Source organism: Doryrhamphus excisus, linkage group LG17 (assembly GCF_037039965.1).
Source record: "Doryrhamphus excisus strain RoL-2023G ecotype Guam linkage group LG17, RoL_Dexc_Guam_v1.1, whole genome shotgun sequence".
Taxonomy (NCBI): Eukaryota; Metazoa; Chordata; class Actinopteri; order Syngnathiformes; family Syngnathidae; genus Doryrhamphus; species Doryrhamphus excisus.
In genome coordinates this window covers 18,656,406-18,798,015 of record NC_136373.1, presented here as the reverse complement: position 1 = coordinate 18,798,015, position 141,610 = coordinate 18,656,406, and the positions used below count along the sequence as shown (strand labels likewise).

At 49.1% G+C, this 141,610-nt stretch overlaps 9 protein-coding genes across 12 annotated transcripts in view; 4 read left to right on the top strand and 5 right to left on the bottom strand.

Moving 5' to 3' along the window:
• xrcc1 (X-ray repair complementing 1) overlaps positions 1–3,856 on the bottom strand; it is a 7,886-nt gene extending 4,030 nt beyond the window's left edge. The window contains exons 1-9 of the mRNA XM_058084059.2: positions 3,424–3,856; positions 3,273–3,365; positions 2,612–2,719; positions 2,383–2,541; positions 1,896–1,970; positions 1,705–1,828; positions 1,418–1,527; positions 487–640; positions 172–412 (exon numbers count right to left, since the gene is read on the bottom strand). Coding sequence (XP_057940042.2) covers positions 172–412; positions 487–640; positions 1,418–1,527; positions 1,705–1,828; positions 1,896–1,970; positions 2,383–2,541; positions 2,612–2,719; positions 3,273–3,365; positions 3,424–3,474 — 1,115 coding nt within the window. The 5' untranslated portion in view covers positions 3,475–3,856. The remainder of the gene's footprint in view (positions 1–171; positions 413–486; positions 641–1,417; positions 1,528–1,704; positions 1,829–1,895; positions 1,971–2,382; positions 2,542–2,611; positions 2,720–3,272; positions 3,366–3,423) is intronic.
• A 322-nt stretch (positions 3,857–4,178) lies between these two features.
• On the bottom strand, positions 4,179–10,015 carry LOC131136804 (sialic acid-binding Ig-like lectin 14). The gene is made up of 8 exons (XM_058084060.2): positions 9,805–10,015; positions 7,696–8,100; positions 6,817–7,122; positions 6,370–6,633; positions 5,787–6,059; positions 5,615–5,717; positions 5,393–5,552; positions 4,179–4,937 (listed from the first exon to the last, which is right to left on the bottom strand). The coding sequence occupies exons 1-8, from the start codon at positions 9,866–9,868 to the stop codon at positions 4,797–4,799; spliced, it is 1,716 nt and encodes a 571-aa protein (XP_057940043.2). The 5' UTR covers positions 9,869–10,015; the 3' UTR covers positions 4,179–4,796.
• A 4,211-nt stretch (positions 10,016–14,226) lies between these two features.
• lim2.5 (lens intrinsic membrane protein 2.5) lies at positions 14,227–16,224 on the top strand. Its single transcript, XM_058084064.2, has 5 exons — positions 14,227–14,379; positions 14,485–14,681; positions 15,397–15,546; positions 15,631–15,765; positions 15,839–16,224. The coding sequence occupies exons 2-5, from the start codon at positions 14,504–14,506 to the stop codon at positions 15,898–15,900; spliced, it is 525 nt and encodes a 174-aa protein (XP_057940047.1). The 5' UTR covers positions 14,227–14,379; positions 14,485–14,503; the 3' UTR covers positions 15,901–16,224.
• Positions 15,125–21,801, bottom strand: vsig10l (V-set and immunoglobulin domain containing 10 like). 2 transcript variants are annotated; one of them, XM_078797913.1, is made up of 13 exons: positions 21,414–21,469; positions 21,221–21,288; positions 20,344–20,673; positions 20,012–20,284; positions 19,683–19,949; positions 18,761–19,003; positions 18,343–18,624; positions 17,872–17,964; positions 17,539–17,748; positions 17,350–17,469; positions 17,232–17,272; positions 17,079–17,162; positions 15,125–16,658 (listed from the first exon to the last, which is right to left on the bottom strand). In XM_078797913.1, the coding sequence occupies exons 1-13, from the start codon at positions 21,452–21,454 to the stop codon at positions 16,584–16,586; spliced, it is 2,127 nt and encodes a 708-aa protein (XP_078654039.1). In that variant the 5' UTR covers positions 21,455–21,469; the 3' UTR covers positions 15,125–16,583. The 2 variants fall into 2 exon arrangements, with proteins under 2 accessions (XP_078654039.1, XP_078654038.1); XM_078797912.1 differs by adding an exon at positions 21,789–21,801 and having other exon boundaries at positions 15,126–16,658; positions 21,221–21,601.
• A 1,173-nt stretch (positions 21,802–22,974) lies between these two features.
• etfb (electron transfer flavoprotein subunit beta) lies at positions 22,975–26,898 on the bottom strand. Its single transcript, XM_058084063.2, has 7 exons — positions 26,733–26,898; positions 26,170–26,328; positions 25,944–26,102; positions 25,798–25,860; positions 25,221–25,379; positions 24,110–24,310; positions 22,975–23,081 (listed from the first exon to the last, which is right to left on the bottom strand). The coding sequence occupies exons 1-6, from the start codon at positions 26,784–26,786 to the stop codon at positions 24,140–24,142; spliced, it is 765 nt and encodes a 254-aa protein (XP_057940046.2). The 5' UTR covers positions 26,787–26,898; the 3' UTR covers positions 22,975–23,081; positions 24,110–24,139.
• An 841-nt stretch (positions 26,899–27,739) lies between these two features.
• usf2l (upstream transcription factor 2, c-fos interacting-like) lies at positions 27,740–40,942 on the top strand. The gene is given in 11 exon segments (XM_058084062.2): positions 27,740–28,069; positions 28,072–28,159; positions 29,008–29,045; positions 30,185–30,288; positions 32,028–32,147; positions 33,750–33,927; positions 37,842–37,929; positions 38,793–38,851; positions 39,044–39,138; positions 39,198–39,326; positions 40,705–40,942. Coding segments are annotated over 11 exon segments (1,014 nt in total). The 5' UTR covers positions 27,740–28,044; the 3' UTR covers positions 40,795–40,942.
• Positions 40,943–48,194: 7,252 nt separating this feature from the next.
• Positions 48,195–48,912, top strand: hamp (hepcidin antimicrobial peptide). Its single transcript, XM_078798024.1, has 3 exons — positions 48,195–48,417; positions 48,485–48,559; positions 48,632–48,912. The coding sequence occupies exons 1-3, from the start codon at positions 48,331–48,333 to the stop codon at positions 48,737–48,739; spliced, it is 270 nt and encodes an 89-aa protein (XP_078654150.1). The 5' UTR covers positions 48,195–48,330; the 3' UTR covers positions 48,740–48,912.
• A 14,517-nt stretch (positions 48,913–63,429) lies between these two features.
• Positions 63,430–132,004, top strand: iglon5 (IgLON family member 5). 3 transcript variants are annotated; one of them, XM_078797961.1, is made up of 9 exons: positions 63,430–64,168; positions 110,594–110,672; positions 112,129–112,361; positions 114,882–115,001; positions 120,826–120,957; positions 121,036–121,156; positions 123,689–123,840; positions 129,934–129,986; positions 130,120–130,516. In XM_078797961.1, exons 1-9 carry the CDS (start codon positions 64,108–64,110, stop codon positions 130,423–130,425), a joined length of 1,257 nt encoding a protein of 418 aa, XP_078654087.1. In that variant the 5' UTR covers positions 63,430–64,107; the 3' UTR covers positions 130,426–130,516. The 3 variants fall into 3 exon arrangements, with proteins under 3 accessions (XP_078654087.1, XP_078654088.1, XP_057939601.2); XM_078797962.1 differs by lacking the exons at positions 129,934–129,986; positions 130,120–130,516 and adding an exon at positions 131,914–132,004 and having other exon boundaries at positions 63,439–64,168; XM_058083618.2 differs by lacking the exons at positions 129,934–129,986; positions 130,120–130,516 and adding an exon at positions 124,586–127,705 and having other exon boundaries at positions 63,443–64,168.
• A 1,081-nt stretch (positions 132,005–133,085) lies between these two features.
• On the bottom strand, positions 133,086–134,477 carry LOC131136582 (free fatty acid receptor 2-like). Its single transcript, XM_058083620.2, has one exon. The coding sequence runs from the start codon at positions 134,471–134,473 to the stop codon at positions 133,436–133,438; it is 1,038 nt and encodes a 345-aa protein (XP_057939603.2). The 5' UTR covers positions 134,474–134,477; the 3' UTR covers positions 133,086–133,435.
• Positions 134,478–141,610: the final 7,133 nt, after the last annotated feature.

The window sequence follows — 141,610 nt, the reverse complement described above, 5'->3', positions numbered from 1 at the left end:
TGTTTTGTGGACTTGGAGAAGGCATTTGTATGTTGTATATGTATGGACGGCTGATTGCACTATTTGGTTTGTACTTCTGTATAAGTGACAAGAAGAAAGGCACGTACTCTACTCGGTGGAAGCATCCAGGAGGGATTAGTGTACCGGGAATGATGATTTCCAGATGCTTACATGAGGTGTGTTGAGTCAGGCGTCCAGTCCGGTCTGTATTTGGCTCCCATTTCCAGCGCCTTCTCCCTCAGCTCGCCTCTGAAGGGATTCTGGAAGCCGCTGAGAACAAACACCACCCCCTCCATGATGCGCTTGAAGGGAACTTGGTCCGGACTCTGTGCTTTGGTGGGTTTTTGCTGTTTGGGTTTGGGCAAACTGGCCCGCTTCTTTTCAGCGGAGGAGGTTGCCTCGACTGGTGAGGCTACAAAGACCAAGCAAAGGTTAAAAAATGTAAGATGGTGCTGCCAATGTGAGCAACCCAGGTGTTGGAGGTACCTTTGGGGGCGCCGGGATTCGGTGTGCCGCCCTTCAACTTAGGTGTGACAGGTTTGAATTCAGGCGAGATGCCAGGGCTGCTTTTCTTGGAGGGAAAGGGCCCAGGGGTGCACTGGCGCTCTTTACTGAACTCAAACTTTCTCTTAGCAGGCGGCTGTGTAGGGAAGGGAGAGGAAATGATGACCTCCACCAAGGACGTTATATGTTCTTAATTATGGGAATGGGGTTTCTAAACATTTCAAAGATCCTTCTGGTAAAGTCGTCCCTCACCACTTCACTCTTCCAATTTTGTGGCGTTACTCTGTCACAGCTTTTCAAAATAAATGATTGTTGTTTTGTGGTTGACTGTAGTCCATTATTAGCCAAAAAACTGGAAGATGTAATGAAATGTGACATTGTTGGCCTAAATGAAGCATAAAAGTGGTTAAATGAAGTCAAACCCTAACCTAACATTTTAAGTAGTGTCATGTTTAGCTGAGTGCTAGCAGTTGGGGGTGCGAGTTGTGGCCAACAGCAGCTCCTGTGTGAATGTTCACTGCATGAGTGTTCTTTGCTGGTGAACAAAGCCACTGGCGTGCATCAAGATGAGCTGCATTACAGTAATACTCCACCGTGGTCACTCGGTGTCAATGATGCTGAGACACCAGCTACGGCGGGACGTAAGCTGTCAATGCTGATGTATGCGTATCTGTAACGTCTTAAAAAAAACACCAGTTATCATATGGGTCTTGAGAAGCAAAAAAATAAATCTTGTGCATCCCTACGGCGGGGCTGCCACTTCCACATCATGTACAAGAAGAATACTTGGTTTGAAACAATTGCATAAGCCAGGCTTAGCTGAAAAGCTAAAATGCAGAATATCAGTGTGACGCTTCAAGGTAGCCTGAGAGATGGAGATGATGATGGTGATGATGATGATGATGATGCCTACCTGTGGCGAGGCAGAGCAGGAAGATGAGGCTTGGCCTGATGGGGAGGTGGGCGGGCCGGCGGCCTGCAGGGCAACAGTGGCGTAGCTCATCTTGTTGCTTGGAGGAGACACTGGAGAGAAAGGGCACAAAAAGATGGTTGGAGGAGGAGGAGAAAGGACGGCAGCCCTCCACAAAGCTTGGTCCTAGATGACAATGAAGTCCATCCGCCTTGGGGTCTGCTTAGCATATTACTTTTCAAGATGATGAGAGCTTGGTGGGGTCTAGCTAGTGAAGGTAATGCATTTGCCTTTCGGAGAAGCACTGGACTTGGCCGCAGCTTCCCGGCTGAAAAACAGACTGCCAGGCTGGAGGTTGGCGCTAGACGAGGGAGCATCTTCCTTCACCCTGAACTGACCCAGCTTAGTCAGCTTCTACACAGCCAGAGAGAAAAACACCAACAATGTCCTGGAAAGACTTGGGAAAAATGTCACTTCTTACCGGGGACGTCACCGGGGGATGGTTTTTGTCTGGAGGAGAATGGAACTTGACGAAGGCCAGGCCATAGGCGATGTTCTAAGACAAGCACACATCTTCTACTTCACTGTCAATTACACACGGCTTCAACAACTAGTGTCCTCCTTTACAAAACAGCGTTCAGAAGCCAACATTGGACAATAGACATACTGTATACGACGAGAATGTCAGCATGCAAAAATGTCAACAATTATGAGAATGAAGCAGAAATCTTCCAAGAAAAAACTCTTAATTTTTCTGTAAGTTCTTCTCTCTTCCACGACTCATCATCGGTGATCGGCGCAAACCATCCACCAAGGACTGCATACAGAATCTGCTCCGTGATGAAGTTACTACACAGGCCTGTTTCCACAAATAAATATCTATGCTACATCCCAATTACCACATCTAAAAAGTCCCAATTATCAGGCATGAAAAGATGCATCAGGTCTCCAGACGCATATAGCCTTACCTTACTGTACGGCTGGCTGCAGACAATCTTCACCCGGTCCCACTTCCCCTGCGCCGTGCTCTTCTGCAGTTGACCGGGTCCAAAGAAGCGCACCCTGTTCATGTTGGTGCCGTTCCGACTCTCTGTGGGTGACATGAAGGACGACGTGACCAGCAGCACCTGAAGGAAACACAGCCGGCTTATACCAGGAGCAATACCAAATGCAGGAGTCGTGCACGTTGCTTTCTACCTCGTAGTCCTGCTCTCTGGCGGATGAGGAATTCCCCACCAGCACCTCCACGAAAGCAGAGCCTTCATTCCCAATGTCGATGCTGTGCACCTGCTCCTCCTTCTCAAGCTAAAGTCAGATGGGATTCATAATGTAGTTTGGGTCATGAGCATATTGCCAAAAGCCTGTACAGTAGATGGTGAAATGAGCCCTGAATGTAACAAATGTAACAAGATGAAGACAGAAGACATGGAGCGGCCTGAACTAGCTTGCAATCGGGCGGGGCCGCCTTGAAACACAAGACCTCCGCGTCAAACCCTGTCAATATCGATATGCTTGTTTTTGACATGGTGCTTAACACAAATATCAATGTGTCGCCCAGCCCTGATACGATGTCATACTTCCTCACATTGGCCGTGCACCCCTGAAAAGGAAATCACATTTTAGTATGGACTGAGAAGTGATGTCATGCTCTGAAAGTGCCGTGATCCTTCAACATTGTTCTACAATTGGACTTCGGGACCGTTTGGCTCTGCACTGCATCCAAAAATGCACAAACAGCATCACCTGCCAATCTTCCCACAAACAGCATCACCTGCCAATCTTCCCACAAACAGCATCACCTGCCAATCTTCCCTAAATGTTTGTCCAAGTATGAAGCAGGAAGGCGGGAAAGACACACCTGCAAGATGACCGAAGTTTGCTTCTCTCCGGCTCTCGCCGCCTTCCACTTTCGATAGGTGTCGGAGCTCAGCAGGTTGTCTGCTTTGTGAGTCTGCACGACACAAAGCACATTTAAAGGCTTATCTTAGCGGAATAGCTTCATAACTTACATTGTCCTCCGTGCTGCAGGACACGACGTGTTGGAGTTTGATTTCGGGCATGTTGTTGTTGAGGCTTGTTAATCAACCCGTGTGCGGGATTAAGCATCTGTTTTCTCTTCAGATGCTACGGTTACTCACCAGACACAGATCGCCATAAAATTAGTACTTTGGCCGCAACAACCGGATATGTATGGACTCTCGCTAGCGTGCTAGCAAACAATAGGGAGGGTTAACTTTTTCCACCAATAATCCCAAATACTTGGGGTGGCGAAAATTTTTAAAGTATTTATTCGATGCGCATCTGCTTTCTCTTCGGTAAGAATAATAAGTATATAGTTTATAAATTGCACATGATATCGAAGTTTCGATTGTTTTCCCACCGAAAACCAATGCGTGCATTGTCACCACATAACTTCCGGTATGTCTACCCAATCAAAAAGAGGGTCGCTTTCTTCTGCAACGTAATTGCGACCCGGTGAGAACTACCGCCACTAGCTGGTCAAATTTTGGTATTGCATGTATTTATTCAAGACGCTCAGAGACCCTAATGACGCGCTCGGCCATCTCTGTGTGGGGTTTGCATGTTCTCCCCGTGCATGCGTGGCTTTTAAAGGTATGAACGTGGGTGGGATTGGTTGTTTGTCTATATGTGCCCTGGGACCCCGCCCCCCCCCCGCGAAGTCAGTTGGGTGGATGGATATTCAAGACGCATCGTTTACTTGATCTTCAATGATCGAATAATGAATGAATAGGAATTGCATATGTATTGGGTCACGTTAACATTTAGTCAGTGAGCAGAATGACCACACTGTGACTTGAAGACAACTTTCAAATAAATCAAACGTTTAAAATGATGACGAGATGAAGAAGAAAAAGTGTTACATGGAAAGCCAGACAGACTCACAAACGAGAGCATAAAATGTCATCCACGTCCAATGGAAATAAGTATGGGCTGGTTTGTGACCGTTAATATTTACAAATAGCTTTCATTTGAAAATGTATGGACATGAATTCATCATCTTCATTTTTTCTTGACTTTATTTAAATGTGCTGATTGAATTCAATGAAGTAGTGCGCACATGATTATATCATATATGTATATGATATATTATGATTATATAAGAATAAGAACGTGTGTCCAAGCACTGCCTTTCGCCAGGAAGCTTTGCTGAAAAATGTAATGAAGCTTTCATTGCGTACGTCCTCCAGAGGAACATCCAAGGTCACCACAAAGGCCATGTGCATGAGCCTGGAGAGGCGCCATGAAGAACTGTCATCTGTGCTGGTGTGCATGTAAGACCACGTGACCTCCAAACCTCCTCATCCCTTCTATCACGTGAAGAAGATGACGGTGAAGGCCCAACACGCATTCAGAGTTCAGACTAGAGGACCTCTAGGTAGATGGCTGACTCAGGATCAGCGGTAGCAGCGCTCTGCACCTCCCTGTTGGTCTCCGCTGCATGGACACGTCCACCCCGACCCCCCCTCCTGCGTTCGCCACCTCTTCTGCCCATTGGACGGACCTAAGCATCAACACATGTAGTCAATAGAGGCAGGGATTCCACATCCCAACATTTATCCCTCTAACGCTAACCATTCATTCATTTTCTACACGCTTAACCTCACTGCTGGAGCCTATCCCAGCTGTCTTGGGTCGAGAGGCGGGGTAAAATATTTTTGGAATGTGCATAAACAGGGAGAACATGCAAACTGCAAACAGCAGAGAATCCAACCCTGTTCTCCTAGTTATGTGGCCTGTGCGCTAACCACTCGACCAACGTGCAACCCAACTGTACACCACATTTATTCTCATACATTTCATTTCATTTCATTCAGATTCTTTTCTAATTCTAATATACTTACAGTTTTCAAAGAAATCACAATAAAAATCACGGAAACGGGAATGGTCTGTTCCGGGGTCAAACAGCAGCCTAAATCCTTTCTTGACTGTTCGAAGTACATTTCAGCATCCTGGTACCTGCGTGGTGTGCACAAAGTGAGGCGTGCAGTTCTGGTAGACCAGCTGGTAGCTGCCATTGGTGTACACGTGGGTGACCTCCGTGCAGTTGATGTAGAGGGGCATGCGCTCCTGATGGAGGCCTGATCCTCCTGGGACGGGACGTCTAGTCAGGCCTTGTCTGGGAAGAGATGAGCGAGTCAGGCCCACATTGCAGCTGTGCTAAGCTTAAAGAAATCTTACTTTCCAGCCTTCTTCTTGCAGGAGAAGAAAACCAGCGCAGAGAGGACGAAGCTCGCCAAGATGGCCGCAGCGGGGACCACAAGGCACAACAGCAGGAGGGTGTCTGCACCGACAAAAAGCAGCGTTTATGCTCCCCTTTTCCAAGAACGAGTGTTTTTCTACACCTGTGCACCTGGTCCTTGCCCGCGCTGCAACAGCGTCAGCGAATCGTTCCCAAGGCCGTTGAGCGCCAAGCAGGTGACCGTCTGGGGCCCGTCCACGCGGCCCCTCAGAGTCGACGTGAGCATGTCGGCGGTGAGGGATGCATTGTAGTCCGGGGGCAGGGCTGTGCCATTGATGTTCCAAGTGAGGACGGGTTGCGGGTTGGAGTCCGCCGAGCAGCGGCACGACAACTCCCGCCGCTCCACGATGCACACAGAAGACGTCCTCTGGATGACGGGCTTATCTGGAGGAGAGAGCCCCGAAATGAACCTTGATTTAGTTCTCCTTTGGGTCAGGCCAGTTATGCTGGATGACCACCACCATAACTCTGTCCTGGACTGTCCTGGTCTCAAAATATCACTTAACAAGAAACTGGCTGGGCAAAAAGCAAAGACTAAAGTCTGAATAAAGTCCAAATATTAAGACAAAAAGTTATCATCCAACCAGAAAGAGTTGCTCAGTGGCCGACCTCGCTTACTGCGAGCATGCTAACGTATTGCTAAATGGGCCTGACGGCAGCTGAGGATTTCATCCAAGCAATGATCGATGATTACATTGAACGTTGAGGAGAGTGGGCCGAGACTCGGCGCGGCCGAGCGGGTTCTCCACCGAACAGCGGACGGCCGTGTCCCGCGTCACGTTGTACAAGCGGATGGTGTGGGTGCTCTGGCCCGGGTGCACCGTGCGGCCGTGTTGGGTGTAGGACCAGCGATAGGCCGATGCCGGCGGGTCGGCTTTACAGGAGCAGGCCAGCAGGGCACTGCCCCCCTCCTGCACGCTCAGGGTGCGCACCTGCACCGTCACATCTCTGGGTGGAACTGTGAAGCAGGAAGTGGAAATATGATGACATTTCACGTCGCGTGGGGCACAATTATTCCTGCCCCAAAAGGACAGGGAGAGTCGGCAGTAATAGGAAGACAAAAGACTTAGACTATAAAAACCAAAGTGAATCTCCTGGGGCAGTTCTTCACTTGCCCCTCATGTAACAATGCGTTGCTTACATGTAACACGCAGATCCTTGACGGCGACCACCGTTTTGCTTCCCGCATAGCTAAGCTCACATCGCAGGCCAGCCTTGACCCGGTGCGACACCCTGAAGGTCAGCGAAGCCTGCAACACCGGCAAGGGGGCGTCTGGCTGGAGAGTCCGGACCTCCTGAGCCCCGAGTGGATGCACGCCCCGCTCCCACCGCCAGTGCAGGGTTGGAGGCGTGGCGGGGCAGCGGTAGCTGACGCTGCAGTTCAAGGTTACCTCCTGTCCCTCCTCGGCCGACGACACGCCGCTTATAACGGGAGCCTCCGGGGTGACTAGCAATGGGGAGAGGACCCGTGAGCTCCATTTCATGGGCTGCTTTTCCATCTGGGACTCCTTGACTTGTTCATAGCAGTCATACACGCCCCTACAGGACTTTCTTCCCACAAGACAGCAGACAGACTACATGATTGGTCACCTGTTGCTAGGCAGAATGCCTGGGGCTCAGTCATCATTGCCCCAAAAGTCCAAAAAGTGAAAACAAAAGCATGATGTCGGCGCCAGTTTAAAAAAAAACTTCCAGAAAGAAAAAAAAGGGAAACATGGTGATATTGTGAAGAAAAAGAACATCTTTGTTGTAGCATCAAGTCAACATAAAAAGTGGTAAGATTGAAGGTTGGCGTAAAAGATATGAAATGATGGGAATGAAGTCCAAATAGTACCAGGATTATTTCAAGATCCTTTCATTTGTCACAATGTTCTGTATGCTCGGTCGTCAAAGCGGACATGTGAATACAAATGAACGAGAGTTACCAAGCGTACTTGAAGGCCTCATCATGTGACCAGCGCCACAGGGGGGGGGGGGGGGGACTGCAGAAGACAAGTAGAACAAGAAACGTGGTACTCACCTGCTACAACCAGGGTGAAGGACCTGGCCCTCCCCCAAGATGAGTCCCCACTTGTCTTCAGAGACACCTCGTAGACCCTCATGTCGTCCACGCTAAGCCTGTCCACCTTTAGGGAGCAGTCTCCCTCCAAAACCTGACCTGACAGAGACGTCCGGCCCCGGAAGTCCCCGCTGATTTGTTGTGCGTCCTCGCTGTTGAACGCCGTGCGGCTTTGGCGGAACACGAAGTCTCCGCTGGCTCGGTAACGCATGCGGACGTCCACACGCTCCTTCCTGGACGGCGGGCGGGAGGAGGCCCCGGGGGTGAAGGAGCAGGGGACCAGCACGCATGAACCCGCCACAGCGAGGACACGGTCTGGGATAGTGGGCTCAGGGGGACGGGACCGCACCCCGTCCAACATGGCCGCTGTTTGGGTGGAGAGATAATGATGGTGTGCCAGGATGTACTAGCATGCTAGCAGGAAATGGTACATACACTTGGAGGAATGTTCAAAAGGCTTCTCTGAGGAATTGTGGCAACATCCCACACAGGGCCCGCCCGAGCCTTCATGGGGCCCGAAGCAAAATTGGATTTTGGGGCCCTCATACACACACAAAAAAAATTCCTTCTTTCATTTTGAAGTTAATTGCTCTTTGGGGCCCCCTGCTGGTCCCAAGGCCCTAAGCAGGTGCTGAGTTCACTTACACCTTGGGCCGGCTCCCATCCCTACTGCAGCAATTCTCTAGGTGCTACAGGCTGGACTCAACCATACGCTGATCTCACTGGTCCCAGTATTGAGCCCTGGGGTACTCCACATGTAATATTTACTCTCCGAGCTTCACATATTGCTTCCTGTTAGCGAGGTAATCCTCTGATTCCATACCTTTCTAATTCTCATCAATTGTATTTTGCCTATTCCATAAATACGGCATTTCTATGCCTTCTTTGGATGGTCTACAGCGTCAGTGGATTCTTCCCAAGTACATTAGCTCTGTGTTCGATTCACTTTCTGCCCTTTGATACATTTGTCTACCCCGTTATTCTATATAGATATATTATTTATTAATCTATTGCTTCTCTGCCATTTTACAACCTCAGAAATGTTCCCGTCTGGAATGACATCCAATCAAATCAAATCATTAGACACAGCATCGCTCATGTCGCCAGTCGTGAATAAAGATATCAGATCATTGATCATGTTTTACTCATGATTGATTAGACACAGCATCGCTCATGTCGCCAGTCGTGAATAAAGATATCAGATCATTGATCATGTTTTACTCATGATTGATTAGACACAGCATCGCTTATGTCGCCAGCCGTGAATAAAGATATCCGATCATTGATCATGTTTTACTGCTGATTGATTAGACACAGCATCGCTCATGTCGCCAGTCGTGAATAAAGATATCCGATCATTGATCATGTTTTACTGCTGATTGATTAGACACAGCATCGCTTATGTCGCCAGTCGTGAATAAAGATATCAGATCATTGATCATGTTTTACTCATGATTGATTAGACACAGCATCGCTTATGTCGCCAGTCGTGAATAAAGATATCAGATCATTGATCATGTTTTACTGCTGATTGATTAGACACAGCATCGCTCATGTCGCCAGCCGTGAATAAAGATATCAGATCATTGATCATGTTTTACTGCTGATTGATTAGACACAGCATCGCTCATGTCGCCAGCCGTGAATAAAGATATCAGATCAAATGAAAAGTAATCAAATGAAGAAATGAAGAATGTTGGTTGTGTTTCGGGTTCGATGCTGATGAAGTCAAATAGCAAAGATAGTCAATACTCAATGAACGTGATTGATTATTTAGTAGCTTGCTCACAATTCCTCGGAAACGCAGCTATTTTTAGAAAAGGGAAGGGGAACTGCCTGTTTTTCTACAACACTCCAAAAAGTTGAAATCTACGCAAGACTTCAATAACTTTATAATAACTAGCAAAAAGACCTTTTGTTGTTACCAGCCGTACTACCTTCATCTAGTTTGCTGAAGTATTACTTCAAAGTATTACTTCCTCTTCTTTCGTTCTGCTTAGATGTACCACTGGACGAGGAACATGACATCAGATTCATTGGAAGAAGGGTCGCAGTAGAAGGAGGACTCACCAAAGACCAGAAGAGTCCACATGAGCGAGTCCTGCGTGGTCTCAGCAAACACGGAGCATGCCATGCATTCCTTCCGACATCCTCCGTGTCACGCAGACAAGACACTCAGACAGCAAGGGACCGCAGGAAGCAAACACGTGACGGCCGGTGACTCAACCTCATGATGGAGGACGTTTCCTGTCTCAGGCCCGGACACAACATTAGGTACACCTGCTGCACTTATCGAATCAGATGCCATGGGTCCGTAAATGTTCACGGAGAGCTGAGTGTAGCTTTATTTCAAACATCATTATTATTATTATTGTTCAAACTTTCCTTCATTCCTCATCTCTGACATGACACGAGCCTTTTTGCTGAGGTGGGTGCCATGGTTGCTGTTCCCTAGCAAAGAACAAAACCACTCAGTGCCCTCTGGAGTGCCCTCTGGAGTGCCCTCTGGCGTTCATTCATGTCATGGCAGAAGGTCTTTACACGACTCCATCATCTACGGTGTACTGTATCCAATGCTCTTGGTACTACACGACTCCATCATCTACCGTGTACTGCATCCAATGCTCTTGGTACTACACGACTCCATCATCTACGGTGTACTGTATCCAATGCTCTTGGTACTACACGACTCCATCATCTACGGTGTACTGTATCCAATGCTCTTGGTACTACACGACTCCATCATCTACGGTGTACTGTATCCAATGCTCTTGGTACTACACGACTCCATCATCTACCGTGTACTGCATCCAATGCTCTTGGTACTACACGACTCCATCATCTACCGTGTACTGTATCCAATGCTCTTGGTACTACACGACTCCATCATCTACGGTGTACTGTATCCAATGCTCTTGGTACTACACGACTCCATCATCTACGGTGTACTGTATCCAATGCTCTTGGTACTACACGACTCCATCATCTATGGTGTACTGTATCCAATGCTCTTGGTACTACACGACTCCATCATCTACCGTGTACTGTATCCAATGCTCTTGGTACTACACGACTCCATCATCTACGGTGTACTGCATCCAATGCTCTTGGTACTACACGACTCCATCATCTACGGTGTACTGTATCCAATGCTCTTGGTACTACACGACTCCATCATCTACGGTGTACTGTATCCAATGCTCTTGGTACTACACGACTCCGTCATCTACGGTGTACTGTATCCAATGCTCTTGGTACTACACGACTCCATCATCTACGGTGTACTGTATCCAATGCTCTTGGTACTACACGACTCCATCCTCTACCGTGTACTGTATCCAATGCTCTTGGTACTACACGACTCCATCATCTACGGTGTACTGTATCCAATGCTCTTGGTACTACACGACTCCATCATCTACCGTGTACTGTATCCAATGCTCTTGGTACTACACGACTCCATCATCTACGGTGTACTGTATCCAATGCTCTTGGTATTACACGACTCCATCATCTACGGTGTACTGTATCCAATGCTCTTGGTACTACACGACTCCGTCATCTACCGTGTACTGTATCCAATGCTCTTGGTACTACACGACTCCGTCATCTACGGTGTACTGTATCCAATGCTCTTGGTACTACACGACTCCGTCATCTACGGTGTACTGTATCCAATGCTCTTGGTACTACACGACTCCGTCATCTACGGTGTACTGTATCCAATGCTCTTGGTATTACACGACTCCATCATCTACCGTGTACTGTATCCAATGCTCTTGGTACTACACGACTCCGTCATCTACGGTGTACTGTATCCAATGCTCTTGGTACTACACGACTCCATCATCTACGGTGTACTGTATCCAATGCTCTTGGTACTACACGACTCCGTCATCTACGGTGTACTGTATCCAATGCTCTTGGTACTACACGACTCCATCATCTACGGTGTACTGTATCCAATGCTCTTGGTACTACACGACTCCATCATCTACGGTGTACTGTATCCAATGCTCTTGGTATTACACGACTCCATCATCTACGGTGTACTGTATCCAATGCTCTTGGTACTACACGACTCCATCATCTACGGTGTACTGTATCCAATGCTCTTGGTACTACACGACTCCATCATCTACGGTGTACTGTATCCAATGCTCTTGGTACTACACGACTCCATCATCTATGGTGTACTGTATCCAATGCTCTTGGTACTACACGACTCCATCATCTACCGTGTACTGTATCCAATGCTCTTGGTACTACACGACTCCATCATCTACGGTGTACTGCATCCAATGCTCTTGGTACTACACGACTCCATCATCTACGGTGTACTGTATCCAATGCTCTTGGTACTACACGACTCCATCATCTACGGTGTACTGTATCCAATGCTCTTGGTACTACACGACTCCGTCATCTACGGTGTACTGTATCCAATGCTCTTGGTACTACACGACTCCATCATCTACGGTGTACTGTATCCAATGCTCTTGGTACTACACGACTCCATCCTCTACCGTGTACTGTATCCAATGCTCTTGGTACTACACGACTCCATCATCTACGGTGTACTGTATCCAATGCTCTTGGTACTACACGACTCCATCATCTACCGTGTACTGTATCCAATGCTCTTGGTACTACACGACTCCATCATCTACGGTGTACTGTATCCAATGCTCTTGGTATTACACGACTCCATCATCTACGGTGTACTGTATCCAATGCTCTTGGTACTACACGACTCCGTCATCTACCGTGTACTGTATCCAATGCTCTTGGTACTACACGACTCCGTCATCTACGGTGTACTGTATCCAATGCTCTTGGTACTACACGACTCCGTCATCTACGGTGTACTGTATCCAATGCTCTTGGTACTACACGACTCCGTCATCTACGGTGTACTGTATCCAATGCTCTTGGTATTACACGACTCCATCATCTACCGTGTACTGTATCCAATGCTCTTGGTACTACACGACTCCGTCATCTACGGTGTACTGTATCCAATGCTCTTGGTACTACACGACTCCATCATCTACGGTGTACTGTATCCAATGCTCTTGGTATTACACGACTCCATCATCTACCGTGTACTGTATCCAATGCTCTTGGTACTACACGACTCCATCATCTACGGTGTACTGTATCCAATGCTCTTGGTACTACACGACTCCATCATCTACGGTGTACTGTATCCAATGCTCTTGGTACTACACGACTCCGTCATCTACCGTGTACTGTATCCAATGCTCTTGGTACTACACGACTCCGTCATCTACGGTGTACTGTATCCAATGCTCTTGGTACTACACGACTCCGTCATCTACGGTGTACTGTATCCAATGCTCTTAGCCGTGAAAAAGAGAAGCAAAAAAGAAACATCGAAGTGAAATAGGTTGTTCTTCGACTGATCAAAAGTGCGATTCATCAATGAAAAGTGGCGTGTGACGACACACGGGATCTTGACAGCAGTTCTTTTGGACTGCCTAGCTCTACTGGGAACCTCCTGAAGATCCAAGTGTCAAATGTTGTTACATTGTCGTTTTTCAACTGTTCTTACCTTTTCCATCAGGAGCATACCCTTGCTATGTTCCAAAATTATGAATTCATAAATATTGGCTGTCATAAAATATACAAAGACCACTTCTACGTAGTATTGTGGTCCCTCGGCATCAGGGATGTTACGGGACATGACATTAGATTACGATACCTTTCCCGCCACTTTCCCGAGACGGACTGATCATGGCCAAAACTGTAATTAACAAAGCCGTATTTCCAAAGCCCTAAACAGGTCAACTATGAAATATTCCATCTATGAACCACCATCGACGAGGGACGACTGCAGCGTTTTCTTATTAGAATCCATTGAAATGTTTTCTGATGATTCTTGCTAATGGAATGGTTGAATAGAATGAAAACGATATGATGGATGATATGATGCTCATCCATCCACTGTCTGTGCTAATTCTTCTGTACTTTAAAGTATGTTTGTATTCTATTCATGTCGTCCATGTGTCATGTTTGTCGAAGTACTACTACATGAATGAATTCCCTGAGGGGAGAATACATGTGTTTATCCAAATGTAGTATCTAACATCTCATCTGCCAGCAGCTATCGTCTTTCTATGTGTGATTATTCTCTTGGGTGGGGCCCCAGGTCTGCCCCCGTGTTTACCGTGTCGTTCAATATCAACATTGCCATCTTCAATTCTCTACATAGTATTGTTACCATAATCTCATGCATTTCAGCGTAAAACATTCATTCGGATTTTGGATTCTTTTCTTTGGCGTGGCCCCAGCGCCGACACCCCCGGTGCTCCGTGCTCTGAAAGAAAACGTCGCACCTCAGCAGCTTCCATTGAGCAGAGCAGTACTGCAAGCCTTTGCACATCCACGCTTCCAGAAGGCCCAGTCCCCCCAGCGCCCCCCCACCACCACCATCCACACCCCCCGGACGTCGGCCCCGTCAGGTGTTCTCTGCTGCATGTGGCAAAGGATTTTGCCTCCGTCGACAAAAAAAGTGGAGGGGATAACTTTTTGGAATTTGGCCTTGGGGTTCCTCTTTGACGCTCCGTGCCGGCTTCAACACTTCCCCACGCACTCGCCCCGAAGACAACCTGAGGATTGAAGGTAAGGCACCCGGTGCTTTCAGGACACCACGCCATGCCCCCCGCACCGGTACCTCGGCCTGGCCTTTCGGTGAACGTGACTGACCTTTACTTGTCTTTGCTCCAGAAGTGTCCGAGGCTAGCTCATGATGTACAGCTTCATGGGAGGGGGGCTGTTTTGCGCAATTGTGGGGAACATCTTGCTGGTGGTCTCCACGGCAACAGACTACTGGATCCAGTACCGCCTGTCGGGTAGCTTCGCCCACCAGGGTCTGTGGAGGTACTGCATGTCGGGCAAGTGCTACATGCAGACGGACAGCATCGGTAAGCCGGGCTCACGTGCGGACATCACATGCACTCTAGGCTGGTCGGGCTCATAAAGCCCCCGTGGTCATCTTCGCTACGACATTACGACAACCAGAAGCAAAGCCGTGTTTGTTGGCCACTTCCTGCTTGATGAAAGACGGGACACCTTTCCATTTTCCATTGGCGGGGAGGCACAATGACTCCTTTGGCACTAAAATGGCAAAAAGAGGGAAGAACTAAACTTGAAGCGCTTGTGTGCGAGAAGAAGGTCCAAAAGCCACGGGATTTCAGTACGTGGAATCAAACTATGGAAGGGATTGAGTAAGGCACGTAAACCATGCCAATCCAAGAAGCACTTGATGTTTGCTAAATACAAGGATGAAGACTCTTGGACCACTCGTATTTATGTTTCTGTCTCTCTCTCTCTCTCTCTCTCTCTCTCTCTCTCTACACCCAGTCCCCCCGCATGACATGACATGTGCAATATACAGCATAATGCATAACTTGACTAATTCTATACTTCAATTAGGCCTTTCTTTAAATGAAATTCATTCATTGGCCATCTTGTGTTTGGACCAACAACAGCCTGCATGCGTTCCACACAAAAGTGATCCTGTAGGACTTTTTGAAAAAGCGAGTGAGGGCGCCATGTTTGAACTGCAAAGACATGCATGCTGTATATCCTAAATGTATGATCCATGAGCCTTCCTCCGTGTGCCTTCGGCTCTTCTAGCCTACTGGAACGCCACGCGGGCCTTCATGATCCTGTCGGCCATGTCCTGCTTCGCCGGCATCATCGCAGGCATCCTGTCCTTTGCACACTTCTCGGCCTTCGAGAGATTCAACCGCTCCTTCGCCGCCGGGATCATGTTCTTTGTTTCAAGTGGGTGGAAAACACACAGCAAAGCATGAGCAGGAGAGCAGGACACATGACATCCATCCATGTGACCTTCTGGTGTCCCGCTAGCTCTGTTTGTCCTGCTGGCCATGGCCATCTACACCGGCGTCACCGTCAACTTCCTGGGCAAGCGCTTTGGAGACTGGCGCTTCTCCTGGTCCTACATACTGGGCTGGGTGGCGCTGCTCATGACCTTCTTCGCAGGTGGCGACGCTGGCGTGCCTAATCAATGGTCTTGCAAGAAGAAGTCGTGTAAAGACGTGTTGTTGTTTTGCAGGAATATTCTACATGTGTGCCTACAGGATGCACGAGTGCAGACGAGTGGCTGGCCCACGGTGACAAGGATGCCACACCCTTCCGGAATAAATGGATACTACTCCTACTACATCTTCTACTCTCTGTGCTTCTGGACACAAATATTGTATTTAGTCAGGAAGACTGCATGTATTTTCACATATCCTGAATAATATTGTTAGTAATAATACTCAGAAATCAAATCATCCAAATAATTGGACTTTGCTGTTACTTTATCCAATAAAATATGTCCTGCAGTTTTGGGACAAAATCATGTACAAAAAAAACCTAAACTACCTCATTTCAATCATTTTATAATAATGACATTACTGCAAAAATGTTTGTGATGAATAAATAACTTTGGGGGGTTGCAATAAATTTGTTGTTTTTTGGGGGATATATATATATATATATATATACACAAAAACTACTACCATATATATATAATACACAAAAACTACCACTACTACTGTAGTAATAATACACACTTTTGGGTTTCTTTAAACGTCTTGTGTGTAGTTTTGGTGCAAAATAGAGTGAACCTCTAAATGTAAAAAACATAATTAAAAAATACCAGTCTTTAAATGTCTCCGATTTAACAAGACTTCACAACAACAAAGCCAAAGTATTAACAAAGTAATGTGAGACAACGAGAAAAAAGAGGCTGAATGTCAGTATGGCTCCTCATGCAGCAGAATGGAAATTATACTGGAGAATATTTCATTGCTTTATACGGTTGTTGCAACTCTGACTGGGGGTGGGGGCACAAAAGAGGGTGGAGCCACTGAAAGACTGGACGGCGTCTGAAAAGCCATAAGAAGAAGACATCAGAAGAGCAGGAGGAAAACAAGAGAAGAGCAGATGGGAAGAGCAGGAGGAAAACAAGAGAAGAGCAGATGAGAAGAGCAGGAGGAAAACAAGAGAAGAGCGGGTGAGAAGAGCAGGAGGAAAACAAGAGAAGAGCAGATGAGAAGAGCAGGAGGAAAACAAGAGAAGAGCGGGTGAGAAGAGCAGGAGGAAAACAAGAGAAGAGCGGGTGAGAAGAGCAGGAGGAAAACAAGAGAAGAGCGGGTGAGAAGAGCAGGAGGAAAACAAGAGAAGAGCAGATGAGAAGAGCAGGAGGAAAACAAGAGAAGAGCAGATGGGAAGAGCAGGAGGAAAACAAGAGAAGAGCAGATGGGAAGAGCAGGAGGGAGACATGAGAAGAGTTTTAGGAGGCCAACCTGGTGTAGTCTGTTGTAATCCGGGGGGGACTTGGGGCCCCCCGGCAGCAGGTTCTGAGGCGTTTGCGTGTGGGTGGTCTGGACCTGTCAGTGACGGTAAGAGAAGAAAGACACTGAAAGAAGAGCTCACATCAGGAAGAGAAGATTCCTGACCTTGTTGGCGGCTCTGGACACGGGATATCTTGCCTGATGACCTACAAAGCACACAAATCAATAGAATCAATCAATCAATAAATCAAGAAATATGTCCGTCGCCTGCGTGTCCTCTGACTTTTCATCCTGCCGGAGTAGAGCAACATGTAGACGAGTCCGCACAGGAGAAGCAGGACGACGATGCTGCAGGGAATTCCAGCTGCGATGCCAGCGATGGCCGGACCACTGAGACCTTCACCTGCCCAAAAGTAGCCATCAGCATGCACGGAAGCAAGAGAGTGCCAGAAGAAGATGGCTTTGCCGTTACCCGGGCCAATCCTGTGGGATGCTGTCGGCTGACCCTCCGCCATTAAGGCTCTGGGGACGACTCGGAAGCGGTACAAGGCTTTGGGATCCAGGTCCAGGATGTCAGCGCTTCTTGCCGAGCCGGGTTTGGGCAAGATGGTGCGGTACGTGTTCGGGCTGCGGCGACCATCCTCGCTCGGGAGGTCCGGCCCGCTCATCTGGATGTCAAAACCTGCGTGGGAACCCGACTTTGTTGTTCCTCCAAAGGGTCACGTGATGTTTACACACCCTCATCTTCCCATCTGCTGACACATCACACCACCCAGCGCTCACGACACACCTTCCCCTCATTCACCTGTCACGATGGAGGTGGGCGGGACTTCCCAGGTCAAGGTGACCACGGTTCCATCCCGGTGCGGGAACAAACTGAAAGCGGAGATGGACGGCTCTGGAGAGACAGGTTGGGAGAAGAGTGAAGATCTTTGCTGCAGACCAACATGCAGCATCATGCAACATCCATGGCTTTATTCCATCCTATCATGGCTTTATTCCATCCTATCATGGCTTTATTCCATCCTATCATGGCTTTATTCCATCCTATCATGGCTTTATTCCATCCTATCATGGCTTTATTCCATCCTATCATGGCTTTATTCCATCCTATCATGGCTTTATTCCATCCTATCATGGCTTTATTCCATCCTATCATGACTTTATTTCAGCTTATAATGACTTTATTCCATCATAAGTGGTGAGGACGTAGCATGATGATAGAAAAGGGTGAGGCTAGTAAGTAAATGAATAAAAGGGGTCGGAGGTCGGCTACCTTGCAGGTGAAGGTGTCCGATGCTGCGTCCTAGAGGGTTGGTGCAGGAGCAGGTGAGGTTGTGGAGGAGGAGCATGCTGACGTTGTGATGACGGATGTTTAAGCGCGTGGTGTCCTCGCTGATGTCATGCTCTGTTCCGTCGCTAACAACGGCCTCGCCCCCTCTGTACCAGGACACCAGAGCGGGGGGCGAGGCCTCGCTGACACAGGAGACGCTGACCACTATTTTGCCCTCAGAATCCACATGGGTTCTCACGGCCGGGAGGAAGTCCACGGGAGCGTCTGGAGGGAAACACCATGGGAGTATACCATACCATGTGCAACAATCTTGGGTGGGCATGACTTCCTGTTTAGAAGCAGTTGTATTAGAACTTAGTCAGTACAGGACGGGGTGGGGGTCGGGTGCTGGTGGACGTACTCGCACTGACGTTACACTTGCTGCCTCCCACTGGATGAACGCCCTCACAGGTGACACTTTTCCCATCCAGGTGGCGTGATGCCTTCACAGTCAGGGTGAACTCTTCCAGCCCGCTGCTGGCGTTCATCAGGTCCGGGAAGGACAGCCGGGCGAGGGGTGTCCCCCCGGACCACCGGCACCCATACTGCAAGTGGACGTTATCCTCGGACTGCACGTAACACGTGGCATATCCCGGAGGCCTCTCTGTCCCAGGAACATGTATGAACAGTTGCAAATGTTGATGAGCACAATGTATCCCATAGGGTATCTTACAATAAGACAATGCAGTCATAAGAAAAAAAAAAGTCATCAATTGATCAACTTCCATCTATCCGTTTTCTACGCCGCTTATCCTCACTAGGGTGGGGTATGCTAGAGCCTATCCCAGCTGGACTGGTGGCCAGCTAATCCCAGGGCACATATAGACAAACAACCATTCCCACCCACATTCATACCTATGGACAATTTGGATTGGCCAATGAAGCTAACATGTTTTTGGAATTGGGGGGGGGGGGAGGGGGGGAGTACCCGAACAGCCACGCATGCACAGGGAGAACATGCAAACGCCACACAGAGATTCCAACCCAGGTCTTCCCATCCACTGACTGTGTGGCCGTCATGCTAACCCCTTGACCACTGTGCGGCCATTTGATCATTTATAATGAATTCTAAACTACTGCATGTGACACAGACCATAAGTAAGTATATATATGTAAGTAAATATATGTAAAAAAGACCATATAACATGTAACCATATATAATATCATATTACACTCGTTAGGGCATCGTGATGCTGATTCCTGACTCTATAGAAGCGACAAGTATGACAAGTAAGGGATGTTGGGTACATGAGGTACTTTTCATGAAATGAGATGCAACATACCATAAACGTGCACGCTGATGCTTTTGTGTCGCTGTGCTCCAGTCACATGGTTGAGGAGCGTGCACGTGTAACGTCCTCTTTGGGCCGTCTGGACGTGGCTCAGACCGAGTACGCCCGTCTGTCCGAGGGACAACGTCTGACCGGCAAACGTCCACGCCACGGTCGGCCGTGGGGACCCGTCTGCCTGGCAGGACAGGGTGAGCGAATCTCCTGATGTGTAAAAGTCCTGAGCTGGCCTGACTCGGATTCTGGGCTCATCTGGACCGTCTGTCCACAAAGAGAAAGGATGAGCCACGGGTGACTTCAAAAGAAACCAATGGAGGGCTTACACAACACGCTGACATTGACGTGAGCCGTCTCGCTGCTGAAAGGGTTACTCAGAGACACGGAGTACCGTCCCGCATCTGTCCGGTCAGGCCTATGGATGGAGAGGCTGCCCGGCTCCACGGAGTAACGGAGGTTGTCTGGTAGGGGGCGTCCGTTGAAGAACCAGAGCTGCCGCTCCACCACGCCTTGCTGCATGCCATACCGCAGCATCAACTCCTCCGTGCCTTCCTGGACACGCTCAGGCAGCAGCGCCACTGTCACATTCTGGAAGCTTTCTGATGGAAATCATGGAATCATTCAGCTTCAGCAGAACCGTGTGAGATCAGCTACTCACCATAAACCCTCAGCGTGAAATTCAAGCAGGCCGTGCCCAATCCAGATTTTGTCATCTCCAGCGTGTATATGCTGCTGTACTCTACAGGCACCTTGATCAAAGTCAGGGATCCGTTTGGTTCCAGCCTCAGAACCTCCCTCTGGCTTTGGGCTACGTCTGGGACAACACCCGAGCCCACCGTCCAAGTGACCACCGGGAGATGACCTTTGAACCAGGTCACAGCGGGGTCAGGGGTGCCACTGAAGGACACCGCCAAGGTCACATTGGTGTCGGCCAGGGCATCCACCCGGGTGGGACCCAATGCGGAAACTAGCAGCGCACAGCCGGCACCTGTTGGGTCACAGCAAGGTCATACGGGATGTTGCAAAGCTTCCGCTTCTTCATACGCTTCCATCAGGACTCTTTAAAGTTTTGATTGGAGGAATAAAGTCAGAATATGAAGGGATGCTACAATCATTAGAAAATAGAAACATTTCTTTTTTTCAAGTGGTGAGGAGAAACAAAACTAGGAATAAAGTTGAAATTTCATCTTGGCTAAAAGTTGTCAAATGACAATAAATCCAGAATAAAGAGATCATTTCATAAACACAGTATTTTAAAGTATGATACATTTGAAACGTTCCAAAGCCAGCCTTTAAGCATCTCTGGAGCAAATGTGAAGGATGTGAAGCTAGCCGGACTATGCACATGTCCTGTGCGACATGAAAATGTAACCACGGTACACATGCAGTACTCGTGGTATATTAAGCAAATAAAATGTATTTGAAAGCAATAAAAGTACAGAAACACATTGGAAAAGTAATGTCTGACATGTAAACCGCATAGAAATCAAGCTAATTGTAATGTAATTGTAATTAATTAGTCTAGTTGTACTTACATGGTAACATGAAGGCAAAAATGATCATCGAGGCTTGGCCCTTTAATGTCTCACGCATCTTGATTTTGCTGAAAAACATCCCAGAAGTCCAGAGATGAAGTGAAAACTGTGAGGCAGAGACAATGTCACCTGGGCAGCCCAGCTGAGGACACGCCCCCCAGCCGAGGACACGCCCCCAGTGACACACCAGTACCTGCATGTGTGCAGCCCATGGAGGAAAGCGACAACAATCATTGCGCTGGTACAACATCAAGTGTTGGCATGTGGTCTTTCATGACAGCTGATTCATACACCAGTGTGGGGGAAGTGTCTTGCCCAAGGACACAAAAACAGTGAGTGTGGATCAAAACTGACATGCTCTACCTCCTGAGCCGCTGACGCCTGAATGACATGAATGAGAAAGGCCGTCTGGCTTTTGAAATGCCAAGACTGCAGAGAGACCTTGGCGGTCCCATCCACGGCTACAGAAGCCAGCTCTTGGGACGTGGAATGTCACCGCTCTGGCAGGGAAGGACCCGGAGCTGGCGTGTGATGTTGAGAAGTTCCGGCTGGATATAGTCAGACTCACCTCCAGAGGGGTTAAACGTGATTTGCTCTGGCCTTCGGGTGGGGGGTTAGAGTCCTGACTGTTTGTGCTTATGCTTACTCCAACAATGTTTTGTAGTGGGACTTCCGTGTCCGTTGCGGCGGCTGATCGGAGATGTGGCCGTAGGGTGGTCAGTGCCTGATGTGGCTGCGGACACCAGTGGTTAGGGATGCCGCCAAGCTGGAGAAGGAGAAGGAGGAGTCAGTCCCAACCAGTCTACATGTGTTCCTCTGGGAATTCTGTGGGGAGTACTCCAGGAATATGGGGTACCAGACCTGCTGCTGGTTCCCTCTTGACCGGTGTCTGGTTTGCATTGCTGGCTAAGTCGTTGTTTGAATCCGCCAGGGCTGCCCTTTGTTCATTACTTTTATAGGCAGAATTTCCATTGAGGGATTCTGGTGTGGTGGCTGCAAGATTGGGTCTCTGCCTTTTGCAGATGATGTGGTCCTGCTGGCTTCATCGAGCGGGGATCTTCAACTCTCACTGGATCGGTTTGCAGCCAAGTGTGAAGCATCCAGGATGGGAATCGGCACCATCAGCAAGGGGTTGAGTGCCATCTCCGGGTCGAGGAGGAGATCTTGCCTCAAGTGGCTAGTGGCGGCGCTCTTGGGAGTCATTTTGGTTGGCCGGCCACTCCTGGGAAGGTTCACCACTGTTCCATGTTTAGCAAGAGATGTGGTTTTACACGTGTTAACTATGCTAAAAATGTTGTTGCGTGTGCAAGCAGTAACCCCTGACTCGAATGAATCGAGTCAAGTACTCAAGAGAAGAGGAGAATTGAGTCAAATCTTTTGAGTGGCTCATGGAGTCAATGAATGGAGTTCCCCATCACTAGTTTGGAGAACACTTTACTGGCTGTCGGCTTAAGTATCAGCCCAGCGAATTAGTGATTGTGGATCACCACTAAGAATCATTGTCAAATCATTCTAATACTAAAGCCCCCCCTAAAGTCTTCCCCACATGTACCATGCTTGACATCTGCAACACATCTGAGTCATGATGAAAAGCAAGCTTTTATGGCTTTATTTATATGTAGACAGAAAGGAGGCGCTTGTGGTTAATATTTTCTTTTGCATAGAGAGCAAACTACCAGCCCCATCATGGCCACCTTAGTTTGTACATTTACATCATATCCACGCATCAGCAGCTACGAGCCCCTAGAAGAATTGGTTAAGATACATACCCGCTAGCTGCAATCATGAAAAAAGACCTTTATTGTTGTTGTTGCTGCTGTGCAGCAGGACAGTGTTTCTCAGTCCTCATCCTCTCCCGTCGCTGCCAGGGAGAAAGAAAGGTTGTGTTAGACGCAACAAGAGCACTTCCTGTGCCAGCCAATTCAGTGACATGACACGATGACTCTGATCAGACTGCAAGACCACCCCCCCGCGCCACATCAAGATAACCATTTCTAACAAACACAACCACTCAACACTTCTACAACAGCCCAATTTCTCATGGGCTGTCTCTCTTCCGTTGTGAAGTCAGTCTTTCTATTCTTGCCGCCACAAATGATTGTGCTGTCGACCAGTGATGCTCACAAAAGGTAGCCCGGTGGGTTCCAGGCACGGCTTGGGTGCAGACAGGACGGGGGGGACATGCTGCAGGGGAAGGAACGGTCGGGGCTTGATCAGCCTTCATTTCTGCCCAACAGCTTTGGACTGTTTGTGCTCCCCGAAGAAGAAGAAGAAGAAGAACGTCTTTTGCCATCACTGACATATTCTGCACATTCTTTCTCACTTTTGGGTAAGTTCACCACTCACCTTTGTACCATTCATTCCAAACTTTTGACCAGTAATGTGTACAGTATTCATCAACATGCAGATAACTTTATCCCCACTAAGGGCTGCGTAAAGAGAAAATAAAGCACGGGGGTCGCTGCTACATTTTGGATCTTCAAGGTAATAAGCTATTTCAACACAACATCCAAAAATAATCAAATAAATATGCAGGAGGGACTCTACTTTACTCTATTTTAATCCAACAATACAACTTCTTAGCCCAATACAAAGTTCGAGCAATATTTCAACCCTGTGCTACTAAAATGATATTACCACCAGTTTACTCTCAAGAGGATCACAGCAGTTTTCCCCAACTGGTTCAACTTTCTGCTCCTAATATTAAGACTTTATGCCCATAATATTTGGACTTCATCCCCATAACATTACAGCTTTATTCTAAAAGATATTTTACATGTCAACTGTAGGCTACTGAAATATGTAACATCATTTTTCCTTATTTTTAGAACGTTCCACAGACAGCAGTATGTTTCATTGAGATGACCTTTGCCAGCAACTGATACTAACCTTTGTGTAGTTTTGATGCTCTCCTGCTTTTTATATCCTGCCCGTCTCCTTCAGTTTGCCCACCAGATCATCCACGGTCTCCACTTTGATCCCGGACTGCCTCTGCGGGGGCTCATCCACTCTCAGTACCTCCAGCCGCGGAGTCAGGTCCACGCCCAGGTCAGCTGGTTTCACGTTGGCTATTTTCTTCTTCTTAGCTTTCTGGGGGAAATAAAGAAGACAGAAGAGGCTGGAGTGTAGGGCTGCACACAGGAAAATGAAAAGCAAGCGTGGGCCACTTTGATGCTCTCAGGGCCATCCGATGTACCGGAGGTAAAAATGTACACGACAGTGTGGGAGGTCATATACACACACACACACACGACAATGTAGGTTATATATGACAGTGGTGTGCAGTCAGGGATGACTGACCTACATTTCCAAGTTGAATTCCAGTATTTGTTCCATCACATTGTGTCTGTTTATTTCCAAGTCTATCATTGGCTCCTGGCAGCACCGTAGATTTTTTTATACAATCAGGTTTCAGCATCTTTGTGTTGCCAAGTCAATCTAATCTGCCCAGGGCCTTCAGAATGTGTGGTGCTGGCCCAAGTCCATTAAGCACTGTGAGCAGTGGGGCTGTTTGTCTGACCAATCAGATTTCAGATTTGCCTCACAATAATGTCACCATTTTACACAATGCTCCAAGCTCAGGAGGATGATGTATTAAGCATAAATAAGACATGTAAGATGTAAATCAACACACTCCCTGGGACACCTGAAGGAGGAGTCTCATGCCTGTCTCACCGAACAGTGACACCTAGTGGTCAATGGAGAATACAGTACTGGAGTAACAATTCTTCTACCTTGTATTTATATTTGACTTCATTTCGCCATTTCATGCTTGAAAATGCTTACTTTGGGCCAAGAATAAGTACAATTTGCTTTAGTATGCATTTCCATAAGCACGAATGATAGGCCATATTCAACCATTACAGTTGAATCATACCACAATACTGTGCAGCAGGACATTCACGAGGTAACTGTGAGCTGCAAATGTCGCCGGGGCCAGACGTTGGCATTGTACCTGCTGTACCAACCAATAAGATTCCATTCGTTCCCTTGCACCTACCATGATATTAGGCAGGGTGGCATATCGTGGCGTGTTGAGCCTGAGGTCCGCCGTCACCACTGCGGGGGTGTTGATCTTGATGGTCTCCAGGCCGCCATCGATCTCTCGCACCACTTTCATCTTGTCGCCTTCCAGCAGGACCTCCGAGGCAAAGGTCCCCTGCAGGAATTGAAATGTAAGCTATGTTTGAAGGGGAGATAGAGTGTACCAGTAAACTAGAACTACGAGCTGAATTTGGTGCTAAGCTTGCTGAAGGCGAGGCACAAGTGACTGTCCAAAGGGTTCCATCTGTTGGCTAGGTTGGTGAACTGCACGCTAACGAGTCCAAAAACCTTTGACCAGGCAGGCTGGTTTGTTCAGGATCACAGTGGGTTCTACTTAATGATTCTGCTCATGGTGATAAGATGGTTTAGACTGCACGTACATGCACAAACATAATGACTAAACCCAGACTTTTTTCCCATATTTGGAGAAGTAAAAAGCCCACAATGAGTCTTCCCAAAGCCTAATCTGAAGTGTTAAGATAATGAATACTTAGAGACGCTCATTCCACCGTAGTGTAAATGGTAGTCCTCACCTGAGGCCAGTCCAGTAAGGCAGCAGTCATTTGTCCTGTCTGGTTGCAGTCGTCGTCTATGGCCTATTAAAAGTAATTCTGAGCATCAGGCGGCAGAAAGTGTTATTTCTAAGAGGCGGAAAAAAAAGAGTTGGCCATATTTTTACCTGTTTGCCAAGGATCACAAGCTGAGCCTCCTCCTTCTTTGCCAAAGCAGCCAGGATCTTGGACACTTGCAGGGGTCCCAGGTTGTCATAGTCCTTTCCAGACACTTCCACATGGATGCCGCGGTCAGCTCCCATGGCCAGGGCGGTGCGGATGGTCTCCTAAGGCCAGGATTCGCTGTTAAGCTTCACTTCCATTATGCCACCATCGTGGCAAGGCGGTGCCCACCTGCGCCTGCTGCGGACCACAGCTCACAGCCACCACCTCTTTGATGAGCTTCTTCTCCTTCAGCTTGACTGCCTCCTCCACAGCGATCTCGCAGAATGGGTTCATGGAGTGCTTGACGCCATCGGTCACCACGCCAGTGTTGTCTGGCTTCACACGGATCTGAGAAAAATTTGAGCAAAATGAAGACAACACCCAAGGTATTGATTGTACTATATTTATTAACAGGGCGAAGAAAAACTGAACTGTGCAAATGCTGTTGCAGTTGCTTGTAAAGGCTGTGTGGAACATGAATTGCATTGCTGCGAAATAATACAAGGGGCAGCCTGTCGTTATGACAGCAAGACATTCACATTCAGCAAGCGTATAACTATCGGTTGAACGCAATGTGCCGTTTCAGATAAGTAGAGTATGAAATGCATATCAATACGCCATATTTATCGACAATTGCTGTGTCTTTACGTTAGCATGCCTCTGCTAGCTAGCAGAACACAGAAAAGTCAGGCGAGTGTGGTCCATAAAAATGTCAAAAGGATAACTACTGAAGAAAAGCACGCGAATATTACCTTAACAGCGTAGTCAATAACACGCTTGACTCCAACGAGAACCCGGCCAGACATGTTGAGCGAAAAGGTGGAAAGTTGCGGACAAGGTAACCCAGTCACCGCAATGAACCTTCACCCGGGGAGACGGAGTCGGACTTATTTTAGAGGAACACCGGGAAAAGAAGCCAGTCACTGCCTACTGATTGGACCAATTACAAAAAGGCTCAGCATCCTCATCGCTGATTGGCTGAATCTATGGCGCGTCTTTCGTAAATACAATCAACATCAACATAAAGTATCGCAAAAAGTAAATTCCTCTAAAAAGTGCATCTTGAGGTCAGTAGGTAATTTTCTTCATTAAGTCAGCTGTTTAAAAGGAAACAGCTAGGAGCGACTGTGGCACCGCTCTCTGACAGTTACCGTGTGGAAAAATCGACCAATAAAGGTTCCGCTTAAATGGGCGAAAGTTCATAGCAACTTCACACACTTACTATGTCGGAATAATATTTAACACACAGATAATGAAATTATTCCATTGGATTATGAATAGAATATGGTAATTGACTAGTTGTTTTCTAACATGCATACAAGGTTACATTGACGTACATCTCATGTTTACACCTTTAATATACAGTATAAGATGTCTGGAAAGGACAACACAGCGCTTATTCTTACACAGCAAGAATAGTATAGCAAGAATATCCTAATATCTACCCCTTCTCCTTGTCGGTACTAATCATTTAATAGTACATTTCAGCACAGTACTCACTATTTGTTCAGTTCCTTTATTCAATGTGTACCAACTTACTATGTTTTCATAGTATAAGAAGCAGATAAGCTTGTGTCATCGTAGATTTTAGTGCTATATTGCCTTTTTACAACAACATGGAGAATCAAACAAAAATCACTCATTATTTGTAAAAATAAACATTGAAGAGAAATGGCCTATATCGATCTCATCGCGCTGCTATCGATACGATAGTAGCAATACCCATGGTATCGATCCCGTGGTGTCGATAATACCGCTGTTTGGTTCCAATGTATCCACCCCCTCCCATTTGCTCGTAAGTTTTCCCGTCTGACAACCGAATGTTTCTTAAGTTGCTAAATGCCCCAGTTGGGTCGGGAAAATGAACGTGTGTTACTGCCCTCGGGCCGTACAAGGTGTTGCGCGTAGTAGCCGCTGAGCAGGAAGCATTTTGAGTCACCTAACCCAGCAGCATCGACAGCGGCAGTAGTACTCGTAGTAGTCGCAGCGCTGCCATCGTCGGCCTCCATTTTGACTTCACCGCCGCGGAGCCTCGTCTCACGTGTCCTGGGCCGCCTCGCTCACATGACCCGAGTGTTTGTTCCCGTGATCAGCACCTCCATCTCTGTCCCTGGGACTCAGCAGCACACTTAGCCACGACCCTGATGGATATGCTCGAACACAGTCTGGACACCACAAGGTAAAAAACCCCAAAACAAACAGTCGTGTCAAAATGGCTAACTGACAAACAGCTAACCACGGCACCATGCTAACCAGGCAGAGTAGCGAGCGCTTTAATAGACAAAGTATGGACCGGTGTAGTACTTTTGTGCACTTTGTCGGCGATCGAAGTTTGTGGATTTGTGGGACGCACAGTTGTGTGCGTTTTGGCCACAAAGAAGGTTCATTAGTTTGGTATAAATGAACAGAAAGATGCTAGCAAAGTTAGCATGAGCTAGCTTTTAAAACAAAACAAGAGTGGACCATCAAGTCCCGGGCCGTTCAACTCAGTTGTTGTGGGTGGAGGGGGGGGGCACACAATTTTCACAACGTTTTGTCTGGGTTATGTATAATGGCAATGTAAGGCTTTGCTATATCATGAAACATCATCAAAAATAGTCATAAATAAAGTAGTACATTAAAAGTGGCTCCCCTCGTCAAAGATCCTCAATATCATAGGATGGCTGTGCTGTACTTAATACTAAAACCAGGCTAGACACACCACAGGAGAAATTGTTTGGTCTCAGTTGTTCATTGGCAGAGGCAAAAATAAAATATTAAATGGAATAAAATATGAATAAAATAGAAAGAATATAGTTGCTCTGGAGAATAAGTCGCAGAAACAGCCAACCTATGGAAAAAAAGTGTGACTTATGATCCGGAACATACGGTAAATTGTTCAATTGTCTTCTTGCAGCCAGCGCCATAAACGAGGGATTACCGTAGTCCTAATCTGGTGTTATTGATCTGGATTGGAAAGTTTTCCTGTAATGTTGATGATTGTTATATGGTAATGAATAAAAGTGTCATGTCTTTCTTCACTTGCAGCCAAGATAAACAAGAGGAAGAGGTGCAGGCGTCTGAAGGTAACGGTTTCATCCAGATAAATAAATACAAGGCTAAGGTAGCCCCTGTCCTTCCACTGCTGTTAGTGTGACAGACAGCTCATCATCGTATCTTCCTAAGTAATGAAGCCTCCAGCATTTGCCCGTGCCACCACGTCCATAAGTCATGCACTGATGCTCATACATGCAGCTAATGCTCCCATGTCAACCAGTAGAAGAGCGACTAGTACTGCATGATTAAAACATGGAAGGATAGTGTGGCACCATCAGTCTTTTTCATTTTGTTTGATATGGCAAAAATAAAAAATAATACCCAGGAATTGTGTTTTCCCCAGGAGTAAATCTCATTTGACAACATTAAAATGATATAAACAATAGCATGGCTGATGTCATGCTGAGGTGAACAGCGCCTCTGCTGGTTGCAGCCAAGCACTGAAATCCACTTTTCCTCCATGGCTGGAAGACAACGGCCATTAAAATGCTATTTGTGTATTATACACACACACAGTGTATATATAAGGGGATATCATACTTAGAGTTATATACTTATCCCATATATAAGCATAAAAATGTCATAACGGGTGACATTGGTATCGGGATCTTCCCTTCAATGAAAGCCAATGTAGAGCATGTAGCACAAACCTGGCCAAAGTCGCAAATTTGCATTTTTGCTGAAAGTGCGACATCATGCGATTAATACAGTGGCCCTGGTCAGTGTGGTCACAACTGGCTCCTCGACACTTGACAAAGGACTTCTTCCAGCGGAATGAGGGGACCATCCTGCGTCTTCCTCTTGTCTAAACCCAATGGAGAACATTTGGGGATGGATTTACAAGATTGGACATGGGTTCCAGACATCCTCAGTACCTGTAGCAACATTCCCACGATCCACCTGTAAAAAGTGGCATTAAGCAAAAAGGGCACAGCTACTCAGGACTCGCTCCTTTTCATACTTTTCATGCATGTTTTTTTTTTAGCTATGGTCTTAAACTTTTGAGATGAAACTCTTGTAATGTCACTCCCATTTGGTCATGTTGCATTTTCAATCTCTACATTGAACTTCCCAAAGATGCAAGAGTGTAAAGCGTACATTGTTGGCACTGTTCAACTGCTCTGGCCATGTCCAACTGAGACCAATGTCCTCTCTTGTGGTTCTTCAGACGGAAGCCACGAGCAGACGGCAGTCACCATAGCCAGCGTACAGCAGGCAGCGGCGTTTGGGGATCACAACATACAGTATCAGTTCCGCACTGAGGGCGGACAGGTAAGTCCCGACAGTGGAAACCTTGGCGGTGCCACCTGCACCAGTCTGACTTGGTACTGGCTGTGCTTCCGACAATGGTAGCGTTTTCATGTTTCAATGTTCCCATCACTGAATGTTTGTAACTGTCACACAGGTGTAAAAAGAAGTTCACTCGACATTTTTTAAAAGACATCCCTCTCAGTAGCTGCCATTTTGACCATTTCTACAGATATTTCAAGGCCCAATATTGTGTTCTGGGACTATATAAATATGATATATATATATACCCAAAGAACGATTAGGTTCATCTTTCATAAGAGCTGTATGGCAGCTTTGCCACAACACAAACAAACGCTTGGCTTACATGAAAATAACATAAGATGAAATTATTTGCAAATATAACACCAGCAACTAGTTACAATTTTCACATTTGGACCTGTACTGTGGGCATGTGTTCATGCACGCTTGTGCATGCAGGAAATGTGCATGCTTTTCAGCTTGCTGCTTATTCCATGGGAAAGCCATCTAGCTGTCTTTACAGCTTCACACTGCATCAAACATGTCTTCTATGGTGCAGTTGCATCATCACCTCAAAAAAAGACTTTGGTAACCTACTGCCAAAGTTCTAGTCAAAGATCCTCTATATGATAGGTGCGCTCTGCTCTTTTTCCCTACCTAATGCAGCAACTCAACATGTGAGCCAGGCTGGATGTAACCTGACGACCAGACCTGGTCTAGTATGAGTCGGTCTAGTTTTACGCTGCGTTACCAATGGGTGTCACAAACCTGTGGGGTGTGTGGTTTGGTGAGAAGCCAAACAGACTGAAGTATGGCCTGGCTGCTGCAAATGAGAAGTGGCAGTGCGCTAGGCATTGTCGAAAGTGCTTTGTGCACACCTTGCAATCCAATAACATGTCATAGTTGCAGTATCTTGCCCTATTTGGATGATTTGAAACACTACGTTGTGTAATAAAGATGCTAAGCTATCTGTTCTAGCTGAGAGAGTAACGTATAATCTATACAGTGTAATATGTCTCAGGCATCATGAATTCCTTGTATTTTGAAAATGTAGCAGTTGTCAGTACAAATGACATTCGAGATGGGAATGGCCCCCGGGCCACAATTTGGACACATTTAGCGTGTTGCCAGTGGATGTATTTGAGCAAGTACTTCCACCAGTACATGTTTACGTTTCTTCGATGCAGTTTCGTGTCTAGCAGCGTCGCTATGGCCTGAAGGAGTTGCTGTGCCTCATTTCCCTCCTCTGTCATCTCATCAAGCACTTTCTGGTCGACCTGCCTGTGGTCATGTGGTCCTGGTGGTCTCTAAAGGACGCCGACATTGCTTTATCCTGGTTGGGATGTTTGACACCAACACCCGCCTCAGTGAGTCCACTCATCCGTGTGGCTCGTTTTGGCGTCAACAAGGAGAGCGTGAGCAATCATGTGATTGCGGCGCGGGGCTGGGATTGGCACGAGGCCGCTGTCACATGTCAGTCAGGAGGAGAGTCACATGATTCGGGCCTTCAAATTCAGACTCCGGGACAAACAAGGCCACTTTTCTTGTTTTGGGTGATCCAATCGGGACATTGTGAAACGTAAGCATTTGCAAGGGATGGTTGGACACGTGTGCTGCTGCTCGGGAGTCACACCCAGCCAACCTTTAGATATGATCACCAAGTCCACCAGCCAGGTACGCATGTGGATGACGTACCGTCACGGGGGCTTATTGTGACGCCGCTGTGTCTTTCCACCTTGCAGGTCACGTACCGCGTCGTCCAGGTCACTGACCAGAACCTGGAGGGACGAAATGATGGCGGAGGGGCGGTCAGCATGGTGTCCACGGCTGCCTTTAGCGGCACTCCACAGGCTGTCGCCCAGGTAGATGCTTTTTTTGCCATTGCAGTTTTCCTGTTTTTACACCATCTGTACCCGGTGTTACTTTTGTATTGCAATGCATAGATCACACCTGCCAACATGCACCCTCAATGCGCCTGACTGCTCCTAGGTAGGCATCTTCTACACAGCATCACATGCACCTCCAAAAAGACCCATCCGTAGCCTTAACCTCCTGGAAATGATAAGATGCCATCATGTTGAGAATCATGAAGACAAAGCATTCATTCCATCATTTCTCAACATGACACGAGAGCTGCACGTAACCTCCTCCTAACTTCCTGTGATATCCTTTCTTCGTCCACTCACCCACTGTTTGGACCAACATGAGTCGTCCATTAGACCCTAGACCCACAGTGCTTTATTCCACAGCATCTCCAATAATCTCCATCGCTGTTTTCCAAATTGTGTGAATATCTTGTGAATAGCTTGTTAAATAACACCCCATAGTCACTTTTACCCACCAGATGACTGCAGGGACGTCACAGACGGCCACTGCTAGGATCGCAAGCTCACGAGCTAACTAGCTAGCCCTAACTTTAACTGACTTATTGAAACTTAGTGTTTCAAACGCAGTGGGGAACAAGGACAAAGAAACCAAGAACTTACAACTTCCACACAGAATGATCTCTTGATCGGGCAGGCCATGCCCGTGTGGGCCAGAGCATGTCTGCTGGGTTCTGCTGGTTCAGTAGCCAGTCTCCATGCAGAGTAAAGGGTAATGTAACATCATGTCTCATAATGTTAGTGATGCTTAGTGACCACAATGCTACATATACGTTGTCTTTCTATAATTTTGACTAATAATGGGTCACAGTCAACCAGCAAACAGCTGTCATTTATGAATTCATTATTTTGTGAAGAAGTGCAATATAGCGGGGCCAACTGTAGTGTCTGTTTTTGCCCTTAGGTGGCATCGCTGCACCACACTCATTGACCACAACATGAAGCGCATGTATTATTGTGGATTGCACTACATCCAAGTATCAGAGTTACATCTACAACTACGGCAATAAAAAGCCAGCGGTATTAGTCTTTTTCTCTTGATACAGCTGGCCTATGGAACCCATTTTGATTCTGCAGGTACATGTTTAATACTTGATGTTATTCCTGCGTATTGCTTCCATAAAAAAACTTGGTTTGTCACTGCATTCTCCTGAGGTGCAGACTTTGAGTTGGTAGTACACCTCCAGGAGGGAACCCCAGCCTTTTTAATCCCTTGTCAACTTTGCAAACGGTACATGAGGTCAAATGTTTGTCTGCCGAGGATGGTGTTTGCCGTCTTCAGGTTCCACCGGGTGGGGAATGCAGACAGGAGTTGATGACATCAATCATTGGCACTTTCAATTCCATTTCAGCTTGGAAACGCATGGGGTTGCTTTGTGGTGCTTGCTTTAGCTTTGCTCACGTTGCTTCTTGCCACTCCACTTTAGTGCAGCTGTCAAACAGCACTTTGCCGTGCTGGGTGGGGCGGGGTGGTCTCGGGCGACTGCTCTACTCAGTCTGACAAGAACGTGAGGCCTGCCGATTTTACCTGCTCTGACTGCTCCACTCAGCTCTCCTCTGTCTGTCTTTTATCTGCCACAGGCCGTGATCCAGAACCCTTTCAGCAATGGTGGAAGTCCGGCAGGGGAGGCGGTGGGAGGAGCAGGCGGGGGGGCAGGGGGAGAGGCACGCTTCACATACTTCCCCGCCACAGCGGTGAGCGATGGCGCCGTGTCCGTGCAGGCCGCTGCTGCCGACTCCACGCTCACGCAGGCAGGAGGTGAGTCTGGCTCTCGTGTTTGCTTTGGAACGGGCGTAACGTCACCTCATGCATGGTGGCAATACTGGGCACGTTTTGTCAGGCCGCTTAACTGGAGCTCATTTCAACACACGACAACTTTTACCAGCCCGCCCGTTCTTCACTTCACTGATGAGTCTTGCAGCCCTCATGGCCAATAGCAATATAACCCTATTTCATAAACACACTAACGAGTTGTGATCATTATAGGTTATCACGTGGTTTGTCTGGTGTCAGGCCCAGTATCCTGCCCCCACACAACACACCATAACGGCAATGTGAATTTTTTTTTATTGCTGCCAATGTATTAAAAACAAAGAAGTAAAAAATAATGACCATAGCATTCACAGCCTTTGCCCAATTCCAGCCTCAGGGGGTTTTGAATATGATGCCCCAGCTTGGCACACCTATCTTTGGCCAGTGTTGCCCATTCCTCCTTGCAGTACCTCTGGGGCTCCATCACGTTGGCCATTTTCAGATCTGTCCAGAGATGTTCCATTGGATTCAGGTCTGGGCCCTGGCTGGGCTACTCGAGGACATTCACCGAGATGTTCTGAAGCCACTCCTTTGAGATCTTAGCTGTGTGCTTAGGGTCATCGTCCTGCTGAAAGCTGGACCGTGGCTGCGGTCTGAGGTCAAGAGCCGTCTTGAGCAGGTCTTCATCCAGGATGTCTCTGTACATTGCTGCAGCCATCTTTCCCTCCATCCTGACTGGTCTTGCAGTTCCTGCCGCTGCCACACCATGCTTCACTGTAGGGATGCTATTGGCCTGCTGATGAGCAGGTTCCTGTTTTCTCCAAACTTAACGCCTGGCATTCACTCCAAAGAGTTCCATTTGGTCTCTTCAGACCAAAGAATTTAGTTTCTCATGGTCTGAGGGTCCTTCAGGTGCCTTTTGTCAAACTCCAGGCAGGCTGCCATGTGCCTTTGACCGTACAGGCCTGATTGGTGGATTGCTGCAGACATGGTTGTCCTACTGGAAGATTCTCCTCTCTCCACAGAAGAACGCTGGAGCTCTTACAGAGTTACAGTTGGGTCATTGGTCACCTCCCTGGCTAAGGCCCTTCTCCCCCCGATCCCTCAGCTTAGATGGCCGGCCAGCTCTAGGAAGAGTCCTGGTGGTTCCAAACTTCTTCACTTCGGGATGATGGAGGCCACTGTGTTCATTGGAACCTTCAAAGCAGCAGAAATGTTCGTGTAACCTTCCCCACCCTTGGAGCCCGGAGACGATCCTGTCCCGGGGGTCTACTGCCAATTCCTTCGTCTTCATGCTTGCTTTTTGGTCTGCCATGCACTGTAACCCCTGGGACCGTATGGACCGTATGGAGACAGGGGTGTTCCTTTCCACATCATGTCCTACCAACTGACCTGACCACAGGTGGACTCCACTGAAGCTACTGAAACATCTCAAGGATGATCAGTGGAAACAGAATGCACTTGAGCTCCATTTGGAGCTTCACAGTAAAGGCTGTGGATACATATGTGATTATTCATTTTTTTATTTGTAAAAACATTTTCATATTGTCACTATGGGGTGTTGTTTGTAGAATAACAATAGAGTAATAGAGTAAAGTATGAATTTAATCCATTTTGGCATTAGGCTGTGACAAACAAATGTGGGAAAAATAAAGCGCTGTGAATACTTTCCCAATGCACTCTATGTTTCGTTTGAAGGCATTCAAGATGTTATCTTTTGCATTTTCTTCCCCTACTCCACCCAAAATGAACCAAACGGTCATCTTAAACACGAGGTACGTACTGTTGCACCCAGTTGGTGATATAGTGATAATGTCAACCAAGTCCCTTCCTCTTTTCTCCCCCAAAGTAAGCCAATGGCCATGTGACCGCTGAACATGGATTCACTTGGTGTCACATGTCCCACGGCATCGCTTCCTCAATGTTGTTGTTGTTGTTGCCGTGACATCACTGGCTCACTTCTGCCTGCTGTGGTCGTCATGGTGATGGTTAAGTTGATTCCCAACATGCTTAGCACAGCTTCATTCAAGTAACGGCCTGGCTTCTTCCCCAATCCTGTGGGATTGAATCCAGGTCTTAGCAATGAACTCATAATAGGAAAGAAAGGAATGAGAACGTGTCATAGGGTTTATGCATATAAGATTTAGTCATGGAAGAAGAAATAATACATTCATGGAGAAACTGTTATGATCTAAAAAGTCCATATTATGAGCTAAAATATGAAGTTGTGAACTAAAAAATCCAGATTATTAACTAAAATAATCCAGATCATGAGATAAAAAATTGAAATGCGCTATAAAGTCCAGATTATGAGATAGAAAATGATGAAATGATGAGCTAAAAAAATCCAGATTATTAACAAAAAATCCAGATGATGAGGTACAAAAACTAGATTATGAGATAAAAAAAAATTAAATGATGAACTATCGTATCCAGATTATGAGATAGAAAGTTGAAACGATGAGCTAAAAAGTCCAGATTCTGAAAAAATAGAAGTTAAGCGATACAAACTGCGCATGTGCCGTCTTCTTCACTGGAGCCCACTGGAGCCCACTGGAGCCCACTGGAGCCCACTGGAGCCCACTGGAGCCCACTGGAGCCCACTGGAGCCCACTGGAGCCCACTGGAGCCCACTGGAGCCCACTGGAGCCCACTGGAGCCCACTGGAGCGCTCAGCACATGCACTCTTTTTTTTAATCCCATTTGGGACTTTTGAGCTCATCATTTCAACTGTTGAGCTTGTATTTTTGATTTACCATTGGGATTTGTTTCCTTCACTGGTTGAAAGGCCTTCTATAGGACCAATAGTGGATCATGTATATTGATGATGATGTTGATTAGATAGCCCGAAGGAATAACTAAAAATAGTAAATAAATAAATAGTTGAAACATTGATAAGGAAAAAAGACTTGTTGATATCTGGAAACAAAAGCAAGCTCATGTAGTTGTTTGGATTGTGAAAATTTAGATAGAAATAACGCATAGCTTCCCTGCTGACCTTCATTGAGGTCATCCCATTCAGGAGTCTGCTGATAGTGTCTAGTTGATTTGCTCAGCCTTGACCTGGCTGGGCTAGCGTATGTGGGGGCCACATGACACACATTGGGAGGGCAAATGAAGCCACGTGAATGGACGGCACGCTTTGTCATGTGAGCTGCACCTCCGCCAAGAGGCCAGCGGAGGTGTCATGCTTAGAAGATGGGCGGTTGCACAAACGTAAACAGCCAGGCTCCCTGTGGGTGTCGTGGCTTGTCTCTTTCTTATATTTACTGCAGGTGGAAACTCCAGCTTTTCAACGAAAGAACAGGTTTTCATGCATATTGACCTGCTAAATTTACCGACCAGGAGAACTGCACTCCTTGGAAAAACCAGCCGTAGTTCACTATGAATGCTTCTATCGTGGACTAAGGATCCTGCGTGTCTGGTGCACAAGTCGAGAGGATGTGGTATTCTTTTAACAAGTGAATAACAATGTGTGATGTTGCACCAGTAAACTCACAATACATACGTCCGGGGATGCAAACGCACCTCATTAGTCCACTGTAGAAGCATTCCTGGTGAACCACAGCTCCTCTTTCAAAAAATGGAAATTGCTGTTTTGAGGAGGAGAGTGAAGAAGGTCTGAATAAGTGTTACCTTAGATTAGGAAAAGTCCGGGGGGATTTGAAGGGCAACTTCCTGTTGTCACATGTTCTGCAGCCCCGTCGGTACATGGTGAATGCGCCAAGTCCTCGGTGCGTCCTGTAGCGTTGTCACCATGACACCGACGCACCTCATAAAAAGATCCTGATCACCTTTGATGCTTTGATAGGGCTGCAATGGCTGTTGTGCACGCTGTGATTGGGGCAACAACACTTGCATTGACAGTGTGTGCAGACGCTGGGGATTTCATTGACCGATGACTACCATGCCCTCCACAGGCCAGTTCTACGTGATGATGACCCCTCCCGATGTCATTCAGACGGGCGCCGCACGGAGCATCGCCCCGCGCACACAGCCCTTTCCTGCGTGAGTATCTCATGGACATTATCTGAAACCTAATCAGGGAACGTATCTTGTCCAACCGCAAGCTCCATTGGAGCGTGCTGGAGGCGTTCCAAAGGGCTTTCCATAGAAAAACAGAGTGACACAGGCATATAGTCGCTTTGTCTCTGGGAGGAGGCGGGGCCACTAGCAGACACACACACACTCATCTGGAACAGCCGATGGATCCAGTCGCGGGGTCAGGAGCTGATGACCTTAGATCAGGAAGACCTGGCTTCAATTCTCCATGTGGCGTTTGCATATTCTTCTTGTGCGTGCGTGGCTTTTCTCCGAGTACTCCGGTTTTCTCCCCCATTCCCAAAACATGTTAGCTTAATTGGCCACTCCAAATTGTCCATAGGTATGATGCCCTGGGATTGGCTGGCCACCAGTCCAGCTGGGATAGGCTCCAGCATACCCCACCCTAGTGAGGATAAGCAGCAGGGAGTTGATGATCTAGCTTGTCCCAGCACATGCATTCATGTAGACGTTAAGGAGTAGGAGGCAGATGTTGGCTATGGTGTGTTGCTGGTGGAGATGGGCCTGGAGAGGGAATGAATCGCCAGTGAATGGAGTCAAGTTGAAAAACCGGCCACCCTGTCTGCTGTCCGCAGAACTGAAACCAACACCACCAGCACATTCCTGCAAATGAGCTAATCAAATTAGATCCCGAGCAGAGAGAAACAACAGTCTGCCTCCTCCTCACCACCAACATCTAGAACCTCATAAAGCAATGATGTGATCTACAATATCTTAACATTAACCTCTAGAACATCTAGAACCTCATGAAGACATGATATGACTACAACAGCAGGATTGGTGATGGATGTGTTTCTGTCTCTTCGAAGGAAAATGGACGGCCCTCGGACGCCGCGGGATGAGAAGAGAAGAGCGCAACACAACGAAGGTGGGTAATTAGCCGTGATGGTCAAGTTTGGACTTGTCAGGACGACACAAAAAGTTTCCGAGCAGCCAAGTTGTGTACGTGGCCACTAGGGGCTGCTGTGGAGCCGTCAAAGCCCGGCAGCATTTCTGGAAGACCTCCAAGTCAAGGAGCTTTTCCAGCCCCGGGTGACCTCTTCTTCCTCTTGCTCTTTAGTCGAGAGGCGGCGTAGGGACAAAATCAACAACTGGATCGTGACGCTGTCCAAAATCATCCCTGACTGCAACATGGACAGCACCAAAACTGGAGCTGTAAGTGGTCTGTCGTCCCAGAAGGTAGCCGGCCGTAATCCCAACTGCTGTCCTTCCAGAGCAAAGGTGGCATCCTGTCTAAAGCCTGCGACTACATCCGAGAGCTGAGGCAAAGCAACCAGCGGCTACAGGAGAGTCTGAAGGAGGTGGAGAGGATCCAGGTGGACAATGAGCTGTGCAGGCAGCAGGTAGGCGCGGCCTTGCGTCATGTCATGTTGCCATGTTCCTGTGGCCTCAGCAGTGACTTCACGTATGATGGCAGCCGGTATTCCACATGAAACGGGTTAAAATATATACGTGCTCCAGCCTCCCTCAAGCCCCCGGAGCATGAAATCCACTCATGTATCTTCTCTGAGTGGATCCCGGAGTGCTTTCAGCTCATGTAGCTCCTCATCACACAAGCTTCCAAACCATCAAAGACTTCTCTACCTGCACCCGGCGCTCCGAGAGACGTCGGGAATAAAACACTCTGGCAGCCGACCTGCATGCTGATCCGCTCCCCAGTATTGTCAGGCGAGAAATCAAACCCTTCCAAACGCATGCAGGTTTCCCTCGGCTGCTTGTGGGGGTGGGGGGCGTTAACGATACAATAAACAGCTCCTTTGTGGGGGCTGCCTTCCACAGCTTCCATTCCCCCGCGTGGACTAAAGTGGTGGGACAGTGGGTGGACAGGAAGGGAGTAGGTGTGCATGAAGCAACACAATGCCAGTTAGTAATGACAGAAGTAAACACATGTGGCCTGTTTTTGGCACCGTTATGGCATTCAATGCCATGGCTCCTCCCACCAGTTATTAATAAAGGCACCACCTAGCACCATGGAAATGACCACAAACACTTGTCAGGGGTCTAAGGCCACGCTAAACATGGCCGGAAGCGGCATACCCAGGCTTGATGCAGCTTTTCAATGTGATGGCTCCTCCCACCAGTTATGAATCATAACCACCACCTTGCATCAGATAAAGCCAAAGCCCAACGTGAGCTTGCTTGGAGGTGGCCCTCGTCCTGCCATGGTTGCTCATGCACCAATACGCCTGTGCACGTTGTAGCCCCCGGCGGTTATTAACTTGTCTAACTGCCAACTTCCTTTAACCCACAAAACCATCATCATCCACATCCACATCCACAATCCTTACTGTATGTGAGACATCAACACACGTCTTTGTCTTTTCTCTGCTTGAAGGAGATGAAAGCAGCAGCTAAGAATGCACGTAATGGGACACACCTACTCCGTCTAGAAAGCCCTCTGAAAAAAACTCCAAAAAGCCAATTAGGCCCCATTTCCATCATGTGAGCTGTGTATGAAGCACATCGTTATTATTGTTATTGTTATTATTATCATCATCATCATTATTATTATGAACACATTACGCCCAAGAACTACCTTACTGCGATAGTGACACCTGGCCACAGGCTAGCAGCTAGCTTCAGCGCACACTGGCTCCCAATGCCTCAGGCCACTAACCAAAGCTAACGCTACATATCGGAGTTGTCTTTTTGTTTGAGGGGGTGGCTTGCTGGGGGGGGCTGAATTACCCTAATGATGCCTGTTCTCTTGTCGTTGTGAAGATCGAGGAACTGAAGAATGAGAATGCTTTGCTGAGAGCGCAGCTCCAGCAGCACGGCATCGAGATGGTTGGGGAGACGCCTCCGCAGTGAAGGAACGCCCCGGGCCCCTCCCCCAATGGAAGGAGAGGTGGCAAACAATGACTTGGGAAGATGGACATTAGGGACTGCATCCTCGTCCAAGTGGAGATCCCCCCTCCAAGTGGAGATTCCCCTCCAAGTGGCGATCCCCCCTCCAAGTGGAGATCCCCCCTCCAAGTGGAGATCCCCCTCCAAGTGGAGATCCCCCCTCCAAGTGGAGATTCCCCTCCAAGTGGCGATCCCCCCTCCAAGTGGAGATCCCCCCTCCAAGTGGAGATCCCCCCTCCAAGTGGAGATCCCCCTCCAAGTGGAGATCCCCCTCCAAGTGGAGATCCCCCTCCAAGTGGAGATCCCTCCTCCAAGTGGGGATCCCTCCTCCAAGTGGAGATCCCCCCTCCAAGTGGAGATCCCTCCTCCGGCTGACTTGCTGAGCTTTTGACCACCACACGTGCATGAGCACGTGCACATCCGCCAGGAGCGCCATGGCAACCAAACACCTTTCTTATTTGATTTCATGAAGTCAGCCTTTTGTCTCTGCCCCGCCCATACGATTCTGGTTATGCTTCTGGTTCTGGTTATTATGAATATGACCTTGGACTTAGTTGGTGCTTTGAGTTGTGAATGTTTTAATTTATGAGTGTGCTTGCTGACAGCTGATGCAATGGAGAGCAGTTACGTGGATGCTCACGTGGACCCAAAGCGCTCGCTGGCTGGACGCCGAGCCTCGGCCGGGGGACTAAACGCTCTACTTGAATTGTCGGGCATTGGCGTGAAACAGCCCAGCACCTGTCTTGTTTTCTAAGCCGACGTGAAGATAGGAAATGGGGGCTGAAGGTGACAGGAAGGGGGGCGTGGATTGTTGCGGGGGTGCACCCCATCCAGCTCTCACCTCAGGACGCCCACTCGGGCTCTAAAAGTAGGACACAGTCATTGCTAAGGTGGTGTTGGATGGGACCGTGTCAGCCAGGCCAAATGGATGGTAGCTCCACCGCAGGCTGACATGATGCGCTCCGCCCCCCGCAGACGTGGATGTTGATAATCACACACAAGCATATTGTTGCTAATTCCTTTGTTTTCTCCTGCCTGCGCAGCACGAGGAAGACCCCCCCACCTCACCCCCACCCCCGTAGCAGCCTCAGGTTAACTCAGGTTAGATTGGAAGCTGAGATCTTTTCTATGTACGAATAAATCTTTCAGCTAGCTAACAGCCTCCTCACTCAGGTTCTTCCTTGTTGCTCACCCTCACTCTGGTAAAGGACAGGGAGATACGGCAGGACCATTCTTTCTTCTCCGTGCCAGGTCGGGATGGAGGTGTCAGATGGCTGACCTCTACGGGTGGGATGCTACCAAAGCCAGCCTTGAGTTGTTACGTCATGCCTAAACACGGCTCCCTCCCTCCATCTAGGGCACGGGTGTCAAACGTACGCCCGCGGGTCAGACCAGGCCGTAGTTGGGTTTAATGCGGCCGCGAGACGATGTTATGAAGTATAAAAATAAGCTGCATTTACAATCAAATTGACTGCTGTTCTAAGTACGACCACTGGATGGCGACACTGCAAACAGTTTATACCGGCAGAGCGAGGAAAGTGCAGCCCGCCACCTTGTCCTCTATGACGGGGTGTGTTGGCAGCATGTTGCAGGGCTGAAAGAATAGAACCTTGGCCGCCAACACCATGACAATGGCGACGAGAAGGTGAATGAACTGTTGATGACACTGGAGAAACAGTGTTTACTCACAACCGGACTTCAGAGCCCGAGTGGAAGCTAACGGGGTTAGCTTGTGTGGTTGCGTGTGGGACTCAGCTGGATGAGTATATTTTCACCAGGTTGTATTTTAGGGCTTTAATGTAAGGAAGGTTTACGGTGCTCGGTGACCGGTGCAAGTTCAGACTGAAAAAGTCCGAGAAGTGCGGTTATTTGTGAGCGTAGCTCGTCTTCGCCATAAATACACATTCTCCAGAAAACACACTTCCACGACCCTCCGTCAAAATAAGAGCCATTTCCCCCGTGTCTGCGTGAACAAAACAAATGACAGAAAAATCTTCCATACGCAGTTGGGATGGCATGGGTGACTACATCTTCCTTCATGGCAGCCACAGGCATTCCAGTTGGTTGGAGATGGAGTAGCAGTGTGTACAGAGGCTGACAGCCATTAGAAAGGTTAGCCAGATTGTTACCAACAATCAAGACACAAGTCTATTTGGTGGGATGGTGTAGGCCAGGGGTCAGCAACCTGCGACTCTTCAGCCTCTTTGTTGTGGCTCCCTTTGCAATGTTTGAATATTTTTTAACACCCGAGTGGGGAAAATGCATGTGTTTGTAATGAGTTTAAAAAAATCCAACTTTGTGTGAGACCATGAATGCATCCTGACTGAGTTCTGACAGCAGACAGGATGCTATTCAGTTCTCTCTCACACAAGTAAACATGAAGGAAAATAAGTAATACTTTACCATGGGCTGCACGGCGTACGAGTGGTTAGCACGCAGGCCTCACAACTAGAAGACCCGAGTTCAATTCCACCCTGAGTTTGCATGTTCTCCCCGTGCATGTGTGGGTTTTTTTCCGGGTACTCCGGTTTCCTCCCATATTCCAAAAACATGCTAGGTTAATTAGCGACTCCAAATTGTCCATAGGTATGAATGTGAGTGTGAATGGTTGTTTGTCTATATGTGCCCTGTGATTGGCTGGGCACCACTGAATGGTGAAGTAATACTTTCCCAGAACTACTTGATAATTCCAAAAAATATATTAGAGATCATTTTTAAAAAAAACTGGTGCATGGGAACTTGTTTGCGCCAGAGTAAACAAATCAGGTAAGTTTACTGTACTTTACACATATATTTATGTAAGTTTATCTCCAATACTAGCAAGAGTACTCCAACTCGTCTTTTGTTATCTGAACTACTTTGATACTCCCTAATTGTTTTAAACATATGTTTTGCGGCTCCAGGTTAGTTTTCTTTAGTGTGCAAGGGGGTAAAATGGCTCTTTTCATAGTAAAGGTTGCCGACCCCTGGTGTAGGCTTTGTAGCTTTTTATACGACACTCTGCTGAATTTACACTTGATATGGTCTTATCGCCCAACCCTATTTTAGAGTATTTATTTGTTTTATTAATATCATGGTATTTAACATATACTCAAACATGGCCCCCTCCCTCGATCTAGAATTTTCATTCCTAAATGATCTGTTTCATAATTGTTAAAAACTAAACACAAGTCAACATATTTTGACCTGAGTGAAACATTTTCAAGCATAAAAATGTATAAAAACTGAATAAAGACAGCTGGGATAGGCTCCAGCACCCCCACGACCCTCATGAGGATAAGGGGTAGAAAATGGATGAATGGCAATGACTGAATAAAGCAAGGTTCAACTTGGGAACGTGCTGTTCTCCAATGGTGGCTAGGTGGCGCTAACTGTTGGGCGGCAGCGGCAGATACAAACCCTCCCTGTGAAGAAGGCAGCATCATCATTTATCATCATCACCTAGCTATTGTTTGGGGCCTCCATCAGAAGATAGCACACCCAGGCTGGAAAGATGGATATTAGATATATAAATATATAAATATTGGATGATGAGGTCACACCAACTGGGTTGTGTAGATGAATATTTCATGAAGCAGCTGCCTGGAAAGAATCCCATTCCGTCTTTGCCAATCCAAACCTTCTTATGAAAAGATGCAATTAGTGCGCAAAGGCATCACTGCTGACTCTATTTCCAAGTCAAATACTTGTGATTCACAGCAAAAGCCTCTTTCATGCTCATCCCATCCCAGCATTTCTTCACCACAAGCCTAAGAATCGGGACACGGCTCCAAGTGACAAATGCTAGCTGAGAGGAATGTAAACGCCTCAACCGCTCCGTGTTGGTGCCATCAACTCTGTCCCGCCATTCCGTGTTAGTTCATACGGAACAGCATCTGGGTGAAATGTTGGAATGTCTGCAACATGCAAAGGTGCTGTGGCAGGAAAATTGCCAGGATCGGGATTTACACTGCCTCTTCATTCCGTCACGTTACACTTACACAGCACAACCACGTGGGAAATCTACAGTATCTTGCTTCTACAGGAAAATGGACAGGTTGACATCTCTCTAAACCGAGGCTGAGCTGTCCTAACCATAATCCAAACCTAATCCCAACCCTATTCCTAATCGTAATCTCTACCTTAATAACAATAATCCAATCCCTAACCCTAACCCTAAACCCAAGCCTAATCCAAACCCTCACACTCACCATAATTAATCCCAAGTCTAACCCTGATTGAACATCAAGGCAGTATGAAAGGGTCTCCTAATCCTAATCCTAATCCTAATCCCACCAACAGTGGTTTTTCTCCTTCAACGGTGTGTTCCCCCATGCCGTCCCCTAGCATGACTTGATGAGCAAATGATGACAAATAGGAAGATGTCCAAAGCTGTCCTGCCTGAGGACATTTCCAGGCCTCGCCTGCCAATGAACTTCCATGAATTTCCACAGCAGCGTATGTCCCGAGAGGATTCCTGAACCAGGCAGTGAGCCATCATTCCTCCCCTGTGAGTTCCAGCTGTCACGGCTGACTGTTTGACGAGTCTGATCCTGGAATGGCCAATCAAGCTAACGTGTTTTTGGAATGGGGGGCGGAGTACGCGGAGAAAAGTCACGCATGCACGGGGGGGAGAACATGCAAACTCCACACAGAGATGGTGGAATCGAACTCGGGTCTCCTAGCTGTGTGGCCTGCGTGCTAACCACTCGTCTGCCGTGCAGCTAAAATTGAAGTTATGAATATGTGAATGTAATATTCATATTAGCCAATGTATAGTTAATAGTGTTCATTGTGTTTATTTATAAACGGCCTAATGATTGTAGTTATGAAATATAAATGTTATGAAGATATGTAAGTAATATAACCATTAGCTAATGAATAGCTAATAGTGTTTATTTTATTTATTAATAAACGGCCTGATGATTGAAGTTATCAAATGAGATGAAACTAGCTGACAATAGGAAAGAAGTATTATTACAAATCATTTCATTTTCTACTTTGGGACACTTCAGTAAAAGTTGAAAACAATATGAACTATTTCCATCATCGAGTATTTCTGAGAAACAATTGTTCTAATATTGAAGGCACAAATGATGTGGTGATGATGTGAATATTAACGAGCAGGAAAAGAATGACTTGTGCTGACGGACGCAACATGATTTGGTTTTTCTTTGGACTTTGGAAAAGATCTGATGGAAAAGTCCCACATTGAAGAAGTGATGCAACATGTTTGTCTACTTAAACATCCTGGAAGTTCCTAGCTGGCCTTTGCTTCCCTTGTTATGATATGTTATGATATGATATGTTTTGATATGCGATGATGGGCGCTGGCCACGCTGCCCCCTGCAGGCCAGCATGAGGATGGGACGAGATGCCAGAGAGCCTCGGCTGGGTGGCTGCTGAGGGGGCCTTCTAAATAGAGGGTGGTTGTGCAACAGCCTGGGGGGGCCAATGTCCTCCAGCGAGGGCGGGGGGGGGGCAAGGCGGCGTGGCGCCTACCGAGGTGAATCTGTCCGCCTCTCTGGTGCCTGTCTTTGTTTGGACACCAGATCCGTGCTGATAGGCCCCCTGCCAGGGGTGGACGGGTCCAAACGTACATGCGTGGACACCAAGACCCCCCCACTTTATTAGGTACACCCCCAGTGGCAGCCAATGCCTTCCGCTTGTCCTACTCCACGCTTCCATGGGAATAACATCATTCCTAAATCACAGCCAGTCATCCTGTTATTAATAACACATCTTCAGTATGGCGATTGATAGAAGAATGACACGCGGTCAGGATAGCGGCGTTACCTCCCCCAGGGAGCTTTCTTGTTTTCCTCCAACTTCCCGTGCGTTTGTTCATTTGACATCCTGTAGAAGTTTGAGAAAATAGACGCTGCGTACGGGGAGGCAGCATGAAAATAACAATAATACCGTAATACTGTAATACCGTCTATATGCTGCACCAATCAGCAGCAGCGGGATTACCCGTGGGAAACCCAACCGTCCTGGGAATCATGGATGAGGGTCCCGGATAGAAATGATTGGGGGTTACAGGACGAGATTTCAACATAAAAGCCAGACTGGACAAACCTTTCGCTGCTCCCAAACAACTCGCTGCCTTTTCAAGTCTTGATTGTTGTTGTCAACATTTGGATGGTAAATAAGGCACTGGTGTTGGGATTATTGGGATTATATGCCATAGGGAATAATAACATATCATCATCATCTTTCATGCTGGTGACGCACGCCATTGCTTCTGGCAACGTGACGCCGCGTTGACGGCTGAAACGTCAACATGGGCCAAGAATGGGATGGCATGGACGCCTGAAGACCGGGATGACGAGGATGACGAGGATGACGGGGATGACGCTACACCGGTCATGAGGAAGGCAGAGGCTCAGAGGAGGCAGATTGACAGCAGGTGTACCTAATCAACTGTCTTTCCAGAGTCACGTGACCACCACGGCGCCCGGCGTGGATGTAGCGTGTTCTTATCCTGCCATGCAAAGAACCTTTGAAGTATGGCTGAGGCCGTGTGTGTGTGTGTGTGTGTTAGTGTGCGTGTGTTAGTGTTTGTGTGCGCGTGTTAGTGTTTGTGTACGCTAATGCAACCAGGGTGAGCGAGGTTATCGGCGAGGGAGACAGGCTGGCGCGGCGGCGTGTTCCTTTGCTAATTGAGTCGCTGCTGCCAGTTGATGAGGCCTTTTAAGGCGGAATGAGAATTCAAACGCCTGCTGATTCTATCTGCACTTTATCACCCCCCCCCCATTTCTCTTATTTCATTTCCACTATTATTGATCTCTGCGTTTATCTGCTGGCCGCCTCTTCCTGCAGCGCAGCCTCCCAGGTTAATTAATCTCCAGGTGATTAATCTTCAGGTGTTTATCACACGTTGTCGGTGACAGAAGGAGATCTTCTTATGCTCATCATCTGCTGTGCTACAATCCAAGCGTTTCTGAGGAGAGATACGTTGGCCACCTCCACGCCGCAGGGAACTTCCTGTCCTGGGAACGCCACAATTCCTTCATTCTTACGAACGTGCTCACCCTAACGCCGGCCTCGCGTGTATCCAACCTATACGTCACCGACAGCTAATGGCCCTCTGTTGCTAGCCAAGCTGTGGGGGGCGCACCCCGGTACAGTATGTGGATCAGGGGGTGGGGGGCATATCCTAACGCCAGTGAAGATTCCCGTTGCGAGGACATGAATGCCAATCAGCACAAAAATATCAATAAATCCAAAACGTGCGAAGGAGCGAGGGGGTCAAAACTTCCCCCGCGGTGACGTAAGGTAACCTCTGTCAGGAAGGGGCCGGGCCATGCCGCCCCTCCCCGGGCTGCGTGATGGCAACGGGGGGGGGGGGGGGGGGGGGGGTAGATAAATAGCAGCGAGGAAGGTCGCCGGACCACAGGAAGCCCCCCACAGGACCCTGACCGTCCCTGCGGCTGAAGAGAAAACAGCGTGGTGCTCGGCTGTGACCCCGACCCCCACCTCCAGCAACGCCGAAGCCCCCCCACCACTACTCCACTAACCATGAAGGCATGTAGCATTGCAGTTGCAGTGACACTCGTGCTGGCCTTCCTGTGCGCCCCGGCCACCTCTGCGGTCCCTTTCAGCGGGGTAAGAAGCCGCCTTGTTCTGGTGGGCGTGGTTGGGGATTGGCCTTAAACGGAACGTACCAACGCAGGTGCAGCAGGTGGAGGAGGCAGGAGGCCACGCTCCGGCGGCAGCACTTCCAGACGTGCCGGGGGAGCCCGGGATGGTGCGGAGCAGCGCACGGTCTTTCCTTTTGTCCAATTCCCAGCTGGCTCACGCCGCCTGTCCTTGCTCACAGATGCCGTACGGCGTGCGACGGCGGCGCCAGAGCAACCTGTCGCTGTGTCGCTGGTGCTGCGACTGCTGCCAGGCCTACAAGGGATGCGGCTTCTGCTGCAGGTTCTGACAAGATGCTTTTTAGGCTTTCCACGCGTGACTCAGCCTCGCAGATGTTTTTACTTCCGTTTGCTCGCACTGCAGACAAAAGTGGCTAAGAAACGCTAGCGTATTTATTGGATGGCTTTTTCGTCCTTTCCAAGCTCTGCTACTTTTGGGGAGGAATAAATGATTGCAGCATGATGGCCGCTTCTCGCTTTATTGAAGCCATTTCACGTACGTTCACATCATAAGCCGCACCATCGCTGGGTTTGGATTTTATTTTCAAACATTCCAACTTTTTTCATGCCAATGTTGCTTTTGCAATGCTATTCCCGTACTTTATTCCCGTACTATTTTAACTTTATTTCAAGACGTTATAATCTTGCCTGCGACCCTTTTCCCCAAATTGACAATTTATTTGGAGTCAGTTTTTCATAATATTAGTTATAGTTTCATAATATGTGCATGTGTGTAAGTATTAGGAGTGTGCAACCTAGCCTGTATTTGTATTTGTTGAGGTCTGAAAAGTATTTGTATTCGAGTAAAATTATAAAAATTTTAACTTATAAAATAAAATAAAAAATACTGCTAATAATAATATTAATTAACTAGCAATAAGCACAAGTGGTTAGCCTCACAGCTAGAAAACCCGAGTTCAATCCCACCCTCTGCCATCTCTGTGTGGAGTTTGCATGTTCTCCCCATGTATGAATGAATAGGTATGAATCCACCCATCCATCCATCCATCCATCCATCCATCCATCCATCCATCTGGCAACCGGTGGTTGTGTCCATCGTATGCGTATATTGCGTCCATTGTATATATTGCGTCCATTTCTGTGCAAAGCTGAGTAATAAAGTCCCGTCATGTAGCGCTGCAGAGGAATTGTGCATAGATCCTGTCAGTGCATCCAGCTCTGCCGCCCCTCCCCTTCTGGGCAGGCTTTGACTGCAGGGGATGATATCAAACGTGGACGATATGAAACAATACGCAGCACCACTGGAATGCAGAAGGAGACGCCCGGAAATGTGAAACCTCTTTTCAAGACAACAAGACATCTTGAAGCGCATGCAGAGCTAAATGAATGTCCAGGATGGTCAGCACCCCCCGCCTCTCCCCAAGACAGCTGGGATAGGCTCCAGCACCCCCGTGACCCTCGTGAGAATAAGCAGTAGAAAATGAATGAATGAATAATAATAATAATAATAATAATAATAATAATAATAATAATAACATTTTATTCAACCTTATTTTAGTCTTAAAGACTCACAATTGATCTCATAGAACGAGGCTCGGCAACCCGCGGCTCTTTAGCGCCGCCCTAGTGGCTCCTTGGAGCTTTTTGAAAAATGTTTGAAAATGGAAAAAGGGGGAGGGAAATATATATTTTTATTTTAATATGATTTCTGTAGAAGGACAAACATGACACAAACATTCTTAACGTTTTCCAATGCTGTCAAAACGTGTAGAGTAAATATTAAAGTTCAACATTTCTGTCACGGAAGATTTGCGTCATAGCCTGCGACACACGTTTCTATCAGCAGGGCGGGAAGCCAGGGAGGTGCCTGTTGGAAACAAACCGGTACCGGCGGCAGTGTGATGGGCCATGGATTCCAAAGGGAAAAAGAGAAAAATAACCGAGGAGAACAGAGGATTCAACGTTTCTTGGACCCAATCATTTGCATTCATGGCATTCATCTTACATGCCCGATGTTGGGAAGCTGACCAGTCATGTCCGAAAACGGAAGTCCCATTAAACGGTAAGAACACAATCCTGTCATAGGCACATATTCAGTAAAAAGTGGCTGTTTTTATAAAGTCATTTCTGATTTTCCTCACTATGTATTTGGAATGACACGTTGCGATATTATTGTGTTATTATTATTATTGTGTACAGGCACTTGTCTTGGACAGCTATGTACGGTGGCCTTGCATGACTTTTGAACCAGGAAGTTCGTCCGGTGTGAAATGCCTCGGGGATGGAATGTTAAAATAAAGTTGGTTGGAAGTAACAAGTAACATTTGCCTTCTCTCGCCCTTACTACGGTTGGGAGCTGAAGAACACTGACGAGTTAACACGTTGGTTAGCTCGATACTTTATTCATCTACCTACCTGACAAGCTAACACCAGGATAGCTAGGTTGGTTAGCTCGATACTTTATTCATCTACCTACCTGACAAGCTAACACCAGGATAGCTAGGTTGGTTAGCTAGATACTTTATTCATCTACCTACCTACCTGACAAGCTAACACCAGGATAGCTAGGTTGGTTAGCTAGATACTTTATTCATCTACCTACCTGACAAGCTAACACCAGGATAGCTAGGTTGGTTAGCTAGATACTTTATTCATCTACCTACCTGACAAGCTAACACCAGGATAGCTAGGTTGGTTAGCTAGATACTTTATTCATCTACCTACCTACCTGACAAGCTAACACCAGGATAGCTAGGTTGGTTAGCTAGATACTTTATTCATCTACCTACCTGACAAGCTAACACCAGGATAGCTAGGTTGGTTAGCTAGATACTTTATTCACCTACCTACCTACCTACCTACCTACCTACCTACTTACCTACCTACCTGTTTGTTGCCCAGATAAGGGGCACGCAATGCACATTCCATTTTGTTGTTTTTTCGAATCCGCAAAATAAAAATGACATCAAAAATGGGATTTCTTTATTGCATTTCTTTAATTTAATCAAAGCAATGACACGTAATTTATGAATATAGTTCGATTCCACCCTCTGCCGTCTCTGTGTGGAGTTTGCATGTTGTCCCCGTGCATGCGTGGATGTATGGATGCTGTCATGCCAGGTTTTGGTTGTGCTTGGGGGGGGGTCCAGCACTTTGGGGACGTCAGTGAATGGAATCCATGGTGACATTGATCTGTGGTGTTTGGGGACTTGAGAGAAGCAAAGTAATGAAAGATGGGAGGGGGTCACGAAGAATGAAAGGAGAAGATGTCACATCTGAAGGGCGGAGCAGAGGGAGGAGACACCAACGCAAATAAAAGAAATGGACATGAGTGGAAAGATGGCGGACTCGGGAGAAAGTGGCCTTGCCAAGTGAAGGCCATGAAATGCGCGGGGCCCGGGGGGGAAGGTGTGGGGGTCGCTGGAGCGTGTCCTGCATGGGGAATGAGGGCGCAGCTAAAAAGAAGAGACAGTCAGGGCCCATTAAGCCAGGATAGTGGCGCGCCCTCCCCTTTGGGGGGGGGGGGGGGGGGCAGGAGAGAGGAAGTGAAAAGTTTTAGGGGCTGAGGCAGAAACCAGACAGGAAGTGAAATACGAGGTGAACGCCTCATCACCCTCAGCTGAGATGCTGAATATCAAATATCGAAGATACTGAAAACGATGTCGCTCCAAAGGATCCAACGCCTCCACCCCAGTCCTGTAGGTGGCGACATACACAGGCAGTGGCTGGCTCACCACCCCCACTTGGCCTCAATGCAAGTGGACTGGAACGAGTCGCTGCAATATCAACTTACTCTAGACCGGGGGTGAGCAAACTACGGCCCGGGGGCCACATCCGGTCCACCAAGTGTTTGAATATGGCTTCAGCCAACTTTGGATGCTTTAAGTAGCCGTTTTATCAACGTGGTTGTTTGGCGTAGTGTGCGGGGGACCAACCCACATCCTTTTATAGGTACTGTACCTCCAGGTGGCCTGGTACCTGCACATCCTTTTATAGGTACTGTACCTCCAGGTGGCCTGGTACCTGTAAAATATATCGTCTGGCCCCCCATACATTTTATTAAAGCAATGCAGCCCGCGAGTCTAACATTTGCCCAACCCTGCTTGAGACCAACATTGTAGGGTGGGGGTGTCCAACATGCGGCCCAAGGGCCATTAGCAGCACACGGATGTCTTTGTTGTCCCTCAACACATTCTAAAAATACTTGATAGTACGAGAATAAAGTCCACCAGTCCAGGGTGGACCCCGCCTCCCGCCTGAAGACAGCTGGGATAGGCTCCAGCACGCCTGCGACCCTGGTGAGGATCAGCGGTAGAAAATGGATGAATGAATGAAAAGTCCCGTTTTAGGAGAATAATGTAATAATATGAGGAAAATCAATTTATTGAAATATTCAAGAAAATAGATGTTATTTTTAACAACATTATTTTTAAAATATCAAGAGCAAAATGGCGGACGAGTGGTTAGCGTGCAGGCCTCACAGCTAGGAGACCCGAGTTCAACTCCGCTTTCCAAAAACATGCTAGGTGAATGAAGTTAATGTCCCTGCATGTCAAAGCGTTAGGGTCCCAGGGTTGTGTGAAGCTCAGGTCAGCTTGCAGCGCCGAGGTAAACCATGCAGTCCTTCTGCAGGTGTGAGAAGAAGCCCTGGTCCCTCAGGTGGTTTACGAGGTGTAAAGAAGAGGTGCGCTGAGCTGCACAACCAGAAGAGATCAGACGCGGCAGAGGTGCTGGGCTCCATTGTTCTCCTAATACAAGCAATTTTCTCCCCCGCTCTGCTTCTTCTCCTTTTCTTTGTGCTTTTTGATGACAAGCTGTAGAGTCGGTCCTAACATGATCCCTTATTTCATTCTAGACCTGCGACACGTCACGGCCCCGCATGAGCTCCTCTACTGCATTGTCCCCAGGAGGCGGAGCTCATAGCCCAACATCACTCCTCTTGCTCAAAGAAATCTTCCAAATATGTCATCATAGAGACCCCCCCACCGCACCCCAGCTGCACCCCAGCACAGAGAAGCAGGTTGGTAAAAACACGATGATGGAAACGTCCTTTGTGCCAGCAGGTGGCAATCCTCCATCCTCCCGGTTGTGCATCTTTCCTTCGTAGGCCTCTTCAGTGGCGGGATCTATGATGCTGACCCCCCTCAGTGAATGAATGTGGTCGCCACATTAAGGCCTTTTCCGTCACATCTTCAGTGAAGGTCAAAGTCATCTTCAGTGTGGTTTCCATGCTTTTATATGCATATAATTAATATTTGATATATTGCAAACTATCATTTGAAAAGTCTAAGAAGTTGTTTTGTGTTGCGTTTATGGCTTCCTGGAACAGATGAATTGGATTGGCATTACTTCCTGATTGGGGTTGGACCTTCTGGGAGGAATTCATGACTGCGTTTATTCATTACTAGTGACAGAAAGAGACCTGGGTTCAATTCCCCCCATCTCTGTGTGGAGTTTGCATGTTCTCCCTGTGCATGCGTGGCTTTTCTCCAGGTACCCCCCCTCCCACCCCCCCCCCCCCCCCATTCCAAAAACATGCTAGGTTAATTGGCCACTCCAAATTGTCCATAGGTATGAATGTGAGTGTGAATGGTTGTTTGTCTATATGTGCCCTGGGATTGGCTGGCCACCAGTCTAGGGTATCAGAATCAGACTGCTCCAGCCTGCCCCCCACCCTGGTGAGGATAAGCGGCATAGAAGATGGATGAATGGGACACTTTAGAATGTACGGAGCCGGGTTTTTCTACATCATGATGTGAGATGTTGTTGGGAATGGGTGCCACACGAGAAGATAAGAAGAAGCTGAAAGTGTCCTGTTATTTTTAGTGGCGCTGGAATAAGAAGGTGTTGCACGAGCCACGTGTGACTGGAAGATAAATGACCTTGCCAAGACGCCAGATGAGCTGAAAATGAGTCGCTTTGCTTTGCAACGTCCTCGCTGCTCTCTCGTGGCTCCTAAATGATCCCAGAGAAGCAAAGCACAAAAATATCTCAATGCTTTGTGTGCCGTGCAGTTGGCCGAGCTGTAATAATAATAATAATGATACCAATAATAATAATAATAATAATAATATCAAGAAGGCTTCAGTTTGTTTAGCCCAATTAGGAGAAGGAGGATTTTCATGTTTCCGATCTTTGCTGTTCTTGCTTGTTTTCGATGAACACGGTTGATTCCTGAGCGCTCCAGCGGCACGTTTAGCTTCCAATTTCTTATTTGCGTCGACATCATAAGACCAAAGTAGAACATTGTTCCTGTCAGCGGAGCACATGCAATGCAAACCAAAATACCACTCCAGTCTTCACGCAGTCGCCTCATGCAAATGCAAAAACATGGCAGGCTTTTCTTCCCGTGCAGATAAAGGCTGGAAGCTGATTGGATGGCAGGCTCAGCCCCGGAGGAGGCGCCCCCAGCTAGAATTATACACCTCCTCTCTCTGCAGATTATCCGTGGGGAGATGAGAACTTTTGGCCTCCAGAAGCAGGCGGAGCATTCCGACACTTGCTGCACGTTTTCAGCTCCTTATGGACTACACTTGGCAACTTCTTCTTCTGGCCCAAAAAGTACGAGGAGGTCAGCCACACTAGACTTTTATCAATCCAAACTATCACCACGAAACAGGAAGTAACTGGTGCTCACACCAACATTGGGACAGGATGAGAGTTGCTCGGGACTTCAGGGTTGCTGTGCATCCTTTCCACAGCAGGTGGTTGCTGTTAGCTATGAAGGTATGAATGCTATGCTGCTCTAAAACTGCTCTTTTGGATCCCCCGTAGCAAAAATGTCTGCTCGTAGCGATGCTAAATGCTAACAGGAGGAGAGAATATCAAGGTCGCTGATTGGACAGAAGAGAGTGGCGTCCAAGCGAGGTTTCTTTGCTTCCCTCGTGGAGGCCCGGCGTCACGCCGCTTGAAAGACGACGGCCAGAAGATCCTCTGCTATTATTCTGTCAGCTGGAAGCGTTTCCGCCGTGTTCCTTCTCAGGAAAGGACGAGTGAACAGAGCTGTCTTTTTTCCAAAGGAAGGAGTTTTCCAAGGGTCACATTCACACGCGCTGTGGCCGTCTGCTGGGGAAAATGTTTTTAGCATAATATTGTCTGCCTTTTTTTCCAATCGATACAATCAATTACATTTCATGGTGTGGGTAATTGTGGAGAAAATGCTCTCAAGCTGACATTACCAGCCCAGCGTTTCCAGCATGCAATTATTATTCATATTTCATTTTATTGTCCTGCCAGAAAAACATTGAATTGTGCATGAATTGCACTTTGTGACTCCGGTGGCAGGAAGTAATTGACTTTCAAAAGCCCCCGGCTTTAATCTATAAGAGCCTTCACCTGATTGATCGCCATCGTTAATGCTTTGGAATCTTTCCGTACGTTCATGTAAACGTCAGGAGTGGCGGCTCTAGCTTCGGCCATACGGCCAATTTCCCGGGGCGCCATTCTCCTGGGGGGGTGCTACCAGGGTGGCAGATGGGTGCTCTCTACTGGCGGGATACTCGCACCCCCCACCCCCGTACTGCTCAGATGTCATCAAATGTCCATCACTTCACCTAAGCAGACATACACAAACCAACGCAACCAAAGCAAAGCAAAGCAACCCAAAGCAAAGCATTACAGCATTACAGCATTAAAGCATTCATCCTTTTTCTACTGCTTCGCCTCTCCGGGGTTAGACATGTTGGGCATTGGGCATTGGGCATTGGGCATTGGTCACTGGTCACTGGTCACTGGTCACTGGTCACTGGGCATTGGGTGTTGGTCGTTTTGGGCATTGTACTATCCTCAAAAGTCAACTTGCAATCTTGGCATGTCATGTCTCGTGATTGTCTCCCCATTGTTTAGCATCACTTTGTGGGATGCTAAACACATACCTACCCCGTTTGGATACCCGCTTCAATCTATTCAAATCCATCCTTCCCTCATTTCTTCCATCCTTCCCTCCTTCCATCCTTTCCTCCATCCATCCATCCTTCTCTTCCTCCTTCCGTCCCTCCTTCATCCTTTCCTCCATCCATCCATCCTTCCCTCCTTCCATCCATCCTTCCCTCCTTCCATCCATCCTTCCCTCCTTCCATCCATCCATCCATCCCTGTGTAATTCCCTGTACTGAAGGTATCCAGTGGAGGGACATGTTAGTGTCCTTTATTGGATTTTTCCCAGATGGAGTTATCAGTCAACAAAGCTGTGTCAGTTATTCTTTACAAGAAAATTGAATGTCAAAGCAGAGATGACTTATTGGCGTGATTATCAATACATAAACATCAGCACATTGATTTCTTTCCTCCACCCAAAAAATACGCTGGAGGCCTTAAAAGGTCGCATCTGTAAGACCAGAGTCACATGACTCCTGTGTACGACACAGGGAATGCTGACTTTTTCCTTTTCATATTGTTTGTAACAGTAACTGTAACGTAAGAGTAAATGTAACAGTAACATAAGAGTAAATGTAAGTAACAGTAACGTAAGAGTAAATGTAACAGTAACATAAGAGTAAATGTAAGTAACAGTAACGTAAGAGTAAATGTAACAGTAACATAAGTGTAAATGTAAGTAACCATAGCGTAGGAGTAACAGTAACGTAAGAGTAAATGTAACAGTAACATAAGTGTAAATGTAAGTAACCATAGCGTAGGAGTAACAGTAACGTAAGAGTAAATGTAACAGTAACATAAGTGTAAATGTAAGTAACCATAGCGTAGGAGTAACAGTAACGTAAGAGTAAATGTAACAGTAACATAAGTGTAAATGTAAGTAACCATAGCGTAGGAGTAACAGTAACGTAAGAGTAAATGTAACAGTAACATAAGTGTAAATGTAAGTAACCATAGCGTAGGAGTAACAGTAACGTAAGAGTAAATGTAACAGTAACATAAGTGTAAATGTAAGTAACCATAGCGTAGGAGTAACAGTAACGTAAGAGTAAATGTAACAGTAACATAAGTGTAAATGTAAGTAACCATAGCGTAGGAGTAACAGTAACGTAAGAGTAAATGTAACAGTAACATAAGTGTAAATGTAAGTAACCATAGCGTAGGAGTAACAGTAACGTAAGAGTAAATGTAACAGTAACATAAGTGTAAATGTAAGTAACCATAGCGTAGGAGTAACAGTAACGTAAGAGTAAATGTAACAGTAACATAAGTGTAAATGTAAGTAACCATAGCGTAGGAGTAACAGTAACGTAAGAGTAAATGTAACAGTAACATAAGTGTAAATGTAAGTAACCATAGCGTAGGAGTAACAGTAACGTAAGAGTAAATGTAACAGTAACATAAGTGTAAATGTAAGTAACCATAGCGTAGGAGTAACAGTAACGTAAGAGTAAATGTAACAGTAACATAAGTGTAAATGTAAGTAACCATAGCGTAGGAGTAACAGTAACGTAAGAGTAAATGTAACAGTAACATAAGTGTAAATGTAAGTAACCATAGCGTAGGAGTAACAGTAACGTAAGAGTAAATGTAACAGTAACATAAGTGTAAATGTAAGTAACCATAGCGTAGGAGTAACAGTAACGTAAGAGTAAATGTAACAGTAACATAAGTGTAAATGTAAGTAACCATAGCGTAGGAGTAACAGTAACGTAAGAGTAAATGTAACAGTAACATAAGTGTAAATGTAAGTAACCATAGCGTAGGAGTAACAGTAACGTAAGAGTAAATGTGTAAGTGTGACCGTCACACCAAGTGGAGTAGGAAGATTTGATTGGGCATGCAGAGCTAGATAAAGCTGCTGAAAGGAAGTCACTGCCATCTTGTGGAGTTGGTAAAAACTCAAAACAACAGGAGGTTGCCTACAGCCAATTCAATTGGAGCATTTGGTACGTTCGGGGAGCGTTGTCTGGTGTTGGGTAAAAGCACATGAGACTGCAGCGTAGATTGGGTTCCACTTCTGCAACGCATCCAATCAAGACGTTGTTCCGCCCTCACCCAGTTTGCGAGTCCAGTGACCCCACCCCATAATGAGCTGCAGCGGAGCGGGAGGCGGTCAGATAGAAGATGAGATGGATGAGATGGAGTCGGATAGGCCGGGCAGGGCGAGGAGGCGGCAGATGATTGCTAAATTGCGTCAGCGGTAACAAAGGCAGAAATCAATTGTGGTGTGAAATAAGAGGAGCCGATTCCTGCTGGAACAAAGGCTGAAGGGACCAGGAAGAGATGGAAAGGTGACGCAACAACTGTGCCCTGGAAGATGGCTGCCATCTCCTGCACGCCAGCAGCAGCCAATCCTGCACGCGCACGTGCGAGGAGCAACTCAACACCAGCTGGGGTGGCGCCGCCCACAAATGCCATGGCATGCCAATCAAACCAAAGTCAGAGTTCACCAGTGCCACCTGCTTAGGCTGCCCCCCCACCACCTTGGATAAGCGGGAGAAGATGATTGGATGGATGGATGTCAAAGGACGGAAGTACCAAATGTAGCAAGACAGTTTGGGGTCTGAGTGCGGCTTGATGCAAGGTGTGCCGCAGGTGCCCCCCCACTCCCACCCACCCCCGGGGACTCCAGATAGGTGCTGCAACCGAGGGAAGAGAGTGGAAGCTCAAACCATGATGGTTTCCTGGATATTATTCCCGCCATGAGGACTCATGTCCCTCATCCTCTTCATGTCTTCTTCATCCTCATCATCCTCAGGCAAGAAGCACATTGCTGCCATCCTCCTCATTAACCTCCCTGCCCCCCCCCAGCAGAGCACACCATGGAGTGGGATGCTCGCTCGGAGGAGGAATTGATCCTTGTCATCAGTTGAAGAGAAAAGGAAGGCCTGGCTTTGGTGGAGCTGAAGACAAAGAGATCAATGTCCCTTCTTAGCACACAGGACAGCTGGTCTAGCTGGTCTAGCTGGTCTAGCTGGTCAAACTGGTCTAGCTGGTCTAGCTGGTCAAGCTGGAAGACCTCATCATGGCTCCGCGTCCACCATGACATGCATGGAAAACCTAAATAGCACAAGATTTGCCCTGACAGAAAAGTTCTGTTATGGCTGGTTGGGTCCAGATGGATGGCGTACGTGAATGATGGATGGCACTCACCGCGCTGATGACGTACTGTCCTGAAGACTTTTAATTAGTGGCAGGGGGGCCAGATGAGCGGGCAGCGGAGTCAGGACTGATGAGGGGGTCCATCAAAAGTTGTGGAGGAAGCTGACGGAGTCAGTGACCGAGCGTGTTGCCTCCATCTTGCCCTGGTGGAATATGCCGTGTCCCCCCCCCCCCCCCCTGCTCCGTGCGTCTTCATTCATGCTCAACACCATCCTTGTCTGGCCGCACGCATGCTAGCAGCAATTAGGAGCCTGACGAAGATGGAGCGCCACAATTATACGCTAGCACTCAAGATGGAACATTTGTCTTTGGAATCACTTTTATACCCCCCCCCCCCCCCCCCCCATGAAAGATGGACATCAAAGCACAAATTCATCCTTGTTGAGGTCAGGCATGGCTCGGTCATCGCTTCCAAAAGCACTAAAACCGCGTGTCATGGCGTTTCCGCCATAGGAGAGAAAGCGTGGATGTTCTCCCCGCGTGTGCATTGGTTCTCTCCGGGGACTTGGGTTTCCTCCACATGCTAGCCTGCTAGCCTGCTAGCCTGCTAGCCTGTCCTGCAGCGTTATGATCATCACATCAGATCATCTCTGTGAAAAGCAGGATGGAGGCTCTCCTCATGTTTGATCTTGTACACTGCAGATAATAAATGAATGGATGAGATGGCCCTAATAACAGCTGTATGCTATGCTAGCTGCAGGCTATAATAGCTACATGCGATAATAGCTACATGCTATACTAGCTACATGCTATACAAGCTACATGCTATGCTAGCTGCATGCTATAATAGCTACTTGCTATAATAGCTACATGCTATACTAGCTACATGCTATACAAGCTACAGGCTATACTAGCTACAGGCTATACTAGCTACAGGCTATGCTAGCTGCATGCTATACTAGCTACATGCTATACTAGCTATACTAGCTACTAGCTATACTAGCTATACTAGCTGGAATGCTTTATTCCATCTCTACAGTCCAGCCCTTCATTAGTGGTAACGATGTCAGCTGACACTATTGGCAGCGGCTCTTCCCTCAATCTAAAGTCATGTGACTTGTGGTGTCATGGACCACGTGGAAACGTGATGCTTCTTCTACTGTGTAGTCACCAGGAAACACATCTTTATTTCAGACATTTTCCACCAATAATCAGGCATGGCCTCGGACACCTCAATACAAGAAATGATCATCTACATGGTCAGTAACCATGACAACAAGAAAGGATGAGAACGCCAGCTTAGTGAGCTAGGCTTCATCAATAATTCCCTCCATGTTTCTTTATCCGACTTTATCCGTGGCTTCCCGTCCAGCCTCAGCGGGGGTCCTCAGAGGTGTCTGGTTCCGCACTGCAGCCTCGGACACTTGGGACACTTAGGACACTCATTTGTTGGTGCCAGACCCATCATTGTCCTGGCCCCGCCCACAGTGGTGGGCTGGCGTCTTTGGCAACAAGGAAGCACATCAAGGAGAAAGATGTCCTCCCTTGTTGAATTTGTTGGCCCGACCTTGCCTCTCTGTGCACGACACTCGACGTTGAACCTTCATCCGTTCAAGGGAAGCGGTAAAAGGTGCCCGCATATCCTTGCGTGACAGTCCTGAACGAGCATCTGCAACTTTTAGGACCACGTTCCCATTGGCCACGTTGGCCCGAAGCGTCCCTTGGCCAGACGAAGTGAGGAAGGCGTCCTTGCGTGTTTGTCCTGGCGGACACGGCGCCAACAGCAGACATTAACTTTCTACGCTATTAATTGGCTGTGAAATGGCCGTCATTCCAGCCCAGGCGCTCAAGGTGTCTCAGGGACGGAGATGGTGATGGGCGCTCAGGCTGAGACACCGATAGCCTCAACGCACGTGTAAGTGCAAGTGCAGGCGTGGTACTACTACTACTTAGCAGAGTGATTGTAGCATACTATAATAGCATACAGTGCTACTTAGCATACGGATTGTATCATGCTATAGTAGCATATTACTTAGCATACGGATTGTATCATGCTATAGTAGCATATTACTTAGCATACGGATTGTATCATGCTATAGTAGCATATTAGCATATGGATTGTAGCATGCTATAGTAGCATATTACTTAGCATACGGATTGTAGCATGCTATAGTAGCATATTACTTAGCATAGGGATTGTAGCATGCTATAGTAGCATATTACTTAGCATATGGATTGTATCATGCTATAGTAGCATATTACTTAGCATACGGATTGTATCATGCTATAATAGCATATTACTTAGCATAGGGATTGTAGCATGCTATAGTAGCATATTACTTAGCATAGGGATTGTATCATGCTATAGTAGCATATTACTTAGCATACGGATTGTAGCATGCTATAGTAGCATATTACTTAGCATATGGATTGTATCATGCTATAGTAGCATATTACTTAGCATACGGATTGTATCATGCTATAGTAGCATATTAGCATATGGATTGTAGCATGCTATAGTAGCATATTACTTAGCATACGGATTGTAGCATGCTATAGTAGCATATTACTTAGCATAGGGATTGTAGCATGCTATAGTAGCATATTACTTAGCATACGGATTGTATCATGCTATAGTAGCATATTACTTAGCATACGGATTGTATCATGCTATAATAGCATATTACTTAGCATACGGATTGTAGCATGCTATAGTAGCATATTACTTAGCATAGGGATTGTATCATGCTATAGTAGCATATTACTTAGCATAGGGATTGTAGCATGCTATAGTAGCATATTACTTAGCATAGGGATTGTAGCATGCTATAGTAGCATATTACTTAGCATAGGGATTGTCACTTTTCCATCCAGTCATGAGCCATTTGACTCCAGGTGCCAATCTTAGCGGTCGCCGTCGGTGCTCGCTGTGCCGAGTGTGACTACGGCTGCCTTCCATCTCCGTAAAAGCCCCGCCACGTCCTACTGGCTAGCTTGCGTACTGCACTCAATTATGCAGTCATTAGCTTCGGCGTGGTGTGCAGGAAATGACTTAACAATACGACTGCTTTGTTGCAAAGGGGACCGCCGGCCTCCTCCTGGGACGGGCGTGCTCTTCCAGTCGACTCCCAAGTGTCCCCGGCAGGGACATCTGCAGACACGTCACCCTGGAGGGCTCGGCTTCTTGTTTGAGTCCCTGAGCACAGACGGCCTTTGTGCCGTGCTCTGCAAGCGTTGTGACACGGGGGGGGGGGGGGTCTTCGGTTTGACCTGTCATTCTTTCCTAAAATGAAGAAATTCCTCCCTTGCCCCCCCGCTGGGGCCCCCTGCCACAGGAAGCGCCTCAGTCAGCAGCGAATCCCAGTAATTGTCTTTCTTCATTTTTCTGCGGGCCGATGCGGGAATATGTCAGACGCTTCCAGGAAGTTCATGAGGCGCCCGAACAAAGACAACTTTATTCCCAACGTTCCTCACTTTTCCCATTTCTACAAGGCAGTCTTTCTGGGACGCCCCTCGTGGCACCAGATCATCCTTTCCTGCCGCTCTGCTCTGGGGCACACGGGGCAGTGCCCCACCGGCTGCAGCAGGTGGCATTTGAGTGCATTGTTAGAAATATGGACGTGTTGCCAAGACGCCGGCCTCGTAACTGTCTGACTTCCTCTTCCTGTTAGCTGTGGGCGGGGTCGACTGCCGCTAGCTGCTAACTGGCATCGTTTGTGGTGAAAGGCCGTTGTTTGATGATGACCATTGCTGGGGTTGGCTTCCTTTTACACTTGTATGACCGTGAAGACTGTTGATGCTGGAACAGACTATTTTTAATATTAGTCTCAGACCCCACGTATGATTCCCATTTGGACGCATCCCCAGTACTCCTGGCATATAGAGGATCTTTGATGGCGTACGCATACTTGACCACTTACTGATTACTCATTTGTGAGGTAAAACTATGAAGTTACTATATTTCAAGAAATAATAAGAGCTTTTAGTTCCTCTTCTGGTTGCACACCTGAGTCCACCTGGGCTAAGCTGACCTCCTTGCCCCCTCAGTCCTGATGCATGACGCCCCCCCCACTCCCCCCACCCGTGGTCTGTTGTCTCCGAGTACTGCAGCGGCACAGTCGTGGCAATAAATCACACAGCATTAACACGCACACGCACGCACACAGGCTCTCATCGCGCGCTCCCCCGATTGGCCAACGACAACCTCGTCGACCGGCCCCTGCGATCACAAGCCCCGCCCCCTCACTCGCTGCGCCCACGCCGATTGGGGCGGGCTCCCTGTCACTCACGCCGGGGCTCCTTGTGCGCGCTCGGCGTGCTGTGCTGCGGGCTGAGGGGCGACGAGGCGCGCTGCATACCAACACACGCACACACTCGCACACACGCACCCACACACGCACACACACACACGCGGACGAAGCGGGACCCGCAAAAATCCGTCCATGTCAAGTTTGGATGCTTGTTGTTTGTGCAAGAACCTTCAGCCTGACCGGAGCGACCAGACTCGGACTGTGGAATATTTGTTTTTATCTTTGCTGGCGATCGGCGGCCGACGCAAACATCGCTTGGACTCTCTCTGCGTCGGAGAAGGCGACAAGTGGACCAGGCTGATGTTCGGCTCCGGTCGCGTGTAGGAGAACAATCGTCGGGCGCTACGGGAATATTTCCAAGAAGAATCGGACAAGTCCATCGTCATCGTCATCATCATCATCATCATCATGGGCTGCCCCCTCCCGTGGACCCCCCTGGCCGGCTTGGTGCTGCTTGTGTTGTGTGAAGGTAAGACGACAGGAATGTTGATGATCGGGCCGCTCGTGCACCTTTTCCACCTGCACCCTCGTGCATACAAAGCCCTGCTGCGCGCGCACATCCTGCACGCAAAGAGTGCAACGAGGGGCGCATGTTAAGATGTTTACTCGGGGCCAAAATAATAGACTGGCGGGGGGGCGGGGGGGTGTACGTGACACGAATGACCCGCCATCCTGCGCGCACGACGCACATCCTCGCTGCTTGCTGGCGGGAAAGGGAGGGGGGGTGTGTGGTGCGTGCGTGTGTGAGACGTGCGGGTGCGTATCATGCAGAGTTGTGACAGCAACAAGAAGGTCGCCGGAGGGGTCAAAGGTCATGTCGACAGGCGTCCAAGGTGGATAGGCTGGATGAGAGCTGCGTGCACGCGCAGAGGGCGTGTGCATGATTCACTCAGAGACGCGCACCGCTCATGCAAGGTGTCCTGTGGGGGGGATTGATTGCGTGCACGTGCCCTCAGATCGTGGTCACACTGAGGTCATGTTGACAGGAAATGGAATTGGCCACTTTGGTGAGGGGGGCATGCTTATGCTAATAATAATAATAATAGGGCTGCACGGTGGACAAGTGGTTGCATGCGTGGTTATCCCCCCATTCCAAAAACATGCTAGGTTAATTGGCCACTCCAAATTGTCCATAGGTATGAATGTGAGTGTGAATGGTTGTTTGTCTATATGTGCCCTGGGATTGGCTGGCCACCAGTCCAGGGTGGACCCCGCCTCTCCCCCAAGACAGCCGGGATAGGCTCCAGCACCCCCATGACCCTTGTAAGGATAAGCGATAGAAAATGAATGAATGAATGGAAGCAAATTTTCCAAATATTAGAAATTGATTTCAATTTTTCTTCTCATGACTAAAATGGAATTTTGGAATGAATTTGAATGAGTAAAATTACATGTTTTTCCTCAATATTTTGACTTTATGTGTGTGAAATTCCTGCTGTGGTTTGCCTTCACTTGCCTTGTTAGATTGGATTCTTAGGAAGCGCTGCAAGCCGCAGGCCGCAGGCCACAGGCCGCAGGCCACACTTTGGACACCCCTTTCCATTTGAACATTTAGAAGTAAGCATGTGCGACCCCAGTAGTGCTGGAACCTACACACGCTACACTACACACACTACACACGTAGTAAACTAGAAGAAAAACTACTTGTGTTTTTGCATTGTGGCAAATGATGGTATTTTTCAGTCAAAGAAAAGGAACCAAACGTTTGCGTATTCTGACAGAAAGCTGTCAGCACTCCAGGCTACATTTTAAGATGTGTAGCGAAGCCTGCTTTTTTACACGGAAACTGGGAAGTTTCCAGGCCGGAGTGCTGCTTCCATCAGTCAGGAATGATGGAATGGATTCCCAGACGGGAAGCACAAGCTAGCGTGTTGTGGTTTCAGGACTTCCTCTGGAGTCCAGCAGGTGTCGGTATAACGTACCGATTGACATTCACAAGCAAATCGTCAAGGGTGCTACTTGACATGTCCGGGCGATTTAGCCAGCAACCTTAAAGAGTGAAAGTGAAAGTTTGTGAGAAGGAATCCATGGAAGCTTTCTCAAAGCATGCTGTGGGACGTCCCGTATGTCTGAGTTGTGCAAGACATACTCGGCATTGCACCGTGATTAAGCTCACGCGTCCCGCCCCCCCCATCCAGGCAATGCAAAAACACACACACACCTGCCACAATTAGTCCCGCCTCCATCCTGTGGGAAATCACTGTATAAATAAATTACCCCCACCCTTAATAACAGTAATTGATGTGTCAGTGCAATAAGATGCGAGGTTAACAACCAGCAGTGGTTGCCCCCCCCCCCCCCAACCTCCCCGCCTCCATGGAACACGAGGGGCCGGCCGGCGGTCACGCTTGGTGGCGGCGAGCAGACGGATGGCTCTGCAGGATGCACGCAAACACAATACGCTTAGTGGGAACGCAAAGATTGCATCTCAGCTCTCTCTGCTCCTCTTGCCCCCCCCCACGCCCCCGCCCCCGCTTTTTATCACAGCAAGCATGAAGTATGCCGCCACTGGTCACTGCTTGATGAATACATGAAGCTGTGTGGCACCCACTCACCCTCGTATTCCTCGTATTCCATCTTCCAGCTCCGCGAAGCTTTTCCTCATCCAGCCTTGCCAAAAATGTCCAAATCCTACCCTCACATAGCCAATACAATCTCATGCCCTCATGCCCTCATAACCTCATACTCTCATACCTTCATAGCCTCATACCTTCATAGCCTCATACCTTCATACCTTCATACCTTCATACCCCCATACCATAGCCTCATACCTTCATACCCTCATACCATAGCCTCATAGCCTCATAGCCTCATACCATCATACCATCATACCATCATACCATCATACCTTCATACCCCCATACCATAGCCTCATACCTTCATACCCTCATACCATAGCCTCATACCCTCATAGCCTCATACCATCATACCATCATACCATCATACCATCATACCTTCATACCCCCATACCATAGCCTCATACCTTCATACCCTCATACCATAGCCTCATACCCTCATAGCCTCATACCATCATACCATCATACCATCATACCATCATACCTTCATACCCCCATACCATAACCTCATACCCTCATACCCTCATGCCTTCATAGCCTCATACCCTCATGCCTTCATAGCCTCATACCCTCATAGCCACAAAAGGCATCAGAATGATGAATGACTCGGTTTCTGTCTTCTTTCTTTCTTCCTTCATCATTGACTCATGATGTGTGGATACGACATCTACCGTATACGCCATACAAGCTGTACACGGACTACTCTCGAGCAGGGGCTCTCAACCATGGCCATGATGTCATCTCCCACGCTTACGTCTTTATTTTTATTTCTACTCGTCTTTTTCATGGATTTTTTGACACTTTTTATTGAAGTTGTATTTATTTTTCACCCTTTCTTGTTCGTCTTTTTGTTTTATTATGGACACTTTTATTTCATTTTATTACACTTAAGTCATTTTTTATTTATTGCCCTTTTTTACACTTTTGTTTGTTTGTTTGTGATTTTTATTGTACTAGGCTTTTGTTAAGGAGTTGTTTTTATTCATATTTATTCCTCTTATGATCTTATTCATAGTACATGTGATGAATAAAGGTACTATTCATAGTATCATAGTACATGATGAATAAATGTACTATTCATAGTATCATAGTACGTGATGAATAAATGTACTATTCATAGTATGATAGTATGCGTGATGAATAAAGGTACTATTCATAGTATTATAGTACATGTGATGAATAAAGGTACTATTCATAGTACTATAGTACATGTGATGAATAAAGGTGCTATTCATAGTATCATAGTACATGTGATGAATAAAGGTACTATTCATAGTATGATAGTATGCGTGATGAATAAAGGTGCTATTCATAGTATCATAGTACATGTGATGAATAAAGGTGCTATTCATAGTATCATAGTACATGTGATGAATAAAGGTACTATTCATAGTATCATAGTACATGATGAATAAATGTACTATTCATAGTATCATAGTACATGATGAATAAAGGTACTATTCATAGTATCATAGTACATGTGATGAATAAAGGCGCTATTCATAGTATCATAGTACATGTGATGAATAAAGGTACTATTCATAGTATGATAGTATGCGTGATGAATAAAGGTACTATTCATAGTATGATAGTATGCGTGATGAATAAAGGTGCTATGCTAGCATTGATGGTGCCATTCCATGCAGCATGAAGTGAAGCTGAGTGTGAATGGAATGAAGAGCGTGACCCGTGTGATCATCTTCTTCTTCTTCTTCTTGCTAAAGAGAGAGGGGCGAGCTAGCATTGGTGGGGGGTCGCCAGGGATGGGGGTCCCACTCTCCTCCCTTTCCTGGATGGGTGGATGGATGGTTGGATAGATAGGTGGATGGATGGAGCTGGTCAAAGTGGCCATGAAGAGGGAAGTCTGGGTCTCCCTGCTTGGGCTGCCGCCCCCGTGACCCGACCTAGGATAAGCGGTAGAATATGGATGGATGGATGGATGGATGGATGGATGGATGTTTGGATGTGGCGCCGATGTAGCAAAGCTGGAAAGGCCTTGCGGGCCTTGTTGCCAAGACGACCACCCTAATGGGTGGAGTGCTCCAAGAAAGAGCAGCACCCCGGCCTTTCAGGGCCCACGTGGGATCCCTGGCGTCAAACCGGGAGCTCCATGGCCCAGGGTTCTGGTCGTGGTTCTGGTGTTTGGCTTCCACCGGCCAGCATGTTGTTTACACGGGTAACACATACTGAAGTAATGACTTCATGTTGCGTGCCTGAACCTGGGTGGGGGAGGGGGGCGGGGGGGGGGGGGGGGTCAGTAAAAGTGAGGAAAACAGATCAATAAATATTTCATCAGCAGAGCTTGGAAGGAAGAAGAAGGAGAGCTGGGTGGGAGTAAAACATAGCAAAGGGACACGAGCTGCCGGGCGGGTGATGGGGTCACATGGTAGCAGGCTGTGGGGGTTGGCGTTTAGCCATGACAAGTGAGGTCACGTGAGGTCACGTGAGGTCACGTGAGGTCACGTGAGGTCACGTGAGGAGTGATGGACGCTAAAATCAATACATCAAATCTGGATCAATGGAAATGGTTGATGGACTCATTGAAATAATCATTGTTGATTACTTCTGTCTTTATTGGACTGATTTCATCACCTCCATTTCCATTGAATGACCGAATGACCCCGCCTCTCCCCTTCATGAAGTTCAGTGCATAATGGAGACACCTGAAGAAGAAGGTGAAAGCTCTTCCGTCACACCTTTTGTTTCTCTTGACTTGTTTACGTTGGAGCGCTAGCAAACATGAAGGCCTTTGGGCTTTTGTTCTAAGTGACGAGTCGGCTCCACGCCGTTGCCGCCGTCTTTTCAAGCATCCTTGCAGAGCGTGTTATTCACTCCGAGTGGAAGTGGCCTCCACAAGAATGGTGCCGGTGGATGCTACGGCGTCAACACGAGAAATAGAAATAAGGCATCACTGTGCAAGGAGATCAAACAAGAAGATCATGTGGCACCATATGGCTAAGGTCGGGGTTAGCATCTGTAACCTCAACGCACGTAGCGGACCTCCATTTCCATGAAGAAATAATGAAGGGGTCAGAAAAGGCCAATCAGCTGCTTAATGTTGGGCAGCCGTGCTGCAACACAGCCTCATTTTGCTGACCCGTCAATACGCACCAGCAGGCCGACACAAACACTCTTTATCGTCCTTGGCGCCGCTGACGGCCATTACACGCGCTTAAGATTCTTACCGTAGTCACCTCCAGGAGAAAGCCTTCTACGTACGACGCCATTAAAAGGCAAAGCTGATTTGGACCAAAAGCTTTTCAGTAGCGACATCTGCCCCATGAATGGTAACATAACCTTTTTACTTTTTCATTTACCATCATTATTAGCAGTAGCATGCTAGCCCCGTAGCGCTAGCCCCAGTACAGTTTCATACTGTTGACATTAGCCCCACAAAAGTAGCGTTGTTGACGTCCGCACAATAACATTGATAGCAGTTACTTACCGTTATATACCGTTAGCATCATTGATGCTAGTAGCGGTAGCATGTTAGCACGCTCCAATGTACCTTTCCTTTCAAGAAGGCAGTTACGTATTCCAATACCGGTAGCATCATTGATGCTAGTAGCGGTAGCATGTTAGCACGTTCCAATGTACCTTTCCTTTCAAGAAGGCAGTTACGTATTCCAATACCGGTAGCATCATTGATGCTAGTAGCGGTAGCATATTAGCACGTTCCAATGTACCTTTCCTTTCAAGAAGGCATCTCATCCTCTTTTGGGCTCAGAGGTGATCAGCGGACCGTGGAATTGTCCTAATGTTTCCCCCCATACGCCCCCCCCCCCACCATGGATATGTTTCATTGATCCATGGATCGGTACGGGTGGATTTCACTGGTGTTTTGGAGACGAGCGAATGACGGACATGGATGGCTGGTGGCATAAAGACCCTGATGGGCGTATCCTGATGCTGTAGGCTTTTTCCCGGCCAGTTGCTCTGAGGGACGCACGCTGTCTGGGTGACGGCGGAGTGTCAGGAAGCCTTCGGAATTCACTCTGGAGCGTGATGTCCTTTCAGAGGGCTGTCCTATCCAGTCATAGAGAAGGAAGCGACAACGCCTGCTCGCTTCAGTTGCCGCGGAAGGAGAGAACGTTCCCAGAAGACGCTGGCGGTGTTCTCCACCAATATTGAATGAATAACTCACACCTTGCTGCATTGACGTTAGCGACTTGAAGAAGGATTTACACCAGATAAGGTGTGATGAATGTGCCGAGGGGGCGCCCGAGCGGCGTTTGTATCTGCTCCATCACGCCGACAGCCACTTTTGTTTGCGGCGTGAGCTCGGACGGCGCTAATCACAATTGATGTGTATTCCAGGGGGAGGCGGCTCAATCAGACATGACAAATGCGGGCAGACAATGCAGGTGTTTTCTTCATCAGCCTGACGCCGCTCATCCCCCGCTCAATCCATCACAATCAAGCTTTATTGACTCTGGGCTTCCATTAAGATCTGCTGCCCCAAACGACCACAACAGCCGTTGACTTCTGATGCAAAAAACACCAAAGTTGACTTGGAAAACCGCCAGTCCAATTTGGGGCCAACGGAGGATTCAAAATCATTGTATTGGCCGCTATCGTGTGATGCTAGTACCAATAATACACGGCAGTCGTTATATTGGCCGCTATCGTGTGATGCTAGTACCAATAATACACGGCAGTCGTTATATTGGCCGCTATCGTGTGATGCTAGTACCAATAATACACGGCGGTCATTGTATTGTATTGTATTGGTTGCTATCGTGTGATGCTAGTACCAATAATACACGGCGGTCATTGTATTGGTTGCTATCGTGTGATGCTAGTACCAATAATACACGGCGGTCATTGTATTGGTTGCTATCGTGTGATGCTAGTACCAATATATCACGGCGGTCGTTATATTGGCCGCTATCATGTGATGCTAGTACCAATATGTCACGGCGGTCATTGTATTGTATTGTATTGGTTGCTATCGTGTGATGCTAGTAACAATATATCACGGCAGTCGTTATATTGGTTGCTATCATGTGATGCTAGTACCAATAATACACGGCGGTCATTGTATTGGCCGCTATCATGTGATGCTAGTAACAATATGCTGGTAATACCACAAGGTACAACTGTAATACTGTAGTCATTGTAGGAATAAAGTACGTCTAAAGTAAAAGTACTGTAATATAGCTCATATTACCAAAGAAAAGTCATCCTTTGACTTTGCTAGCTGAGTTATTCCTGTGATAATATTTCTCGAAATGGCAACAATGGATGCTAATGAGTGGTAGATGAAGATGAATGATGGATTCTGCATGAAAGGATGAGGATGAGGATGAGGATCCAAAGGCTTTCATCATTCATTCATCATTCATTCATCTTATCAGATTCTACTCATCAGCCATGGTCTTCTTGCCGCTAAGGACCTCCTTTACTGCACTTCCACTTTGTCACCGCGTTACTCCATAAATCATGGATGAATGAGTGAATGAGTGAACTGATGAATGAATGAGTGAACTGATGAATGAAAGAATGAAAGAATGAGTGAGTGAATGAATAACTGAGTGAGTGAGTGAAAGTGAATGACTGAATGAATCAACAGGTGAGTGGGTGAGTGGGTGAGTGGGTGAGTGGCAGGTAGGAGTCCGTGTGCTTGGGAATACTGTCCCAGGGTGTGAGGGATTAGGGATGATCTGGGATGAAAAGAGAGCCAGTGTGCCAACAAAGGAAAGTATAGAAAGTAGTGAAAAAGTCCAAGATGGAGTTAATGGCTTGTTAATCACCTGCATTGATTCCTGCAGAGGATTGATGATGTGGCGGAGGAGCAGGTGGAGGACGGCAGGAAGGGAGGAAGGGAGGAAGGGAGGAAGGGAGGAAGGGAGGAAGGGGGGAAGGCAGGAAGGCAGGAAGGCAGGAAGGCATGAAATGAACGTGAAAACACGGCTAATAAATAAAACAAGCCGGCACGGACGTGCGCCGCCTGCCATATGGCGCACGTTTGTCTCCGCCATCTTCATCTTGTGTTGCCACGCCCCACGCCGTCCCCACAACCGTTGGCTCTTTCCTCCTCAGCCGATTCGCTCTTTCCGTTCTTCCGCTCGCAGTTGGCGTCTCCTTTTTGACCTTCCCACCTGCCGACACCACACACCCTGGAATACGACATCTGGACCATTTCCTTCCTGTTCTTCACATACGCTCATTCTATGTCTTCTATACGTGGCTTCCCTTCACACGCTCTCCTGTTCATCAACGCTAACCTTACACCGTACGTCACCATACGGCACATATACCATAACCATACAGCATATATACCATAACCATGCAGCATATATACCATAACCATACAGCATATATACCATAACCATACCATACTATATACCATAACCATACAGCATATATACCATAACCATACAGCATATATACCATAACCATACCATACTATATACCATAACAATACCATACTATATACCATAACCATACAGCATATATACCATAACCATACAGCATATATACCATAACCATACCATACTATATACCATAACAATACCATACTATATACCATAACCATGCAGCATATATACCATAACCATACAGCATATATACCATAACCATACGGCACATATACCATAAACATGCAGCATATATACCATAACCATACCATACTATATACCATAACCATACCATACTATATACCATAACCATACCATACTATATACCATAACCATACCATACAGCATATATACCATAACCATACAGCATATATACCATAAAAGCTTGACGCGTGCGGACTTTGGCTCATTAAAAGCGAAGCGTCCTAATCAGATCCAATATTCATGAAATGGATTTTCTCCCCGTCGCCGACGCGTGTTTGTCGATATATTCGCTGGGCGTTTGCACCGCCTTGTTAGGCGATGCGGGGGGTTAACGGTGTCCTGGAGGCGCCGTTCGGGGGCCGTCCGGTTAATTACGGCGTGTTGACGGATGACCCGGCCGTACATTACCCGCTCGGAGCGCCTGCACCATCCATGTGTAGTACAAGTACTATAAAAGCAGTATTTATGGAGCTTACTTTGGAAACACATCCATAAAAGAAACGGCGCTAGCAAAGCTGAAGCGTCGCTGTTAGCGTCACTAGCGGCGCAGCGTGGAAGCTTTGCGTAGGGGATCCATCACTTTGCTTTTATTTATCAACGTATGTTTAATATACCTGAAAGCTTGAACAATATGATCAATATGATCAATATGATCAATATGATCAATATGATCAATATGATCAATATGATCAATATGATCAATATGATCAATATGATCAATATGATCAATATGATCAATATGATCACGTTCATCAAGCGGCCCTTTCATTTGGTGCTTTCAACCACAGCGGTTGCGTTCATCTAGCTTTCTTCTCCATTTCGCTGAAACCCATCCGCGGCCTCCTCCCCGACCACGCCCACTCTGTTGCCATTGGTCAGTGGTCATAATGATATCATAATAATATCATAATAATATCATAATGATATCATAATGATATATCATAATAATATCCTAATAATATCATAACATGACAGTTGTGGGGGGCATGTGGGGACTTCCTTCTTTTCGAGTGTTGTCGTCAGCTTTGCCGTTCGCCTCCTCCTCCATGATGAAAAGCTCCAACAGTGCCGTCATCAGGCTGGATAATCAGCACCATCTCTCCTCCCCGCCGCCGTGCCGCCGTCTTTATCACCGCCGCTAATTTACACTCACACGCCTGCCTGTGTACACACACACACACACACACACACACACAATGATACACTCCACTGAAGCAATGGAGGTAATCCCTTCTTTCACTGCCGTTTCCTTCACTATCATATTGTTCAAGTTCAGAGTTCATCTTTTGTAGTCAGCGTGAGTGACGGAGCAGGATCCAAAGACTGACTAGAGGGTACGACTAGAAGAATCCAAAGACTGACTAGAGGGTACGACTAGAAGAATCCAAAGACTGACTAGAGGGTACGACTAGAAGAATCCAAAGACTGACTAGAGGGTACGACTAGAAGAATCCAAAGACTGACTAGAGGGTACGACTAGAAGAATCCAAAGACTGACTAGAGGGTACGACTAGAAGAATCCAAAGACTGACTAGAGGGTACGACTAGAAGAATCCAAAGACTGACTAGAGGGTACGACTAGAAGAATCCAAAGACTGACTAGAGGGTACGACTAGAAGAATCCAAAGACTGACTAGAGGGTACGACTAGAAGAATCCAAAGACTGACTAGAGGGTACGACTAGAAGAATCCAAAGACTGACTAGAGGGTACGACTAGAAGAATCCAAAGACTGACTAGAGGGTACGACTAGAAGAATCCAAAGACTGACTAGAGGGTACGACTAGAAGAATCCAAAGACTGACTAGAGGGTACGACTAGAAGAATCCAAAGACTGACTAGAGGGTACGACTAGAAGAATCCAAAGACTGACTAGAGGGTACGACTAGAAGAATCCAAAGACTGACTAGAGGGTACGACTAGAAGAATCCAAAGACTGACTAGAGGGTACGACTAGAAGAATCCAAAGACTGACTAGAGGGTACGACTAGAAGAATCCAAAGACTGACTAGAGGGTACGACTAGAAGAATCCAAAGACTGACTAGAGGGTACGACTAGAAGAATCCAAAGACTGACTAGAGGGTACGACTAGAAGAATCCAAAGACTGACTAGAGGGTACGACTAGAAGAATCCAAAGACTGACTAGAGGGTACGACTAGAAGAATCCAAAGACTGACTAGAGGGTACGACTAGAAGAATCCAAAGACTGACTAGAGGGTACGACTAGAAGAATCCAAAGACTGACTAGAGGGTACGACTAGAAGAATCCAAAGACTGACTAGAGGGTACGACTAGAAGAATCCAAAGACTGACTAGAGGGTACGACTAGAAGAATCCAAAGACTGACTAGAGGGTACGACTAGAAGAATCCAAAGACTGACTAGAGGGTACGACTAGAAGAATCCAAAGACTGACTTCCCTGCATCTTCCTCCCCTGTTGATTGGAATCAGGGAAGCCATTTTGCGATCAGGCTGAGTGTGTCAGGTAGTCTGCTCACGTCGTCTCTTCTGCTTGTTGCCCCCCCCCCCCCACCTCCATCCACCCCTCTTTCTTTGGTCTTCATCCGCTGCCGTCTGCTGCAGTTGAGTGTGGAATGCTCCTGCATGCTGTCATGCTAATGCTAAGTCCATGCATCCATGGCATCCTGGCACCCATGGCGTCCATGGCGTCCATGCATCCATGGCGTCCATGCATCCATGGCGTCCATGGCGTCCATGCATCCATGGCATCCATGGCGTCCCTGGCGTGCATGGTGTCCATGGCACCTTCCTCTCCTCCTTGGCCTTAGCCTCAGCCACCTCCTCCTCACTCTGTGTTCCACCAGCAGACCCGCAGGGAACTTCTTTGTCTTCTTCTAAGTTGGGAAACGACTTTGTTGCTGACTCAGTAGGAGAGCCAGCTTTGCAAGGAGGGGTCATTGACTACCTGTCATTTAGCTGGGGGGGGGGGGCTGGGTCAATTACAAATAGCAAGGGAGCAAAGGCGTGATGTTTACCCAATCCTGCTTCACTTAGTCGTCACGCTAACATTCCATTGTAACATCATGCTAGTTTAACCTAGCTGTCACGCTAACATTCCATTGTAACATCATGCTAGTTTAACCTAGCTGTCACGCTAACATTCCATTGTAACATCATGCTAGTTTAACCTAGCTGTCACGCTAACATTCCATTGTAACATCATGCTAGCTTGGCCTAGTCATCACGCTAACGTTTCATTGTAACATCATGCTAGTTTAACCTAGCTGTCACGCTAACATTCCATTGTAACATCATGCTAGTTTAACCTAGCTGTCACGCTAACATTCCATTGTAACATCATGCTAGTTTAACCTAGCTGTCATGCTAACATTCCATTGTAACATCATGCTAGCTTGGCCTAGTCATCACGCTAACGTTTCATTGTAACATCATGCTAGTTTAACCTAGCTGTCACGCTAACATTCCATTGTAACATCATGCTAGTTTAACCTAGCTGTCACGCTAACATTCCATTGTAACATCATGCTAGTTTAACCTAGCTGTCACGCTAACATTCCATTGTAACATCATGCTAGTTTAACCTAGCTGTCACGCTAACATTCCATTGTAACATCATGCTAGTTTAACCTAGCTGTCACGCTAACATTTCATTGTAACATCATGCTAGGTCAGTCTAGTCGTCATGCTAACATTCCATTGTAACATCATGCTAGTTTAATCTAGACCCGGATGGAAAAAGGATGACGGATGACTGTGGAGACGCGTCCCATGACTTTTGGGCATATGCCGCATGACTTTTGGGCATATGCCGCATGACTTTTGGGCATATGCCGCATGACTTTTGGGCATACTATGCCGCATGAGCGTAAGATTGAAGGAACAGGCCAGCTGAAGCAGCGTCTCGATGAGGCCAGTAAATGAAGGCGGGAGGCCATTGAAGCGTTGCCGTCTTTCAGCAAGCGTTCATGGCCTTGCATTGATTTGCTGGATGCGAACCGGTTGGCCTCCTCCAATCCGGCCAAGAACATCCTTCTTCTTCAGGCTGAAATGTCCCTTCTGCTTCCTGCTCCCTCTGTGGTCACACTTCTCTACGTTTGTTCATCGTTGTGAGCAAAGATGCTCGGCCAAGATGATGGCGCCTGCTAGCCAAAGAGGCTTCAATCACGAGCGGTCACGCGTCGCCTCCTCGCCGCTCTGGCGTGCGTGCTGGCGTCCTAATTGGAAAGGCTGCTTGAAGTGGGCACCCATCAGGTGGAGGACCCGATATCCTCCTCTCCGTGTGCAGCAGGATTCCCTACATTCCCACTCATCCACAGGCGCTCGGCACGTGGAAAGCAGGAGAAATGTCCCTTCCTCCCGTTAGCATAGCTGCAGCAAGACGCGCCTCGGGCCTTTTCCTGGAAGAATGTTGTTCAGTGAGCAGCAGCTGATTGATGAGGCGTCGCAGGTCGGCAGAAGACGACGGGACGACGGGACGCTGCCCTAATTTCTCAAACAGTAGGGAAGATCGGAATCATCTGTTCCAAGGTCAAAACGTGGCCATCATAGAGGCTTTACTAATAAGTACAATGTAAGGCGTCATCCACCCTTTCTCCATTCCACCCAGAGAGGAAATGAAATGCGGAATCAAACCTTCCACGCCTTGACATCTTAAATATGCATGTCAGCGTTTGAGCCCCCATCCACCAGTCCCAGCCTGGACTGGCTGATGGCCGTCTTCCCGTCTCAGCCTGATGCTTCCCGGCATACGCTCAAGTATAGGGCTGACATGCGGCGTTCGAGGACCGTCAAACAAAGTGGGACAAAGCACCGCTTGCATTAAACGTACAAAACCTGTTAAATTGTTTTTCCATCAATAATGGCCCATATTTGCAATATCCAAATCCATATCCATAAAATACCACGGAGTTCCTGTCTTTTCTTCGGAACAGCGTTCGTCTTTTTCCCACCTTCCCACTTGGACCTTCAGCAACACGCGCAGCCCTTGAATGCATCCATATCATCCCATACTTCTGTTTTTCATAAGACCAGTATCTGGATGCAGTCATTGCCCGCCATCGTTTACCGCTTCCCATAAGTAATATATAATATTCATATACATATATCCCGTATGTAATATTCATGTACATATATATATGTATGTATGATATTAACGGTGGGGGATGCAGGTGGGTAGTGGGCGGATCCCTTGCCCGATGTGAAAGCTGATTGGTTCAACGCCGGGGCGGAAACGAGTGAGCAGGCTATGAGCGGGAGCGAGCACAAGTCGGCAGGTCGACTTGTCGGGAGGAGACGCCACCGGTAAGCTAGCATTTATATCCGTTTGTGGTGCCGCTGGCGCCTATGTGCGCCATTCGTGTGCAGGCTTGTATATTTAATGACGTTGGCTTAATAGAATCCACGTAGCGTTGTTTTGTAGCGCGTTGACTGAGACAAGGATACTTCCGGTTTGTGGTGCTGGTTGTAGCTTCTGATTGGTTGCGTTCCCATTTGCACTGCATGCTGGGTAATGTGGTCATTTATTTGTCATCGTTGGGGGATTTCTATGTGCGGTGTTACTATATAAAACTACGGTACACCACAATACTTACCGCTAATATTTGATGGGTTTATCTTGACAACCTAGATTAACTCTCACTTATCCTACTTATAACTTGTACAATTAGAATAAAAACAGTGATTTATTGATGTATATTTATGCAAATACATGTATTGTGCTATGTACAGCGGTATTATTCAATGTTTTCACTGTTGTTACACCAATGTCTTTATTTTCTGATTTATAACCGATTATTTGTGGACAAATCTGTTGAAGAAAAAAAAAATCCCCATTGAGTTATAACAACGTGTCCTCCTAGTGATCCCTTTTGGTGGGAAGAAAATAAGGAACCCAACACGTATACGAGCTTTTCCTTTCCTGAGGAACGCAACAGGAGCATGGTGCACGTTGCTCATATTGCAGTGGTTAATTCTCTGACCTGACGGGCCTGCGTATGTGAGTTGAGCGCTATGAACTCTGCCTAGCGACAAGGGAATACTCTTGTTTTGTCGTGCAAGCTAACAAATCAGAATGAAATGCTAACAATATTAGCATGACCAACTCTGTCAAATTAGCATTAGCTGCGATGCTATCATTCCACCATGGCTGCTCCAGGACTGTCTCCATGGCAACAGCTGCTCTATACAAGCCGAGGTGGCACTGAAGCTGTTACTACTGTTACTGGTTGAAGCTTTAAAGGCACAAGCCGCATTTGGTGGCCATCTTGGTTAGGAGGAATTCCAACGGGAGCTTTCCTTAATGAGCCGAGTGTGGAATTCCCCAGCTCCGCGCTGCAAATGAATGCGAGTGTTTCTCCAGCAGCGATCACCACGCGGCGCCATCAAAGCTGCACGTCCTGGATGGAAAAGGGAAAAGCAGGACAACATGGCCGCCCTACTGAGGGTTTGGCTTTTCCCCTCCCAGCTGGGAGCATCAAAAAAGATCTCATTTGCTTTGGCAACTTTTGCAAGTGGGGGGGGGGGTTCGGAGGGGCATTGATTTCCACATATTTCCTTCTTTGCAAATGGACACAGCACGGTTTCCCCCAGGAGGCGTTTGATTGGATTAGGATGAGATCCGGGAAGATGGCGGCTCGATAGCTTCCAAGCGCGGGCGGGAAGAGAGACGGCGCTAAAGCTTCCGTGATTGGTTTAGGAATGTCCAACATTGGCCTGATGCTCACTCACCGACAACACACTCACCCGCTGCGCACTTGCACACTCACCCGCTGCGCACTTGCACACTCACCCGCTGCGCACTTGCACACTCACCCGCTGCGCTCTTGCACACTCACCCGCTGCGCTCTTGCACACTCACCCGCTGCGCTCTTGCACACTCAATCTTTGGCGTGATGTGCTCGTGTGTGCTGTCGTATTTTCAACAGGACGAATGGTGGCGGGCGAAGAGTCAATCACACATCTTGTCATGGCCGCCCACGTGACTGATGGCAGAGGCAGGGGTCCTCCCCGGGGTGTCCGGTATCCGATCGCCGGGATCGATCGTCCCAAGGACAGTGTGACATTGAGTCGCTGCTAACGGGCTCCGTCGACAGGAACTTAATTATCTGATGGCGCAGCGGAAAAAGAAGAGACGGGGTAGCTAGCAGGCCTTCATCCCAGTGGTGGGATGAGCGCCGAGGCTTTCTGGTGGTCCCCCGGCTCCGCTTCCCCCGGCTCCGCTGCAAAGCATGCATCCCCCGGGGGCGGCGTCCCCATCCGCAGAGGGGACGTGGGAGCTTTTAGAGGGGCTCCGGGCAGCACAGGTGGTGCCACCCCCCCCACCGCTCGCATTGATCCCCTCAGTGTTGGCACCCCTGGGAATGTCATCCGTGACAGTAGAAGTTCCACGGCGGCTTCCCATCGTATCACATGGAATCTGCATCAATCGCTGATGCTCCTAATGGGACGCCAGCGTCGACTGCGCCTTCGCTTCCTGTCTGAGTCTAAAATAAGGCCAGCATTCATTCATGTGGGCTTTCTGTCCTTTGAGAATATTCTAATGCCCCCCCCCCACCTTGCAAGCATGCTGACACCAGCAGAATATGAATAACTCCTTTGGAAGCCGAGCTTATTGACGTGTATTTATTCCGACATCATGCTTTCTGGAGATTGTTTTATTGTGAAAGGGGGCCTGGGGGGGGGGCTGGGCCGTGCTGGCAACACCAGCCAAGTCGCCCACAGGTGGTCCCGTGACGCAGGCAAGGCCAGATGGTGCGAGAGAACCTTCTCAGATGCTGTTCCATGGTGACAGATGCTACGTAGAGTAGCGTTCAGCCTGCCTGACGTCTATGTAGGACACCAGGACGGACATGGAGACCAATTAGGCATCAAAGAGCAATATGGCTACCAAGCCACGACCGCCATGGGCGCTCAGTGACAACGTTTGTGTCATCTCACTCTTCCACCTGCTGTGTTGCTCCGTGCTGCCACCTGCACCACAAGGTGGCGCTGTGACAACCGGAATGATTGAAAAACATGGCCGCCATCAAGCAGAACGTCTTGGCAGGACGCCTCAGGAACAGTCTGAGTGGTCGTCCCGTAATTCGGCGGCCATTAGCGGCTGAATGAGCCCCGCCCCCCAGGTTCCCACGTTTTGCATCCCTTGTGATCTGTGCCACGCCCACCACTGGCGGTGCGGACATCACTTGTGCACGGCGCCTTAGCACCTTGCTAGCTAGCATGACCCTGAAGGTAACGTTCCTTTGAACGTTCCGACTGCTCCGTGGCGAACAATTTGGGAAGTAATTTGTTTTTGGTAAACAGTAAAATCATCACCACAAAGACGACAACTTCACAGCTCTGATTTGCATGACTTCCTCCGCCGCCGCAGGATGTTGGCGCCATCTGGTCCTTTGGTTGCGTGCTGCTCAATGGTCATTTTGTGGACAGAAAGGCGGGGGGCGGGGGCGGGGGCGGCGGCGGAATAAAGTCTAATGATTGTTTTGGGGGCCGACATCTGCCTCGCTTGCAGCTGTCTTATTTACTTCTTCCACGCTGGCTCCTCTTCTTCATCCTCATCACGCCGCTGGAAATGCTCAGCGTTGAGTGGGGGGGGGGGGCGTAGCCAATGTGAGCCGTGCGGATGAATTGGAAAAACAATCCCATCTTGGCACCCCCCCCGCCATTAGCATAATCTTCAAAGGCGCTCATGACCCCGTCGCCCCGCTTGCATTTCCTGAAACAGCAAACAAGGCCGTCCCTGGGGGGCGGGGCTGCTGCTCAGCACCGCCTGTGTTGTTTTCTACCTAAAGCTGGAGCCTATCCCAGGGTGGGAATGCCTCGGAAGACGTGCTAGCATACCCCAAATGCAGATGTCGGGATGTGAGACGTGCGTGTCCTCATAAGCTAGGTAGCAAACGCTTGGCTTGATGGCGGCCATGTTTTGGCGGCCGCCAATCTGGCTTACTTTTACACAGAGGTGTGCACCACCCTCCGGGGGCGTGGCCTTGTAGACTTTTGGGGTTGATAGCGGCGCCACCATCGGGTGGTGTTGACGTTGGACACGTTTTCACTGAGGGGGCGACATTGGACTTTTTTGGCTTTACTGTCGGAAACTGCAGCTTTTTTCCTGATTTCACCTTCCATCCTGGGAATGCTCTTCCCAGGATGGACGCAGCGGGCCGACACCCAGGCAAGTGCAGTAGCGGGGTACTTTAAGAAAAACATCCGTCTTCCAGTACAGCGCCATCGTAACGTATACTCTATATGTACTTGGTCAATGTATACTCTTTTTGTACTCTACTCTGCTTGTACTCCACTCTGTGTGGAGTTTGCATGTTCTCCCCGTGCATGCGTGGCTTTTCTGTGTACTCGTAGGCTCCAGCACCCCCACCCTAGTGAGGATAAGCGGCATAGAAAAAGAATGTATGGATGTATACTCTACCTATATTTATACGCTATATGTATTTTGTCAGCTTATACAAAGAAAGGCTCATGGAGTTTCTGACTAGCGGTCGACACCCAAACGTGAGAGTAGAAGGAAATGTGAAGCGTGCAGGTCAGCTGCTACCTTTTCCGTACAAATCCTGCAGGTCTTCACGTGCAGCCTTTTTATTTGACACGTTGTCATAACCCTGATCCACGTTTCAGATACCCCCCCACCTTTCATACCTGGAGCTCCTGCCCGTCTTTCCCCTGTGGGCACACACATGCAGTAGTAGAGAGGCAAGCTGGTGGAGATACTGCAGTAGTAGAAGTTGTGTAAGAGTACTCGTGAAAGGCTGGGCCACGTGTGGGCGTCGTGCTTTCAGTCAAGTGCAAACATTTTAGCCTTAAGAGGATCTGCCAGCGTCGGCTCGCCAATACGAGGGCGCCACGGACGCCCACGCGGCTTGACGTGCAGACGCACGGCAAAGGAGCGGAGCGGGGGTCCAGGATGCTCCACACGTGGCGTACGTCACCGCCGACGGGCGCTTTGAGGCTCATAGAGCAGGAAGTTCCGTGGTACTAGCTGGAAGTACAGCATATCGTAGAATAGGATTTCTACCCTGGGGGGTCGGGGGGTGATCCACTGCGTCTCCCACAGACGAACTAGCACTGCATCAATAAAGATTGGCACTGACAGGCGTGGCTGTAGGCAACCTGCAATGCTCAGGGTGGCACTCGCTCTGTCGGAGTGAAAGCCCCACATGTTACGCTCGACGCGTCGTACGATGTCAGCGCTCTTCATGCTGACTCAGCACTTTGTGTACGTTGTAGTTCTGCACTTTCTCATGCACCCCCGATGATGATGATGGAGTGATTGAGTCCAAGTCCAAGATACACTCCTGGCATTGCTGTCCTGGGGGGCTTTGCTGCCCCCAGCTGGATGGGACCACGTGCCCAACGTTGGGTCACCTGGCAAACGAGGGCGACCTTGGGCATCAGGCATCTGTGAAGGGAACGCTCTCTCACCCGGTCACGGCGGTGAGCAGGCAGCTTGGCTCCTCGCTCATTAATTAGCCTCGTCGGGCTAATTGAAAGTCGCCCCTCGTCTGAGAGGCGACATTAGCGTCCCGCTCCAGAATCTCTCCGCCGTTTGTTAAAACAAGCGGCCGAGCTGGTGTCACATGACACGTCTTTGTGTGTCGTTCCCGTGGCAATCACCATAACGAGCCAATTAGGGCATGGTTGGACCGTGACCTCCATGACCTCCAGCAGGGTGGAATCCATCAATAAAGAGGCTCCTCCTCCAATCGTGCTGACAGACATGTGATTGCCATGTGATTACATGTGATCAGAGCAAGCAGCTCATTGGCCGCCGCATCATACGAGCGAGCCGTCATCATCCGAGCGAGCCGTCATCATCCGAGCGAGCCGTCATCATCCGAGCGAGCCGTCATCATCCGAGCGAGTCGTCATCATCCGAGCGAGTCGTCATCATCCGAGCGAGTCGTCATCATCCGAGCGAGTCGTCATCATCCGAGCGAGTCGTCATCATCCGAGCGAGCCGTCATCATCTGAGCGAGCCGTCATCATCTGAGCGAGCCGTCATCATCTGAGCGAGCTGTCATCATCCGCTTTCCGTCTGCAACCGTGTGATGGCGTACAGACTGGAAGTCACATGAGGCACGGCCGTGTCAGGACGCCACGTTGGACCGTTTCCAAACATCTCAAGGTTAGCTTGTTAGCTTGTTAGCATCACACACGCTAGACAACTGTTTGGGACATTTTAGCAGGTGACCCGGGGAAGCGCCAGGAATGCTAGACCCTAAAACACCAAATTGGTGGAAAAACACAGGAAGGGAAAAAGAATATTTCTCCAATACGAGTGTGGAAGTAGGAGGAATGATGTCATCTTGTTTCAGTTTTAGCTCTCGCCCAATCAAACGTCTCATCTGATTAGCATCACTCTGTCACCCCTCCCCTCGCCCCCCCAGACGCCACTTTCATTAGCTTCTATTCGGGTGTCGGGCCTTTGTTGTCTTGCTTAAGTTCTTCTTAGTTTGGAGTTTCGCAGCCTGACGACTTTAAGAAGCGCTGTCAGGATTTCGCCCTCTTGACCCCCCCACCCCCCCTCCCCGAAAGGGTCTTTGCTGAGCGCGCTCAAGCGTCGGTTGGTGCTTGCTGCCTGTCGCTCACAATGACTGCTTCCTTTTTCCCGGCGTGGCGTGCCAGCATGCGTCTTCCCGCCCCAGTCGCTGGAAACGAGTGTTGATCTTCCGTGAAGTTTCCACACGTGACCCGGGTTGGTTACATGGACCAACTCGGGAGGCAGCGGAGCATCGCTATTGGTGGACTTCCATGGTGTTCCTTGTTGGTCCCTAAGAAAGCCTTTCCTTCTCAGGCTGGAGTACATACAGCGTTTGGCTACCTTGGCCGACAGTGGAACCTACACCACACGGAAATGCATATGTCATCAATCATATGTCCAGGCCACGTTCCCACGTTCTGCAGCACCGATTGCACCTCATGGAGGCCGGAGGGAAGACTTGGGAAGACTTTTCAGGGTTACGTGTCCAAGTGCGACGTCTTCTTCTGATAAATCTCCACCCTCGCATGGAAGCTGACTTGACTTCCTGCGGCCGTAATGCATCGCTAAGAGCTTGTCGGTCATTTAGCCCCCCCACGCCACCCCAGCAATAATGTCAGCGTGCTTTTAGCAGCATCCTGGAAGCTCTCATGATGAGGAGCCAATGAAGTGGTGTCTCTAAAAGTCAGTAAAGCCTCGTCTGGTCGCGTCCTGACAGGAGCACGTTTAACGCCATCATTGTCTACACACTCATCCCCCCACCCCCACCCCTCGCTCCCGCTGCGCTCTCTGCCGCAGGCTGTCATGGACTCTTGTGTTCGTCTCGGGAACACCGTATGCAGCTGGCCACATCGCGACCACCTGACTGGTCATGTGACTGACCAAGAGGACACGAAAATGATCTACCACCCACTAAAACTGCAAGACACATTACTTTGCGCTAAGTCCTCCAAAATAGTGGCGGCCAAAACCGTTCATTTCCGTCAACCGGATCATTCCGGTTCATTCAGTAAAAAGATCCGTTCATTTCGGTCAGTTGGTCGTTAGCCTGTTATCCCCCCCTTGCATCGACCCGGTCAGCCGTGTCGAGTCAGTCCGTTCATGTTCACGTTCGTTCCGACTCAACAGCATCGGTCAATCTCTCGGTCTCGGCCTTTCCGTCAGCTAGCCCCACCCACCCACAGAGCGAGGCGCCACCACGATAAGACGGCACGCAGATAGTCCCGCCCTGCAAAAGGAACGGTGAACTGACTCTCCAGCCAATCACAAAAAAGCATTTGCTGTGTTGGCCTCATCTGCCAGTATACAGTAAGTAGTATAAGTACAATACAATAAGACACCAACTCGTTTTCAATGCCATGCCATCGACCAACCATGCCCATTGACGTAATGGGCACCCCATCGACGTAATGGGCACCCCTGGCTTAAACAATCTTTGTACGTTTATTCCCATAATATTATGACTTTTCCCCCTAATATTTGGACTTACTTCGATATTCATATCACTGATTTTTCCATGTTATGATGAATATTTCACATTCCAAGCCTATCCTAGATTCTTTGTCTTTGTAGAGGAGTTTGGCTTCCTCCTTGTTGTGTTTTGGAATATTTGGACTTTATTCTTGTAAAATCAAACCTTGTGTAAGCGGTCGTTAGATCTTAGTTGTGCTACTACAGTATGTACTCTGTAGTGAATCCACGTAGTACTACTTTGCAGCAGTGAGTGGGAAAGCTTCCTGTCTTATCCAATCATGTCGTGAGCGGCGTAGCTCGTCCGGTGCCGGTCTAATAAGTCTACTCAGGGATGCGTGGCAGGAACGTTAACACGCCGCAGCGCTCTAATTAACGGGATCGCCATAAATCATCTCCACGGGCGCCCCCAGCCCCTCCGACATCCTGACCTTAGGTCCCCGCTAGCTTCCTACGCAGCTGACGGTGGGGTGATGTACGCTACGGTGCCTCCTTCGGGGGCACGGCTGGGGACCGAGGAGGGAAAAAGACAAACCTGTGCCCTTTTCCTTGTTTTCATTTCACAAACACTTCTAATCTTCTCAGAGGGAAGAAGAAGAAGAAGGATGTCTTTGCTATCAACGTGGGAGGAAGGAACAACGGGAACAACGGGAGGATGGCGTGATTGAATCAGGTGCCGCTAACCGGAGCATCCCAGACAAGAGCTAATGCTTTCCTGCTGTTTCCTCAGCGGCTCATTAGGACGTGTCTTCCAGCTTTGAAAACTCAATAAAACACTCGGAGTTTTCTTTTTTCCTGGGCTAAATGTGCTGCTAATTAAAGCTACTAGTCAGAGGCGAGGCGAGCCAGCCACCTGCTGCTGGCTCACCTTCTCTGGTGCCACGCCGTTGCCCGCCGAGATTAAACATACGTGCAGCTGCCAGCCCGGCGGCTCATCCTGGCGCCCCAGCAGCAATTTACGGCCAACCCGGAAGACCGAATCCGGCGACTCCAGCATACGGACCACTCCACTTCCATGTCGGTCCACCCTCGCCAGGCCGTCCAAGAACACGTGTGAAATGTGTGGCGGGGCAGCAGCAGGAAGGACAACGCAGCCCCGCCTGGATTTACGGCCTCTTGGGAAATCACAGCTTCCAGAAGAGGCCTGAGATTCATGAGCAACCCCGAGGTTTTAGAGGGACGGGGACGAGGACGAGGAGAGGCTGCTCTCATGGCTGCCAACGTCAGGCTGCTGGGGCCAGCTGATGGGGAGATATGCGCCCGACCGGCTAGCGTTTAACCCGCACGACCCGCCCCCGCCTGACACGCCACCTCCAGCAGGAGAGCTGATGGCTGACGCTCTCGCCACAGAGTCCCATTAGGACCGGGGCGGAGAGAGGAGACCCCGGAGGCTCTTCCTGGGCCCGCATGCTAAGCGGGCGCATCCTCCTGGAAGCCTGCGCTGCAGCGTCCTCAACACCCGAGGAGGAATGTTTGTCTTTTGGCGATCAATAAGCCCTCTGCTCTGATGGAAGACAATTTATGAGGCATGAAGTACATGCACGTTGGCGCCGCTCCAATGCCGCTCCGACGCTGCTCCCAAGATCCTCGCCCTGGTTTCGCCTCTTTCACGCGCTTTTACCGCTCATTTACTACGCCCTTCAATGGATTGCTGCCGCGACCTGTTAGGCTGCAGACCCCACATGGATTGGACGTTACTGTCGTACATTAGTCATACTGTACATGTATTACTAGCATACTGTACATATATCACTATCATACATGACTGTCGTGCATATAAGAATATGAAGTGGAGATTACCAGTACTGTCTGTGTAATTAGGGTGATTGACACGTGACCAGAACAGGACTTTGACTGGACAACTGATATTGGCATTGGTATTAGTATTGGTATTAGTACTAGTACTGGTTTTGGTATTGGCATTGTTATTAGTATTGGGTTTAGTATTGGTATTGGTTTTGGTAGTAGTATTGGCCTCGGTATTTGTGTTGGTTTGGATATCGGCGTCGGTATTGGTGAGACATGAAGTTGCGTTTGACTTGCAGACAATGTACGTAACGGGCACGACGTATCTGGACGTAGTAGTGTTGCCTCGGCGTAGCCATGCTAGTATGAGGAGGTATAAACGGTGGCGGTGGCGTTGGCCTGTCGCTAACCTGCTGTGGTTGAAATGGAGGAGAACAATACCTGATTGGATGAGAATGATGTGATGCTTATGCTGCAGTCGTTTTAGATTCCTTTTACGCCCCCAATTATCTGGCTAATGTTCACTGAAGGGCTTTTAAACGCCCTCTGTCTCCTTTGCTTTGCCTTGCCTGGACTCTGCACACGGCGACTGTACGCAGACTGTTTCCCTGCGTCTTGTGTCATCACATCCATCCTCTGACATCTTCTATAACCCCCCCCCCCCCGGAGCTCCCACTCCCAGTGACAGCTGCGTGACGTAAACGATCAGTGGTGGTCAGCCCGCCTCCAGATGGCATCCCAGCAGCAGCAGCTGCCTGGAGATGCCTGCTGAGGGAAGGTGGGCTGGTGCCGTGTTGCAGTGTTGGGATGCGGGACGCCTGTGTTGCCTTTCCAGGTATATCCGTGTGTGTGTGTGTGCGGTGTTGATGTTTGGGTTCTGGAGGAGGTATGACTCCGTCCCTGCTCGCAGGGAAGGACCTCATGGGGCATCGCCTCCACATTGCCAAGTGGCAGCCATCCTAGTGCGAGCGTGAAAAGGCCTTTGTTCGGCTTTTGGCAGTTATGCAAGCAACAGGAACACATTTAAAGGAAACACATACGTCCTCCCACAATGGACGTGCAAAGCATGCTGGGACGCGTGCACGTTGTGGAACACCCACTGCTGCTGCATCCACTAAGCCTTCAAATGACACCCAAGCGATTTACCAAAACATGTTATACAACTTCAGCTTAAGTTGACCAGGATCGGGTCTGGAATATAGTATTCCACCCCTTTTGGGGGTCTTAAACCCCCCAAAATGTCCTGTTTCTATCTTTGTGTCCCAGCGTCGGTCGTTTTTGGAATTGAGTTCCCGGGTGAAGCTCTTTGTATCACAATGTGTTTTTATTTTGTTTCCCATTTTGGTTCTTCATACTGACCCTTGACTGAGCTTCTGGCTCGATTAGTGTTGCTGGGACTAACTACCGGGTGGTCCACGCACCCCTCATGCGCGGACCCTCCTGGTCTTGTTCCTCTTTCCAGCCTTAGCTGGATGGGCTGCTGGGCCAACACAACTATGCTTTTATTTTCACTTTCTCATGCACTCCAAATCATTAATTCAGTCAAAAAGTCACACTCATTTTAATGTACACAACACCCGGCCTGTGATGTCAACGTTGGTATTCCATTGTCTATTTTTTTGTTTCTTATCCCGCCTGTCTTGCTTTGATTGTTTCCTCGGATTTTTGGAGAGCCGCTTGTAGGGCGAGTTTGTCTTGGAGATGAATAAAGTATCTCTCTGGAGAATTTCAAGTGTTGATCTCTTCGCTTCTGCTCACCTCCGAGCGGGGCCTCAACACCCCCCCCCACCCCCCCCCCCCCCACACACACACACACACTTGTGCGTGGGAAAGCCGGCTGTGGGAAAAGTGAGCGGCGGTGGCGGCGGCGGTGGCGGCGGCGGTGGCGGCGGCGGTGGCGGCGGCGGCGGTGGCGGCGGTGGAGGTTGTCCAGGGCGTACGAGAGAGCGTGTTGTGGAAAGAGCCAGATTGGGAGGGAAAAGGCGAGTGAGGAGCAGAGAAGCTCCGGTGAATGACAATGAGAGCTTTCAATTAGCCGGGCTTTATGGCGCCCCGTGTTGATTAGCTCAGACAGGCCAGTAAGTCCCATCTTTTCGCTGATTAAAAGTAAGATGAGCGCAGCCAGATGAGACGCTGTCCGCCATTGAACACGCCGTCCTTTCAAGGACGGCCAAGGTCAACGCTGCATGGGGAAAAATGTTTGCGTCTTTTCTGCTGGATGCTAATTGGATGCACTAAGACAAAGTCTGCATGGAATGCGGCGCGCCACGTACGATTGATTACCCCGGGAATCACATGACCACCCATGGGGTGATCAGAGGGCGGAGCCTCGGGGGGGGACTGTCAAACTGTGACAGCGGGGGGTGACTGTATGCTATCATAAGGATTTGCAACGTACCTCATTTCTTTATACCTCAAGTTTCTGATTGGATGAAGTACAAGCCGTAGTACTACTTGCGGCTGGTAGCCCCGCCCATCTCTGTTGAACCATGTCTTTTTTTTGTCTGACTCCTGCTAGCCATGACTCCTGCTAGCCATGACTCCTGCTAGCCATGGCTCCTGCTAGCCATGGCTCCTGCTATCCATGGCTCCTGCTAGCCATGGCTCCTGCTGGCGAGCTAGCAGCCCAGCTAGTTAGCATGCTGTGCTTGCCGCCAGACGCCGAGTGACAAACCAACGTTGACATGGGAGTCTTGTCTGCCCGCTAAAAACCCCTGTGACGGACACTTTGGACATCCTGAGAGGAGGGGGCGGGGGCGGGGGTGTGTTGAGGCGTGTGGCGTCAGAACAAACATGGCGGCTTTAATCACATTTTTTTCCTTTCCCGTTTGTCACCGCTGACCCTCTGAATGAAACCCTGAACGTTCCTTGAAGATGAGAGCTCAATAAACACGTTCCATCCTCAAAGCAGGACAATCGGACGACTTGATTGTCGCCATAATTAAGGACAAGAAGTCGGCGATATCGGGGCGAGGAAGACAGGAAGTGCGGGTGTCACATCCAAAATGTGTTTGCAACGCCATTACATGACGGAACGGAGCAGAAGATTACGTGGGGGGGGCAGAAATTGGATGAGGTCTCCGAGGCCCTGAGGTGTCGACTCCATCATGACCTCCCTCGCCACGGCTGGGATGGGGGAGGAGGTGAAGAGCAGCTTGTGTGTGAGCAAAGACGTAGTGGGGGGGGCAAAAGAGACAAATTCCACTCAAATACGTCACCCCCACCTCATACCACATGACCTGAAGAGAAAGGTGTTCCTCTTTGGCGTATGTAGCATGTTAGCTCGCCGCACGGCGGAGCGAGGGGGCAGTACCAGGTGCGTGTGGGGCCTCAGGCTGAGGGCGGCGGGGCAAAAGAAGGGGATGGGGGGGCAAGCCAAGGGGATGAATGACACGGCCAGAACAAAGCGCCGCAGCTCGGTGCGTTGACGCGAGGGGAAATTGCATCTGGAAGGAAACGTGCTTGATGAGATGCCGGGATCAATAGGGGACGGCGCCGCCGGAGGGAAAAGAGGCGGGGGGAGGGCGGGCGGCCTGAATGGGAGCGGTCTCTAAGCCGGCATAACCTTCCTGTGATGGTCCGATGCCAGATGTGGCCTCGGCCGCTGGCCTGCCGGCGTGAAGGCTGTGATGGCGTTCGGTAATCCTTCCGTTGGCTGGGAAGCATTTCACAGCTTTGGGGCTTTAATGGGCTGCCTTACATGCGGCCCCGCCCGGCCCCCCCTTGGATGGCTGCCACTTTATTCATAATCCCACACTTTGCTGCATCCTTTCATTCATGAGGTCTGGAAACACTCGTCCAAGTCAGGCAATGCGGCAGAGCCTTTTCACTTCGCCCCCACCCGAGACCCCCTCCTGTACCAGGCTGTTTCTATGGCAACAAGCACTGCTTTCAGGAAGTATGCGCGGCCTCGAGGACCACTTTGGCTGGTGGATGGGCGGAGGGGGGGAGGGTCTTTTAGTTGTCGAGCGAATGCTCGCCTGCGTCGTGTCCGGTCGCTCCAGTGACCAACTGTCACCCTCATTTCTTTCCAGACATGGACTCATGCCGCCCCCCATTCACTGCTGGGGGGGCTGCCTGGCAGGATGTTGGCTTGCTGTGTGGCTCGGAACGTCGGTCAAAGGAGCTGGGAGACTTTATTCAACGTGTTCTCCGTGCATTGTGTCTTCTTACATCACACACCACGTACAAAGTACTTCATTTGGGCTGTAAAAGTATTGACCGTACTGTAAAAGTATTGACCTTCTAAGTTATGGCTATGAGGGCGGACACAGCGCTAGCATGGCGGACACAGCGCTAGCATGGCGGACACAGCGCTAGCATGGCGGACACAGCGCTAGCATGGCGGACACAGCGCTAGCATGGCGGACACAGCGCTAGCATGGCGGACACAGCGCTAGCATGGCGGACACGCTGCATTGGTTTGGGATCTGGTTTTACCATTAAAACAATGATGTAGATCAGGGAGACTTTCCAGTTGGATGCTTGTTCTGGTTCTCTATGAACTTCCTCAGTCTTGGTCTGACCGGACAACTGCAGTGCAATGACTGATGTTACGATCACGTGTGTTGGTGGCAGCACTCGAGCAGTGCATGTATAGACATTATTATCAAGCATTGTGTGTTGGCGCAGCACTCGAGCAGTGCATGTATAGACATTATTATCAAGCATTGTGTGTTGGCGCAGCACTCGAGCAGTGCATGTATAGACATTATTATCAAGCATTGTGTGTTGGCGCAGCACTCGAGCAGTGCATGTATAGACATTATTATCAAGCATTGTGTGTTGGTGGCAGCACTCGTGCAGTGCATGTATAGACATTATTATCAAGCATTGTGTGTTGGTGGCAGCACTCGTGCAGTGCACGTATGGACGTTATTATCAAGCATTGCGTGTTGGTGGCAGCACTCGTGCAGTGCATGTATAGACATTATTATCAAGCATTGCGTGTTGGGGGCAGCACTCATGCAGTGCATGTATAGACATTATTATCAAGCATTGTGTGTTGGTGGCAGCACTCGTGCAATGCATGTATAGACATTATTATCAAGCATTGCGGGTTGGTGGCAGCACTCGTGCAGTGCATGTATAGACATTATTATCAAGCATTGCATGTTGGGGGCAGCACTCGTGCAGCGCACAGACCAAAACCATGTATGTGCTCCCCATGAGTTCCGATGCTGAGCATCGTTCAGCGTTGGTTGACCAATCCTGACAGCAGCGATCAAGGCGGCGTGAATGTGTTGCCATCCTAAATGAAAATAAGACGGAGCGTGGTAAACACAGCAGACCCCCCCCCCCCCCCAGCCCCCGTTCCTTTGATTACGGAATGCCTGTTTGCATGCTGGAGAATGCGCCCGAAGGGGACAGGCGGATTAGTTGGCACCAGCGTTGAAGAACAAACCGGAGGCCATTTTACACCTTCTTGCATGCGTGTTGCAATATTTATGCATCTGCTCATTGGCATGCTGACTTTCATCCGTATGGAATGGGACGCACGACACGCAGCGTTCCGGCCTGCATCCTTTCTACTGGTCCTTTTCACAGGGCTTCCTCCCCCACGCTGTTTTCCTTGGGAATGATTGACATGATGAGTAGCATCCCCTGGCATGCAACTTAAAGAAGATCCTGTGGTATGATGGGGGGTGGGTGGGGGGGTACGTCTGCTGAGGGGTGTGATGTTTGCCAAGGCTGCGGACTCACACGCCATGGAAGCATTCATGCAGCCGAGGGTGAGTGGACGTGTAGTGCATAGCCGGATCGTGACGCCATTCTTCTGTTCCCCAACTGTTCTGTTCCCAAACTTCCGGAAGCGACTTTCAGCTCTTCATCTTCCCTCCGCTCGCCGTTTCTTTTGCTCCTCCGTGCTTTTCCTTTTTTCTCTTTTCCTCGTGTTTACCTTTTATGTTCTCTCTCTTGATCTTCCGAGGCAAGCTGAGCTCTCCCGACCCTGGCTATCTTGTCCCGCCGCTGGTCTTTCCACGGGAGTGAGCAAATCTGATGATCAATTCCAGCGCCCGCTTTTGTCGTGTGCACACGCATCGCACTGCAGCATTGCAATTCCTTCAAAGCAAGAGTGGCCTTGGCCTCGCTTCCCGCCAACCAATTCCCATGCCATAATACTTAGTATAGTACTTGGATAGTAGTAGAAATGAGTAGTGGTATAAACTTAGAACAAATAGCCAGCCCTGCACCGTGCAAGTCCTAGTGTTAATGCTAATGCTAATGCTAGTGCTAATACTAATAAAGGCCAATGGTAGAATGGGCTCTCCTCCCTAAACAGGTTCTACTGATGGAAAGCTCAGTTCGATTCCTAATTTGACTGAATAAGTTGATGTTGCTAACGAGCGCACTGACGTGAGTCGACTGCGTTCGATTAAATGGGAATTGAAATGTTAAAATCATTCCAAAGTACCTGTTTTATGAATATGAATTTTATGAATATGAATTTTATCCTGCTTTTTGGTTGATTTCATCTGCTGGATGGTTTTTGTTCATCTGGGATGTTTGGATGCTTGGAAAAATTCTTCTGGCATTGGGTAATGACATGTAGGATGTTTTACTTTCCTTTTGGACCACAGGAGGAATAGCAGCGTCTTCCAAATAAATCCACGGAATAAAAACCAGCACCATGCCAACTAGTGTTTATCATTCTGGACCAGCTTTCTTCTTCTTCTTTTACCAAATTGTTTTGATATCTCGAGCTGGTCTTGACCCGCCGGGCCGGCCCCCCCCCCCCTCCCACATGTTGCCCCCCCCCACATCTCTAATTAAAAGTTGTGTGATATCACCACCCTTTTCCCTCCTAGTGGTGTTGTTCAGGAGTCATTTGGAGTGGCTTCATTAAATGGGTGTCTCTTCACGACGTACGCCCGCTGCCTGGCTAATAGGAAGCGGTGCCATTAGTCTTCCTGCGTCGCTCTGCTTTATTTCCGCAGACAAGCTTGCGAGGCGGAGGTTGGAGGTTTTCAGACAAAGAAATGCGCCTTAAAAGGCCGTGTGCTCGATGCTGAGATTGTGCCGCGACTTTGATTGTTTTGCTGGCAGGTTTGCGGAGCGGCCCAATCAATCCTCCGAACGCTCTTCCTTTCCACTCGGCTCTTCATTAAATAAGACGTGGGGGCCCAGCTGCGACTCCGCCGTCTTCTCTGGGCCATCAGCAAATTAGACGGATCTGTTGGGTCTGTTTCTCCCAGCTGGATGCCCTGCAGTGTTCGGCCTCGTTTATTGCCTAATTTGCCGGGTCCGTCGCGGTTCCGTGGGACTGAGCACTCAGCCGCAGTCAGCCGCGAGGTCAGAGGTTAAGTGCCACCATGTGCTATCCCGCAGCACCGCAACATCTGCTTTCTCCAGGGAAAGGTACGTTCGGGCTGGAGGACACCCGATGGCGTTGGGGTCAGAGGTCGTGTCCACCCGTTGGAGGCGTTTACATTTGAGGCAGCCTTGGCTCGGGTCTACCACGGGGCGAGCGGATTCAGCATTCAGAGCGCGCGTTGTTCTCATTATCCTCCCGCTCTGAACTGCCGGATGAAAAACCTTCAGATGACTTAAGTAACCTCTTCTCCAGAGCGAGGGAACACGACCTTATTGGTATGTTGAGCTCGGCGCAGCTTCTCGCTGCGCTTGCCACTTATTTGTCAGATTCCTCTGAAGTGTTTGGGCCGCTCATCCCTGATCTGAGCCGGCAGCATCCTCCATTTGCTGCCGAGCCTCAAGGTCCGTGTGACCGACATGTCTGCTTCAGAGGCTCCTCTTAAAGACCAGCTCTGGTCTGGGAGGTTTTCACGGCTGACAGATGTCCTGACTTGATTCCTTGATCTGGTATCGATCGGTCTGTGTTTGCTCTGATTGGCAGCAAGACGGTGAAGGTGAAGATCAATGTTGGTTAGCTGGTGTACAAATGCACCGCGCACGGGGGGGGGGCTAGCACGAGCCAAGCTCTGTGCCGGACGCTTGTTTATCTATCTTGACTATTTTTTTCTTATGGGACTTATTGGTATGGCATCATCATTCCTTCATGTCCGTCCCACAAAAATCATGCACCCCCGATATGAGGCTATTCCATTATTCCACCATATTCCACCATATTCCACCATATTCCACCTTGAACATCTTGACTACCTTGTACACTTTGAGCACCTTGAGAACCTTACAGGTTCTTATCGGAGTGTTGACTGGAGGCATCTTCAGAAGAGTATGTGTGTCTAATGCGAGTGGCAGAGATGCACTAAGCTGCCCCCCCCCCCCCCAGGCTGCACTCAACTTTGATGGTGTGACACAGAACATTAGCGCTACGCCTTTCACATTGTTTGCAGACGTGCTGTTGCTGCAGGAGGGAAAGCATGTGGAGGTTGATCGCATGTCTGCTGTAATCGGAGATGGTACCATGGAGGATTTATTGGAGATCCCAGCCGCCTGCATGGGCCTCCTGGCCGCATCTGCTCTCGTCCTCCACAGCTTTGGCCAAGCGTGCTAATGGACACCCAGCCCACCTGACCCCGCCCCATATCTTATTCACGAGCGCAGGGTCGGCGTGATGTCCCTCGTTGCACAGCGTGTCAGGGCCGCTCCTGAGCTTCTTGCCGAGCGCTTCCCGCCCTCTAAACCTCCCGTGACATTCCCTCCCGTTCCAGCTAGCGAGGAACACACTAAAAGGTATAATGGGAGGCAAGAGATGCTCCTGTGAAATGCGGGTCGATGCAACATGCCGCACGCTAAAGCTCCACTGCAGAGCCGTAGGAGACCAGCCGTAGGAGACCAGCCGTAGGAGACCAGCCGTAGGAGACCAGCCGTAGGAGACCAGCCGTAGGAGACCAGCCGTAGGAGACCAGCCGTAGGAGACCAGCCGTAGGAGACCATATATATAGACATACATATATATATATATATATATATATATATATATATATCTGACACATGACACAGTTACACGTGACAGTTACACTGCGGAACTGTACAATGTGTATTTGTATGGTATTTGTACAAATATTTGTAAGTACTAAGACCCCAGCGACGGCACACGTGTGAGGATGCTGATGTGTGAACGTTTGCATCCGCTGTCAGCGTGCCAAGATGAGGGGGTTGACCCCACCTTGCATGGGGGGGGATGTACCTGGCGGGGGTGAGGCTGGCGGATGGGCGTGTGTGATGCCAACGGGATATGATGTTACACTTAGGCTGCTGTTGTTTGTTGAGGCTGCACTCGTCATAACACGTCAATCGATGACGTCATCATTGATCGTTTGGCTCCTTTTGACGCCCCAGCATGGTCGTCGGTCGCACGGGCCGAGCGGAACGCCAACTGGAAAGAAATGGCCGGAGACGTTTCTTGTGTGGCGCTCTCAGACCGTCTGATGAAGTGATTCCTTGCGCCGCTCTCCGATGTCACGGAATGTGAGGCTGTGGTCAGGCTGCAAGGCGAGCATCCATGGGGGCGGGGGCGAGGGGGCGGGGGGCTGACGATTACATGGATCTACGGTTTCATGAAGATGCCTCCCCGGGAAGGATGACATCAAGCGTCTGACATTCAGGATGAAATGTCTACTCTGCAGCCAGTCAATAAAGTCATAAAGTTGTCTTGGCGCCAGGCTTTGCTTAAAGGTCGGGTCATTCCTGCGGGCCAAGCGGCGGCGGCGGCGGCGGCGGCGCTGCTCGCCATGTTGAGCGCCGCTAATTGTGTTCACGTGATGACAGCGCCTCCTCGGCCTCGTGTCACGCCGCCCATTAGCATTGCAGGAGTTCCCTGAACGCCTCCCAGGTTCTCCTTGAAACGCTCTTGTCGGGGAGGAGGAGACCCTCCCACGGCGGCGTGGAAGCGAGCGCTCCTGAGTGGCTTTCATCTTCCCAGGATCTGCGGCTGCTTTGACAATCAAGCCGTGCATTAAATTTTAACAATGCGCCAGCGATCAGCCTCCCTCTTTGCCGGGGCGTCTCCAAGGGGGGCTCCTTGGTCTGTCTGCCCCCTCCCTGAATGGCCAGGGAAGTGATCCGCTGATTAAAGTGTAATTAAAAGCGTTTGACTCGTACGCCTTTTCCTGCACCGCCCTTAGCAGCAACATCGTTGGCCGATAGCGCTTATGGATGCTTTAAAGTACGTCCCCTCAGTCGTAAACAAGCAGCCATCCTCAATGCAAGTACACAACCCCTTCCACTGGTAGCAGTAGCACCTACGTACAGCAGCAGGGCGCAGATGGATTGCTCTAATACACCACAAGGATGCAGAACATTCACTGCACGTTCATATGCTGTTAAAAAGATAGTAAAGATTCCACTTCAAATGCCCACTAAAGGGAATAGGAAGGGGAAGCGCAATGTAGCGAGGGAACAATAAAGTTATTACAAATAATAAGCCTGAACATTCCCTTGGCCTGGTGGCCGGGGGCCCTGCCTTCCAGGATGCTCGGGGATACGATGTGCCCTTTTACACGGAAGTGTACTCCGTATGCTGGAGTACATTGAAGTACATTGAAGTACATTGAAGTACATAAGTACATTTTGAAGCTGTCATCGGCCGTCTCAGTTTGCAGAGAATGAATGATGGAATAACTGATTGCTTGTTGCGAGCGCTCCAAGGTGACCCCCCCCGCCCCAACCCCCGCCCCCAGTGACAGCAGAGAAATGTCCCTTCTGGTCCCTTCTGTGTGTGGATGCTCGTCTTCCGGCTGCTTCGGCTCGGTAACGACCCGGGCTAATGACTCGTGTGGCATCAGAGGGCTGGGGGGTGTCAGCGGGGTCCTGACAAACAGCCCGGCCCCCCCAGCAAAAGCCAGCAGACACACGGCCACGCCCTGCTGCCTGGAGTGTGTTGAGGTATTACTGCGTATGGTGTTACTGCGTATGGTATTACTGCGTATGAATGATGCATGGTGTATTGTGTGTACACGGCTGCAGAAGGCCAGCATGTTTGATCAAAGATTTGGAGAGGAACGTGAATTAGAAGAGGGCCTCAGAGCGGTATCACGCTGCCCCCCCATATGTCCATATGTCCACATGTCCCACAGCGTGTCCATCAGCTGGAGTCGGGCCAGAAAGCGTAGTCGTATGTTTGGTGTTTGGATGATTTCTTCTTATGATGGACATATTTCCCTCATATTTTTATCATCAGATGGGGCACCTTCGTGTATGTGGCTATACAGTACATCCGATACATATATCCTGTATATACTGTGTGTGTATACATACAGTATGTGTATTTTGTATGTGTGAAGAGTATGTAAAGTATGTGTAAAGTATGTTTGACGTATATTAAAGGCGACGGGACGATGAGAGCAATATGGCAACACATTGAAGCTGAAATCTGATTGGACCACAATAATGTAACCTCCAGTCCCCTCCACGAGCTCCACGAGTCAAAGACCCTTGAGCAAGTAGCATTGGTGAGAACTTGATAGGCTAGCCTAGGAGGTTCCACAGAGTGCCGCAGGATTACGCTGTCACGTGTTTAACATGACGACGAGGCCTTGGCGGATGCTGGCTTGTTTGCTAGCTTGTTTGTGTCATGAAGCCCCCCCCCCCCAGGCAAGGAGCAGAAAGACTTGGATAGGCTCACGAGAGAAAGTCAGCAGTTGTATGAGAAGCCGCGTGAGACAAAGAGCGAGGGTGAGAAAGGGATTAGGCGGCTCGCATAGATTCATCAAGAGGGAGAAGGAACCAAGAGAAAACGCTTTTTGATAAGCCCCGGGGTGGGGGGAGGGGGGAGGGGGGCGGACTGAGAGGAGGAGAAGATGGAAGGAAGGCGGCTGTGAAATTGCGGGGCAGAGAGTCCATCTTACTGTAGATGTTTGCTCGCAGGCTTCCATCAATTATTAACGCCATGCAGATTAGCCCAAAGCTCCGCCCCTTCTTCGCCACTTCCTCAAGTGATGGAGACCAGCAGGAGAGGGAAAATGGGACAACTTCCTAACTGCTTTCCTTTTCCTCAGAAGCATCAGCAGCGACGTGTCCATGTTGGACGGAGCAGTATCTAGTACCTAGTATGATTAGGATGCCTAAATACTAGTACCTGGTGTGTAGTAGTCAGACTAGGATGCCTAAATACTAGTACCTGGTGTGTAGTAGTCAGACTAGGATGCCTAAATACTAGTACCTGGTGTGTAGTAGTCAGACTAGGATGCCTAAATACTAGTACCTGGTGTGTAGTAGTCAGACTAGGATGCCTAAATACTAGTACCTGGTGTGTAGTAGATAGCGATACTAGTCAGACTGGAGGCAGGATGAGGCAGGATGCCGTAGGAATGAAAGTGAGTATTTTCCAGGATATTTGAAGTACATTCCAGTTGGTACGCCAACCATTAGCATGTTTTGAGGACGCTAAGAACGTTACTGGCCGACTGAAAGTGTCAAATATGGACGGGGGTTTGGTAGGCGTTTGGTAGGTATTTGGTAAGTATTTGGTAGGTATTTGGTCAAATGAAAATGGCCTCCTGGTGTCTGGAAGGACCAGGGCAGGGCTGGTCGAAGCAGGGAGGTTCCACATCCTTCCAGCATTCCGGCATTCCAGCATCGCATCCTCATTGATGGTAAAATAAGCACACCAACATTAAAATTAAACTTAAGTGTGAAAGATAAATTCAAGTAAAAATGTAAATGTCTTAACTAAAAGTGTTGAAATAATAACAAAAAATATATAAATAAAATGTAAAAATAATTTTAAAAAGGGACTTTACATAAAATAAATGTTTTGAGAAGCCCTGGTGTCTAAAGTATGTGTGAAGTACATTTGAAGTATGTGTAATGTAAGTACGCTTGACGTATGTGCTATGTACGCACCAAGAGTTTGTAAAGTTGTGTAAGTATGTGTAAAGCATGGGCCAAGAGTGCATAAAGTATATGTAAGTTACTATGTGAAGTATGTGTGAAGTATTTCCAGTATGAACAATGTTTTTGTTCTCGGCGGAACGTCAGACAGCGAAGGGTTTCACCAAAGCTAACAAAAGATGCTTCATTTGCATATGAAAGTCACGTTTGGTACGATTGACAGTAATGTAGTCGTGGCCGCCCGCCCCAAACCACCTCGCCCGCCCGCCCCTCCCACCTCGCCCGCCCCTCCCTCTTTCTGACTCACAGATGTCCCAACAATACTCATGGAAATTGCAGTTTGTTTTTTGTTGTTTGTTGGGATAAAATGCGTGAAAACCATCTGTGATTTTCCAAGGAAACACGGATGAAGGATGAACTAGAAAAGATGGCCGACGTGGCAAACGTTTCCTGCACGTGTATTCCTGGAAGGGAATACTACAAAAGACATCTCGGCCTTCACATGACAAAAACAACGTGCACACTTCAAGTCGTCGACGTGTCACCAATGCAAACGTGGCCATCCCCGTACGCCACGCCTCCAGCATCACTTCCTCTTCCTGCCATGAGAACGTGTCAAAGGTCAGAAGTTTGTGTTGTAGGCCAGAAGAACGTGTGGAGCAGATGCGGAGATGTTTTGGTCTGCGGAAGGATCACCAGCTTGGCGCTTTGATCTTAGATTTGAAGGCCCTCTTCCTTTGACATCATCTGCTGCGGCGTGACAAGAAGAATCAGCGGATGAAATCCACCACCAGAAAACCAAAATGTAGAAGAACCCCCCCGCCCCCCCCTCGCAGCCGTTCCTCACATCAGGATCCTGGCATGGCTTTCCAAAGAATCCACAGCCATCTGCTCGCCACTCCACCAGCCGTCCCCGTCCTCCCCTCCACTTCCAACTCCCCCGACGTTGCCCTTCGCCGTCTGTCAGCCTCCCACGTCCCCCGGCGCTTCCTCCGCCTCCATCATCCGTGGCGGCGCACTGACTCATGATTCCCGCGCGCTGCCAGGCGTCGAGGATCACGGAAGCTTTGCGGAACCGGTGCTCAGATAAGCTGGCGAATTAGAGGATGGAGAAGATCATCGGTGGCGGTGCAGAAGATAAGACGCAAAAGTGGGAGGGGTGTTGGATTAAAATGCAAAGCAGGTGTAAAAGGATGACACAGGTGAAGGTGTGAGGATGGCCATGACGAGAGACCTGCTGCTGAAACGCCGCCAGGCCTGTCAATCATTGGCGGGGATCATGGGGAGACTTCAAGATTCGCCTCGGCCCTCGTGAGCACCTTTGGTTCCAGTCGCCGAGTCGTGTCAGGTGCAAACCGGTCAAGAAGGAACCTACCAAAGTTCTCGTCCCGTCTTCTGGAACCTGCCGTCACACCTGGATGGGCTCCTGTCGCCTTTCATCTCCGACCTGCTTCCGACTGTCGGCTACCGTCGTATGCTAGCTGACACGCAACCCAACGCCTGGCACGCCTTCGTGTTTACTCGGTACAATACCGCAATACCTTAACTCTACCCGTACCCTCTACCCCTCTAACTCTACCCGTACCCTCTACCCCTCTAACTCTACCCGTACCCTCTACTCGTACCCTCTACCCGTACCCTCTACCCCTCTAACTCTACCCTCCATCCCTAAGCTGGCAGGAAGGAGAGTAGGTAAAAATATAATCAATAAGCTGTTGTCACCATAGATGGATTTATATAGTATATAGTATATATATTTATATATTTTTCATTTTAGGATGTAGCTTTCCTTGTAGCCGACATTCAGCAGGAAAATTTTCCGTATTTGCAAGCTTGTGGGAATCACTTCTTCTCTTTCCTCGTAAACGTGATTCCTTCCAGCTCGGAACATCCAGCTGCCGTCCCTCCTCATCCTTCCTGAGAATTGCTTGTATCCTTTTTTTCTAATCCTGCTAACATGCACACGCACACACATGCACACGCACATGCACACACCATTCGCTGTTGCGCTTGATGAATGGGAAATAAATGTAAAATGGTGGAAACACTAGCATTCCTAAATCATTTTTGCTGGAGTCTTCACGTGTTGGCGTGTTCATGTGTGCTGGCGTGTTCATGTGTGCTGGCGTGTTGGTGTGTGCTGGCGTGTTCATGTGTGTGTATAGGGATTGATGAAGTGTGTATTTTTGTGCATGTGTTTGCAGATTTGCGTGTGTTTGTGTGTACTATGGAAGCGAAGCGTCTGGGCCTACAGACACGCCTCCAGCTGTGGAAGCCTTCTTTTGCATCCACAGCGTGTGTGTGTGTGTGTGTGTGTGTGTGTGTGCACGTGTGTGTGCACGTGTGTGTGCGTGCTGGGACAGCCCAAGTTTCCAGAGCAAGCAGCAGTTGTCCAAACAGCAAACGTGTTTCCATCTCCCCGGAATAAAAGGCCGGATATTTCATGGATGGGGAATTATTCCTGGGTGCGATGTGACACGGAAGTACCGGACAGGAGGTCCTCGGTCTACGTGAAGGTTCCCTTTTAAAATACATGCAAAGTACATCAATGAACTCCTCAGTACTATCCCGACGGTACGTAATGATACTTTCCTGCAGGATGGAAGGAACGCGGGGGCGGAGCTACGCAAGGCAAGCAAATGAAATGCAGCGCCGGTGGCTAATTTGCTAACTCGTTTATCTCCACACATCCCATTTTCCCATTGTGCTCTTTATTTCCCGCGGATGCGGCGTTCCTGTTGTGAAGGTTATTAATCTCTGGCTGCCCGTTGCCGATCCTTAAGTTAACAGATCCTTAAGTTGTTGGAGAGCCGTCCCCTCGGATTAATGCTCCGTCGTGTGGAGCGCTGCTGGGAGTGGCCAGATGTCATGGCCGTGCTCGTTCACCGTTTCCAGGTCGTCCCATACAAGGTGATGGCCGAGCCGCTGGAGCTTCAGGTTCCAGCCTTGCGGGTCTACAAGCTCTGGAGTCGCTGCAGTTTATGGGCCTGCAGCACATTCCCGAAGTGGCACTCTTTTTAAAAACAGAAATGGGAAATTCTGCAATCATTTTAAAAGAATAATGTTTTAATATTAGGAAAAGAAAGATATTGTTTCAGGCGGCTGGTGAGGTTGTTGGTTGTTTTCCTCTTCATCGTGGAGCATTTGTCTACACAAAGTGCCTTGCTCGTTAACAGGCAGGCAGGAGCAGAAAGGAGCGTTTCATTTGCTGACTTGCATGTTTATTGGAATGATGTTCAAATTCATCTTAGCACTGTAGCATCTATGCTAACCCTTGCTAGCGTTTCCTCCTGTCCCACTCCTTTGTGTTCCTAAGTTGTACGTGTTGTATGAGGTCTTTTCCCCTCAGCTCCTCCGCTACGTTTCCATTGCTGCGTTTTGGGAATGCTGATGATGGAAGTTCTAGCGTGTTGTGCTGATTCGGCCATGAAGGAGCCACTTCTCGTGTCTCCCCTCCAGCTCGCGGGTTGTTCACCTTCATTGTCGTGGTTGGCTACCAAAGCTTTCTAAACGCCACTTTGCTGTATTTTATCTTGGCGTTCACGCCGCTGCTTTTCTCCCTGGTTTAAAGGCTGTACAGTGAAGAACGTAAGCAGGATGCAAGGCCGTGATTGGACGCTACATCTACTGTTCATGGCTCTCTTCACTTGGACGCATGAAGAAACTATTTGGTTTGGTGTGGACCCAAACCTTCTCCCACAGGCACCGCCCAGCCACCCTACGGAGAAAACAAGCGGAGCGACACCGATCGCTTCAAGTGGTCTGGGTCTGCTTGTTTGGTGCACACCAGGGTTCTGAAGGCTTCTAGCATACTAGCAGATCCTAAAAACTGCTCTTGCACTCCGTCGCCAATAATTGGTCTTTGTGTCACCTTCTCCAACTAAGGTGTGGTGGTCAACATCATGGCCTAAACGGCACCAACTTTAAACATCATGATGGTGAAACCTGGCATACGTTAGCATCTCCTGGTTCCTGATGTGGTTTTAGTAAGCAGGCTGGGAAAAACCACTGATTGCACTGATGGGAGTTTTGGTGGCGCCTTAGTTTGAATATGCCAGCTTGCACGGATGCCAAGGCAAACATCAGCAACTGTTTCCTGCTGACAAATCAGTCCAATCAGCCATCAGTGGCGCTCGCTCAATAAAGGAAACACAGCAAGTATTCCCAATTACGCTGGCTGTTGATGGCGTTTATGGCCAACAAAACCTTCTTTCTCCGCTTCCACAGTGGTGGCACGCCACATGATGGCAGTTTCTACATGTACCATGGATGCACGCTTCAAGGAAAACCTTCTTTCTCCGCTTCCACAGTGGTGGCACGCCGCATGATGGCAGTTTCTACATGTACCATGGATACACGCTTCAAGGAAAACCTTCTTTCTCCGCTTCCACAGTGGTGGCACGCCGCATGATGGCAGTTTCTACATGTACCATGGATACACGCTTCAAGGAAAACCTTCTTTCTCCGCTTCCACAGTGGTGGCACGCCGCATGATGGCAGTTTCTACATGTACCATGGATACACGCTTCAAGGAAAACCTTCTTTCTCCGCTTCCACAGTGGTGGCACGCCGCATGATGGCAGTTTCTACATGTACCATGGATACACGCTTCAAGGAAAACCTTCTCCGCTTCCACAGTGGTGGCACGCCGCATGATGGCAGTTTCTACATGTACCATGGATACACGCTTCAAGGAAAACCTTCTCCACTTCCACAGTGGTGGCACGCCACATGATGGCAGTTTCTACATGTACCATGGATACACGCTTCAAGGAAAACCTTCTCCACTTCCACAGTGGTGGCACGCCGCATGATGGCAGTTTCTACATGTACCATGGATACACGCTTCAAGGAAAACCTTCAATTCCACAGTGGTGGCACGCCGCATGATGGCAGTTTCTACATGTACCATGGATACACGCTTCAAGGAAAACCTTCTCCACTTCCACAGTGGTGGCATGCCGCATGATGGCAGTTTCTACATGTACCATGGATACACGCTTCAAGGAAAACCTTCTCCACTTCCACAGTGGTGGCACGCCACATGATGGCAGTTTTGTCCTTATTTGAGACATGAACACACATCTTTCTCTTTTTGAGAACGTGTCCTGTATGCTTTGACAGTAGCTGTGTTGGTGGGTTTCCACTTGGGGGGCCGCAGTACTTAAGGTTAGTCTTTAGGAGAGCATGACAGCAGGAAATGAAAAGCAGTCAGGGCGTATTTAGGAGCCCCCACGGGGGCTTGTATATCTCTTCCAGGGAAGTCCTAGTTTACTACCGTATCGATCCTGGGAGTGTTGAGGTGTTTAGAGGTGTCCATCCAGAAGAAAGAAAGAAGCTCTGCTCCTGCTTGATTCCACATCTGGTGCCGGCCGTCCATTCAAGGGCTGTGAGAACTTCCCTTCTCCTTGTTGATGGTGTGAAGAAGAAGAGGATTTAGTGGCTGGGATGGAGTCCCAGGCTGGGAGGGACAGGAGGTAGGAAGGTCCAATGAGAAGAGAGATGGGGACGTGCAGCAAGGAAGGAGGGCTCAAGTGGTGAAGGGACACCGGAGGAGGTGTGGAAGGAGGTAAGGAGCGTGCAGAAGAGGGAGAGAGACGGCTGCAAGGATGAAGGTAGCGCAGGAAGAAAGAGATAAGCGGCGGGAGCGTCTGTGTCTGCAGCCAGTGTAGATACCAGACAGATGTCACATGATTGGTCAGAGCCACCCCCCCCCCCCCCGGGGGGGGGGATCTGGATGGTTTAGGCGCACCTCCCAGATGAAAGCGGTTGGACTTCTGCGCAGCAAAGCATCCCTGGCCCAGAAGGGCGGGCGCCCTCCAGCCTCACCTTGCTGGAGGGAACAGTGAGGCCAATTTTGTTACTTTTTCTGTATGCTATAGACTGGAAACGTTTGGGTTTGATGACAAAAAATGAACATGACAAAATTGCTCAGATGTCCCCTCGGGTGGGATGGCGCTGACACCCGTTCGCCGGGGCGGCCGAGCGTCCATCTTGTTGCGTATGGAGCCTCTCCCTGACTGCCGGTGGCGAGGGCGGATTAGCAGGCGCATGGCGGCAGAGAGACCAAGGTGGACACGCCGACGTCTGTCCAGAGTTAATGGGATCAGAAGCAGAAGAAGCCGGTTGATGTTTAATCCCGCACCTCCAACACCCGCCCGAGGCGCCAGGCATCAGATAATCCTGGCGGCGCCTGTGTAAATATTCCATTGGCTGCAGCACGCCGCTGTTCATTATGCGGCTGGACGTCACCGGGCTGGCTCGCCCACGGTCGCTCTTTGACGGTCCGATGCTCAACTCCCTTGTCATCCCTTCAGTCACATGACTTTGAAGGTGCCGCTCCTGTCAGATTCCCGGATGAACAGCTGGGAGAGCATACCGGATTCCTAAATATCCATTCTGGACCACGTTCAGGGACATTTTCTAGCTGGGAAAATCCAGACGTGTTTCCATGTGCATTTATAGTCTCCGGGTACTCCCCCCCCCCCCCCCCCCCAATTCCAAAAACATGCTAGGTTAATTGGCCACTCCAAATTGTCCATAGGTATGAATGTGAGTGTGAATGGTTGTTTGTCTATATGTGCCCTGGGATTGGCTGGCCACCAGTCCAGGATGGACAGCTGGGATAGGCTCCAGCATGCCCCCCCCAGTGAGGATAAGCGGCATAGAAACAGGATGGATGGATGGATGTTTTACAGTGAGAACATGAGAGAAGCCTCCTATTTCCTGAGCTTGAAGTCTTTGAGATGATTGGCGTGACTCTCAGGTTCTTCTCCAGGACGACCACCTTCTCCACGTCTGACTCTGAGTAGCGGCGTTGCTGTCCTCGGCTGTCAGTCTGACCTGCTGCTTCCGTGTGTCCGTTGTTGCCGCCGTCGCTGCCACTTCCTGTTCGTATTCAGAACCCCAGTCCGCATCCAAATGGATGATTGTCCTGCTTTTATTATCCACCTTCAAGCCCATCATGTGTTCCCAGGGAACATGACCCCCCCCCCCCCCCCCAGCCAGTGTGTGTGTGTGTGTGTGTGTGTGTGTGTGTGTGTGTGTGTGTGTGCGTGTCACAGAGGTGGGGGAGGCTTTGTGGCCAAAACAGAAGGTCATATGAAGGACACGCCATGAGCAGTAAGCGGGGCGGACTTTGTGATCCTCCACAGGTCACACAGGATGTGGTTTTTATACGACCAATACTTGCTCTCCTTCCCTCTCACTTCTTCCACAACGATATAACGATGCGTCTGTTTGGAGAGCTGGATGCTTCCAACATTTTTCCATTTTTCTGTTTATTCCAATATTCATTTATTCCCGCCTCCAGGCACGCCCACTCCTCTGTGATTGGTCACACTCCCAAGCGCTCCCCACTGTGTAATTGTGTGAATACAGGAGTTGATAAAAATGAATAAATCCCTTGGAGGGCTACTTACTAAGTGGTTAGGAGCTACTGGCAGCTCATTGGCTGCTGGCTGGAGACCCCTGACTTACCGTGTAAGGACGTAGCGTGCTAACGCAGGTAATGCAGGTAATGCAGGTAACCTAGGTAACGTAGGTAACCTAGGTAATGGGGTGGATCCAGCGATTGTGTTGTTAGCAACTCCAGACGTGGGGGAGCTCGCATGCCTGCATCTAAGACGCTCCCTGTATGCACACTCTATAATGCTACACAGACAAGCACTTCCTGGCGCTACATTAATAGTTAGCCACTGATGAGCTAACTGTTTATAGTCATGTATTCCAATGCTAGAGTGTGAGTAGTATTTTGCTACCATTCCTCTGTCATGTTATTTTGGTGTATTTTGGTGTATTTTGATGTATTTGAAGTGATCCATTCTGAGATCTTTTCATTGGATGTGCTGACAGAGTCTGCAGGAAGTGGATGTGCGCGTTCAAACCGAAAAGCAGGCGTTGTTGAGCCGTGAGCGTCAACAGGAGGAGGAGGTTGGCTACCAGTTATACCAGTTATACCAGTGAAACCAGTTATGCATTTAAGTCATCATATCAGTTGCTACCTTTTGCCGGCAGGAAGTTTGTGGAGAAAAGGAGCTTCGTGTTTGAGTGTTGATGCAAATTGTCGACACGGAAGAAAAAAGGCGGTTTGTTGCTGCGGTGAACTTGCAGGAAAACCTCATCCCTGCTGCTTTGGCTCACAGATGAGACTTGTAATGAGTGTGTGTGTGTGTGTGTGTGTGTGTGTGTGTAACACGTTGACCTGGTTGTCGTGTTGTGGGAGCGGCGGCAGAGTCGTGCGGCTTTTGGCACGCCGGGTGCCAATCGAGCTGTGAAAATGCAATTGAGTAGGGAAATGGGGAATAGCTCCTCGCTCATTTTGTAACCTTCGCAAGGTTCGTGCACACGTGTCACTCATTCAGTCAGAACGTGTGTGTGTGTGTGTGTGTGTGTGTGTGCAGGCTGGTGTGTGTCGACGGAAGCGTGCCGCAGCCGCATCCGAGCCCCTAGCGCTAAAAGGGAATAGAATTAACCCAAATAAAGGCTAGCGTGTAGCGGAGAAAACACTTGAAAAGGAAGAGCTGAGGATGGGCTGAGGCTGCGGGGGCCACTATTTGGCAGGAAAACACACAAATAACGCAAGGCTTGTTTTTCAACAATGCCAAATATGCTTCTCCTCCTGCGTCGTCAGGGTATGTTTATGCAACAATAACGTAGCCAAATGAGCTGGGGGGGCGCTAGGACGCATGCCCGGCCAGCAGAGGGCGATGATGTGCGTGGACAGCGACAGGACACTCAGACTGGACCCTACCAGTGCATCCTGTCAGGACCTGAAGGACCGCTTGGGACCTCCAGGCCTATTTTAGATGGTCTTGCATCAACGCCATCTTTGGGTCCAGGATGAGATCCCGCTGAAGTATCAGGGTCTTGGTAACGAGGGCGGGAGGATGGGTGGTGTCTGCAGTGACTCATCGGGTCAGGGTGCCACCCTGGGGGGGCCTCGGGAAGACCCGGGACATGTCTCTCAGCTGGATTGGGAATGCCTCCGGATCCACCGGGAGGGGCTAGATGAAGTGGTCGGGAAGAGAGAACTTCCCCAGCCATGGCACGCTTACTACATGCTTACTACATGTATTATTACATGTATTACCACATTTCTTATGCTGACGGCAGCCTTTGTGTATTTCCATCGTTGGTCTCCACATGACACGGGATCAGCCTCGATGGCGCCATCTCCACCATCATGTGTCGCGGTGCTGGTCTGGGAGGGCGGGGTCGATGAGTCCGAGCGTGTGAACAAACATGGCGATGGCGCTGCCAGGCGTCCTCGAGCCTCCTGATTCCTTACATGTCTTCCACGCTGACAGTCGTGGTTGATTGAAAGATTAAGGAGTGAAAGTTGGCGCTCGGCAGGACTGCTGGCTTCAGTCCTTATTTCCTGTCCACATGGGGGAGGGGAGAGATGGAAGCGGCTGTGGGAAACCCATAACAAAGCTCCAGGTACTCGGCGGCTCCCCAAAGCCGCGTCTTCATCTTTCATGAAGTGGAATTGATGAAAGCTCCGGGCTTAGACCGCCGCTATATTGAGGTCAGCGGGGAGGCGGGGGGGAGATAGGCCAGGACGGAGGGAGACGACTGGCGTGGTGTCGGGGGGCGGGGCCGGGCCAGGTGGCGGCCCGGTCGACGCGGAAGTCTTTGCTTATCTTGACTTGAGCTGCTCCAACTTGGGAATTATTATTGCTTCACCCGGAGTGTCCGGCACAAATCACTGATGCACATTTTTGGATTTCCTCTCCAACAAATGTTCTGTGTGTGTGTGTGTGTGTGTGTGTGTGTGTGTGTGTGTGCGTACGTGTGTGTGTGTGCGTGTGCAGCGTCCCTTCTGTTACTGTCCCTTCATTTCACGCTCCGGCAGCTCGGCGTGAATCCTTTTCCTTGGGCTCATTATCAGCGGCGTTGGCTGAGCGTCCCGCCAGAATGGCGAGAGGAAAAGCTAAATGATTATTCAGGCGGGGGTCAGCGGCGACACGGTGACTCTTTGTTTCCTCCATTTATGACTTCCCACCATAAATAAGTCAGCGGGTTTTTGCGTGTGAGCTTTCTAAAGGCGTGGAAGACACGAGACGCTTTTCTAAAAGACGCCATCGCTCCACGCTAAGAACAAAGCACGTCCACGCCAGCGGGTACTTCGCCGCCGACACGCTAATGGACGACCCCCTACTGGCCTGGCATGCGTACTGCAGCCTTTTCCTGGAGTTTTAGCTGTTTTTGGTGTTTCCTCGGTTCTTTGAAGGAAGTGAGTGTCTTTTGACCGTGTCGAGCACGTGTTTCCATCACTGAATTCTAACCCCCCCCCTTGTCTCCTTGGCAGGCTCCAGCGTCCACGCAGCAGAGTTTGGCCCCCTGCCGGACAACATCACCGTTTTAGAAGGAGAGAGCGTCACTCTGAGGTGAGTCTTGATTGGCTACACCTGCACAACAAAGGTATGCCCCCCCCCCATCCTGCTGGTTGATCCACAACAAGTGGACAAAGATATTGGGTCACGAAAATGCAACCAAAGTGGTGAACTAGAAGGCCTGCAATGGCAGCCATCTTTGTAACGTTTCACATGACAGGCGAGCGTGACGTTGCAGACCCTCGCCCGTGCTTCCTTTGCCCCGCCAGTGATGGCTGCAAGATTCCCAAGGCCCACACGGGGAATATTTGCCCGAACGCAGATCATAAAGTCGTGTCCAGAAGCTGCTGACCGGATGCTGGCGGAGAACCACCCTCGGAGCTGGCACCTTCAGGCCGCGCTAGAATCCACGTCACCTTGTTGCGGGTTTCAGTTGAGCATCCTTAAAGTCTGCGGTCGCGGTTGCCGATTGGGACCAACCTCCGTCTTTCTTGAGATGAAACTCTGATGATTCCTCGCCGTACGAGTCCAGTTGAAGCCACGGTGGTCTCCACTTGTCCTCCAGTTTGCCTCAGCTTCCTGTTCCAGCAGGAATCTCCTGTTATTTCCTGGTCGGGTGCCCCGACGTCAAACGTCTCCCCATGTAACATTAGACGCCCCAGTCAGGCCTTTACGACGGCCAATAAAAGGCCATATTTCATCATCAAATGCGTGCGTACGCCGCCGCCGTCCTACTGGACGCCCGTGGCTGACAAATAAAAGACAAAAGAGCTTTATAAATAAACTCCACTTGAATGTAAATCACTTTAGCCCAAGTGGCTCCAGTACTTTTTGTTCTGCTTGAGACGCCGTTTGATGCGGGCCATTAAGACGAGCCGCATTTGATGTTATTACGCTTCTCATTTCCTCTGGGCGCAGAGTCCTGCAGCAGCGCAGACGTGATTAAGTTTAAAATTAGATTAATACGCCATTTGTACACACATCGCCATCTTTATGGCGCCGTTACTTACACCGCCCATCTGGGAGGCCAACGTATTCCTTCCGTGGACGCTTCCCGTTCCCGCTCAGGCCCCCCGAGGTCCCGCCCACACCGCAGCCTTTTTGGGGTTTTTGGCGGTTTGAAAAGAATTCGCATTGAGTCAACATTGGAGAGAAGGATGGCCATTGGGGGTGTTGGGGGGGGGGGCTGTCAATAAGACACTCCTGCTGTCTTATTGTGTTTCTCACCAAGACGCCACACGGTGGCGCTGTTGTTGTCCCCCAAAGTTGCCTGAAAGACCTCAGTGCCTTCTCCAGAGCAGTCACTGGGATGATGCATGGAATGTGGAAGGCGGGCGGGAACCAGGGCGGGAGGGAACCAAGGTGGGCGGGAACCAGGGCGGGCGGGAACCAGGGTGGGCGGGAGGGAACCAGGGCGGGCGGGAACCAAGGTGGGCGGGAACCAGGGCGGGAGGGAACCAAGGTGGGCGGGAACCAAGGTGGCTACACTCACAAGGTACCTCCCTTGCAGGTGTCGCATTGACGAGGAGGTGACCCACAAGGCGTGGCTGAACCGCTCCAACATCCTGTTCACGGGCACGGACAAGTGGTCGCTGGACAAGCGGGTGACGCTGGTGAACAGCAACAGCAGCGACTTCTCCATCCACATCGAGAAGGTGCAAGTGAGCGACGAGGGGCCGTACACGTGCACCTTCCAGGCCAACAACAAGCCCCGCATCGGCCACGTCTACCTCATTGTGCAAGGTCAGCATGCGGCCCCGCCTTGGCTCCGCCCCTGCTCCGCCCCCCCCATTGCCACATCTGCTAAAGTTCATTTCATTCAAGCTGGAGCTGGAGGCGATCACGATGCGTGATGGTGGATTCATCATGGCCGCCCAGATGGTGTTTAGCGTGTCAGGTTGCTGCATGAGGTCATGTGACTTTGTGACGGGCGGGCGACAACGTGGTGCCCCATCTTCTGGCGGAGACGAGAGCCCCCACAGTCTGTCCGCTTGTTTGTCTTCACTTTGGGAGTCAGACGGATCGGGCGGCTGCATCTGCTTCCCGGAACCACAAATCGCTGGCAGACGGCGAACTGATCGCTGATTAGCAGCGAGAAGTGACAGCCCGCCGCCAACGTTAGCTCCTTACTAGCGGGGCCCTCCAGGCTCTGTTGGGGCCCTCCAGGCTCTGTTGGGGCCCTCCAGGCACTGTTGGGGCCCTCCAGGCTCTGTTGGGGCCCGAGGCCAACATTCACAAGGGGGCCTCCTTTGCATAGCACCCCTGCAGTACAACTTCAAAGCTGGTCAGCCTCCGGGGGCCCCCAAAGCTGGGCCTGGGCACTTACTTTAGCCCCGCCCATCTAGGTAGGTAACCACAACAATGGAAATGGCGATGATGATATTAGGGTGCATAGAAATATACCAATGATGACGCTCATCGTTTTTCTGAAATAGTTCCTTCCTTGAAGGTGATATTCCCAATAACATTCCCAATGGAACATGAGTACCGTACCCCAACACGGATGGAACATGAGTACCGTAGAGGGTTAGGGTTGGTGGCTAGAAGAGAACCTATATCACGGAGTTAGGGTTGGATGGTTAGGGTTAAAGTTAAGGTTAAATTCTGGGTTCGATGGTGACGTTAAAGTTGGGGTTGGATGGTAAGGGTTAAAGTCGGGGTTGGATGGTTAGGGTTAAAGTTGGTGTTGGATGGTTTGGGTTAAAGTCGGGGTTGGATGGTTAGGGTTAAAGTTGGTGTTGGATGGTAAGGGTTAAAGTTAGGGTTGGCTGGTTAGGGTTAAAGTCAGGGTTGGCTGGTTAGGGTTAAAGTCGGGGTTGGATGGTGAGGGTTAAAGTCGGGGTTGGATGGTTAGGGTTAAAGTCAGGGTTGGATGGTGAGGGTTAAAGTCGGGGTTAAGGTGAGGGTTAAAGTTGGTGTTGGATGGTTAGGGTTAAAGTCGGGGTTGGATGGTTAGGGTTAAAGTCGGGGTTGTACGGTGAGGCTTAAAGTCGGGGTTGGATGGTGAGGGTTAAAGTCGGGGTTGGATGGTGAGGGTTAAAGTCGGGGTTGGATGGTTAGGGTTAAAGTCGGGGTTGGATGGTTAGGGTTAAAGTCGGGGTTGGATGGTTAGGGTTAAAGTCGGGGTTGTACGGTGAGGCTTAAAGTCGGGGTTGGCTGGTTAGGGTTAAAGTCGGGGTTGGATGGTGAAGGTTAAAGTCGGGGTTGGATGGTTAGGGTTAAAGTCAGGGTTGGATGGTGAGGGTTAAAGTCGGGGTTAAGGTGAGGGTTAAAGTTGGTGTTGGATGGTTAGGGTTAAAGTCGGGGTTGGATGGTTAGGGTTAAAGTCGGGGTTGGATGGTTAGGGTTAAAGTCGGGGTTGGATGGTGAGGGTTAAAGTCGGGGTTGGATGGTTAGGGTTAAAGTCGGGGTTGGATGGTTAGGGTTAAAGTCGGGGTTGGATGGTTAGGGTTAAAGTCGGTGTTGGATGGTTAGGGTTAAAGTCAGGGTTGGATGGTGAGGGTTAAAGTCGGGGTTGGATGGTTAGGGTTAAAGTTGGTGTTGGATGGTTAGGGTTAAAGTCGGTGTTGGATGGTTAGGGTTAAAGTCGGTGTTGGATGGTTAGGGTTAAAGTCGGTGTTGGATGGTTAGGGTTAAAGTTGGTGTTGGATGGTTAGGGTTAAAGTCGGGGTTAAGATGAGGGTTAAAGTCGGTGTTGGATGGTTAGGGTTAAAGTCGGTGTTGGATGGTTAGGGTTAAAGTCGGTGTTGGATGGTTAGGGTTAAAGTCGGTGTTGGATGGTTAGGGTTAAAGTCGGTGTTGGATGGTTAGGGTTAAAGTCGGTGTTGGATGGTTAGGGTTAAAGTCGGGGTTAGGGTGAGGGTTAAGGTTAGTAAGTGAACTATCAGAGTAAGTATCCACATATACATGGAGCCAAATATTCTAATTGCATTGGCTTTATTTGCTCAAAGGGAAAGAATGGAACGTTTGTATCCACCTCGTTCCCAAAGAAAAGTGAGGGTGCGTTCTTCTTCGTGTGTTGTTTATTGGCGGTTGGCAGGCAGCTTTCGTGTGCATTACCGCCATCTGTGGAACCGATTCAAAACCCTTCCATACTTCATAGTCCAGTCCTTTTATAAGTCCAGTATTTCTTTCAAAAGCAAATCTCTAAGCCTATGATATATTCTAGATATATATTCTAGATATATATTCTAGATATGACTGTATGTTTGATGACAGCAGATGATGAATTAGACGATGAAAGCTGCTGATGTTTGGTCTCAGTGCCGGCCAGGATCATCAACATCTCCACGGACGTGTCGGTGAACGAGGGCGACAACGTGAGCCTCTTCTGTCTGGCCGTGGGCCGGCCCGAGCCCACCGTCACCTGGAAAGACCAGAAATGTATGTACCTTCTTCATCTTTCTTCTCCCCCGACCGCCCCCCACCCGGCCCCCGCCCGCCCCCTCCGCCTCCTGCTCACTTTGTTGGCCTTGCGGCTTCACGTCTCCATCAGCATTCAGCTCATGTCGGACTCTTTATCCATTCCTGTGTCATCCTCCTTAAAGCCAGCCGCTTAGTCCTCCCTCCTCATCCTCCTCATCCTCCTCATCCTCCTCATCCTCCTCATCTTCAATTCGCACTGCTGCACGGTAGCCATGTCCCGGTGTTTTGTCCCAAATAACCACTCATTATAGGTAATTATCCCCAGCGCGCCACCCCATAATCATCAGCATCTGTCTTCATCTGCCCCGTCAAGCGGCGTCGCCAAGCCAGCTGATGCTAACAACCACGTTTGGCCTTAAAGGCTCCATTTGGAGCAGAAGTCGGCGAGTGGCGAGTGACTGTATGAGGGAATTGTCACATCAATTGGATAGCTAACAGCTCCGATAGCCCATCTTTTAAAAAAACGCTCCAATGAGGCGTCGTTCACCTCCACTGTGCGGGTGAGCAAACCAAGTGCTTCTTTTGTTTCTCCTGCCTGCGATGTTAATGGCCTGGCCTGGCCTGGCCTGGCCTGGCCTGGCATGGCCTGGCATGGCATGGCCTGGCGTAACTTCCCCCGAGCTCACTTGTAAACATTTTAAACATTCCTTTCCCGAGGAAGTATGCCAGAGACCTCCATGGCATCACGCCAGCTGATCGGTGCGTGTGCCTGAATACAGTGCACCTTTCTGGGCCACAGCAGGTGGCCCCTCCCCCTCTATACTCTGGTTCTCCTGATAGTACTCATGTAGTAGTCATGTCATGATATTCCTGATAGTACTCATGTAGTAGTCATGTCATGATATTCCTGATAGTACTCATGTAGTAATATGATGGTACAGTATTTCCCCATTTTGTCCAGTCCTTATTCCCTCCAGGAGTTCACCAACTTCCTTCCATCCATGTAAAAAGTAGATATAAAAGTTATTGTTATCATCGTGCTTTAAAAGTATATTTTGAGGTATTTGTCCAGATATTAGAATAGTAAAGTAAGCAAGGTATGGAAGCCAACCAGCGTTAGTAAAGTGGAATGTCTCTCCATCAAAAGCAGTTAGCTCCATGATGCGGTTAGCCTCGTACAACGAAAGCTTTTCCCAAGATGACGTAGGATTAAATACAAGGATTATTTTCTTTCACTTGTCCAACATTTGATCAAGTCGGATAATTACCTCTTTGCCTCAAAGTGGTAGAAAGTTTCAAACAAAGCCTGTCTGTAATTCCACGCCTGCTGCGAGTGGGTGAGATGCGGGTACAGCGTACGGAGGTCACCACCACAAGCGGCGGCAAACGCAGTAACGCTCAACGCCGTGGGCGCGCTCAAAACTGTCAATGGGGGCGTTTGTTTCATTGATGAAATGCAAATATCGTCGTTGGAAATGACCTGAATGTCTTCATGCACACAACATAGTTTGGTTATGGATGCTGCATCCCCAGCATCCTGGATGCTGCATCCCCAGCATCCTGGATGCTGCATCCTCCGCATTCAGGATGCTGCATCTTTTGCATCCCCAGCATCCTGGATGCTGCATCCCCAGCATCCTGGATGCTGCATCCCCAGCATCCTGGATGCTGCATCCCCAGCATCCTGGATGCTGCATCCTCCGCATTCAGGATGCTGCATCTTTTGCATCCCCAGCATCCTGGATGCTGCATCCCCAGCATCCTGGATGCTGCATCCCCAGCATCCTGGATGCTGCATCCTCCGCATTCAGGATGCTGCATCTTTTGCATCCCCAGCATCCTGGATGCTGCATCCCCAGCATCCTGGATGCTGCATCCCCAGCATCCTGGATGCTGCATCCCCAGCATCCTGGATGCTGCATCCCCAGCATCCTGGATGCTGCATCTTTTGCATCCCCTGCATCCTGGATGCTGCATCCTCCGCATCCTGGATGCTGCATCCTCCGCATCCTGGATGCTGCATCCCCAGCATCCTGGATGCTGCATCCCCGTTCTATGTTCTACTCACATGCAGTCCTGCACACACGCACACACACACGCGCACACACACACACACACACACACACACATTACAAAGCAGTGAACATTTGTCCTCACTTGCAGGCTGACAGCATTCCTCCTTTGTCAGCAATAATCTCCCCCCTCTCACCAGCAGCCTGCCCGCCCCCCACCGCCCCACCCCCCATAACCCCTCCTGGGCTCCAGATAGCGTCCCATTGCTATTCCAGGAGCAGCCCCGCCATCAGTTTGCTGTGACACGAGCCGGTGGAGGGAGAAGAAGGGAGGACAAGCCCGAAGGGACAGCAAGAAACTAGCGGCCTTCAGTCCCGATTAATCATGGCTTCATTGACAAAAGCAGCGCGTCTTGTTTCTGTCGTGTCGCTCCGATGAAGATGCTGGTCCGATGCGGAGGTGGTCATCAGCTTCATCGTCACCCGCACCGAGATCCTATCCATCGGCTGACCTTGTAGCCCTCATTTTCTTAAACACATCAGAGGCTCTTCACTTGACGTCCTATCTGTTCCAGCGTTCCCGAGAATAAATGAAGCCATCCGTCCGCGATACCATCATGGCGGCGCTTGATGAACGCTTTGAGTGAAGGGCTGACATGGATTCAAGCCTGGATTTCTGCTGCTACTACTTGGGGCTTTGTAACAAAGGCATTGTGTCAGAGGTGAGATAGCTAGACAAAGTGCTGGGATTACCTCTTGGAGGTATTACAAACGCCCTCAGAAGGGGGATGGCTGGCCATGGTGGTACTATTCTTATGGGGCTGTCCCAAGTGGGATGGCTGGCCATGGTGGTACTATTCTTATGGGGCTGTCCCAGATGGTGTCAGAAGTGGGATGGCTGGCCATGGTGGTACTATTCTTATGGGGCTGTCCCAGATGGTGTCAGAAGTGGGATGGCTGGCCATAGTGGTACTATTCTTATGGGTCTGTCCCAAGTGGTGTCATGGGTGGGATGGCTGGCCATGGTGGTACTATTCTTATGGGGCTGTCCCAGATGGTGCCAGAAGTGGGATGGCTGGCCATGGTGGTACTATTCTTATGGGTCTGTCCCAAGTGGGATGGCTGGCCATGGTGGTACTATTCTTATGGGGCTGTCCCAAGTGGGATGGCTGGCCATGGTGGTACTATTCTTATGGGGCTGTCCCAGATGGTGTCAGAAGTGGGATGGCTGGCCATGGTGGTACTATTCTTATGGGGCTGTCCCAGATGGTGTCAGAAGTGGGATGGCTGGCCATGGTGGTACTATTCTTATGGGTCTGTCCCAGATGGTGTCAGAAGTGGGATGGCTGGCCATGGTGGTACTATTCTTATGGGGCTGTCCCAGATGGTGTCAGAAGTGGGATGGCTGGCCATGGTGGTACTATTCTTATGGGGCTGTCCCAGATGGTGTCAGAAGTGGGATGGCTGGCCATGGTGGTACTATTCTTATGGGGCTGTCCCAGATGGTGTCAGAAGTGGGATGGCTGGCCATGGTGGTACTATTCTTATGGGGCTGTCCCAGATGGTGTCAGAAGTGGGATGGCTGGCCATGGTGGTACTATTCTTATGGGTCTGTCCCAGATGGTGCCAGAAGTGGGATGGCTGGCCATGGTGGTACTATTCTTATGGGGCTGTCCCAAGTGGGATGGCTGACCATGGTGGTACTATTCTTATGGGGCTGTCCCAGATGGTGTCAGAAGTGGGATGGCTGGCCATGGTGGTACTATTCTTATGGGCCTGTCCCAGATGGTGCAAGAAGTGGGATGGCTGGCCATGGTGGTACTATTCTTATGGGGCTGTCCCAAGTGGGATGGCTGACCATGGTGGTACTATTCTTATGGGGCTGTCCCAGATGGTGTCAGAAGTGGGATGGCTGGCCATGGTGGTACTATTCTTATGGGTCTGTCCCAGATGGTGCAAGAAGTGGGATGGCTGGCCATGGTGGTACTATTCTTATGGGTCTGTCCCAGATGGTGCCAGAAGTGGGATGGCTGGCCATGGTGGTACTATTCTTATGGGTCTGTCCCAAGTGGGATGACTGGAAGGCTCCACACGCGGGGACCCCGTGTGATTGGAATGATGAGCCATGTGGGACAAACACTGGGATTCCATGGGCTTCTTCCACATCAACATGTCGCCAACATCCTTCCCCTTGCTGGCGGCACGGGGCGCCCCGGGTTGCCTCCAGTGGTGTCACACGGGCGCCTGCATTGATGTGACGCATGCAGCCGGCGAGCAGCGTTGCAGCAGGCCTCTATCAGCCACTCGCAGCCTTCCCGCCTGTTTCCGACGCGGGAGCTGCGAATAATCGTCTCCAGCTCAGTAGCCGCTCTAATAATCCTCCAGCATAATCTCCAATTAGAGCCGGCGTGCTAATCTCTGACAGGAATTACGCTGGCGTTTAGCGTCAAGCTTTTTGTGGCCGTTTCTGCAAGAAGGCTGGCGTGAAAGGAGGTGAAGTTGTGCTGATAGACAGAGGATGTGTGAGCATCAATTCAACAGCGGGATGATGTATCATGTCTTGTTCCGCAGCCTGCCCCCACGTAATGGTGGGGGGGGCAGTGGGAGGCATGTGAAAGTTGCAGGCCTGTAATCTCAATCTCATTCTTATTCCCTCCTGGCCCATCTCTCGCTCGGTCCAATAAAACCTCTCAGCATCCATCCCGTCGCATGAAGAAGCAATAACTCGGAACCCCCGCCCAGCCCCCCACCCCCCTTCTCGGAGGACATTCCATGGCTGTTTGGCGCCAAGGAAAGGCGGCAAACACGCGAGACTGGCTTCATTTGGTTGCGGCATTGGTCCTTGGGGTTTGTCAACATCAAATATTCTTCTCTCCATGTGACGTGATGAACAAGCTGTCACCCCCCGCCGAGTGCAAGGCTAGCTAGCTAGCATAATTACACACTTTGCCCACCTCCCCGCCTTTAAACATCTTTTCACTCTGCGTCTTTGCACCGATTCATTCAAGGGCTGAAAAGCTGCAATGGTTGACTCCACAATATTCACAAAGGATGTTTGCTAGCCATCCCTGATCTCCCATCCCATTTCTCTTTCGGGGGTGGGGGTACTTTCTTACAAAGGCAACACGAAAAGCAAAGGCCTTTCATACGATATACACCATCTATACTGTATCACTGTACACTGTATGTACTGTACTATATGTACGGTAATGCTACTGGTCATGGTATTAGTCTTGGCAATGCTAATTGCTATTGTTACTGGTAATGGTAAAGCTACCAGTAAGGGCCTTGACAATGGTAATGCTAATGCTAATGGTAAAGGCAAATGTGATGGTATTGGTACTGGTAATCATATTGGTCATGGTAATGGTATAGGCCATGGGGATGGCAAAGCTAACAGTAATGGTATTGGTGATGGTAATAGTAGTAGTAATGATATTGGTCATGATATTGGTAATATTAATTATAATGGTATTGGTAATTTGAATGATAATCGTATTGGTATTGGTAACGATGGAATTGGTAATGATGTTGGTATTGGTCATTTTAATAGATTAGGTAATGGTAATGATGTTGGTACTGTCAATTATGATGGTATTGGTAATGGTAATGGTAATGGTAATGGTAATGGTAATGGAGGCTTTTGTCTCCATTGCAGAGTATTTGATGAAACGGTTCCAGTGAAAGTGTGTTCATGTCCATCAGAAATCCTAAATCCGTTGATATGGTACCGTATTGGATCAGACTGGATTGGATGAGATCACATCCAATCAGGTCCGATGACTCCAAAACCTTAACCTGACCTTGTCCTTTGACCTTTGACCACACAGACGGTCTGGTGAGCGAGGGCGAGTTCCTGGACATCACGCAGATCAAGAGGCAGCAGGCCGAGGACTACGAGTGCATCACCCACAACGGCGTCGCACCGCCCGACCAGCGCAAGGTCAAGGTCACAGTCAACTGTGAGTACGCCGAATGAGGCCGACCGACCTCCGCATCAAAGTCACATGACCATAAGCGCCCCTCGCTGTCTCCTCCAGACCCCCCCATGATCACCGACATGAAGAACCTGCCGGCCCATTTGGGAAAGACGGCCATCTTGCGCTGCGAGGCCATGGCGGTCCCGCCCGCCTCCTTCGAGTGGTACCAAGACGACCACAGGTGAGAGATGTTCATCCGCATATAAGACGTCAGTCCGTACAAGTACACCACCTTAGGTTTTCTTACTTTTTAAGACTTTGTGTGTGTGTGTGTGTGTGTGTGTGTGTGTGTGTGTGTGTGTGTGTGTGTGTGTGTGTGTGTGTGTGTGTGTGAGTGAGTTAGCTTTGACTTTGGTAGCTTTGGTGCTACCTGTGTCTCGACACCCATCGGTCTTTTTCAGACGGCTCCAGGGATTAATTAGCGTTTTATATTCAAGTCAGTGTGGTAGTTCATTGCTAATGCTAATGCTAATGCTACTCGCTGCATGTGAATTGCTATATATTTTGGACAATAAGACGACTTGAAAGGTGAGCTGTCTGCAGGCTGCAGGACAGTCAGGAAGTATTGGCGTCAAAGTTCCCGGTTTGGGATCCGTGTTTTGGACCCGAATGCAATCATTTCCTTGCTAACGATGACAGAAGTTCTTGCTAATGTGGTGAAACAATGAGGCGATGAAGCCATTTTGTGTGCAAACGCTGCAAGGTCATCGTGGCAACCGTGGCTTTTCCGTCCATTTATTCTGCTAAATTTAAGCTTCATGAACTTTGGGTGAAAAGTAGTCGGTAAAACGACCTTGTTCAAAGACTTTTTCCATGTCAAGCAGCCGCACATACTCAGTCCTTACATGTTTTTTTAGACGCTCCCTGGGAGCTCTGAGGGGTCACAGTGATTTAGCATCTGGCTAAGGGAGCCACAAAAGTACGTTGATGAAGCTCCTGCTAGCCAAACACTCCATAATGCGCTAAAATTGGCCCCAGCAGGGGAGTCTGGGATTTATAGTCTACTTAGCCAAGAAACACACGTTATGGCGTTTGAGCCCCGGTGGCGCACTTCATTGGATGCATAGGCAGGCATGCACGCCGCCATTACAACCTTCTTGGTTGGGCGGACCGCAATTGCACAGGGATTTCATTTCCTAAATGGGAAAACCGATTACTTTTGGAAAACGCCGTAATGTGGGGGCTACAGTCCAAGGCCACTCGCCAATGTCGAAAAACACGTGTAATTCAGATGGATGGCCATCCATCCATCATCCACCCTTCCATCTATCCATCATCCACCTATCCATCCAGCTATCATCCATCATTACATCCATCTATCATCCGTCCATCATCCACTCTTCCACCTATCTACCTATCCATCCATCTATCATCCATCATCCACTCTTCCACCTATCTACCTATCCATCCATCTATCATCCATCATCCACTCTTCCACCTATCTACCTATTCATCCATCTATCATCCATCATCCACTCTTCCACCTATCTACCTATTCATCCATCTATCATCCATCCATCATCCAATCTTCCACCTATCTACCTATTCATCCATCTATCATCCATCATCCACTCTTCCACCTATCTACCTATTCATCCATCTATCATCCATCATCCACTCTTCCACCTATCTACCTATCCATCCATCTATCATCCATCATCCACTCTTCCACCTATCTACCTATTCATCCATCTATCATCCATCCATCATCCAATCTTCCACCTATCTACCTATTCATCCATCTATCATCCATCATCCACTCTTCCACCTATCTACCTATCCATCAATCTATCATCCATCATCCACTCTTCCACCTATCTACCTATCCATCCATCTATCATCCATCATCCACTCTTCCACCTATCTACCTATTCATCCATCTATCATCCATCATCCACTCTTCCACCTATCTACCTATCCATCCATCTATCATCCATCATCCACTCTTCCACCTATCTACCTATTCATCCATCTATCATCCATCATCCACTCTTCCACCTATCTACCTATTCATCCATCTATCATCCATCATCCACTCTTCCACCTATCTACCTATTCATCCATCTATCATCCATCATCCACTCTTCCACCTATCTACATATTCATCCATCTATCATCCATCATCCACTCTTCCACCTATCTACCTATTCATCCATCTATCATCCATCATCCACTCTTCCACCTATCTACCTATTCATCCATCTATCATCCATCATCCACTCTTCCACCTATCTACCTATTCATCCATCTATCATCCATCATCCACTCTTCCACCTATCTACCTATTCATCCATCTATCATCCATCATCCACTCTTCCACCTATCTACCTATTCATCCATCTATCATCCATCATCCACTCTTCCACCTATCTACCTATCCATCCATCTATCATCCATCATCCACTCTTCCACCTATCTACCTATTCATCCATCTATCATCCATCATCCACTCTTCCACCTATCTACCTATCCATCCATCTGCATCTTCCTCTAAAGCGGCTAATTGTGGCGGCTAATTGTGGCGGATCTTATATCAACCGCTCATCCTCAATGGCAGAGCACATTCTTCCTGACCTCCTGACCGTGTGGCCACCATGCTAACCCTCTTCCCATCACATTGCATCATCTACCAACCTACGGCTCAGCGTGCCCACGTGGTTGTCATCGGCGTCCTCATTGTCGCTTTTTCTTCCCGTGTTTGGCCGTCATGCAGGCCCGTGGAGAGCAACAACATCCTGAAGATCAAGAACGAGAAGACGCGCTCGCTGCTGTTGTTCTCCAACGTGACGGAGAAGCACTTTGGCAACTACACCTGCTTCGCCAGCAACCGTCTGGGGGCCTCCAACGCCAGCATGCTGCTCTTCCGTAAGTCCTTCCCAACTTCATCTTCCTCCTCTCACTTCCCCATCTTCACCTCCTTTAGCTCCTTTCCGTACTCCGCCCAGCCGGGCCCCCGGCCGGGCCCCCGGCCAGGCCCCCAGCCGGGCCCCCGGCCGGGCCCCCGGCCAGGCCCCCAGACCCCTCCCACTCATTAGCAGCCCAAATTGTCATTTCTCCCAATTCACGTTAACCGTCCCCAATGAGCGCCTCCTCCCCTCCATTTCCTCGTCACCCTCCCCCAGCTCCTTCGTGTGTTTGGTCTGCATGGCCACCTTCATCAGCCCCCACCTCCACCCCGCCCCCCTTTTCCTTTTGGTCTTTCATTCCTTCGCCCATTACCCCGGCCAGCCTGCCTTCAATGACTCACTCTGCCATCAGACGCATCCATCTTCCTGCTCCCGTTTTCCCATTTCTGTCAGCCTGTCGCTCCATCATCTGTCCCGCCGCCTCCTAATCTGCCCTCGCCATCGTTAGAGCCCGCAAACCTCTCTCCTTCTCCGACGTAGCCACACGCAGCACACGCCGTTTTTGTTGTCCCCCCCTTCGCCGTCGCATCCTTCACGGCCTCTTCGTCATCCTGCTTCTCCAAACGCATGTTGGCATCCAGCATGGCATCACCATCTACCCACCATAGATGGTGTCTATGGTGTCCTTGGTGTCCTTGGTGTCCTTGGTGTCCTTGGTGTCCTTGGTGTCCATGGTGTTGATGGTGTCCATGGTGTCCATGCAGGACCGGGGGCCATCCAGGGTCAGGCAGTGCGTCTTCAAGCAGGACTGAGCGTGGCCGTCAGCGTTTGGATCTCCTTTGCTCTGCTGTTGAAGGTGTAAAGATGGACTCCCCCCTCCCTGCCGTGGAAGTTGTTCTCGAGCGTACCCCCCCCCTTCCAAAGCACCCACCCTCCCTCCCCAGCCTGATGAAAGGAAGAAGGAAATTGAATTCTTTAATTAGGAACCCATCACTGTGAAGAAAAAGAATATGCATCCAGTCATTGCATCACACTGGAGACCATGCCCCCCTCCCCCGCCCCCCTCCCTGCTGCACTTCAACGGCCCCTCAATCCAATGTGGGGGTCTCCATCTTCCCCCGGACCCCCCTTTCTCATGTGTCGCCCCCTGCTGGAGCGAGCGTGAACATCCATGCTTCTTCTCATCCTGGTGGAACGAGGCCTGATGGGGTACCTGAACACCTGTACACTACGAAATACTGTATACGCTACTACCACGTGTACACAAAGTACTCATGACTTACTTCAAAAGTTTGCCTTATGGAGAGGAATCACAAATGTATGGAAATGATATCCTTCACTGGCTTCGTCATCTCACCTGTTACACACGCTGTAGTATATACACTAGTATACACCTGTATGTACACTAGTAGTATATACACTACACGCGCCGTACATCCATACACTACCTGTATGTACACTAGTATATACACTAGTATATATGCTACACACGCCGTACATCCATACACTACCTGTATGTACACTAGTATATACACTAGTATATACGCTACACACGCCGTACATCCATACACTACCTGTATGTACACTAGTATATACACTAGTATATACGCTACACACGCCGTACATCCATACACTACCTGTATGTACACTAGTATATACACTAGTATATACGCTACACACGCCGTACATCCATACACTACCTGTATGTACACTAGTATATACACTAGTATATACGCTACACACACCGTACATCCATACACTACGTCTACGTACGCTATATGTACATACACTAGTATATACACTACACATGCCGTATGTACATACATGTAGTATATACACTACACACGCTGTACATCCATACACTACATCTACATACGCTATATGTACGTACATACACTAGTATATACACTACACATGCCGTATGTACATACATGTAGTGTATACACTACACACCTGTACTTCCATACACTACAGTACACTATATGTACGTACATACACTAGTATATACACTACACATGCCGTATGTACATACATGTAGTGTATACACTACACACGCTGTACATCCATACACTACGTCTATGTACACTAGTATATACACTACATGTACATACACTAGTATATACAGTACATACACTGTACATCCATACACTACGTGTACGTACACTAGTATTTACACTACATGTACATACACTACATGTACATACAGTACATATATACAGTACACAGTAGATATACATACGTAGTATACATACGTAGTATACATACGTAGTATACATACGTAGTATATGGTGTACGTATGTTTTTCCCATTTCAGCAGTGCAGCAGTCAAGTTGCTATCAATGATGTCAAAACGTGAACACGCAAACAAAAAAGTCAAGGTGGGGGTGGGGGGGGGTCTTCACCCCTACCACCCCTACCACCCCCCACCTTGACCCCCACCTTTACCACCCTGACCTTTTTAGCCCGTCCTTATGCTCTGTCTCGTCGCCCGATGCATCGCCCCTGCCGCCCCTTCTCCCCTTCTCCCCCCCAGTGTAAATATATGCAGTAAGGGGGCCGCCATGCCCCCCCCCCCCCACATCTGGTGAAGCAGCAGCAAGACGAGGACGTCTTGTGTTTCTGAGCTGCGGTGTCTTTCACGCTCTTTGTTGCTTGTTGATAGCATGTTAGCAATGTCCCTGTTGTGACTCCATACACCCCCTCCCCCGCAGCCCCGCCCATCAGTGTTCAGCCCCCCAACTGCACCGCCCCCCCCACCATTTGTGTGCGTCGGACCGCCTTTACTTTGTTGGTGTTGCTACTACGATGCTGATGATGTTATTACGTAATTACATGTGAGAAGAAAAAGAATGATTCGGGGGTGGGGGGTGGGGGGTGGCTTGGGTGGGGTGGGGGTTCAGTTTTTATACTTTGAGACGTCTCACACACGCACACTAAATAACAGAAAAAGGTGTAAAGTTTTCCTATTTTACCATAACAAGCTTTTTAAAAATAGCTTGAAAAGTGGGAAGGGGTGATGATGATGACGATGATGATGATGACGATGACGATGATGATGGTTCATTTGTAAAAGTGCATCTTCGTGTGACATCAGCCCAGCCTATTTGTCCTCTTGTCTCGGGATGGATGGGAGAAATAAAAGATGTCATCAAAAGAATGATTGGCGGCTGGTCTACGTACTGTACCCAGTATGTCGCTCGGTCCCGCCCCCTGCAGGCCGTATGGATGTCTGGTGTCCCCTTCCCAGCAGCAATAACCCCCCCCCTAAAAAAGACAATTAGTCTGTGTTGTACTGAAATGCTGTCCCTGACTGTGACGTCCCGTGGAAGACGAGGAAGCGCACCCTGGCTGTTGGTGCATGCGTCTTGTTGCTATGCTAGTCCACCATTTGGCCAGCAGGGGGTCTCCTCCTGTCCACCTCGGACCTCGGTCCCGTCTGTGTAACGCGTCCTTGATGAGACAAACACATGCTGTCATTCTTCTCGACGTGCCGGAGGGCGGAGAGAGGCACCTCATTTTTTCAAAATTCACCTTTTGGGGTTCATGGGTCAAGGGTCACGACCGGGATGTTTCAGTTGATGGACAAGACCAGATGTTTCTGTCTCAATGACGGATGGGAGGAAACCAACTCATCCTGAAGATGATGAAAGCTTTTATTGAAGTGTACATTTCCATAAGTGGCATACAAGTGTAAAACCCAAAGCCAATAAAACAGATTTACAAGTGGAAAAAGAAGCAAACCACTGTCGGTCATGTGCTCATCTGTACCTCCTTCTGATTCTGTCTACGGTTAGCTTCACATCTTTTCTTGTCATCGCTGGTGTCCTTCCGTGTTGGCATCCATCTTACTCTCCATGGGACCATCAGTCATGGGTTGGTCATGGTCCAGTCATAGGCCGATCATGGATCAGTCATGGTCCAGTCATAGATCGACCATGGATCAGTCATAGGTTGATCATGGTCCAGTCATGGGTCGATCATGGTCCAGTCATAGGTCGATCATGGATCAGTCATGGTCCAGTCATAGGTCGATCATGGATCAGTCATAGGTCGATCATGGATCAGTCATAGGTTGATCATGGTCCAGTCATGGGTCGATCATGGATCAGTCATAGGTTGATCATGGTCCAGTCATGGGTCGATCATGGTCCAGTCATAGGTCAGTCATGGTCCAGTCATAGGTCTATCATGGTCCAGTCATAGGTCTGTCATGGTCCAGTCATAGGTCTATCATGGGTCAGTCATGGTCCAGTCATAGGTCTATCATGGTCCAGTCATAGGTCTGTCATGGTCCAGTCATGGTCCAGTCATAGGTCTGTCATGGTCCAGTCATAGGTCTGTCATGGTCCAGTCATAGGTCTGTCATGGTCCAGTCATGGTCCAGTCATAGGTCTGTCATGGTCCAGTCATAGGTCTGTCATGGTCCAGTCATGGTCCAGTCATAGGTCTATCATGGGTCAGTCATGGGTCAGTCATAGGTCTATCATGGTCCAGTCATAGGTGGATCATGGCTGAGTCCTGGCCAGTAAAATAAGGTTGAAAAGTAGAGCGTGTTTTTCCGAAGCGTATTAAAAAGAGGACAAGAAGGGAAGGCGTCCTAGTTGTTATGTTCCTTTGAAGCGTTGAAGTCTCGTGAGATTTGCCGAGGTCTCATGTGGCCACGCTTTGACCTTGGAAGTTTTGACATTAGCTTCAGGTTTTTGCTGTTGGCCACGATGCGTGTGTTTAGCAACACGCCACACGTTGGCGTGTAAATAAACAAAGTGAGTGGGCGTCCTAATTACACAATCCTGGTAAGATGAGGAGGAAGTGTTGATTAGCTGAAGGTTACCGTGTTTACAGCACGCTCCTTAACAATGTGTGTGCGTGTGTGCGTGTGTGTGTGTGTGTGTGTGTGCATGTGAAGAGGAATGGAAGTTCCTTTCCGAGTGTTTCCATGGATTCCTGAAATAATGACAGCACCACAAAGCTTGGGTGTGTGTGTCGTGTGTGCATGTCGTGTGTGTGTGTGTCATGTGTGAGCGCTGGTGCGGTGCCTGATCAATACGTGGGACTGGATGGCTTTTGGAATAGTGCCCCCCCCAGAGAGCATATTTGATCAGGCCTGCTCCAAGCCGGCTCTCCTAGCACGTTGATGTTGCGTGGAGGCCCCAAAGTGCAGCTCAGATGAAAATGATGAATTCATTTTGCCATTTTTGGTAACCTAAAGCCTTGGAAGACGTTTGGCTCCACTTTGGTCTGCTGATGGGCTGTAGACGTATTTCCCTTCCTGGAAGTTGTGCATTAGCATTGTTTATTTATGAGCGGCCATGTTGGCTTGATCTTCCAGAGCAGCCCGAGCCCCATCCATTAGCCTAATTGTCCAATGTTTACCAAATAACTTCATCACTTCTTCCTCGCCGCCACAGTGGATGTTCCCAGTCTATTAAGGGCTTCCATTAGCGCCGCTAATGAGCGCCTTAGGAAACACTCCATGCCGCTCAGATGAGTATTGGAGTACCTTGTAGTACCTTGTAGTGCTACTTGTACTTAGTCCTGGAACGGCACGTGTGTTCCTGACCAGATTCTTCAGTGCAATGAATGCACGTCATGGGGCCTGGAAAGGCGGCTACTCCAAGAACTCCAAGAACTCCCAGAAGCTCCCAGAAGCTCCAACAGCGTTTTCCATCCATGCTGTGAGCCTTCTTCTTGTCTGGGATCTCCAATCCAGGGCTTTGTGGTCTGGATAGCAAAAATGTGTCCAACGCTGTGAAGGTTGGGTGTAGGTCGTTGGTCTGGTCTGGTCTGGTCTGGTCTGGTTGGGTGGATGTGCGGGAATGATTCGTCTTCATCGAACACCTTTCATTCATCCTCCTCTGTGACATCATTAGCACATGTGACCACACACCTGTGCGTGTGTGTGCGTGTGCAGGGCAGGTGTGGTTGTGTAGCATCGTGAGGACATGAGCGTACTTTGTCATCCTTTTATTCTTTTGTGCTGATGAGTGTCCTTTTTTCTTTTTCCCAAATCCACAAAGTGAAGTTGAAGAAGATATTAAGTGGGAGGGAAGGAATGAAAAAATCAAAAGATTTGGATTTTATCAGAAGTCTTTCTTGTGTGTTTTTCTTCAAGACACAGTCGGGGACTTTGATGTCCTGCTGAGAGCCCGACTTTCCATCTGCTTGGTATGTGGCCTTGGTTTCCTTTCCTTTATCTTCCATTCCCTCATCTTATCCCTTACCTGCTCCTCATCCCGACCCGGGATTGTACCTTTCTGTTCCTGACTGCACACAGAAAAGGTCTAATCTTCCAATGCAGATGTTTGCAGGTAAGCTGGACCAGAGGTCAACGCGAGCAGCAGGTCATGTGGTGACGTCATGTGATGCAGGTGTCAGCCATGCTAGTTCCTGTGATGAAGGTGCGTCTCTCTGCGGTTCTCTCAAGCAGCCCATTGATCTTTTTCCCGGGTACTTTTCCTCCCGTGGGGTCAATTCGCCGGCCCGGATTGGCTGGCTAACGACGGCCCAGGACGCACTAAATCTAGCAGCCCGCGTTGCCGTGGAGGAGATGAAGTGTCATCTTCATCAAAGCGGACGTCAGGCGGTACGCCGGGTCGCCCTGTGAGCTAATGTCATGGAAGTCGGAAGTCTTTGACTGCCAGACATGATGAAGCATTGACTGGAAGTTCTTTGGTCCGCCAAGACCGGATGTGAATTTCCTAAGTGGAATCTTAACCAATGCAATGACGCCTTTTGTTGCCTTCAAATGCAGGACCGGACCGGACAGGACCGGACTGGATCGGACCGGACCGGACTGCCATCAGAGGCCACCATGCGTCATTCCCCACATACGCCACCTGGTGGGACACGTCATCTGTTCCTGACAATTCCATTAAACACAGCAGCAGGCTAATCCAAGCATTGCTGCTCCACATGGCCAGCAGGAGAACCTTTGATGGTGTATCTCCTCCTCATCCTCCTTGAGCACACGTGAACAGTAAAAAAATAGATCCTACAGCCAGATGCTTCATATTCATCCTTGTGTTTATTATTAGTTGGCTAACGGCTCTCTCGCTGTTCCCACAAAGTCCACCTGCAAGTTGGCTCGTTTCTGATTGGACGGCCACTTGGGGGAGGACCCCATTTATGCTTTGCCCTGTTTCATGAGTCAGATAGAATTAGCATTAGCGTTAGCGTCTGGGCCGTGGATGATTGGGCGGTAACGGACGGCCTGCCGTGGCGCACGCTCCAGCAAATTCCTGATTTTTCTCAATCGATGCGCCGCCGACACGGCTCCTCCCCGGGAGGCGGGGCGGCGTCCATCACGGCGGGCGAGTTCAACCCGGCTGATTTCAATCTGTCACCTTCAATAAGACCACACCTCACCACTAATGGGGGCTCTCTTCGCCCACTCCCGTCCTGATCCATTGGAAAAGATTTCCTTCAAGGAAGTCACAGCGGCGATGTGCCGGGAAACTGCAGTACTACTCAGCATCTTTTACTACAAGTACCACAGGAAGTTCATCTCTACCCCCCATTGCGATGAAAGTGAGAGTAATAACTCAGGCCTCCAACTTCTCGACTTCTCCTCACTGTCAAGTTGGCCGACACCACGGGGCTTGGACTTGTGGACAATGGGACGTACTGCAGGACTGAGGTGCAACATCTGGCGTCTGGGTGCCAACATCTGGCGTCTGGGTGCCAACATCTGGCGTCTGGGTGCCAACATCTGGCGTCTGGGTGCCAACATCTGGCGTCTGGGTGCCAACATCTGGCGTCTGGGTGCCAACATCTGGCGTCTGGGTGCCAACATCTGGCGTCTGGGTGCCGACATCTGGCGTCTGGGTGCCGACATCTGGCGTCTGGGTGCCGACATCTGGCGTCTGGGTGCCGACATCTGGCGTCTGGGTGCCGACATCTGGCGTCTGGGTGCCGACATCTGGGGTCTGGGTGCCGACATCTGGCATCTGGGTGCCGACATCTGGCGTCTGGGTGCCAACATCTGGCGTCTGGGTGCCACAACAACAACTTGGCTCAAACACCAAAAGGATGAAAGAAATAGTCGTGGATTTCCGTAAGAAAGGACCCAACGACCACCAACCTCTCTTCACAGGCACCGATGTGGTGGAGGGGGGGCAGCAGTTTCAAGTTCCTGGGGGTGACTGAGAACCTTTCCTGGGGTGCTCACGTTGCCTCAGCTGGAGGAAAAGCCCAACAAGGCCTCTATTTCTGAGGAAGCCTGATGGTGAGCTTCAGTAGTGACCAATGGACTCCTGGTGGGAATTCCACAAAGATCAGCACCATCTACTCCACCTGCTTCCCTCAGGGAGAAGGTCCAGGGCCACCGTGCAGCCTGGTCCTTTGGTAAGAAGACATTAAATTGATTTGTCATACTTTGGCTCTATCCTTCTAAACTTACAGCTTTTTTAGTTCTGCTCTTTTTTTTACATTTTCCAACTATTCTGTCAATGGTCTTTGGTCTTTGGTCTTTGGTCTTTGGTCTTTGGTCTGGGTTCTTCTTACTTTCCTACCATAATGTCATCAACTTATGTTTCTTCTTGCAATATGACAACTTATTCTGCAGGTTTGTTTGTTTTCTTTTTGATATGATATTTTTAGACTGCCGTGAGCCGATAACAAAACAGCTTGGGGTCGCACTTTGGACCCCCCCCCCTCAGGTGAACTTCATTAGCTATTCATTATCAGACAAGCCGTGCTCTGTATTCGTTATAAACTAGACAGCTGTCTATGCTGTGGATCAGGAAGTGATGCGTCCTGCCTTCGGCAAACACTCGTGTCAGCGTTCTTATCGCTCCTCCGTTTGGACGCTTTGTTAGGAAAGTCAACACTCCGTTCTTCCAGGAAGTACACAATGAAAGGAAGGACCAAACAGCTGGACAAATACATCTGGACAATACCACAATAATACCCGCTGTACACCTCACTATGTACAATAGCACAATAATACCTCCAAATACCCACGTGTATACGATACCTCAGTATTAGCAAGTATGCTGACCGTGTATAAAATAGTAAAGTAGGTGTGAATGTTTTGTACATTAGTGCTAGCATGATGCTATGTAATGTTAGCACTTTAGCATGGCAGAGCTATGCTAGCACGATGCTATAATGTAATGTTAGCTCTTTAGCATGGCAGAGCTATGCTAGCACGATGCTATAATGTAATGTTAGCACTTTAGCATGGCAGAGCTATGCTAGCACGATGCTATAATGTAATGTTAGCACTTTAGCATGGCAGAGCTATGCTAGCACGATGCTATAATGTAATGTTAGCACTTTAGCTCTTTCCCCCCTCCTTCGTGTTACTACTACGTTTGGCAATGTGCTATATGATATACGTTACTAGTATTACTGCAGAGTTGCAGTGTATATGTCCAAAGTACACCATAGTAGCAATTGGACACAAAGACAGGGTATTAGTATTAAAAGGAATACATGTAATATAGCATACATCCACAGTATACATATACAGTACACATGCAGTAGAGCATGTACTTATACAAGGTGTGAGCTCGTGTGCGCGGCGCGTTGCGGCTTTGCCAGGAAGCGAGACGGCGGGCTCACGTGTGAAAACATCAACATTCATTTCCTGCGGGCGACGCTAAAGAAATAAATCAGACGCCATCGATCTGCTCCTGTTTGCTCTCCTTATCTTTGTTCTCGGGCTTGGTCTGCCCCCCCCAGGCCCGCAGGACGCCACGAGACAGGCAGCCGCTCAGGCGCCCTTTCACCCCCCGCACGGCGCCGCCCACGCTGCCCCGCACCGCCGAGGAGGAGAAGTAGAAGATGAGGGGGTCCAGGCAGGCGTTGAAGGTGCTGCACAGCAGGGCCTTGTCTCGCCACCTGGGGTTCTCCCAGGTGAGGATGCCCACCACGTGGGACACGTTGTAGGGGCCGAAGCACACGGCGAACACCAGCAGCGTCCCCAGCGCCATGCCGATGGCCCGCAGGCGGCGCCGCCTGTCGATGTGCTGCAGCTTGGACAGGATGCGGATGAAGTTGATGTAGCAGAAGCTGCAGATGAGGAAGGGGATGCAGAAGAGCACCAGGCAGAGCTCCAGCCGCACGGGCAGGAGCACCTCCAGCTGGGCGGGGCTGAAGTTATCGTAGCACACCTTCTTGGCATCCGTCCGGGACGCCGACGCCGAGGACACGTTGTGTGCGGCCGTGGCGTTCAGAGGCTCCTCCCGGGTGCCGATGATGGGCATGATGAAGACGATGCTGAGGTGGCTGATGGAGAAGATCCAGAAGAAGATGCTGGCGGCCACGGCGTAGAGCGGCCGGCGCTTCAGGCTGTGCTGGATGGGGAAGGCCACGCCCAGGTAGCGCTCCACGCTGACAGCGGTGAGGAAGAAGGTGCTGTTGTAGATGGTCATGTAGAAGATGAAGCCCGACAGCGGGCACAGCGGGTAGGGCATGTCCCACCGCATGTTGTTCATCACCTCCTGCATCTTGAAGGGCAGGAAGAGCAGGAAGAGGAGGTCCGAGATGGTCAGGTTGAGGAGCAGGATGTCGATGGGCGTGGCCTTCTGCCTGACCTTCACGCAGAAGGTGTAGAAGGCCAGCACGTTGGCCGGGAAGCCCAGCACGAAGGTGATGACGTAGACGGACAGGCACAGCTCGGTGCTGCACTCCTGCATCTCATCAGACATGGCCGAACGTCGGGTCGCCCCCCCCCCGCCCACCCCCTCGGGAGGATTTCTGAGGGTTCTTGGCCGGTTCTCCGGGAAACGAATACGCTAAGACGTCACGGTTTTCCTGTCGCCGAGCATGAGCTCATCTTCTCTGCTGGAGAAGGCAAAACAGGAAGCAGTTAGCCTGTTAGCAGTTTAGCGGGGCCCGGTCCAAAGTAAACAAACAACATGGCCGACCACCTTAATACCAGCGTGGGGCTCGTAGCGTCATCTGCTCTACACCTATTCCTATTTTGTGTCCGCTTGGACACCGTGCCGCCTTTCCCCTCCATTTGCTGGAGCTTTCATTTGGAAATTGGACCTGTGATACTTTGATACTCGCTTTGATACTTTGACACAATGATTTGTTGAATTCAATTAGGATTTCACTCAAAGCTACTTTTTATTTTGGATTTCATGTCAAACGGATGGATTTTATCCTTCTTATTTTTCATCAGCCCAAAATAAAATCTTCCCTTTCCATTTCAGACTAAACCTAGTCTAAGCCTAGTCTAAGCCTAGTCTAAGCCTAGTCTAAGCCTAGTCTCGGTGGGGGGGGGGGGTTCCTTTGCATTGAAAAAATGATATCAGTATAATAATCATAATAATATCATTTGTCAGATGCCTTATTTCGTATTTACTTCAGTTCATAATAAGAAATTGCAATAAATGACAATAAATTAGTCCAAAATCCAATAAAGAGTATAAGTATACTATGTACTATTATACTATAAATAGTATAAGTCTAAGCATATGTCAATCATAAAAGTAGAAAAACGTGAGTCTGAAATGATGAAAGAATGTTTCCATCAATAATCCATCTTGATAGGAAGGATAAGAAGAGTAGGAAGGACGGGAAGGCTAGGAAGGATAGTAAGGCTAGGAAGGTGCAGGCGAGCGTCCTACCTGGTACGTAGCGCTGAAGGAGTTGATGGACGTTCCTGAGGCTGGTAGGGAATCTCCCAGCAGCCAAAGCGTTTGGAGGTTCTTATTATCATGAATGAAGTCTTGGTGCTCCTGGTCCTCTTGGTGCTTTGGGACTTTGCTCTCCACCTGCGTACGCTTCCTCACGCTTCCTCACGCTTCCTCACGCTTCCTCACGCTTCCCGCCACTGCCCACCTTGCGTCCGCCTTGGCCCCGCCCCCAATAGCTTTATTGGATGTCCTCCATTTGCACTTAATGACATGCGGGTCCACACAACAACACACTTATTACCTTATTACCGCCTACTCTGTCTCCCCCGGCAACCGGCAAGGGGGACGGGGGGGGGGGGGGGGGACGGGTGGAGAGGCGTTCAGGCGTGATGTGATAGAAGAGTTTGAGCTAAAAGGAAAGGAAAGGTATACAAACGGTGGTGAGAGCAGCCATGTTGTTTGGTCTACAGACAGGAAGCAGAACTGGAGGTAGCAGAGATGAGGATGCTGAGGTTCTCATTGGGAGTGACCAGGATGGATAGGATCAGGAAGGAGTACATCAGAGGGACATTCCATGTTAGAGATGTGAGTTAGCCATGTACTGTACTGTAGTGCAGTGTAGTGTACCATATGGTATTGTACCATATAATATTGCGTTGTACTGTACTGTTTGTAGTGTAGTCTTGTACTGAAGTGTGTTGTACCACGTGGTAGTGTAGTGTAGCATATAGCATGGTATTGCATGGTATTGTAGCGTCGTGGTCAAGCGTGGTCGTGTGTAAAGAGCGAAAGAGAGCTGATAAAGTCATGGCGTCACCGCTGTTCCAACGCAAACACGGCCATGGCGTCCGCTGGCGATTAGCGAGTCAACTGGAGCTTCTTTATTTGCTTTTTCAGCAGCCGACAATTCAATGTTTCATTTGAAGCAGCGTTAAAGTGTCTGCATGACTTATGGCTCATCATGTTGTAAAACTACAGCTGCTGACAAATAAACTCCGCCCACGAGATGCTTGAAGAAGAAAGAAAAAAGCTGCTGATGTTTGGATCCTTCCGATACCAAAACGGCTAAAAGCTCCAAAACAATCACGATTGGAAGAACAAAACAAAGCTGATGTGGGAATTCTTGGCAAACCATGGATGACTGGGACCGTTACAAGCGCTTCTACCTGATATCACTCGGACCCGCCTGATACCACATCTACCTGATATCACTCGGACCCGCCTGATACCACGTCTACGTGATATCACTTGGACTGTCCCGGATACCACTTTTACCTGATATCACTCGGACCCGCCTGGTACCACATCTACCTGATATCACTCGGACTCTCCCGGATACCACTTCTACCTGATATCACTCGGACTCTCCCGGATACCACTTCTACCTGATATAACTTGTACCCGCCTGATACAACATATCTACCTGATATCACTTGGACTCGCCTGGATACCACGTCTACCTGATATCACTCGGACTCTCCCGGATACCACTTCTACCTGATATAACTTGTACCCGCCTGATACAACATCTACCTGATATCACTTGGACTGTCCCGGATACCACGTCTACCTGATATCCCTTGGACTGTCCCGGATACCACTTTTACCTGATATCACTCGGACCCGCCTGATACCACATCTACCTGATATCACTCGGACTCTCCCGGATACCACTTCTACCTGATATCACTTGTACCCACCTGATACAACATCTACCTGATATCACTCAAATTTGCCTGGATACCACGTCTACCTGATATCACTCGGACCCGCCTGATACGACATCTACCTGATATCACTCGGACCCGCCTGATACGACATCTACCTGATATCACTTGGACCCGCCTGATACGACTTCTACCTGATATCACTTGGACCCGCCTGATACGACTTCTACCTGATATCACTCGGACCCACCTGATACCACTTGCCACAAACTTTGCTGTAAAATAGAAGTAGCAGGAAGGATGATGGTTGATGTTGGTAGATGATGGTTGATGATGGTTGATGTTGGTAGATGATGGTTGATGATGGTTGATGTTGGTAGATGATGGTAGATGTTGGTTGCTGATGGTTGATGTTGGTAGATGATGGTAGATGTTGGTTGCTGATGGTTGATGTTGGTAGATGTTGGTAGATGTTGGTTGCTGATGGTTGCTGATGGTTGATGTTGGTAGATGATGGTTGATGTTGGTAGATGATGGTTGCTGATGGTTGATGTTGGCGTCAGCAGCGTCTCCCTGGACGTGCTAGCATGCATCAAGTAGAAGATGAAAGGATCCATAAACATTTACCACCCGCCTGTCAGACCTGGATGACCATTCAGTTTGGATGTCAAGTCATGGCTGCATGCACACACACACCCACACACACACCTATATACACACACACACCTATATACACACACACACACACACATATATATATACACACACACACACACACACACACACACACACACTGATCAATAGGAGGAAAGGCAGTAGTAGAATTGATGCCCGCACCAAAGAGATGCCCAAACAGGACCTTGGTCCCACTAAATCCTCATTGTGCACATTTAAATGCAAACAGACGTGCTCTACGTCGCCATCGTTTATCTTGTCACGTAAACGAGACACTTGACGGCGTGCAAAGCAGCGCGTTTGCAAACCACACATCCACGCTTCCACGCTAATCAGACTCTCCACGGCGCCCGGCAGTCTTCCATGGGGGGGGGGCGGCGTTCATCATGCGTGGGCGCGCTTCCTTTTTTCTTCGAGGCTATCCACGAGGCTATCCACAAAGCTATCCACGAGGCTATCCACAAAGCTATCCATGAGGCTATCCACAAAGCTATCCACGAGGCTATCCACGAGGCTATCCACGAGGCTATCCATGAGGCTATCCACAAAGCTATCCACGAGGCTATCCACGAGGCTATCCACGGGGCTATCCACGGGGCTATCCACGGGGCTATCCACGGGGCTATCCACGAGGCTATCCACGAGGCTATCCACGAGGCTATCCACGGGGCTATCCACGAGGCTATCCACGAGGCTATCCACGAGGCTATCCACGAGGCTATCCACGAGGCTATCCACGAGGCTATCCACGAGGCTATCCACGGGGCTATCCACGAGGCTATCCACAAAGCTATCCACGAGGCTATCCACGAGGCTATCCACAAAGCTATCCACGAGGCTGTCCACGAGGCTATCCACGAGGCTATCCACGAGGCTATCCACAAAGCTATCCACGAGGCTATCCACAAAGCTATCCACGAGGCTATCCACAAAGCTATCCACAAAGCTATCCACGAGGCTATCCACAAAGCTATCCACGAGGCTATCCACAAAGCTATCCACGAGGCTATCCACGAGGCTATCCACGAGGCTATCCACGAGGCTATCCACGAGGCTATCCACAAAGCTATCCACAAAGCTATCCACGAGGCTATCCACAAAGCTATCCACGAGGCTATCCACGAGGCTATCCACAAAGCTATCCACGAGGCTATCCACGAGGCTATCCACAAAGCTATCCACGAGGCTATCCACAAAGCTATCCACAAAGCTATCCACGAGGCTATCCACAAAGCTATCCACAAGGCTATCCACGGCGCGCTCTCATGCACAAACCTCAAGCAGCATGACAACACGTCACACGTTGGCAGCTACAAAAACACGCCAGCTTTGTGCTTGTCTTCGCTTCAAAGAGATGACAAGTCATGTGACTTCTAACGTCTAAAAACACCAAAGCACTGGACGTGTTCCATAAGCAGTACATGCTATCACGCCTCTACTGGACCTGCTTTAGGCAGCTTTATAGGCCTGAGAGCTAGCTCCTCATGCTAACTGCTCTTTTAGCTGGGGGCTAGCTCCTCATGCTAACTGCTCTTTTAGCTGGGGGCTAGCTCCTCATGCTAACTGCTCTTTTAGCTGGGGGCTAGCTCCTCATGCTAACTGCTCTTTTGGCTGGGGGCTAGCTCCTCATGCTAACTGCTCTTTTGGCTGGGGGCTAGCTCGTCATGCTAACTGCTCTTTTGGCTGGGGGCTAGCTCCTCATGCTAACTGCTCTTTTAGCTGGTTATTAGCTCCTCACGCTAACTGGTCTTTTAGCTGGGTGCTAGCTCCTCACGCTAACTGGTCTTTTAGCTGGGTGCTAGCTCCTCACGCTAACTGGTCTTTTAGCTGGGTGCTAGCTCCTCACGCTAACTGGTCTTTTAGCTGGGTGCTAGCTCCTCACGCTAACTGGTCTTTTAGCTGGGTGCTAGCTCCTCACGCTAACTGGTCTGTTAGCTGGGTGCTAGCTCCTCACGCTAACTGGTCTTTTAGCTGGGTGCTAGCTCCTCATGCTAACTGTTCTTTTAGCTGGGTTCTAGCTCCTCATGCTAACTGGTCTTTTAGCTGGGTGCTAGCTCTTCATGCTAACTGGTCTTTTAGCTGGGTGCTAGCTCCTCATGCTAACTGGTCTTTTAGCTGGTTATTAGCTCCTCACGCTAACTGATCTTTTCTCTGGTTATTAGCTCCTCGTGCTAACTGTTGTCTAGACAGCTTTATAGGCGCATGCTAACTGGTCTGTTAGCTGGGTGCTAGCTCCTCATGCCAACTGGTCTTTTAGCTGGGTGCTAGCTCCTCATGCCAACTGGTCTTTTAGCTGGTTATTAGCTCCTCACGCTAACTGGTCTTTTCTCTGGTTATTAGCTCCTCATGCGAACTGTTGTCTAGACAGCTTTATAGGCGCATGCTAACTGGTCTTTTAGCTGGGTGCTAGCTCCTCATGCTAACTGGTCTTTTAGCTGGGTGCTAGCTCCTCATGCTAACTGGTCTGTTAGCTGGGTGCTAGCTCCTCATGCTAACTGGTCTTTTAGCTGGGTGCTAGCTCCTCATGCCAACTGGTCTTTTAGCTGGGTGCTAGCTCCTCATGCCAACTGGTCTTTTAGCTGGGTGCTAGCTCCTCATGCCAACTGGTCTTTTAGCTGGGTGCTAGCTCCTCATGCCAACTGGTCTTTTAGCTGGTTATTAGCTCCTCACGCTAACTGGTCTTTTAGCTGGTTATTAGCTCCTCACGCTAACTGGTCTTTTAGCTGGTTATTAGCTCCTCACGCTAACTGGTCTTTTCTCTGGTTATTAGCTCCTCATGCGAACTGTTGTCTAGACAGCTTTATAGGCGCATGCTAACTGGTCTTTTAGCTGGGTGCTAGCTCCTCGTGCTAACTGGTCTGTTAGCTGGGTGCTAGCTCCTCGTGCTAACTGGTCTTTTAGCTGGGTGCTAGCTCCTCATGCCAACTGGTCTTTTAGCTGGGTGCTAGCTCCTCATGCCAACTGGTCTTTTAGCTGGGTGCTAGCTCCTCATGCCAACTGGTCTTTTAGCTGGGTGCTAGCTCCTCATGCCAACTGGTCTTTTAGCTGGGTGCTAGCTCCTCATGCCAACTGGTCTTTTAGCTGGGTGCTAGCTCCTCATGCTAACTGGTCTTTTAGCTGGTTATTAGCTCCTCACGCTAACTGGTCTTTTCTCTGGTTATTAGCTCCTCATGCGAACTGTTGTCTAGACAGCTTTATAGGCGCATGCTAACTGGTCTTTTAGCTGGGTGCTAGCTCCTCATGCTAACTGGTCTTTTAGCTGGGTGCTAGCTCCTCATGCTAACTGGTCTGTTAGCTGGGTGCTAGCTCCTCATGCTAACTGGTCTTTTAGCTGGGTGCTAGCTCCTCATGCCAACTGGTCTTTTAGCTGGGTGCTAGCTCTTCATGCTAACTGGTCTTTTCTCTGGTTATTAGCTCCTCATGCTAACTGTTGTCTAGACAGCTTTATAGGCGCATGCTAACAGGTCTTTTAGCTGGGTGCTAGCTCCTGATGCTAACTGGTCTTTTAGCTGGGTGCTAGCTCCTCATGCCAACTGGTCTTTTAGCTGGGTGCTAGCTCCTCATGCCAACTGGTCTTTTAGCTGGGTGCTAGCTCCTCATGCCAACTGGTCTTTTAGCTGGGTGCTAGCTCCTCATGCCAACTGGTCTTTTAGCTGGGTGCTAGCTCCTCATGCCAACTGGTCTTTTAGCTGGGTGCTAGCTCCTCATGCCAACTGGTCTTTTAGCTGGGTGCTAGCTCCTCATGCCAACTGGTCTTTTAGCTGGGTGCTAGCTCCTCATGCCAACTGGTCTTTTAGCTGGGTGCTAGCTCCTCATGCCAACTGGTCTTTTAGCTGGGTGCTAGCTCCTCATGCCAACT

What these genes read in the sequence shown, in the direction of transcription:
- vsig10l (XM_078797912.1), bottom strand. Translation starts at nt 21,470, where the DNA reads ATGTTGTACCAGCGCAATGATTGTTGTCGCTTTCCTCCATGGGCTGCA. An exon ending in TTTTGCCTTCATGTTACCAT is followed by an intron (nt 20,674 to 21,220) that starts GTAAGTACAACT and finishes GTGACCCAACAG; the next exon opens with GTGCCGGCTGTGCGCTGCTA. An exon ending in TTTCACGCTGAGGGTTTATG is followed by an intron (nt 20,285 to 20,343) that starts GTGAGTAGCTGA and finishes GATTTCCATCAG; the next exon opens with AAAGCTTCCAGAATGTGACA.
- LOC131136804 (XM_058084060.2), bottom strand. Translation starts at nt 9,868, where the DNA reads ATGGCATGCTCCGTGTTTGCTGAGACCACGCAGGACTCGCTCATGTGG. An exon ending in GTGGACTCTTCTGGTCTTTG is followed by an intron (nt 8,101 to 9,804) that starts GTGAGTCCTCCT and finishes CCACCCAAACAG; the next exon opens with CGGCCATGTTGGACGGGGTG. An exon ending in CAAGGATCTGCGTGTTACAT is followed by an intron (nt 6,634 to 6,816) that starts GTAAGCAACGCA and finishes CCTGCTTCACAG; the next exon opens with TTCCACCCAGAGATGTGACG.
- LOC131136582 (XM_058083620.2), bottom strand. Translation starts at nt 134,473, where the DNA reads ATGTCTGATGAGATGCAGGAGTGCAGCACCGAGCTGTGCCTGTCCGTC.
- iglon5 (XM_078797961.1), top strand. Translation starts at nt 64,108, where the DNA reads ATGGGCTGCCCCCTCCCGTGGACCCCCCTGGCCGGCTTGGTGCTGCTT. An exon ending in GGAGAGAGCGTCACTCTGAG is followed by an intron (nt 110,673 to 112,128) that starts GTGAGTCTTGAT and finishes CCTCCCTTGCAG; the next exon opens with GTGTCGCATTGACGAGGAGG. An exon ending in CCCGACTTTCCATCTGCTTG is followed by an intron (nt 129,987 to 130,119) that starts GTATGTGGCCTT and finishes CTTCCAATGCAG; the next exon opens with ATGTTTGCAGGTAAGCTGGA.
- etfb (XM_058084063.2), bottom strand. Translation starts at nt 26,786, where the DNA reads ATGTCTGGCCGGGTTCTCGTTGGAGTCAAGCGTGTTATTGACTACGCT. An exon ending in TTGTGATCCTTGGCAAACAG is followed by an intron (nt 25,861 to 25,943) that starts GTAAAAATATGG and finishes TACTTTTAATAG; the next exon opens with GCCATAGACGACGACTGCAA. An exon ending in CCTTACTGGACTGGCCTCAG is followed by an intron (nt 25,380 to 25,797) that starts GTGAGGACTACC and finishes CAATTCCTGCAG; the next exon opens with GGGACCTTTGCCTCGGAGGT.
- lim2.5 (XM_058084064.2), top strand. Translation starts at nt 14,504, where the DNA reads ATGATGTACAGCTTCATGGGAGGGGGGCTGTTTTGCGCAATTGTGGGG. An exon ending in CATGCAGACGGACAGCATCG is followed by an intron (nt 14,682 to 15,396) that starts GTAAGCCGGGCT and finishes CGGCTCTTCTAG; the next exon opens with CCTACTGGAACGCCACGCGG. An exon ending in GATCATGTTCTTTGTTTCAA is followed by an intron (nt 15,547 to 15,630) that starts GTGGGTGGAAAA and finishes GTGTCCCGCTAG; the next exon opens with CTCTGTTTGTCCTGCTGGCC.
- hamp (XM_078798024.1), top strand. Translation starts at nt 48,331, where the DNA reads ATGAAGGCATGTAGCATTGCAGTTGCAGTGACACTCGTGCTGGCCTTC. An exon ending in CTGCGGTCCCTTTCAGCGGG is followed by an intron (nt 48,418 to 48,484) that starts GTAAGAAGCCGC and finishes GTACCAACGCAG; the next exon opens with GTGCAGCAGGTGGAGGAGGC. An exon ending in TGCCGGGGGAGCCCGGGATG is followed by an intron (nt 48,560 to 48,631) that starts GTGCGGAGCAGC and finishes CCTTGCTCACAG; the next exon opens with ATGCCGTACGGCGTGCGACG.